The sequence below is a fragment of the Ylistrum balloti genome, unplaced genomic scaffold (genome assembly GCF_031769215.1).
Source record: "Ylistrum balloti isolate Yb309-2 unplaced genomic scaffold, AGI_CSIRO_Ybal_v1 Utg370242, whole genome shotgun sequence".
Lineage (NCBI taxonomy): Eukaryota > Metazoa > Mollusca > Bivalvia > Pectinida > Pectinidae > Ylistrum > Ylistrum balloti.
The window spans coordinates 2,111,148-2,226,607 of NW_026782196.1; the positions used below are offsets into that span (position 1 = coordinate 2,111,148).

Sequence of the window (115,460 nt, forward strand, 5' to 3'; positions counted from 1 at the left end):
ATATATTTCAAATGAGGCAGAAACCATGCCGATCAGGTATCTGAAACATATTTTTGTCTTTGTCTTTTCTTATCAATTGAGCAAATGATGATATAAGTCGATAAGAGTTATCTCCCTTGTAGAATTAAACTGCTATAGACAGCTGGCCTCTGCTATGCATTGCAAAAAATCTGTGGATCCAATTAGATGGAATGAGTTTTTGAGAACTGAAAATAATATACATTATATGACATGTTTAAATTTGACGGTGGGGTGTCGACAGCGGTATATATTACGCATTATTATTACTTATTATGCATGTTTACCCAATATCTACATTTCTGTTTATGTCTTGTCATGGTATGGCGCGGAATATTCACTCATGAACCTTATATATTTTAACCAATCTAGGGTAACCAACTGTGTCGACAAAATATTAAACACGTAACTGCGGTAATGTAATTAGATTTAGTACGAGTATTGTATTATAATGGTATGCAGGTATCGTTTTGGTAATTTTGGTAACAGCAAATTTATTTCTACCATTTCATTATTTTTTTCTTTAAGAAATGGGCGTGACCGGAAGCTTTGTCTGACTGCAGTGAGTATTAAGGGGGGGCTACCCATCTTCTTGATACAGAATTCTCTATGATATTTTATGTGTTAGTGAAACTCATCTCAATTCTATTCTTGACAATGATGTATCGCTTGAAACTATGGTAATCTCTTCAGCAAATATAGAAATAACTGTGGTGGTGGCGGCGGCGGTGGTGGTGGTGGTGGTGGTGGTGTTCTTATCTACTCTAAAAACAATCTTAATATCAAGCGAAGAACTGATCTTGAGTCTTGAATTAGAATTACTTTGGGTTGAGGTATCCACTCATGATAAGCCTATTTGAATTGGTTGTATCTACAGACCTCCAAATTCAAATGATGTGTTTGATTTACAAAGAGATGGGAGATATTAAAAAAGATATGCTAAACCTTAGTCCAAACTCTCATTTTTATAGACTCTTATTAAAATACGGACTTCAAAATACTGAACCTACCAGGATTACTCCTCAATCTTCAACGTCACTTGATATTCTTGTTACTGATAATTTTAACTGTACTAATACATCTGTGCTACCTTTCAAGAAACTTGCATATAAACATTTATTTCCAAAATACTAATTTTGACGGAGCAAATGAATTTCTTAGTTCTATTGACTGGAATTTTCAAATAGTAGGTGATATTGACGAAATGAATCATATTCTCTCTAACAAAATCTTAGCTGCTATTGACCCATTTGTACCTAACAAGACTGTAACTATTAGACGTAACGACATAACATGGATGACTAATGAAATTAGACTGAAAATAAGACAGAGAAATCGTCAGCGTTCTAAAGCTAAACAACAGAATTCCCGAGCCTCCTGGAATAAATTTAAAACTATTCGAAACTAGGTAACTACCTCAATCCGAGATGCTAAAAATAAATATCTATCTAAATTACAATCTTCTCTTATTGATAAAACTTTTCCTCCTGGAAAATGGTGGCGAATTGCTAAATCAGTTATGAATCTTCAAAATAAAAGCAATACTGACTCTCCCCTGATAATTAATGGTGATCTGAAAATACATCCTCTAGATTAAGATTAAGCAATGATTACTTCACATCTATTTCAGTGACTGGCAAGAATGCTGACGATTTACCACCTGATTATCCCCCACCAATTAATAACTTGTCCTCTATCGACATAACTGAACAGGACATTGTTGACCAACTTAAGCTTTTAAATACTAACAAACCTGCAGGCCCTGATTCCATCCCTCAAAAAATTCATAAAAGGAGATTCTCAATCCCTTATTAAACCTCTCTCTAAAAGATTTTATAAATCTATCTTTGCAGGTGTACTTTTAATTATATATGATGAAATTATCAAAAATTTGGATAAAGGTAAAGAAGCAAGAATGATATTTTGTGATATTAGCAAAGCGTTTGATACTTTGGCATGATGGGTTAATTCATAAATTGAAAAAATACGGTATTAGTAATAACATGTTAAAGTGGTCTTCGTATTATTTATCTGACAGGAGACAGAGAGTGATCCACCTGGAAAACATTACAGGCTGGGGTCCCACAAGGTTCAGTTCTTAGTCCTTATCTGTTCTTGCTATATATTAATGATATTGGTGATGATTTACTATCTAATGTAGATGCGGCTGATATACTAAATAATGATCTCCAAAAACTTTCTAGATGGGCCAATAGGTGGGGTATTATTTTTAATCCGGACAAGACTAAATCCCTCCTTTTTTCTAGGCGAATATATTTTGAAATGTTGCATCCAAACCTGTATTTTAATAACTCATTTATTAAAAATGTTACCTGTCATAAGCATCTGGGTCTAATTTTTAACAGTCATGCTAATTGGTCGAACCACATAAGCTTTATGTATGAGAAAGCTTATAAACGAATAAATATTCTTAGAATGTTAAAGTACATAATTGACAGAAAGTCACTTGAATTAATATATATTACATTTATTCGTCCTATTTTAGAATATGCTGATATTGTTTGGTCTAACTGCACAGAAAGGGAATGCGACATCTTAGAATCAGTTCAATTAGCGGCAATACACATTACTACTGGCCTAAGACGGGGCACCAGTCATGCTATCCTTCATAATGAGTCTAGATTAATACCATTAGCTAAACGAAGACACCTACATCAAAATATCCATTTTTTAAAGATTTTAAATAACAGATGCCCTTCTCATGTAACTGATTCTATCCAGCCTTTTATCATAAATAATACTGCTCATTATCCTCTTCGACACAATAGGTTGTTTGATGTGCCCCTTGCAAGAACTCGTCAATATAGGACTAGTTTCTTTCCAAAACTCATGACTGAATGGAATTACCCATCTTGTCTGTTTCACTCATTGACATCCATTTATGCATTAAAAAAACATTTTTGTCAAAGCCTATTATCAATCCTCTTTTACAATGCACTGATACTTTTAAATATTACGGAAACAGAAAGGCAAACATAATCTTGTGTCAACTAAGAAACTCTGCAAGCAATCTGAATTTTGACTTATTAAATTCCAACCTTAATGACAACCCTGCCTGTATTTGTGGCCGCCCAGCTGAAGATTCTACTCATTTCTTTTTGCATTGTCCCTTCTTTACTATCCAAAGACAACTAATATTCTATACCTCTTACCACTGATACATTTCTTAAAGGTTCTCATACACTTGATGCAAATATAAATAAATTTATTTTTGATTTGGTTCAGAGATTCATAACTGATACCGGTCAGGATTGTGAGTATATGGACTGTTTGAACTTGCAGCCTGTGCCTTGATGAATTGACAAACTTTGACCCCATCTTGTTATATATAATCATATTACTTATCTAATCTTACTACTCTCTAATACTATAATATAAATGATGGTAATGCTTGCCTTACATTTTTGTTATATAATTATTCATCTGAATCTATATTCTAAATTCTTATTCCTGTAATGCTATCATTATTATTTAATATCTTTAATTTTGATTGATGTGTCTGTGTACTTGTTTAAGTTGTACGGAGAGGGCTTTCATACCCTCTGCCTGTTGCCCAATTCCATTTGTCATCAACATCAAGACAATAAAATATTCTGAAATGAAAGGCTATCCATTTGGTGTCGTAACAATTTATTTGATTCTCTCTCCCCTCAAGGCTACCTATTTGGGTGTCGTCATAATTAATCTGATACTCAACTCAGGGTTACCTCTTTGGGTGTCATCACAATTCAGTTGATATCCACCTCAAGGCTACCTCTTATCTGCAACTCTTCTATGAAATTCGGCAGTATTGAGCTCATTTTCTAAACAATTCTTTTCACTTACCAGAACTCTTCAAATATCGTATTGGTGTTGTCTCTATGAAACATACATTTATATATCTTCTATGTGGTATCCTGATTCGGTAACCTGTCTGACATCCCAGTGTTGGGAAAAATGTGATTTCTCAATGCCACAAATGTGGCCAGTTCCATTAAAAGCCCGTAAAGATAAACCAACCATAGGTCACGAACAGCGTAAATGATGTACATGAAGAGAGGTCTGCAGAATGGCTTGGTCAGGAGATGTTTCGAACTAATACACGTGTTCTATAGTTACATTTTTAGAGATGTCATACTTACATTGGTTTATTCAACAGCTTTATCTGCAATTGGGATTCTGACACTATAGTTATTAACAGAAAATAGAAACATTTGTTACAACGATTGTTCCTCTGAATTCGCACATTAGTTATTACATGTTTGCTAACATCAGTTTTCCTGCTACTTTTAACGTATTTTGTAATTCTACTGAAGTTGAAATACGGGTACTTTCCTACAATTATATTGTCGATAATGACACAAACGTTTGTATGAAAAGTGAAATGTTTCTTAAAATCCATATATACTGACGAATGATTGGATTAATTAACACCTCCCGATTTTTTAACAATAGATCTTAACGATTTTGTTTTTCATTGCTTGCATTCTAGATATCCACACTTTGAGAACCTAGAATCACTAATAGATTTTAAAAGGACGAAACAACTTTCTGATCCAGCTTAATCTATTATTTGACTATACCGTGCCTTATTCCATCAGTTTATTAAAAGGCACTATTCCTTTGTTTTTGCTGATCATCTCATTAGTTATTTGTCTATGCTAAAACGGTCATGTTGTATCAGTCCCTTTCTCACTGACGACATATTAAGCCTCACATATTCGCTGTAACAATTTTGAAAGGATGAAAATTTGGTGACAACTCCCTGGATTTGGGTGTCTCAGTTTACAACAAAAATTATGACTATCGTGACATGGTATTTATCATATTCAATTTACTTTCCATAATAACTGTAAACTGAACCCTAACCTCTTGTATATTTTGTGTATGTTTTAGGTATATAAGATATGCCTGGGCTCCACTAACACACTTAAAATGTGATTTAAGTATGATACTATGGACTTTGTTAGAGATCTAAATTGTTAAGGAGAATGTACTATAAACAATGTTAATATCTCTTTGTGTCGGTGTACGACCCAGAATTTATACGATACAAATACAGAGATACAAAATATATAACTCACAAACGAATTTTACAAAAGGTACATTAATCAATAGCATCTTTCACCTATTAAAATCCTAGTATGAGACACAAATAATCAACTAAACCGCATCTTAGAGCTGTTTTGTCCTTCGAGGACTCTTTAATCCTGAATGGCCGAAATCTAGAAGGCTAGTTTGGAAAACTACAGTCGCTCGAATCATATGCTCAAGTATGAAGGGACAGATGGACAAAATTAAAGACTTTCAACGAAGGTTACTTTTAACAGAAAGTCAGTCGCATGGTATATGTTTAACCATGCCACTATTGGCTAATTTAGAGGACTCAATTCCACTCCGATATGAAACATGAGTGGAATATTCAGTTTCATTTCATTTCAAAACATTTTATTAATACAAAGTATTAATAGGATTAGACAGCAGGCTAGTGCCTATATAAGTCTTCTCCTGGGACAACACAGGTGGTCAATTACAGTTACACTGATCAGATTCAAACACACATACATACTCCCTCTCTTTCACACTCACAAACCTACATACTTACATGTACATGTATAGCATACAGTAACATACAGTGGATACATACATACAAACACACATATAGACATACATATATACACACACCCTTACACGCACATACACACCTTCTCTCCCATACACACCCTCACACACACATACAGATAAATACACAGAGAAACCTTAGAAGGGAGATAACTCTTACTTAATTTGGTATATAATTCAAAATACAAAATAATCTGATCTGTAAAATTTAGAAATATTTTAACTGAATTAATACACTTACGGTACACTTGCTCCTCCATACTGACAGGAATATTGGGCCATGAGTGTCCATAGTAATAAAGTTGACCCTCATCCTATCTAATGGAGAAGCAAGTATACCTGAACATGCATTACTGTAGAATAGAATTATTTTTTCCAAAATATAGAGGATTTTCTGCTTTAACATTAGAGAGTTATATCCCTATTTTAGGAATAAATGATAACTAGAATATCAGAATTCTTCAATATCTAACCAAGTATACAAATTCATATTCATAATTTATAACTTTAAAAACTTTTATAATTTGCAAAATCTTTTTGTGCCAATAATATAGCTAATTACAGAGGCTAATATTGATTTATTAACATTAATATCACAATCTTGGCAGCCGTTAAGAATAAAATCTAATTCATAATGAGGATGATCATGTTGATATAGAGAATGATACAAATCTTGCCGGTAAGTTACATATCTTGGACATTCAAAGAAATATTCAGTTTATATTCGCACGAGCATAATCAAACATTGCTTGATCTAAAAGGAATAGCCACAACATAAAACTAAGGATGTACCTCTCTGACGTTTGACCGGAAGAAGGATATAATTCACATAATTCAGGACGGAAAATTAATTTCATTATTTCAAAGATTGTTTTGAATGGTTTTCTGAGACAGTTTTTTTATTTAACAACAAACTTCAACCCTTGTCTAAAATATTTTGTTTGAAACTTGTCGATCGACGACTGTAATCCAGAAGCCTTCTTCATTTTGAAATTTGCACTTTAACAACATTATGATCGGAAACGTTGAAATGACAGTAAGAAGTAGAATAGTTTGACGTGTATAAAGTTCCGGAAAGCAATGCACTAGGCCTAGTTATTCAACAATTTACTATTCATATTTTTTTATTTATCAAAAATATCAAATATTTATTTTCAATCTTAGTTTTGTAACTTTGTCCGACATACCATGCATGGATTTTTATGTGTAAACCCGGGCTTTTTTCTTTCTATGGAAGCTACGCCCATGGTCACCATGTACCACAGATTTCAAACTGGTGAAGTCGTGGTGGATTGCTTACCAAAATTTGTAGGACCCAAAAACAAAAATGTCCGCTTGTTTTTCTTTATCTTTTCTTATCTTTTCTACATTTTGAACATTGACACAGATAGTCATTCGTTATCTGAGACTATAATGTTAGTAAACAAATAACCAATCACAGCTAAACCAGCTCAAAGAATCGATCTTAATATGTATATAATCAATGTTTATATCTTGCAGGAATAATAGAGGTTGGTGTCGGAGAAGTTGTTTTGCCCCACGAACGAATTGACTCATATAGATCAGACATTTGTGGGAAGTACTGGTGTTGTGTTCCTACGAATTTGGAATGATATTGCGTTTGCTTATTTACATTTAGACAACAACTGTCATTCAATTATCCGTGTCGCGTAGTTGTTAATTTACTAAAGTAGACCGAGAAAAGCAACAGACATCGTGGAGAGGCATCGACAAGACTTCGTGACGGAAGATCAATCTGAAGTTGTCAGTGCTTTCCTTTCAACTCGAGATTTGGACATATGTATCATTCTCTATAGAATTACCCAGTACATTAAGGAGACAATACATGTGATACTGTTCCATTTAGTTGTGATATTACAAACAGAAGTTTATACCTGAGAAAGTCGCCTACTTTACAGAAGTTTACCATCGTTATCGTTACTGACAAACTCACTTGATGTGAAGAATAATGAATCGGAATAGTCTTACTATACAAATATCATAATTATCTTCCTCTCCACTTCACATTTCGATGACACATTTTAACTTGTCGTTGTCATAAATGTCTCCAGTGTCGACGTCGATCAACTGTCTCGACCTGAAAGATGGCCGCCATCTTCGGGCTAACGACAGAATTCATGACTATTTCGGAAATGAGATCATGAATATTATCCAATTAAAATCGGGCATTACCTACCATTATTATTGGAGTTATAATAAGTATATCCGCTATATATCTAAACAAAGCAAAAAGTTTACGATCATAGAATTAATGACAGCTCTTCCGTCGCTCAAGTATATTAAACAAATAAAGAAAGGTAACACTACTTTATTCTGTGATTAATTAATTAACCCCTTCATAAATCCTTACCAATTATGTACGAATAAAGTAATTGATCAAATCTGATAAAACTGAAGTCATGGTTCATTATAAAACTTTGCGTTCAGTTGATTTTATTCGACTGTAAATGACGTTGGCGTCAATTTCAAAGGTAACACCATTAGTAACGGGTATAGCCACCGTTTGCGAAGTAAACAGCATTGCAGCGTCGTCGCATGGAACTCGTAAACCGGCGGATAATTCGAGGAGAGATGTTGTTCCATTCAGCGATCAAGGCTTGGGCCAACTCCTGCAAGTTTGACCGCTGATTTTGACGTTCTCTCACGCGTCGCCCAAGAACGTCCCAAACATGCTCAATCGGTGACAAATCAGGTGATTTAGATGGCCAATCTAACACATGTACGTTATTCTGCTGCAAGAAAGTTCTGCTAACGCGACTGGTGTGCACTGGTGCGTTATCCTGTTGAAAAATGGCGCCAACGCCATAGCGTCTTAAGAATGGCAGAATCACTCGTCTTAAATTTCGTCCCGATATCGAATTCCGGTTAAATTGCCATTTAACACAACAAGCCTGGTACGAGTCCCCCCACAAATACCACCCCAAACCATTGCACTTCCGCCGCCAAAGCGGTCCCGTTCTGCGACGCAGCAGTTCGCAAAATGCTCCCCTCGTCGCCTCCACACTCTGCGCCTTCCGTCACCGTGTTGCAGACAAAACCTGGACTCATCTGAAAACAGAACATTGGTTCATTGTCGTAAGGCCCAACGACGGTGAACACGGGTCCAGTTACGTCGATTATTACGGTGACGTCGCAACAAATTGGGTCCAGTGTAGGGACGCCGCACTTTCAATTGGTAGGCCCTCAACCTGTTGCGGACTGTTTGGGGAGACACACGACGCCCAAACAATGTCCTTGTAGTCTCTACTGCGGTTACGAATCGATTGCGCAAGTGTATCAATCGTATACGACTGTCATCCCTGGCGGTCGTTTTACGGGGTCGGCTGCTTCGGGAACGATCGGATGTTGACCCAGTTTGGTTTAAACGACTTACCAACTGGCAAATTGTCTTAACACTGCAACCAAAATGCCTGGATCATGCCTACAGCCCTTTCTCTCTGTACTTGTGACAGCCGGGGCATAATGATAAAGTTGATAGATAGCAAGATTCGGTGATTTCTAAGTCCTAAGGATCTAAGGAACAGTTGTCATTTTGAATGTTTATGAAATTCAAGCGAAGATACAAGGTAGTCGCAGAAAACCTCGTGCAGCTCTTTCACTAATACAGACTTTCACGCTTGAATAATTTTGGTAACCCCCTTTGATTTTGTAATGTAAATCATTACCATTTTCTAATATTGCACAAACGTCATTTTGTTTTCACTCAAATACAGGTATTCGCCAAGGAAACATGTTAACCTTTCTTTTTTTGTTGAGTATATAATCTTATTTCATTTTGTAATGCATAAAATGAGCTCTGATATATATAAGGTTATTTTCTATGCAAGAAAATGCGATTTTCATTATTTAATATCGATGTGTGATGTGTTATTTTAAATACGCACAAATGTTTCATGCAGTGACGGTGTCATTCGCTCAGCCATATACAGACAATTGTAGAGACGTTCTTCCTTTTCAGATTATTTACAAATGTAGTGTTCTTAAACCTTCCGGAAAGTGGTGTTCTAAATCATTCCGGAAAAGTAGTGTTCTTAAACCTTCCGGAAAGTGGTGTTCTAAATCATTCCGGAAAAGTAGTGTTCTTAAACATTTCAGAAAGTAGGGTTCTTAAACATTCCGGAAAGAAGTGTTCTTAAACTTTCCGGAAAGTAGTGTTCTTAAACTTTCCAGAAAGTAGTGTTCTTAAACATTCTGGAAAGTAGTGTTATAAAACATTCCGGAAAGTAGTGTTCTTAAACATTCCAGAAAAGGAGTGTTCTAAATAATTCCGGAATAGTAGTGTTCTTTAACATTCCGGAAAGTAGTGTTCTTAAACTTTCCGGAAAGTAGTGTTCTTAAACATTCCAGAAAGTAGTGTTCTTAAACATTCCGGAAAGTAGTGTTCTTAAACTTTCCGGAAAGTAGTGTTCTTAAACATTCCGGAAAGTAGTGTTCTTAAACATTCCGGAAATTGGTGTTCTTAAACATTCCGGAAAATAGTGTTCTTAAACATTCCGGAATAGTAGTGTTCTTAAACTTTCCGAAAAGTAGTGTTGTAAAACATTCCGGAAAGTAGTGTTCTTAAAGATTCCGGAAAGTAGTGTTCTTAAACATTCCGGAAAGTAGTGTTCTTAAACATTCCGGAAATTGGTGTTCTTAAACATTCCGGAAAATAGTGTTCTTAAACATTCCGGAATAGTAGTGTTCTTAAACTTTCCGGAAAGTAGTGTTGTAAAACATTCCGGAAAGTAGTGTTCTTAAATATTCCGGAAAGTAGTGTTCTTAAACATTCCGGAAAGCAGTGTTCTTACACATTCCGGAAAGTAGTGTTCTTAAACATTCCGGAAATGTAGTGTTCTTAAACATTCGGAAAGCAGTGTTCTTAAATATTCCGGAAAAGTAGTGTTCTTAAACATTCCGGAAATGTAGTGTTCTTTAACAATCCGGAAATACACAAATATAGTATACATGGATATAACCTTGACATGCCCCCTTCATGTTACAGACATATCTTATGCATAAACCTGTTAAGACTGATAACCTATACACAGACTAGACGATACATCAAGGGTACGGCCACTATCAGTACTAATATAGCAACGATAAGTAGGATTAGATACCTGTGGTTTAAGTACAATGGAGGCACGATGTCGTGAAGGTAGCTCAGAAAACATATTCTGCAAAAACAGAATATAGTTATTTCCCCTCTTTGTGTGTTGTGTAACTCTGAGCACGAAACAATCATTCATCTGCTGTGGGAATGTCAGGAAGTACAAAGACTATTGCAGAGTCTTGATATTTTGTTAGAAGCTCTATTTATCCCTTTCTCAGTAAACAAGCAAACTTTCATTCTTGGTCTCCTACATCATAACTTCCTTCCGAGTAACAGAGTAGACAATGAGATTATAATTATTATTAAACAGTATATTTATAAAATGAGGTGCTTACACCGTTCACTAAACTTGCATGCACTAATTAATACAATCAAAGATAATTATATGATACAAAAATATATAGCTAATGGTAAGGATGATAAAGTAAAACGTAAATTTGAGAATGAATGGAAAAGATGGGAAAAATTAATACAGTTTTGATCTACACACTTTGATCTATTACCCATCGCATTACTAGTTTTTCTTTTTTTCTTTTTTTTTATAATTTTTTTATAATTATATACATAACAGTCCTTGACCATACCGAGTAATCAGATATAAAGAAAGAAAAACATTAAAAGATTAAATTATTCTAACCTATTTTACCATCTCACACAACAATCCACTTTACTATTTCTTCAATTTCTTTCTCTTTAAATTTCTTATCCCTAATAAAGTTCTATTTCTTTTCTTCATTTCTGTATGTTGATGTCAATTTATGGTTGTGTGTGTGTTTATGCATGTGTGCATGGGTGCATTTCAAACAAAAGTTTACTGTGATATTTATGAATCATAAGGTTTCATAATGGTTATGAAAGTATGAATCTTGATTTGATGATGATGATGATGAATTGTTGAATGTGGATGATGATGATGCATTATTTAGTATGTACAATAATCATGATAGTAATATTGATTGTGATATATATGTTGAAATGGATGATGAGGAAGATTATCATGTTTTTGAGGATGATGATGATGATGATGATGATGATGATGATGATGCATTATTTAGTGTGTAACATAATAATATTGATTGTGATATATGAGCATTATCATGTATGGTGATAATAATAATAATAATAATAATAATAATAATAATGATCACATGCATTGTTGAATGTTGATGATGATGTTGATGATTCTTTTGAATGGAGTGTTCTTGTTTGACACGCAATGACTATATGTGCACCTGTGGTTGGATGTGTGAGAGGGTGTGAGTGTATTTGTCCTGTTCAACGAGTAAAATCTTGAAAAATAAAAAATTATAAAAAAAAAATAAATAAATAAAAAAAAATATTTGTTCCAAATATATACAGTGGGATTGGACACATGTAATATCAAGCCTTTCTCAAAAACATTTGGATTTACAAAATGATATAATTAAGTACAGAGAGAGTGTGACGTGTTGGGGCACTGCTGAGTGGGACAGGTTGGGGCACTGCTGAGAGTGGGACCGGTTGGGGCACTGCTGAGAGTGGGACGGGTTGGGGCGCTGCTGAGTGGGACGGGTTGGGACACTGCTGAGTGGGACGGGTTGGGGCACAGCTGAGTGGAACGGGTTGGGGTACTACTGATTGGGACGGGTTGGGGCGCTGCTGAGTGGGACGGGTTGGGGCACTGCTGAGTGGGACAGGTTGGGCCCTTAATGATTTCAGCTTCTCCATTGCGTTGATTTTCTATCCTGGTCACGGCACCAACAATTTCGAGGACAAATAACTAAAATAAAACGATATATTGACAGAAGCAACAAACACCAACATCATCTTGATATGAATCTTATTTCTAATAACGTCACAATACATGTGTACACAATATAATATTGGCGTTAAACGATATATCAGCAATTCACGACAGTGGGATGGGTTTGGTAATGCTGAGTGGGACGGGTTGAGACACTGCGGAGTGGGACAGGTTGTGACACTGCTGAGTGGGACGGGTTGGGACACTGCGGAGTGGGACAGGTTGTGACACTGCTGAGTGGGACGGGTTGGGGTACTACAGAGATAAATATTCGGATCATACTTTAGATTTCGTTGCTACCTCATAAAGCCAGGTGCAGGTCTAACGAGACGTAATCAAACACAGAAGAAAAATATTACCCCTTCTGATCTTTAAAATTGATGCAATAAAAAATGTGTTTCAATATGGCGTCCGCTTTGACAATGACGATAAATTTATCGCAGATAATTCGATATTCAAGATCCTGTTCCCATTATCACGATAGTCGTTTAAGACATCTTCAATTGACAAATTCGTAACACAGGATTTCAAAAGATTCAGTTCTTTTTATATACAGGAAACGTAATAATGTCTGCAGACAAGGATCAAGTTGTTGGACAACTTACCTGCAGGCACAATAACACATCTCTCCTGTAAATTTTGAAGAAAGGTAGATTTAAGTTCAGGACCGAGGCAAGCTGACCTGTGTTTTGTTTTCATTCTAGACTTCAAGCTGCAAATTATCTTACGAATGATTGACAGAATGGACTTAACCCGCTTAGAAAATGAATCGAACGCAGCATGTTTCACCTATTCTTTTGCATAGTTTTCAACAGAATCTATAAGTATAATGAAGTTCATATTCCAATTATCGGACGGGATTTCACCAAGTTCTATTAACAGTCAATGTCATTTAAGGCCGTGTTGGTTTTGGATGGTGGAGAACAGCCGTGAATGGTGTAGGCCAGCTGGAGTTCCCAGAAAATACACCGACCTGTGGCTTGTAGTACCAAGCGACTACCCGACGCACTGATGCTTCGAGCCCGCGACCCAGAGGTGGACGGCTAGCATTATAGACGGTCAGACGCCTAAACCACTCGGTCCTTGCAAGCAATTACATGTATTGCATTTGTTTCGTGATACAAGGAAGTTGACATATTGCATAGAGAAAGAGATATACATTTCAGGCCAGGGAACTATAAACGGGGAGTTTCGAAAACTGCTTACCTTTATGTTCTTATGTATCCAGACAGAAACAATTGGATGTAGACACAAATGTTTTTGTACAACTAACACATGTAATTTAGCATTTTAAAAATAAATGTATTTCAGTTCTTTAGGTTACATTCGGGAAGTCTAGTTACCTATACACATAATGAAAAAATTGTTTTCGTTAAAAAAAGTTAAAAGGAAAAATACAGATTCATGTATATAAGATAACTAGAAGCTTGTGACTGATACAAGTACGTTTAAAAAACAGGTAAAGAAACTATATGCTGTGTACATAAACATGGCTATAGACACGTAAGATATGAACGTATACAAAATAGAACTCTCTCGTCTTTACAGAATTACAAACCTGTATCAGTGAATATCTAAGGAAAAAATGGAAAATTAACCAGTGAATTTTAACTGCCATCGCCGGATAACACTAGAATAGTTTATTTCACGTCGACCAGTACATGTAATTTTCCAGGGGTGCAGGGAGAGGGTCATAACCCCTGGAGTATCGATGGATGTGTTTCTGTAGTAAAACAACTAGATATTAAGGATCATGATTTGAAAAAAAAACCCAGGTGTTTCTTCCTTCCTTCAAAAACAGTGTTAGAAGTCCTCCAGTTACATGAGATTACAGTATAAAATACAATTTACAGAAAAAACGACTATTATACATAAAATCCGTCAGTCGACAAGGTGCTGGCATATTGTATCACTGGACAAAAAGTAGCTGAGTCACATTCAAGAGGAAAGTAGACAGATCAGTCATGTGTAAAGCAGTTAAGAGGTGAAAGCTTAAGCGGAACCTAAAATTATAATAACTGGGTCAGTGAATGATTTTCCATCGGCTAATTATTGTGAACTGGTGTCCTATTACAGTAGATTTTCTTCTGTAAGTATGGTATGGTGAGAAGGTCCAAGTCTATACTGTCCAATGAGAATATCGGTAAGTATTACCTTCATCAAACTACTACTGATGTTAATGTATACGTAACTGTAAAGTGATAAGTTATAATCCACGTGACAGTAGAAAGCACCAATGTGTATGAATTGTGAGGATTTATCACTTGACACGTGCTTGTTTGTAAGTGATTTCTTACAATTTAGAAATGAGAAATATTTTTAACATGTGACCAGACCTGACCAAAATTAGTAGCCAGCCAGACCCATGATACAAGACCAAAATTATGGACTAGACAGATGCCACAAGACCAAAAGTAGGGACTAAACCAATACCACTAGACCAAAATTAGGAGCCAGACCGATGTCACAAGACCAAACTTAGGGACTAGACCGATGCCACAAGACCAAATTAGGGACTAGACCGATGCCACAAGACCAAACTTTTAAAGCAGACCATTGAAACCAGACCAAAATTTGGGACGAGACCATACCAGACCAGGCCAAAGTTTTGGATCAGACCAAGGAGGTGTGATCAGGCCAGATCAGGCCAGACCAGAGAGACCATGTGTTGCAAGCCATTGCAAAACTATTCTCTATTGTGTGTAGATTGGTGAATTGTCAAGCTTATTAAAAAATTGTCTTTATCATTTTAACTAAATGAGTAAAAGCAGTCCGATTATTGACATGTACAAAATATCGGAGAGTATCAATACCCTGTATAGGCCCGCCATGGCTGGGTCGGAAGAGCGTTGTCCTTAGTGTTAACCTCGTTGTGTGTGTGTGTCCCTACCCATAGTGGTTTGTGTTTCCAAAGAAACTGAGAAACGCATATGCTGGTGTGGCTGCGTCTCGGGTGACAGACCTTCTGTATGTTGACCACCGAGATAGGTACCAGCTACTAGGAGAAAGTCCCGCTTCAGAATTGTCCTAATCTTAATGTCTCAGTCCTTGATTGACCACCATACGGTCAATATTTCTTTCTCTATCGCGAAAATATTGCTCCTAGAAAGAGTGTAAAACTTTGTTGTTAAATGTATATAAGGTTTTGAGAAGAGAATCAGATATATGTATACCATTGTTGGGCTGGACTTTGAATCTTATATTCATATTAAGAAATTGTTATTTCTAAGACGGATGTAGGATATGTTTGATTGTATATAAACTTTATCTAATTTACTACAATAACGGAACAAGCTACCAGTTAATATTAATCACCCTTGTTAGACCGGATGGATACTGGTTAACAATAGTCAGAGTAGAAGAAAATGCATGGGCGGGCTTGTCCTAGGAGGAAACCAGAATACCCGGGGCTTTTCCCCCATACAGGTATCCCATACCTTTCCATGTCCGTTCCGGGAATCGAACCCCGGACGTCTAAGTGAAAGGCAAATGCACAAAATATTTATTTCAAGATTTTTTATGGTTCATGTGAACGTCGAAAAACAACACGGATTTACATCCGAGCTTATATGTATTTGAAGAAATATTAATTGTATGACATCTGTGTTAACTATATAAGTTAAGGGAGAACACAACAGAAAAATACTGGTTAACAATAATCAGTAGAAGAAAATGCATGGTTAGACCGAATGTCAAAGGACAACGATTGTTTTCAGACTTAAGTTCATTCACCGGAAGATAGAATCACATTATTTGTAAATCAGACCATCCAGTACTCTCAGCGATCTATGTCTTTTAACCGTACAGTAAGATTATTACAACAGCTCGCGTGTTGAACCATACGATATTATATCATCACTGTATTAGGTTATGCAATAATACTTTGATAAACACCGTGATTTGAGATGAATTCTGATGAATGTGTAATCTTCATATGTGTAATAATATATCTTATTTTTTGTTTAGAATGGCGAGATAGCTACGATATGAAGATATTAACTGTGACATAACGTAATTGTCTTCCTCCACAGGGCAGTATGGGATACAAGTGACTGGTCTGAGTGAACGATAACGCTTAGAGATAGCGGACTTACACTGAAGTATAAACACCCCACACTGCTAATGGCGGAGTCAGTGGAACAGCGTTACAAGGACAAGGTGACAATAGTCACTGGAGGGTCTAAAGGCATCGGCAGGGGTTGTGTCGAAGTGTTTGGTAAGTATGGCATCCCTCCTTGTATGTGGCGGGGCGTAACTCTGAGGTGCTTTGGGTATACAGCTGTATATAGTCTATATATATTTGTTTTATAACACTCGTCATACCGTGCGGTAACAAACTGACCTTTCGCCTCATCGACAAGTGTCGTTATTCGTGTGCTACATATGGTCGCACTGCCATCTATTGGCTGAAAACATCGTGCATCAATGTTTACAGCTATTTTTTTGCTCTAGTGACAGACGTTTGCCTTCTGTTACCTCACGCTAAATGTTGTAGTCTCAATTTTAACACGTGCGTGGTTCTTACCTACAATGTGAATGAGACTGTACGCTAAATAGTAGTTACGAAAACTGACAGACGCTCATTAATTCTTATCCATACCTAGTCAACTTAAAACTGATGAAGGTGAAAGCGATTCGTATGTATATGCACGTATGATTTAATACAAGAAAAATTGGCGGTGATAGCTCCGTCGATTACGTAACCTCGGCACATGAAGACTCTGGGTCATTATTTATTTCATCGCCTCCAATAGGATTCGAACCCGTGATCTCTGTCCGACTGGTATTTTGCAGTTGAGTATTTTACCAGGGTTACATTGGCGCCTTTGTAGGGATCAGGAGTAATACTTAGCGTAACACTGTAACTCTGGATACTCGAGGGGAAGTAGATAACCCTGGTAAATTACCAACCGCAAAATACCAATCGGTTAGAGAGAACCTCTCTTTAACTCGATCGGTTGAGCGTCAGACTTGTAAACCAGAGGTCTCGATTTCGAATCTAAGCGGAGGTATTGAATTAAATAATGTCCTCTGTTACATAGAGAATGGTACAGGATGTTTACTTACATATACTACGGAAGAGTACTAGAGTCAAGTCGATGTTATTATTTTTTTTATTGTTTTTTTTTTTTTTTTTGTCATGATTTTACTGACATAAAGAATAGGGCAACAGGCCTATAAAAACCCTCTCCTTGTTTTTAAATACACGTATACACACCAGTAAAATAACAAATTAATACAGTGATAAATGCTTAATACTAACATTTTTAGTGGTAATGATATATGACAGGGGCATGAATCAGTCCGAAAGTCAAAAATGGAATGCAGCACAGACAAGTTGTACATACATATTCACACCCGGTGCTGAATCCATACAGAACACAAACAGACAAAAAACTGTCACAGCAATATTTGAATATATTTACATGTACTTGAACTGAATCAACGCAAAAATAAAATTAATCGTAACTGAATCTAGCTCTTGTACAAAGATGTCGGACATCTTCAAAGGGTTTAAATAACATGGGCGACAGTGTTGGAACTGACAAAATGGGTTATACCTGTCAGTCTATTTTTGGGGGAAAGCAGGTAATATATATTTGAGTTCTTCCTAATGGAACATTTAAAAGCCTATTATGACGAAGAGAATAATGATCAGTGTTATTATTGATGTAAGGTTGAATTGAATCACAAACATGACCAAGGTAAATATTGTTAAACGTCGTAGAAAATGAAATATTTTGATGAAGATGACGACGTTTTACAAATAGAAATAAACCAGATTCTCTGTATAAGATATGATGTTGTTCCCTGTCTCAAGCTGGTGATTATGTGCATTGGATTTACTAGGATGTTATCTCTCGTTCGGTAGAATTTGCCCACACTGTATCTACATATTCTAAAATTGGATGAATGAATATGATATGAATTCTTTCAAGCGAATTTCTGTCAATTGTATATTTAAGCATTCTACGTTTGTAAGCCTTTTCATAAATGTATTTACATGATCAGACCAGTTAGCATGGCTATTGAAGAATAGACCAAGATGATTACGACTACAAACATTTTTGTATGACCAAGTCGTTGAGCTCCGGATGTAAAATCTCCGAGTCAATCCGTCTAGTCGATGTTATTATACACTGGTGAATGCCAATACATCCTTAACTTAATAAATAAATAAAGCGTGGAGTTAAAAATGCTCGGTTGGTTGCAAAGGTGCAAAGGCTGTTTTCGACATTTAGTTTTTTCCTCGATTGAAATTTCTCAACAATACTTTATCTCTTAATTTGAAATCAACTGCTAACGCATGAAAAAACTTAGCTGTCATCATCTCGGGTGAACTGTATTTTTACCGGGAAAAGTATGAAAAGGGAAATCCCAGTATATATACTTTTTTGACATATTTTGACGGCATAGCGTTGTCCGTCACCCCCCGCAATTTTCAACCGATTGCTTAAAGAAGACCGTGGATTTCGTTTGTTTTTCTATTTTTATTTTCAAATCGCCGTACGTCCGTGGTTTGTCCATTATCCCGTCCGTCCGTCCGTCCATAAATAACTTTTGTTATCGCTTTTTCTTGAGGAATACTGCATGGATCGCTCTCCAGTTACTGATGTAGGTTCCCCTTGGTTTTTAGTTGTTCCCGGTTGATTTTGGGACTGATCAAACAAAATGGCTGACAGGCGGCCATCTTGGATTTTCAATGAAGATTGTGTTCGCTATTTCTTGAGAAGTACTTGATAGATCTTTCTCAAATTGCAGATGTCAGTTCCCTTGGTCCCTTGTGTCTATCTGATTTTGGGTCTGATCAGAAAAAATATGGCCGAAAGGCGGCCATCTTGGATTTTGACTTGGAAAGTTTGTTATCGCTATTCTTTAAAAGTACTCGATGGATCTTTCTCAAATTGCATATGTACCGTGTAATCGTCAGTGGAAGAGCTCTACTGCCAATGATACTACAGTGTATTACCACATACATCGACTGAGGTGTTAATGAACAGTCGGGGTGCTATCCACACTCCCTGAATTAGCATCCCTATTATTTCTCGTGGTAAAGTACAATTCAATTATTCCACTCACGTTGAGAAAGCGTGTCACGATAAGAAATTAACAATGCATTTGTGTCAGTCGTTATATGACAGGATAAGGTGTCCCGATATGATTGTGCAAAGACGACACAATGTCAAGGACAAAAATCATCACATTTCAATGCAAATTTAGAATGAGTAAAACAGTCATCTTATCTCTCCAGGACACGCTCGCGACGCTAAGGGTTCCATGTCCTGTGCTGCATATCAAGAATTCGAACATTATGATAGGGTTATCCTAAAATATTTTCATTTACCGTCGTAAAAGACGATAACGATGATCTCTCGCGCGCGTAGTGATATGACGTATCTCACACTGGACTTGATTTTCGTGTGTTGTAAAATGCCATGGGGAAACGAGGCTCGTCCCTTATATCATTCTTTGTTGATTTTCACGGGTTTTTTTACGAAATGTAAATAAAATGAATGTTCGTATTTTGTGATTAGCAACTGTTTGCCGAATATATTTGAATTATCAAAGGAAAAAATAATGTTCATAGTGTTGCTGTGGTATAACATCGACTGAAACAAAACGGTGTTCCATGGTGGTAGTTTTTGTACGTCGATAAACTGAATGTTCGTGTTATTTTTGTGTGTTTAAGTTTGGAATCGATAAAAACGCGATTATTTCGATAAAGAAATAATGTATATATAAGAATTTTGCTAAGGTTATCGGCCAGTTATGTAAAATTTACTGAATTCAATTATAATAGTTATCCCGCGATAGAATGATAATCCTTAAAGAGAGCGGTTTTTTCTCATCCATTTTATTTTTTACTTCAGTAAAACATGGATCCAAGGTGGCGTTTTGTGCAAGGGGAGGTAAGTGTTCATCTATAAGTATTTTTGCCTGCTCTCCTTGTCATTTCCTAATGAAATCCGTACCTATAAAATTTCATCAACCCACTCTCCTCTAATTTATGGACATCCCCTTAATTTACCCTTAATCACGAAGTCAGCATTCAGAGTTTCACGTGAAGTACCTACGTCGTTCGGTATACTGGGAGATTGAAGAATATAGGGGAAAATAAGGGTAGGCATGGATGTTAGGCACGTCAACAGTTTCGACCGAAAAGTAGGTTTACGACAAATAAGGTAGTGATAGAAATGGTAATTCATTTCTGTAGTGGCGCCTTGTAAGTATGGCCAATGGTCTGTTGATGTAGAATCAGTATAAAGTCAATTTTGTTGAGACCAGGTGATGTGTTGAAGATACGTTAACTACCCGGCTGTATTAACTGTAATATTATATTCCACCACGGGTACGTGCTTAGGAGTAAACATTTACTTCATTTGGGTATTCCTGATCATGATGTTGTACCAGTTACTTAGAAATGGTTTATATTGTTATAGAAAAAGAAGGTAGAGAACTGGAGGCAGAAATGAATAAGCGAGGTCCCGGGGAAGCTTTCTTTATCACGTGTGATGTTTCCAAAGAAGCCGATATAAAGGTATTTATGAACCAATATCTTTATTTAAGGATATACACGTGTATTCTTCATGCCCAATTTATGCATTGATTAGCTCACCGGTCCGCAGGCGATTCAGCAGACTGCTGGGATGATGGGTTACCACTTGTTAGAATAGATTACCCAGACCAGTTTTCAAATCACGAATCGACTTCTTTATAATTACCCAGAGACTCCGAGTCATAGTATTGGCTAGTAGAATGTTGAGATAAAAGTTTATGTTCGTTCAAATGAATGACCTTGACCCATTTTCAAGTTATAAGGTGTCAAAAGCGTTAAAATCTTTGATCGTAAGCTTGTTATATAAGTTGTATCATGTAATAGTGTATCAAACAGATATATTTTACTTGTTTGGAGGTATATGATACATCTGTTTTACGTTCGATTCACAGCCATTGTCATGTAATATGTGAACTTATCACCATGATTTGGATTTCTAATATATTAAATTTACTTAACAGCATGTGATTGCCAAAACAGTTGAGAAGTATGGGAAGATTGATTGTCTCATTAACAACGCCGGACAACGTACGTCATATCACAAGTTCAAACACATAGGGAACTATCCTATACTACAATAATATGATGTAGGTCTAGGACACACTAACTAGTACAAAACGATGTTGGTCTGACCCCCACTCAGCAACGCCAAACAATGTTGGTCGGACCCGCATTCAACAATGCCAAACAGTGTTGGTCGGACCCAGAATCAGCAACGCCAAACAATGTGGTCGGACCCGCATTCAACAAAGCCAACAATGTTGGTCTGAACAATATCAAATAATGTTGGTCAAACCCGCATTCAACAATATCAAATAATGTTGGTCGGACCCGCATTCAACAATATCAAATAATGTTGGTCGGACCCGCATTCAACAATGTCAACAATGTTGGTCGGACCCGCATTCAACAATGCCAACAATGTTGGTCTGAACAATGTCAAACAATATTGGTTGGACCCGCATTCGACAATGTCAACAATGTTGTTCGGACCCGCATTCAACAATGCCAAACAATGTTGGTCTGAACAATGTCAAGCAATGTTGATCGAACCCGCATTCGATAATGTCAACAATGTTCGTCGGACCCGCATCCAATAATGCCAAACAATATTGGTTTAAACAATGTCAAACAATGTTGGTCGGACCCGCATTCAATAATGCTAAACAATGTTGATTGGGCCCGCATTCAACAATGCCAAACAATGTTGATCGGATCCGCATTCAACAATGCCAAACAATGTTGGTCTAACCCACACTTATCAATGTCAAACAATTTGACCCACACTCAAAATACCTCATATTTTTAATCTGAAACAATGTATTCTTAGTAGCCTTACCACATCACGTAGCAGGAGAGATATAATCCAGAGTCCAACGATTTTGAAGTTAAACTTAAGATTTCACGATATTTACACACTCCAATAATATGATAGTCTACCGTTTATCCATCAACACGCCTTTTTCTCTGGTAGATCCTTCACACACGTCCATAGATGAGATATCTGGGGATGATTTCCGCCGACTGTTGGATGTGAATCTTGTCAGTATTTTCCTGTTTTCCAAGGTAAACCGCAATTAAAGATATCTCTAATCTGTAAATTTAGTTTCAAAGACATTTTTTTTTATAAAATTGGTTATTTGAAATTATTTTATGCTTCATCACTTTCAACAATCACTGATATATTCGGGAAAAACTCGTTTTGCCGATCAAACAACAGCGATAACTGCTTGTTCATTCATTACATGATATAGATATATATGATTGAAAGCGTTTCCAATATCAAATAAAATCCTGAAATACAAAAGCGTCTAATGATATGAAATGATCAAATGCATATATACGTCATATATGACTGGATCTTAAAAATTAGGATTTATAGATCACCTAATCCTATATCATGTCGCAGGGTCCGTCGTCCGTCCGTCCGTCGTACGTTCTTCAACTTGCTCCTAGATATGGATGACTGTGCAGAATTTGACCAAATTTAGTCAGAAGCATCCTTTGGGAAAGCTAATCAAAGTCTGTATAAATGGTGGGTCTAGGCCTCCTGGGGCGGAAGGAGCGGGGTCTAATAGGGTAAATAGAGCAAATTCTTTAAATTCATACAGGAATGGTTGGATTGTGCCAAAATTTAAGACCCATTGTACAAATATATAATGTGTGTTGTGTGCTTGGAAATTGAGAACTCATTTCCTTTATTTCGGATGAAGTAAAGTCACCCCAAAAAATCAGATGAGTGATACAGTCCCCACGGGCCTCTTGTTATCCAGATCAAATAACATTTAATATTTAATGTTAGATATTATGTATGGAATGTTTACTACTGAAAATGATCTTTATTTAAGTTTGCTTTGCCATATCTGAGAAAAACCAAAGGAAACATCATCAACGCTTCCAGTTTAGTTGGACAGATAGGTCAGCCTGGCGCCACAGCCTACGTCTCCACCAAGGTCAGTTGTCGTACTGACCATTACATCTGTCTATAGGTCAGTTATCAAGATTATATCAGCACGTGTACTATCAGTTCAGAGTCAAGGTCGCCACAAAGTTTCCTATTACTCGGAAAGGAAATGAAACACATATAGAGTACAAATTAACTCTGCTATCACCGTTTCTATTGAAATGTTATTTTTCTTTTTCTTTTAGTAACTTATAGTGACTTGATATGAAGAATTAGATAATAGAATTGATTATCTATAGGTATATAGTGACTTGATATGAAGAGTTAGATGTTATATATAGTATATAGTGACTTGATATGAAGATTTAGATGATATATGTTATATATAGGTATATAGTGACTTGATATAAAGATTTAGATGATATAATTAGTTATATATAGGTATATAGTGACTTGATATGAAGATTTAGATGATAGATATAATTAGTTATCTATAGGTATATAGTGACTTGATATAAAGATTTAGATGATATAATTAGTTATATATAGGTATATAGTGACTTGATATGAAGATTTAGATGATAGAATTAGTTATATATAGGTATGTAATGACTTGATATGAAGATTTAGATGATATAATTAGTTATCTATAGGTATATAGTGACTTGATATGAAGAGTTAGATGATAGAATTCGTTATCTATAGGTATATAGTGACTTGATATGAAGATTTAGATGATAGAATTAGTTATATATAGGTATATAGTGACTTGATATGAAGATTTAGATGATAGAATTAGTTATATATAGGTATATAGTGACTTGATATGAAGATTTAGATGATAGAATTAGTTATATATAGGTATATAGTGATAGTTCCAGGTTTCCTGAACTTTGATAACAACATTAGCTGTGAGGAAAATATACCTGCTAATGTGGGCCATCTTAAGGCTATATAATTCTATCTTCATATGAAGGAATATGCTGGTCTTAGGACATCATTCCAATTTTTTTGAAGTTGTAGCGCTCAACAAATGCCATTCAACATTGAAAATTCGAATTTTGTACAGCTTGACTATCCAATGTTTAACATTCAGAGTATGCTATGCAGCTCGACTTGGTATAGCACACTTATCGGTGTTAGCTAGGTCCAACCTGTAGTGACGTTATTTTAGACGGTGTGTTATCGGCTCCTCTGTTGTATATCTGTAACTGTAATATTGTGGTTTCTGTTTCTAATGTAGAATGTTAAATTTTAGGAATTATATATATATATGTGTGTGTGTGTGTGTGTGTGTGTGTGTGTGTGTGTGTGTGTGTGTGTGTGTGTGTGCGTGCGTGTGTGTGTGTGTGTGTGTGTGTGTGTGTGTGTGTGTGTGCGTGTGTGTGTGTGTGTGTGTGTGTGTGTGTGTGTGTGTTTTAAATGTTTGACGGCCGGAAAACAATATCAAATAATTCTCAGATGTTGGACTGATGATGTTGAATTTTACGATTACGAAGTCGGAAAAAACATCCAATTAAAATGAGATATTTTACAGGGCGCCATCACCTCCTTCACAAAAGCCCTGGCAATAGACGAAGCAGAACATGGAGTTCGTGTGAATGTGTGAGTATACAGGACATCGTCAAATAAAGCATTCCAACAAAATATAAGTATTTCTTAAGTAGTCTCAAAATTCTACATTCAAACTCCGTGGAATTAGTAACAAGCCTATATAATTTGGTATATTACAGATTTTCACCTGGAAACGTGTGGACCCCGATGTGGGAGCAGGAAGCCAGATCTGCCCCCGATCCCGTGGCAGCTAAACAAGCTGGAGAGGATGCTCAGGTATGCCTTTCCTGTAACACCTGTGTAATACAGCTTTCTCTAATCTACTAATGCAACGCTTTCTTTCTTTAAAGTTAAAGCACATAAGAAAGAGGAAGCAACGTCTACTCTATAATCTTTATATTCGGTCAGTGATTTAAACCTAATTATTATATTCGGTCAGTGATTTAAACCTAATTATTATATTCGGTCAGTGATTTAAACCTAATCATTATATTCGGTCAGTGATTTAAACATAATTATTATATTCGGTCAGTGATTTAAACCTAATTATTATATTCGGTCAGTGATTTAAACATAATTATCATATTCGGTCAGTGATTTAAACATAATCATTATATTCGGTCAGTGATTTAAACATAATTATTATATTCGGTCAGTGATTTAAACATAATCATTATATTCGGTCAGTGATTTAAACATAATCATTATATTCGGTCAGTGATTTAAACATAATTATTATATTCGGTCAGTGATTTAAACCTAATTATTATATTCGGTCAGTGATTTAAACCTAATTATCATATTCGGTCAGTGATTTAAACATAATCATTATATTCGGTCAGTGATTTAAACATAATCATTATATTCGGTCAGTGATTTAAACATAATCATCATATTCGGTCAGTGATTTAAACCTAATCATTATATTCGGTCAGTGATTTAAACATAATTATTATATTCGGTCAGTGATTTAAACATAATTATCATATTCGGTCAGTGATTTAAACCTAATTATTATATTCGGTCAGTGATTTAAACCTAATTATTATATTCGGTCAGTGATTTAAACCTAATTATTATATTCGGTCAGTGATTTAAACATAATTATTATATTCGGTCAGTGATTTAAATAATCATTATATTCGGTCAGTGATTAAAATAATCATTATATTCGGTCAGTGATTTAATTATTATATTCGGTCAGTGATTTAAACCTAATTATTATATATATTGATTTAAACCTAATTATTATATTCGGTCAGTGATTTAAACATAATTATTATATTCGGTCAGTAATTCAAACATAATTATTATAGTCAGTAATTCAAACATAATTATTAATTCAAACATAATTATTATATTCGGTCAGTGATTTAAACATAATCATTATATTCGGTCAGTAATTTAAACCTAATTATTATATTCGGTCAGTAATTCAAACATAATTATTATATTCGGTCAGTAATTCAAACATAATTATTATATTTGGTCAGTAATTCAAACATAATTATTATATTCGGTCAGTAATTCAAACATAATTATTATATTCGGTCAGTAATTCAAACATAATTATTAAATTCGGTCAGTGATTTAAACCTAATTATTATATTCGGTCAGTGATTCAAACATAATTATTATATTCGGTCAGTGATTCAAACATAATTATCATATTCGGTCAGTGATTTAAACATAATTATCATATTCGGTCAGTGATTTAAACCTATATTATAAACATAATTATTATATTCGGTAATTTCAAACATAATCATTATAGTCAATTCAAACATAATCATTATATTCGGTCAGTGATTTAAACATAATCATTATATTCGGTCAGTGATTTAAACATAATCATTATATTCGGTCAGTAATTTAAACATAATCATTATATTCGGTCAGTAATCTCAAACATTATTATATTCGGTCAGTGATTTAAACCTAATTATTATATTCGGTCAGTGATTTAAACCTAATTATTATATTCGGTCAGTGATTTAAACATAATTATCATATTCGGTCAGTGATTTAAACCTAATTATTATATTCGGTCAAACAAATAATTATTATATTCGGTCAGTGATTTAAACCTAATTATTATATTCGGTCAGTAATTCAGTAATTCAAACATAATTATTATATTCGGTCAGTGATTTAAACATAATTATTATATTCGGTCAGTGATTTAAACATATTATATTATTATATTCGGTCAGTAATTCAAACCTAATCATTATATTCGGTCAGTGATTTAAACCTAATTATCATATTCGGTCAGTAATTCAAACCTAATTATTATATTCGGTCAGTAATTCAAACATAATTATTATATTCGGTCAGTAATTCAAACATAATTATTATATTTGGTCAGTAATTCAAACATAATTATTATATTCGGTCAGTAATTCAAACATAATTATTATATTCGGTCAGTAATTCAAACATAATTATTATATCCGGTGCGTCCCAGAATGTATCTGAAGTGAATGACCTTTAACTTGATTTTTATTTATTTATATATATATATATATTTTTTTTTTTTTTGCAGAATATTGACTTAGATTATTGACCTTAATCCCTTGTGTTACTTATCACATGTATTTCAGCTGATAGGACGCTATGGTACGTTGGAGGAGAGTGGCCTCCTGTGTCTATATCTCGCTGCTGAAGCCACCTTTTGTACTGGGATCGATGTGAATCTGTCGGGCGGGGCAGAGCTGGACTACGGCTACAAAAATAAAATGAAAAAGTCTAAAGTGTGAAAGTTACATTTCACCTGCTGCCTTTGATAATTTTATTGAGTACATGATAATGTATTTTATCTTTAATAGTTATTATAAAGTCTGATACTGTTTATATATAGACGTCTGTAATCAACAGTACTATATAACTACCAACTATAGTTTTGTATATCAGCTCTGTAAATCCATTATAACTATATATAAGAACATTTTGATATTAAGAAACGAATATTGTAAACGTGCCAGATAGTCATGTTGTAAAGATAGCAGTATATTGTTTATAGGAAACCTATAAGTAATGTTTACGTAATACATACTTAATACAGAATAAAATGCAACTTAAACACATCAGATTGCTTTCATGAAAACTTCTTTGTATGTTTAAAGTCAATCTACGGTCAAGGTAAGGTATATGTTAAACTGCAGCTGAAATTCAATGATAAAATTATTCATGGAAAACCATTTCAATCGACTAAAATTATGTTCCCTTCCATTCATGTATAATTTTCAAATATTTTGTGTTGTTGCACACGACAACGTTTTGTTAGAAGGACTGAATTATTTTCAAAAGAAAATGTTTGATAAAGAAGATATGGTAGCTCTAAGTATTAACCGTTTTTTTTAAGCGAGTGTGCTGTAATTTTCAGCAAAGTCGTGATTAACACAAGAGTTACATGAGGTTATTTCTACATAGTGATTCACTCAAATAAGAAACCCCTGCATCATTACCCAATTGGGATTGATTCACAGAGAAGACCTTATACCTGATAATTTTAGAACAATGTCATGTATACTAGTATATTCTGAACCATGCCAATATTCGAATGAAACAAAACTTAGAGACGAGTTTTAAAAGATCTCATATGAAATGGAAACAAATTTAAGATTCTTAACGTCACCTTAATCAGAATATTTACTTTCTGACAAGCGTCTATTTATTTCCTCTCCAACACATAACATCAAAGGGACTGGACATCAGGCAGAGCCTATTGAAGTCCTCTCCCACACTTAGCATCACAGGGACTGGACATCAGGCAGAGCCTATTGAAGTCCTCTCCCACACTTAACATCACAGGGACTGGACATTAGACAGAGCCTATTTAAGTCCTCTCCCACACATAACATCACAGGGACTGGACATCAGGCAGAGCCTATTTAAGTCCTATCCCACACATAACATCGCAGGGACTGGACATCAGGCAGAGCCCATTTAAGTCCTCTCCCACACTTAACATCACAGGGACTGGACATCAGGCAGAGCCTATTTAAGTCCTCTCCCACACTTAACATCACAGGGACTGGACATTAGACAGAGCCTATTTAAGTCCTCTCCCACACATAACATCACAGGGACTGGACATCAGGCAGAGCCTATTTAAGTCCTCTCCCACACTTAACATCACAGGGATTGGTCATCGTATAGTTATTAGAAATGATAATAGTGCAATCTAACACAAGGGAAGCAACTCTTATCTACCTGAATTTGTTAATGTTTAATTACAGTATTTAGAATCAGGAACCGGGTTTTGATTCAAATTTCTACTCAAATATACGGAAAATTACATATGTATAACAATCACAAGGCGATATATTTGAAAAGTATTTGTTTGAGATGAAACTTATTAACCTCATCAGATACAGGTCAATAGTCTGTTCAGAAAGATTTTATAAGTAGAAAAGATTCACCATTATACAGAACAGAAAGAATTCATTAGTAGAAAAAGATTCACCATTATCCAGAACAGAAAGAATTCATTAGTAGAAAAGATTCACCATTATCCACAACAGAAAGAATTTACAGAGCAGAAATAAATAATTCCGTGGTAGAAATTATTCTTAATCATTCACAGCAGAAAAAAATTCTTGGCGGAAAGAATCCACAATTACCAGTGCAGAATAAATACTTTGGTAAAAACAGCCCACAATCATTCAGAGCAGAGCGAATTCCTTTGTGGAAAGGATTCGCAATCATCCAGAGTGGAAAGTATTTCTAGGTGGAATTGATCCACAAACAAATCCCTTGGTGGAATTGATCCACAAACCAATCCCTTGGTGGAATTGATCCACAAACAAATCCCTTGGTGGAATCGATCCACAAACAAATCCCTTGGTGGAATTGATCCACAAACAAATCCCTTGGTGGAATTGATCCACAAACCAATCCCTTGGTGGAATTGATCCACAAACAAATCCCTTGGTGGAATTGATCCACAAACCAATCCCTTGGTGGAATTGATCCACAAACCAATCCCTTGGTGGAATTGATCCACAAACCAATCCCTTGGTGGAATTGATCCACAAACAAATCCCTTGGTGGAATTGATCCACAAACAAATCCCTTGGTGGAATTGATCCATAACATCAAGAGCAGAAAATGATTGAGTGAATTAGGAATTAAGGCTCTGTAATATCTCCAAATGACCAAATTATTGTAGGTAAAAAAGATAGTCAAAAATACACTCAAACAATGGGTTAAACTGCATCATAAAATTTATACACACACAGAACCTGAACAGACGACACCTTTGGAAGTTTCAGAGTCCAAGGGCTATGACATAGGAAAGAAACCAACTATGTTTATCTTGTTGTCAATTGAGAACATGATACTAATTACTTAGATTGACCAGTATTTACATAGTGGGTGTAGACAATGAAGCAGTAGACGCTTACTTTTCCGGAACACCTGGTATTATTCTCCGTGTAGTTTTCATTGATCTTCGTGTAAATCCCTTGTTCATATTTTGCCCTGGTTTATTGAAATCGCGTTTGGATTATGATCTTGCTCTTGTGTAAGTAAGTTCTTGTTGTTTCCTTCTGAAATAAAGTACAATATGAAAATACTACAGAAAAAACAACAGCACTTCTATCAACCGAGATCACGATGGACACACAAATGACCTAAGTACAAGAACAAAGGTTTACTACAGTTTGACATGGTTCGCCAATCTTATTCGTACTTCTTTTTGTTTTCCTTAATCCACACTGCAGTCAGACGAGACTTCCGATCATGCGCTTTTCTTAAAGAAAATATAATTAAATGGTAGAAATAAATTTGCTGTTACCAAAATTACCAAAACGATACCTGCATACCATTATTATACATACTTGTACTAAATCTAATTACATTACCGCAGTTACGTGTTTATCATGTTGTCGACACAGTTGGTTACCCTAGATTAGTTAAAATATATAAGGTTCAAGAGTGAATATTCCGCGTCATACCATGAAAAGACATAAACAAGAACAGAAATGTAGATATTGGGTAAACATGCGTAATAAGTAATAATTATGCGTAATATATACCGCTGTCGACACTCCACCGTCAATTTAAACATGTCATACAATGTACAGTATATTATTTTCAGCTCTCAAAAACTCTTTCTATCTTATTGGATCCACAGTCAATGATTTCATACCAAGTTTGTACATGTCCATTTTGCAATTTATTCCAGATCATTGTAAGCTATGTCAAAATGATCTGGTGCAATGCATAACAGAGGCCTGCTGTCTATAGCGGGTTTATACTACAAGGGAGATAACTCTTATCGACTTAAATCAATATTTGCCGTTAACAAGATCTACAACAGATCTGAAATTGGCCGTGAACAAGATCTACAACAGAACTGGAACTGGCCGTGAACAAAATCTACAACAGAACTGGAATTGGCGGTGAACAAGATCTACAACAGAACTGGAACTGGCCGTGAACAAGATCTACAACAGAACTGGAACTGGCCGTGAACAAGATCTACAACAGAACTGGAATTGGCCGTGAACAAAATCTACAACAGAACTGGAACTGGCCGTTAACATGATCTACAAAAGAACTGGAAGTTGCCGTGAACAAGATCTACAACAGAACTGGAATTGACCGTTAACATGATCTACAACAGAACTGGAATTGACCGTTAACATGATCTACAACAGAACTGGAATTAACCGTTAACATGATCTACAACAGAACTGGAACTGGTTGTGAACAAGATCTACAGATGTCTTATGTATTTACTCAAATAAATAAATATATATATATTTGTATTTTTTTTTTTTTTTTTTTTTTTGTTTTTTTCTTTGTTTTTGTTTTTCAAGGTTTTTACTATAACATATAAGACATTCTAGTTAATATAGAGAGAGAGAGAGAGAGGACTTTTTCCTTCAAGTAAAATATCTACAGTTATGCCATCACGGATTACATGTTAAAAAGGCCAATAATCCTTATGAATTCATCTATATTTTGTTTCACAATTTATAGAAATGTCGCATATACTCCATTACATCGTAAGTTATAGAGACAAAGTTAATTAAAAATCAATATGGGTGAAAACACTCAATTTTACAGACAGTCAATCAATCACTGATTAATCTAGCCCTTCGTTGTTTCCATGTTCAGTACTTGATATAACATTTTCTGATCTACAGATAAAAGAGATAAAATACTTATGATACCGTTACACTTTTCAGACTTAATGTTTGAATAAACTCATATTCTAGCAGTTCTGAGGGTCCTCCGTAATTTCTATACAATTTGATGGAAAAAACTAAAGCAAACAAGTAAAGAAAGTTTCTGCTGTGTGGTATCAGCATTTTTTTTCCCTTTTCATTTTTGCTTTTTGCATGTATTTCTAATTTCTAAATTACAAACAAATTAGGCGTATCCTGAAACTCCTTAATCACAGTGTTAACAGTTACAAATTCAGTAAGTTAAAGTTTCTATGCCCAGTGTGAGATTTTTTTAAATCCCGCATTTTTATGATAATAAAGCAGTAATAACGTAGACTATTTTTGTGTTTAAAGAATGAATGATAAATGAAACCTGGTTTGACTGGTTTACTGCAACTGTTGTCTATTTTCTACTACAATAACTGAAAAATATGTGTATTATGTATACAAACTTGGTGTTTACGTACTGGACGCTAACTCATCCTGGGTTTATTATAATTTAACCTAATTCAAATTTAATAGCCGGTACCAAAAACATCATATCACTAATATACATGTAGAAACATTCAAATTATTTTGTTTCTTTTAAAGAAATCCCTTATGCGTCCCCCAATTCTCATACTATTGTTATGTCAAATATTTATCAGGGGGAGGGAACTGGAACAGCGAAAGGTAATTTCCCAAGTTTTTCGAACATGGCGGCGAACCTCCCTCGGGAAAGGCTACCTGCACACCTGAGTTATGGTGTGACGAGGGACGGGAGGATATTCTTTATTGAGTAAGTACACCTGTGTGGTTCATGTCAGTCTCTTACCTGCTTTGTTGAAAAATCGCTTGGATAAACGTCCATGTTTATTTGATACGAGTTGATAATATTTACCTGTGTTGACAGTGACCGACTTCAGACGACGTCTTGGTTGCATCCCCTGAGTGGAAAGCCGGTACAGACAGGCCACAAACAAGTGCAAGGTATGTTAGATGTGCCAATCGAGTGTGCACCTGTTTAAAAAATATATGATTATCCGTCCATAATATTTCAAACTTTATTTTTGTAATGGCGCCAATGACGACTGAGACAAGTGATACGAAAAACCAATCGCAGTTCTCACCTGAACCTCACCTGGGGACAGGTAAATTGGTAGAAGAAAATACATAAACGTTTTCCAAAACATCTTGGGACTGGTACCAATCTGACAAAACCATAACAAAATTATGAGAAAAAAATCATTATCGACGCGGTACAAGCATATACAATACTTAGATGTGCATAATGTGTCTGTGTACACTTGTCAATACACCTGTACTGTATCTGCAGTCACTTATACCTGTAAATTGTAATCACACTGTTCAAATGCCAAGCACATTTCTTTCGCATAAAAGAAAAAAAGATTGAAATGCATTAATGGTTCTAAAACTATTTACATGTAAGTGTGTTTATCCATATAAGGAATTAATCATTGAATTAGTTTGATCAAGTCTTATGAAATCATGTTCTTGAAATTTTACAGCATCCACATACTTTGTCAAACAAATATGAATTTTAGCCAAGTTCTTTTAAAAATTCTACAAATTTTGATTGAGTTTATAATACATCAGATATTAAACATGTGTGGTGCATTATATTAGCAAACAAATATAGACAGTGGAAGATGATAAAATCCTGACAAGAGAAACCCATGGTATCTTGGCATCAGTGGGAAGGTGAAGTGGCTGGAGGCTATTACTTACAATTCGTCCATTACAACAACATTTTCAGGCTTTGAAATACCATTGGTTCACTTGAAAATTGGCCATGTACAATAGTTGTTGACATTACCTAACATGCTTATACAGGGTTTTCCATAATTTTGTTAGTAGTAGGCTGTGTAGTGAAAGTAGGAGGCTGGCCTACCGTGTACGTGTAGTCGTGTACAGAACATTATTATGGAACTCGATTGTTGTAGGCGGCCAACTGATCAAAGTAGCCGGTCAAATTGGCCGGCGACCGGCTCTTATGGAAAACCCTGCTTATAATCCAAATTTGTGGCATTCATTTTGATATGCTACATTCAAATCTGTGGCATTCATTTTGATATGCTACATTCAAATCTGTGGCATTCATTTTGATATGCTACATTCAAATCTGTGGCATTCATTTTGATATGCTACATTCAAATTTGTGGCATTCATTTTGATATACTACATTCAAATTTGTGGCATTCATTTTGGTATACTACATTCAAAATGAAATTGTATTCAAAATTTCACTTCCAATAAAGAATGTTTAGCCATCAGTTTTATATCCCAGAGCCATACAAGATTCAGTATTTGAGACACGATAAAATTAATCTGATACTTGCTGTGATAGAAATAAAAAAGAAGATAAAAGATGTAGTTCATCTTCAAACTCTGAATTTCAAAACCCAGGTCATGTGGTTGATAGATGAAAGCATTTCTGCTGCAACCAGTCTATATACTGACAGATTTTCTATTGTATACTACAGCGAGTCTATATACTGACAGATTTTCGACTGTATAAGTACTACAGCCAGTCTATATATCGGCAGATGTTTTGTAATATTGTACCAATATCTGAACATAATTCTGCAATAATATAAATGATCGTATGTAGCATATGTATAAAGAAGGAAAATAAAAATTGTAAAGTCCTTTGTAAAACTAAGCATGAAAAAGGGCTATTCTAGGTCACTCATCCTCCTCATGTCAGACTGGCTATACAAAATTATCAGCAAAGTCTGAGTAGCTTTACATACCATCCTGTAAGTTTTTAAAAAGGATATTAATTTGTTATGGTAAGTTAACAAGGCTTAAACACAGCTATGTTACATATTAGGGAAATTGATCTTGGAGAACAATGTCTGTTTGGAAAGAAATATATTATAAAATGATGATTATAACACAGACAACATAATTGGTCCTGAAGGCTGTAGATATAGAGGTTTTATGCTTAGTTTACTGGGAGGGGCAATCTGGTTCATGTTTGTGGTATTGTTTACAACTTATCATGTATACCACACCCATTGTCTGACCACATTCCCAGCTTCTTAAGCTGAAACTGGACTACATACTCATGACTCCCAAGTACAAGACAGGTCTCCCATAATATGAATTCTTCATGTTTCTATCGTACATGTTGTATTGTGTGTTCTTGTTGACCTTATTTATGATGTTGATGGGTCATTAAGACTGCAGAGTTGATTATTAAAGGAAATATCACATAGAAAAGGTTCATCAAGTTTTAATTGAGCATGGAAGACCATGTGATCATGTTACACATATTTGCAATATTTCATTAAAGAATTTGATTTGATCTGAAGTTCTTAATTTCCATAACATGGATCAAATAAATGTATATTTTAGATGGTACTTCATTTTTTTTATTATGAAAAAATTGCTGTACCAATTGTATTTGAAAAATAGATAATTTTTCATCCGCTTTGAACTGACATCTGAAATTGTCATAAAGGATTTAACTGCATCTTTTTCACATTAACATCGGTGTGCACTTGCATTTCAATCCTTATATGGACAAACCAGTTGAGAACTGCTCATTTATTTCAACTTTCTGCATGGCTTCTCTTAGTTTCTGATACATTTGAAACAGTTGCTGTGTTTTCCATGGTGTCCTGACAAGTAACAACCATATAAAATATATTTGAACACAATTTGGTACCTAAGACCTGATGAAATATGTTTATGGTCCTGGTGACAACCTCATAGCAGTCCGAAGACCTGAGACCTGATAAAATCTGTCCTGATGACAACCTTGTAGCAGTAAAAACATGACAACACTTTAACCAAATAAGAAACCATAACTTGTGATAAATGGAGAGGATTTTGAAATGTCGATCTGAATTAATTTAAGAATCAGTGTTGGAATGTCCAGTGATTGTTGATTCATGACTAGTTATAACATGATGTTGATAGGGAAATAATACTGATATAGTTCTTGTTCTGACTGCATCTAAGGACTGAACAATGTAAACATGTGCTTATTGTCCCTTGTACAATATTGCACAGTCTAGAAACCTCTACTGTTTCAGCACGTATGATTCACAAATAAACTATAACAGGTGTTCAGTGAAGTGTTGGTGATGGGAATATGTTACATTCCTAGTGTGAAACGTGTATCGGTTTTACATTGTTGTTAGTTTATCTGTGTAAGTATGTACAAGGGGTAAAGACAAGACATTAATTGTAGTATTTATCAACAAACATACTGGTGGAAATAAGAATAGACATCAGTGATAGAAAGTGAACATTGTTCAACAGGTATCAATGTCTAGCATGTAGAAGGTATTTTGGTTTTAATATCATTTTAGGCTTATCACCTTACGTGATATAAAACTGGTTGAAAATAAAAACCAGCTTTGACAGACTGTTTGTAAGATTGGATGAGAATAAAACCAGCTTTGAGAGACTCTTTGGACTGGGCGTACCAGAGAACTCTGATTACATGAGAACATCCTTGTTATAAGGAATATAAATTCTCCATTCTTTAGAATTGCTATCTTATACATCTTGATAAATTACAGTAACAGAAATATTTGTTTGTGTTGGAAAGCAATCTTTTCATTACTTACACTAGGCATGAAAGAAAGTCCTTGATTCTGCAGGGGGTCACTGGTCCCTTCTCATAGTAAAAAACCCATTCATTCTTTTACTGATGATTTTTTGGGTTTATTGTAAACAATCAGGGTCATTTTTTTCTCTCGATGTCTGACCTGTTATAGTTGTATAATAATTTGTTTATATGTTTATCATCCTGTGAACAGCCAGGGTCATTTTAAGGTAAAATCTTGTTGTAGTAGCTGGTATCTGCCTAACTGAACACCATATGGGAGATTTATTACATGCAATCCAGAGCAATTAGGTTGAAGAATCTTTGCTCAACGATGCGTTTATGAAAGAACAGGCTGATATTTTGTCAGCTTCCTGAGAAACACAGAACTGGCAAGGGAACTAAGTCTCAAGCCATGAACCTTTGATCTTCACCTGTGGTATTATAGACCGATGCTTTTCCCACTGAGCTAAAAACACAAATATGACAATACACAATATAATCCTGTTTTGTAGACTTTTATATGAATTCTTCATTACTTTTGTGATTTACATAGTTTACCGGGTACTAAGTAGGTTTTAACAGAGGGAGAGGGGGCGTTGGTCTGTCATTTATAACATTACTTTTGTGATTTACATAGTTTACCCGGTACTAAGTAGGTTTTACAGGGGGAGAGGGGGCGTTAGTCTGTCATTTATAACATTACTTTTGTGATTTACATAGTTTACCCGGTACTAAGTAGGTTTTACAGGGGGAGAGGGGGCGTTGGTCTGTCATTTATAACATTACTTTTGTGATTTACATAGTTTACCCGGTACTAAGTAGGTTTTAACAAGGGGAGAGGGGGCGTATGTCTGTCATTTATAACATTACTTTTGTGATTTACATAGTTTACCGGGTACTAAGTAGGTTTTAACAGGGGGAGAGGGGGCGTTGGTCTGTCATTTATAACATTACTTTTGTGATTTACATAGTTTACCTGGTACTAAGTAGGTTTTAACAGGGAGAGGGGGCGTTGGTCTGTCATTTATAACATTACTTTTGTGATTTACATAGTTTACCCGGTACTAAGTAGGTTTTAACAGAGGGAGAGTTTTAACAGAGGGAGAAGGAGCATTGGTCTGTCATTTATAACATCACTTTTGTGATTTTCATAGTTTACCGGGTACTAAGTAGGTTTTACAGGGGGAGAGGGGGCGTTGGTCTGTCATTTATAACATTAATTTTGTGATTTACATAGTTTACCTGGTACTAAGTAGGTTTTAACAGGGAGAGGGGGCGTTGGTCTGTCATTTATAACATTACTTTTGTGATTTACATAGTTTACCCGGTACTAAGTAGGTTTTAACAGGGGGAGAGGGAGCGTTGGTCTGTCATTTATAACATCAATTTTGTGATTTTCATAGTTTACCCGGTACTAAGTAGGTTTTAACAGGGGGAGAGGGAGCGTTGGTCTGTCATTTATAACATTACTTTTGTGATTTACATAGTTTACGCGGTACTAAGTAGGTTTTAACAAGGGGAGAGGGAGCGTTGGTCTGTCATTTATAACATTAATTTTGTGATTTTCATAGTTTACCGGGTACTAAGTAGGTTTTAACAGGGGGAGAGGGAGCGTTGGTCTGTCATTTATAACATTACTTTTGTGATTTTTATAGTTTACCGTGTACTAAGTAGGTTTTACAGGGGGAGAGGGGGCGTTGGTCTGTCATTTATAACATTACTTTTGTGATTTTTATAGTTTACCGAGTACTAAGTAGGTTTTAACAAGGGGAGAGGGGGCGTTGGTCTGTCATTCATAACAATAAATTAATTATCATCAGTAACTCTTAGCAGGATTAATGTTTCAAAATAAAGAATTATGGGCGACTGTTGAGAAAAGTATTGTGAACATAAAAGACTTCCAAAGGAATCAATCATTTAGTTCAGGGAATCATGCTCTGATTGAATAAGACTTCGAATAGCAAAGTTGCTATATACAGGTGCCTGGCGTCATTTGGTCTTCTTACAATGTAACGACAAAGACAGCTTGTTGCTTCAACACTTGTCTCCACTGTTTGTTATGTTGATTTCCAAGTCTGTTGACTTAACAGATTTTTTAAAATAATTTAATTCCATGTTTTTAAAGGTTTAACATACTTATGTTTGCAAATACCTACCATACATGTAGGTGGGCCCATTTGTGAATGAGTTTAAATTTATAGTAAAGAATTATGTGGCCTGGGGCAAGGATGTCCATGCAACTCTCTGATGTTTACCCTGTATTAATGGTTGGGATGAATATAACCAAGCTTTCCATATAGAATATTTTGCCTTTGGTTATTACATACATTTCTTTACTCAGCAAATTTTACACATTCACTTAAATTTAAAGTGTATAATCATATGTAAGACTAAAAAAGAAAGTAGTCTTTAACATTTGAAAAAATTTTTTATATTGATCGAAATATGCTGCAAAACGAGGATTTTCTAAGGAAAAGATTTGTCATGTCATTTCTCTAATTTTCATTTATTTTTCATTTTTTCCCACCATACTCCTAGGTAGTATGTTCATCTTGAAAATTAAAACCATTTGACTTCAACTTATGATAAAAACCATGAAAATTAGAATGATAGAAGTTAAAGACCTTTGCTTACTTGAGCAACTTATTATGTACATAAGAAAGAAATATAAGTAAAAACAGTTCAATATCAACCTCCAGTAAAACCAGAATGATGTTTCAGAAATTTTCAGAACGTTAATTGTTTAGTGCAAGATTGTAATAACTCTAACTAGTTACATAAGTAGGGACAAAGAATCGGCCTGTGGTCAGGTGACCATCCAAAGGGATCTTAATCCAACCAATGATGGTTTGCTTTCTAGGAATCTGAGAAATGGACTAGTTTGTGTGTCCTTCAGCAAGACATCTTACTCTAATTGCCTATGGAAAACATTTGATGGGTCTCCTGTATTTTGTTCGGTACGGTAACCATTGGCTACTCCAAACAGATATCACCTTGAAATGACCCTGTCTGTTCACAGAGATGCTAAAATCAACCTCCATATGGGTCACTCTACTAATAATGATAATGAAATGCATGGTCAGTTGATGTTGTGAACAAAATGAAAGCTTCAGGACATCAACTAGAAGGATATATATATAAGGACCATTAGATGTAATGTTCTCAATAAAATGGCATTATAATGACATATTAATATCCTGGTGTTTTCAGTTGTTCACATATCCATTACAAAAGCAGTTTACTAAAAGTTCAAAGCTTTTATTAGACATACATCTAACATGAGAAAATTCTTCATATTTAATCAAGCATTTCTGCTAGTACTTAGAGAATAAGTAGATATAAATCCTATATGAATATCTTGAGGTACTGATGGGTCAATGACTTAACAATCCACATATTAGAACATCACATCACATCTATATATTATATGTAAATTTGATGACCCAGTGTAGAAAGGATACACCCCGCTTTTTCAACAAGAAGGCTACCTCTGCAGTTCTACTATCAGATGTTAAAAAGGGATCAGGTCACTTTCATACTTGATTCTACTTTTCTGCCATTACATTGGTTTTTCTCCCACGTTAAACCTGGTCTATGCGTTATAATTGGGGCCAACAAGCTGATGCTTTTTAAAAATTGACAATGTGAAATAATATTTAATACTTCTTTTATTTGCGCTGTGTGGATGGTTCATTAAGTCAGCGTTTGTTAGTTATTGATTTACTGATGTATAATGGAAATTTTATATGTGAAATTTAATAATTGATGGTACATGATGTATTTAGTAATGTAAATTCTTTGTTTGTATTCATAAGCAATCATCCAGTTTGATTGGCTCATAGTTAAAAATCTGAAACTATCCAATGTAGCCTTACCATCAATATCTGTATCTACGCATATATAATGATGATTCGTTGGTTTTACTTGCATTAGAAATCCTAGATGCATGTTTGCATTATTGGTAAATAAACAGTTTTTTTTTTTATATAAACCTTTTTTTTCACATTTACATAGCACTTTTCATAATCCTTCAGGGATGTGAAAAACAGTCCAACAAAAATAAAAAGAAGCATGTTTAGGTAAAGTAATTCGATATTCTACTGAAATGTATTTTGCTCTATGATAGCAAATACATTTCAAAGCCTACTTCAAATTTCATCTATTTTAGACATCAAAAGTTTGCGAAAACAGACAAATCTGTTATTGATTTCAAAATGATAATTCAGTATGTTTGTATCAGATATCAGTCATGTTTCTCTTGATAGATGCTTTGTATAAAACAGAAACTGGAGAACTTGGAAAAGATGCAAACATGTAGGGCTTTCATTGTTTTATATGCTTGAATGAACACATAGTGGTTACATCCATAATGTATGAAGACCATGTAGGGATTTCACAGTGGATATGTCTGCAATGCGTGAAGTAAATGGCATTAACTGGATATTATGTTGAAAAATGCTGTTACATATATATATCTATTTATTTATTTCGGCATGAATTGCAAGAGCACTTTGTTCATTTACATTGTAAACATGTAAACTCTGAACCTTAGAAAACAGTTCAATATCCTAATCAGCCAGATAGAATTATTAGATTTTGAGGCTTGAGAAGAAAATGCAAAACTAGGTAAGAAAAACTCAATATTTCTTAACTTGAAATTTCGAAAGCCGTTGTGCTCATACTGTTAGTGTTGTTGGCTTTCATTGTCATTACGTGTAAGCACCTGTAGAAGGAAATTATAACAATTACGATAGCCTAGAAAATCTGTATTGTGATTCAGGACTTGAAGAGGTAATTATAACAATGTATAATGAAATTGTCAAATTTTAGCATTATGTAGTCCTGAACATATTGATATTTATTCATTTGTAAAGTTTTGACAACTTGATTTGGACCCTGTAGTTTTTTAGACACTTAAATGTCACCAATACACTTACACCTTTGATTAGGGTAATTTTATTGTAGTAACTTGAAAAACCAATCCCCAACATTCCTGTGCTAGTGTATGCCCTTTATAAAAAAAAAAGTTCAAGCTGAGTGGGAGTCAACCTTGAATTAAGTGGCATTTCTTACCTTTGGAATCTTGTGTCACAGGTAATAAACATGTGGGAAAACTATAGGTTTACTCACGAGAAGGTGTGTACATTACAGTTACAATATGTTGCTGCTTTGATCGCCATGAGTGAGGCAGGATTTCTTGTCAAACCAGAGTCATGCTATATCGGTACATTTTACAGAATAGTAAGGATAATTTCCACAATTTGTACAAAATATCCTAACACTGTATTGGTGAAAGATTACCTTTAAACTATTTTTCAAATGACTATTTAATTGGGGTGCAAGTTTAGGAATGACCTTGTCAGTCAGTCATTACCGGATTTAGGTTTTGCGATAAAACTGGTCCTACTTCAGAGATGCTATGTGTACAGGTATTAAGTCAGTGTTGTGACTGTTAAAATGTGTTTTACATGTCATAATGTACATTTTTAATGTTTATATACAATAAATGTACCTATATAGGTACAGTCAGAGGTAATAGACCATTTAGTTCATACACAGGTTATTACTCATGTGGTATGCCAGCTCCGTTTTAAGCCCCAATGTTTCGGGGTTTTTTCTATTGTAGTGAACCATTATGTTTTTGTAACATGTGACAGCCTATGGGTGACTCTTATTGTTTGTATAGATCTGTATTTGTGTTCAGTTACTGGTATCTTGTCTGAGTTATAGGGCTCAAAACAAAGTGGATCTAGTGATCTGGGGCCTTTTCATGGTTACACTAAATTGGTCTGGGGGAATAAATTTTGAGGATTGTCATTCATGAAAAGAATTGGATATTAAAGAGAACAGAATGTATTTGTTTCTTGGCTCGATACTCCTCAGGATTTATTTTTTTCGTTGGCTAGACTCTTGTCAGGTTTCTTCATTGGTTGGACTTTTGTCAGCTTTTTTTGTTGGCACAAGAGACTTGTCAGGTTTTTCCCTTGGTGGGACTAGTGCTCCTGTCAGCTCTTTTTATGGGAAAGACTTTCATCACATTTTTATTTTTGTTGACTGGATTTTCATCAGTTTATTTTTTTTGTGGGCTTAACTCTCATCACGGTTAATTATGTAGGTCTTTATGAAGCACTTTATTGGATGACTGATGTCTCTTTAGGATTAGAAGAGTTTGATTTGATTTCCTATAACACATGAAGCTCAATTAGTAGGTATAAATGTTAGTTCTATCTGAACTTGGCAATTATACATCACCTGCCACATGGAAAACACTTAAATTACATGTGTAGCAGCTTTTAGCGAACAGATGGAAAATACCATAGCCATAATTGACCGAATGTGTTGCCATGCCGATAATGATTGACCCTTTTTAGGTATATTGAGAAAGGCAAGGTTGGAACTCAAGATCTCCCATCTCAAATGTAACACACTATTGAATTAGTTGAGTTATGCAGTTGTTGACAGTTCACCCATTTCTTTACACATGTAAAAACACCTTTTGTTTAAATTCTTAACCTTTGGTGCATTGTAGGTCTGGCCTGCTTGTTGTACAAACTTTTGATATTGCAGAAACCCCTGGTGCCTGGAGTGTGTAGACTTAGATATGTCAGGCCTCAGGGGTGCAGACTGTAGTAGTAATTGTCAGCCCCAGGGTCTAGTTACACCGGATTGTGCAGCTCACTGTGTGAGGTGCCTATCTATAGATCTCACACTAGATAGTGGATATCTAAATCAGATCAGGGCCTCAGGTACAAAGCTCTCAGACAGATTCCACTTTCTGGCAATGTCTAATTTGTAATGTGTATTTTTTCAGAAATCTCTTTTAAACAGCAAGACTACCACAAAAGAGACACTTTTAAAAAAACTAAATTTGAAAAACCAATATATGGTATGTCTACATTGTTTTGTTAACATCAAGCATTGAGATACAAGGAAGAGTTAATGAGGACTGTGATCAATTGAATCTAACCATACCCACAGACAGAAATTTTTCTGTACACTCTATCACTGATCTGCCTTCAGGTCTGTCTGTACCCTTTTCACTGTGATCTTACAGTGGGACTAAGTGTTTGTAAACAAATCTGTATACCTGTGGAGTGTAGTACTGAAGTTTTATTAGAATCATTTAGAGTTGATTTCAGTTGTTGAACGATTAAACTTCAGAGTTTATGTTCAATATGCATATTACACTTGAATCCCTAGGACTTATTACCAAGATTAATCATTGTAACTATAGATACATGAAACCATAATGACAAAACTCAACTGTTTTTTTTTTATATATTTATACACCAGGAACATATATTTGCAAAGATTTTATACATTTCATTGAGTCATTTTTAGCAATTACAGAAGTAACTTTGAGATAATTTAGGGTCTTAAGTTGTGAATTACAATGTACAGATTATGATTTTAAGAGGACAGACTACTGAGCTTTACAATTTACCTGGAAAAGAATATTATTCCTTTATTTGATCTTCCATAGATAATCCCAAATACATTATAATATAAGTATATGAGTGGAGGAATGCTTGTATGACCTACAGTGGTAGAAAAGCTTTAGTGTGTCAAGTTAAAATCAGCTAAATCTACCTGAAACCTGAATACGAGAGTTGTCTATCTTGTTATGTTGGATTATACTATTTAATATAGTTTAAATTGCCTCCTAATTCCCCTTGAAGACCTAGATAGTATAAACTGCTGTTGTATTGTACTGTAAGATGAAATTTCAAAATTGTCCTTCAGTTTCATAGTGTTTAAAACTATACAAGTTATCGTTATTTTCTGTATTTTACTTAACAAAAAACAAATTTCTTGACACGCTTTCTAATAAAGTACAGTGTTTAAAACTATACAAGTTATCGTTATTTTCTGTATTTTACTTAACAAAAAACAAATTTCTTGACACGCTTTCTAATAAAGTACATTTATGTATATTATTGTTATATAGTGATCTTCCAATGTTTTCAAATGAGATAATAAAATAAATAGGGGTTCTAAACTGAGTAAATGACCCCTTTATTAGCCAGAATAAGAGAATCAAAGTTTTGATCAAATCATACTGAAATTCTCAGAAAAAATTACCATTATGAATATTCCAATGGCAGTTAAAAAAAATTTCTTATCATTTTAGCGACATTTTCTGAAACAAATGATTGTAGTATATAACATAATACGACTGACTCAGTCATGCATAGGCAATCAAGCATTTTAATTAGAAATGTTGAAAAATCAACACTTCTACTTCTGACTCTTTATGATGGTGACATGTACAATTAATCTTTCTTGGCTTTTATATGATAAAGTAGAATCATTTTCTGATGGAGAAACTGTTTTTAGGTTACTACATACCTGTGTTGTAAGGTTATTGTAATAAACACTTGACCTATACATACTACAGAGTAAAGATGTCTCAAGTCACCTTGGTTTGTCCTTGGTATTTTGTGTTACTACATCCTCACTATAAAGTGATATTGTATGACTGTCAGATGACACTCCAGAAGTGTACCTGGAGCACACCTGTAGAGTATTGGATGGAAGTACATCCCAAATCAGTGTCAGTTGGAAGGAACCTTATTCTGGTATTTAATTAGCCTCTGGAATTATTTCTAATCTTAATACACACCTGGATTGTGATCTGGAAGTCAGTTTTAATTAAGCTCAACACAAGTAAGGAAAGCTACATGTGGAAATTATTACAGCATATTATGCTGGGAGAAAATGTTGGTTTGGGGGCTTAACACACACTCTACAAAATTGCAGGTAAGCTTTGGCTATCGACAGGTTTGGATTAGTGTATTTCATAGCTTTTCAGCTGGCAAATGTCTGATATTGAAATATCATTGGAAATTGTCATTAAAATTCAGCATATATACAGCAGATTTTTTAACTAATTAGTTTTTAAATCTGTATGTATCTCCAGACTGTGATCGGAATATCAGTTACTGTAGGTAAATTAGCCTTGTATATATTGGAATACAGCTGTTACTCTGGTTTTCTGAGTTAACACATCAACACATAGGGAAAGTATATACTGTATCAGAGTTCTGTTGATGTATCCTCTCAGCTCGCAGACAATCAATGTTTTAGCTATAGTTTGGAATAAGTAGCCTCTGGAATTATTCTCAGAAGATTTGCAGGAAGTCATCTGCTTTAAGGCTGGAGAGGCAGTAACAGTGACATAAAACATGTTTTAAAAAACCTCCAGAAAAATGTAGTTTGTTATAACCATATTAACAGAGGAAGCAGTAATCCCTGTATTGGAATATCAATGTGATTTGAATCAGCACACCTAGGGTGTCTCAGGTAACATACATGGATGACACAATATTATGGTGTAATTTAATTATAATATGTTAGCATTGAGCTTTTAGAATGGCAAATCTTACACTGGATTGGCATATCCTCATCAGACCTTTAAATCTGTATACAGCTAATCGCTTAATGTCACTGTTGAAATGCTATCTATATTGTGTCACCAATATCAAAGGCTATATATAACTTATTACAACGAAAGTTAAACGCATGTGAGTGGGCGTGATCTCCAGGCCACATAAGGGATCTGTGTATTTTTTGGGTGGGTTTATCATCCCGTAAACAGCCAGAGTCACTTTGAGGTGGGATCTTTGTATAGTAACTGGTGACTACCTCTATTAACAACATACCGGAGACCCATTGCATGTCATCTAGATCTATAAAGTGTGATGCTAACAGACATAACTACAGCAACACAGACTGGTCTGGATTCTGTCCTAAGCTTCCTGAAAAACACAAACTGTCAAGGGTAGGGAACCTCAAACAAGGCATATCAGACCATCACCTCAGGTTACCTAGACTATCACTTTGATTGATTGAGCCATTCGGTCTCCTAGATTCACATTATCACTTTAATTGATTGAGCCATTGGGTCCCCTCTAGATTTACACTATCACTTTAATTGATTGAGCCATTGGGTCCCCTCTAGATTTACACTATCACTTTAATTGATTGAGCCATTCAGTCCCCTCTAGATTCACACTATCACTTTAATTGATTAAGCCATTGGATCCCCTCTAGATTTACACTATCACTTTAATTGATTGAGGCGATGGGTCCCCTCTAGATTCACACTATCACTTAAATTGATTGAGGCGATGGGTCCCCTCTAGATTCACACTATCACTTTAATTGATTGAGCCATTGGGTCCCCTCTAGATTCACACTATCACTTTAATTGATTGAGCCATTGGGTCCCCTCTAGATTTACACTGTCACTTTAATTGATTGAGCCATTCAGTCCCCTCTAGATTCACACTGTCACTTTAATTGATTGAGCCATTGGATCCCCTCTAGATTTACACTATCACTTTAATTGATTGAGCCATTTGGTCCCCTCTAGATTCACCCTATCACTTTAATTGATTGAGCCATTTGATCCCCTCTAGATTTACACTATCACTTTAATTGATTGAGCCATTGGGTCCCCTCTAGATTCACCCTATCACTTTAATTGATTGAGCCATTTGGTCCCCTTTAGATTCACTTGAAGTTTTATTCTGCAGTTGGAATGATTTCTTAGTACTTAAAAGTAAAATGAAGATTGTATGAAAGGGTGTGTCAAATTTGTGGCCCTATCTTAAATTTGCCCTCTCCGTTCATGGACAAATAGGGCAAAAATTAATTGGTATACAGTATAGAACTGGTCAACTCCTTACCATCTCACAGACTACTTACATCAGTGCTAGTTAACTTCACACAGGTCATTTGTCTGATGAAGTTGACCGTGAAGTCATCGAAATGTTATCTGTGTTTTGTTCAAATATTAAACACTTTGTTCAGGTTGGAAATGTTAATAGAAAAAATCTTTTCCATTTTCATGCAGTTCTATTAGGTAACGCTTTTAGCCAATTTGGTACCTGATAAACTAGCATAGTGAAAATGGTTAGTAGTTTGAAATACTAGTGAGAATAGTCAGCAGTTTGAAATACTAGTGAGAATAGTCAGCAGTTTGAAATACTAGTGAGAATAGTTAGCAGTTTGAAATACTAGTGAGAATAGTCAGCAGTTTGAAATACTAGTGAGAATGGTTAGTAGTTTGAAATACTAGTGAGAATGGTTAGTAGTTTGAAATACTAGTGAGAATGGTTAGTAGTTTGAAATACTAGTGAGAATTGTTAGTAGTTTGAAATACTAGTGAGAATAGTTAGTAGTTTGAAATACTTGTGAGAATTGTTAGTAGTTTGAAATACTAGTGAGAATAGTTAGTAGTTTGAAATACTTGTGAGAATTGTTAGTAGTTTGAAATACTAGTGAAAATGGTTAGTAGTTTGAAATGCTAGTGAAAATGGTTAGTAGTTTGAAATACTTGTGAGAATTGTTAGTAGTTTGAAATACTAGTGAAAATGGTTAGTAGTTTGAAATACTAGTGAAAATGGTTAGCAGTTTGAAATACTAGTGAAAATGGTTAGTAGTTTGAAATACTAGTGAAAATAGTTAGCAGTTTGAAATACTAGTGAAAATGGTTAGTAGTTTGAAATACTAGTGAAAATGGTTAGTAGTTTGAAATACTAGTGAAAATAGTTAGCAGTTTGAAATACTAGTGAAAATGGTTAGCAGTTTGAAATACTAGTGAGAATTGTTAGCAGTTTGAAATACTAGTGAGAATAGTTAGCAGTTTGAAATACTAGTGAGAATAGTCAGCAGTTTGAAATACTAGTGAGAATGGTTAGTAGTTTGAAATACTAGTGAGAATAGTCAGCAGTTTGAAATACTAGTGAGAATAGTCAGCAGTTTGAAATACTAGTGAGAATTGTTAGCAGTTTGAAATACTAGTGAGAATTGTTAGTAGTTTGAAATACTAGTGAGAATAGTCAGCAGTTTGAAATACTAGTGAGAATAGTCAGCAGTTTGAAATACTAGTGAGAATTGTTAGCAGTTTGAAATACTAGTGAGAATAGTCAGCAGTTTGAAATACTAGTGAGAATGGTTAGTAGTTTGAAATACTAGTGAGAATTGTTAGTAGTTTGAAATACTAGTGAAAATGGTTAGTAGTTTGAAATACTAGTGAAAATGGTTAGTAGTTTGAAATACTAGTGAGAATAGTCAGCAGTTTGAAATACTAGTGAGAATAGTCAGCAGTTTGAAATACTAGTGAGAATGGTTAGTAGTTTGAAATACTAGTGAGAATAGTTAGCAGTTTGAAATACTAGTGAGAATTGTTAGTAGTTTGAAATACTAGTGAGAATAGTTAGTAGTTTGAAATACTAGTGAGAATAGTCAGCAGTTTGAAATACTAGTGAGAATTGTTAGTAGTTTGAAATACTAGTGAGAATTGTTAGTAGTTTGAAATACTAGTGAGAATTGTTAGTAGTTTGAAATACTAGTGAGAATTGTTAGCAGTTTGAAATACTAGTGAGAATTGTTAGCAGTTTGAAATACTAGTGAGAATAGTCAGCAGTTTGAAATACTAGTGAGAATAGTTAGCAGTTTGAAATACTAGTGAGAATAGTCAGCAGTTTGAAATACTAGTGAGAATTGTTAGCAGTTTGAAATACTAGTGAAAATGGTTAGTAGTTTGAAATACTAGTGAGAATAGTTAGTAGTTTGAAATACTAGTGAGAATTGTTAGTAGTTTGAAATACTAGTGAGAATTGTTAGTAGTTTGAAATACTAGTGAGAATAGTTAGCAGTTTGAAATACTTGTGAGAATAGTCAGCAGTTTGAAATACTAGTGAAAATGGTTAGTAGTTTGAAATACTTGTGAGAATAGTCAGCAGTTTGAAATACTAGTGAAAATGGTTAGTAGTTTGAAATACTAGTGAAAATGGTTAGTAGTTTGAAATACTAGTGAGAATGGTTAGCAGTTTGAAATACTAGTGAGAATTGTTAGTAGTTTGAAATACTAGTGAAAATGGTTAGCAGTTTGAAATACTAGTGAGAATTGTTAGTAGTTTGAAATACTAGTGAGAATTGTTAGCAGTTTGAAATACTAGTGAGAATTGTTAGTAGTTTGAAATACTAGTGAGAATAGTCAGCAGTTTGAAATACTAGTGAAGTTAAGTTTGAAATACTAGTGAGAAGTTAGTAGTTTGAAATACTAGTGAAAATGGTTAGCAGTTTGAAATACTAGTGAGAATTGTTAGTAGTTTGAAATACTAGTGAAAATGGTTAGTAGTTTGAAATGCTAGTGAAAATGGTTAGTAGTTTGAAATACTAGTGAAAATAGTTAGTAGTTTGAAATACTAGTGAAAATGGTTAGTAGTTTGAAATACTTGTGAGAATTGTCAGCAGTTTGAAATACTAGTGAGAATTGTTAGCAGTTTGAAATACTTGTGAGAATAGTTAGTAGTTTGAAATACTAGTGAAAATGGTTAGTAGTTTGAAATACTAGTGAGAATTGTTAGTAGTTTGAAATACTAGTGAGAATGGTTAGTAGTTTGAAATACTAGTGAGTTTGAAATTGTTAGTAGTTTGAAATACTAGTGAGAATTGTTAGTAGTTTGAAATACTAGTGAAAATTGTTAGTAGTTTGAAATACTAGTGAGAATTGTTAGTAGTTTGAAATACTAGTGAGAATTGTTAGTAGTTTGAAATACTAGTGAGAATTGTTAGCAGTTTGAAATACTAGTGAGAATTGTTAGCAGTTTGAAATACTAGTGAGAATTGTTAGTAGTTTGAAATACTAGTGAGAATAGTCAGCAGTTTGAAATACTTGTGAGAATTGTTAGCAGTTTGAAATACTTGTGAGAATTGTTAGCAGTTTGAAATACTTGTGACAATTGTTAGTAGTTTGAAATACTAGTGAGAATAGTCAGCAGTTTGAAATACTAGTGAGAATTGTTAGCAGTTTGAAATACTTGTGAGAATTGTTAGTAGTTTGAAATACTTGTGAGAATTGTTAGTAGTTTGAAATACTAGTGAGAATAGTCAGCAGTTTGAAATACTAGTGAGAATTGTCAGTAGTTTGAAATACTTGTGAGAATTGTTAGTAGTTTGAAATACTAGTGAGAATTGTTAGCAGTTTGAAATACTAGTGAGAATTGTTAGCAGTTTGAAATACTAGTGAGAATTGTTAGCAGTTTGAAATACTAGTGAGAATTGTTAGCAGTTTGAAATACTTGTGAGAATTGTTAGCAGTTTGAAATACTTGTGACAATTGTTAGTAGTTTGAAATACTAGTGAGAATAGTTAGCAGTTTGAAATACTTGTGACAATTGTTAGTAGTTTGAAATACTAGTGAGAATAGTCAGCAGTTTGAAATACTAGTGACAGTTGTTAGTAGTTTGAAATACTAGTGAGAATTGTTAGTAGTTTGAAATACTAGTGAGAATTGTTAGCAGTTTGAAATACTAGTGAGAATTGTCAGCAGTTTGAAATACTTGTGAGAATTGTTAGTAGTTTGAAATACTTGTGAGAATTGTTAGCAGTTTGAAATACTTGTGAGAATTGTTAGCAGTTTGAAATACTTGTGACAATTGTTAGTAGTTTGAAATACTAGTGAGAATAGTCAGCAGTTTGAAATACTTGTGAGAATTGTTAGCAGTTTGAAATACTTGTGAGAATTGTTAGCAGTTTGAAATACTAGTGAGAATGGTTAGCAGTTTGAAATACTAGTGAGAATTGTTAGTAGTTTGAAATTTGAAATACTAGTGAGAATTGTTAGCAGTTTGAAATACTAGTGAGAATTGTTAGCAGTTTGAAATACTAGTGAGAATTGTTAGCAGTTTGAAATACTAGTGAGAATAGTCAGCAGTTTGAAATACTAGTGAGAATTGTTAGCAGTTTGAAATACTAGTGAAAATGGTTAGCAGTTTGAAATACTAGTGAGAATTGTTAGCAGTTTGAAATACTAGTGAGAATTGTCAGCAGTTTGAAATACTAGTGAGAATGGTTAGCAGTTTGAAATACTAGTGAGAATGGTTAGTAGTTTGAAATACTAGTGAGAATTGTTAGCAGTTTGAAATAGTAGTGAGAATAGTCAGCAGTTTGAAATACTTGTGAGTTTGAAATAATTGTTAGCAGTTTGAAATACTAGTGAGAATTGTTAGAGTTTGAAATACTAGTGAGAATGTTAGCAGTTTGAAATACTAGTGAGAATAGTTAGAGTTTGAAATTGTTAGTTAGCAGTTTGAAATACTAGTGAGAATAGTAAGCAGTTTGAAATACTTGTGACAATTGTTAGGAGTTTGAAATACTAGTGAGAATAGTTAGCAGTTTGAAATACTAGTGAGAATTGTTAGCAGTGAGAATTGTTAGCAGTTTGAAATACTAGTGAGAATTGTTAGCAGTTTGAAATACTAGTGAGAATTGTTAGAGTTTGAAATAATTGTTAGTAGTTTGAAATACTAGTGAGAATTGTTAGCAGTTTGAAATACTAGTGAGAATTGTAAGCAGTTTGAAATACTAGTGAGAATTGTTAGCAGTTTGAAATACTAGTGAGAATTGTTAGCAGTTTGAAATACTAGTGAGAATTGTTAGCAGTTTGAAATACTAGTGAGAATAGTTAGCAGAAATTTGAGTTTGAAATACTAGTGAGAATAGTTCAGCAGTTTGAAATACTAGTGAGAATAGTTCAGCAGTTTGAAATACTAGTTTGAAATACTTGTGAGAATTGTTAGCAGTTTGAAATACTTGTGAGAATTGTTAGTAGTTTGAAATACTTGTGAGAATAGTCAGCAGTTTGAAATACTTGTGAGAATAGTCAGCAGTTTGAAATACTTGTGAGAATAGTCAGCAGTTTGAAATACTAGTGAGAATAGTCAGCAGTTTGAAATACTAGTTTGAAATACTAGTGAGAATTGTTAGCAGTTTGAAATACTAGTGAGAATAGTCAGCAGTTTGAAATACTAGTGAGAATTGTTAGCAGTTTGAAATACTTGTGAGAATTGTTAGCAGTTTGAAATACTAGTGAGAATTGTTAGTAGTTTGAAATACTAGTGAGAATTGTTACTAGTTTGAAATACTAGTGAGAATAGTCAGTAGTTTGAAATACTAGTGAGAATTGTTAGTAGTTTGAAATACTAGTGAAAATTGTTAGTAGTTTGAAATACTAGTGAGAATTGTTAGCAGTTTGAAATACTTGTGAGAATTGTTAGCAGTTTGAAATACTTGTGAGAATAGTCAGCAGTTTGAAATACTAGTGAGAATTGTTAGCAGTTTGAAATACTTGTGAGTGAGCAGTTTGAAATTGTGAGAATAGCAGTTTGAAATACTGTGAGAATAGTAGCAGTTTGAAATACTAGTGAGAATTGTTAGCAGTTTGAAATACTAGTGAGAATTGTTAGCAGTTTGAAATACTAGTGAAAATGGTTAGCAGTTTGAAATACTAGTGAGAATTGTTAGTAGTTTGAAATACTAGTGAGAATTGTTAGTAGTTTGAAATACTTGTGAGAATTGTTAGTAGTTTGAAATACTTGTGAGAATTGTTAGTAGTTTGAAATACTAGTGAGAATAGTCAGCAGTTTGAAATACTAGTGAGAATAGTCAGCAGTTTGAAATACTAGTGAGAATTGTTAGCAGTTTGAAATACTTGTGAGAATAGTTTGAAATACTTGTGAGAATTGTTAGTAGTTTGAAATACTAGTGAGAATGGTTAGCAGTTTGAAATACTAGTGAGAATTGTTAGTAGTTTGAAATACTAGTGAGAATGGTTAGTAGTTTGAAATACTAGTGAGAATTGTTAGTAGTTTGAAATACTAGTGAGAATTGTTAGCAGTTTGAAATACTAGTGAGAATAGTCAGCAGTTTGAAATACTAGTGAGAATTGTTAGCAGTTTGAAATACTTGTGACAATTGTTAGTAGTTTGAAATACTAGTGAGAATAGTTAGCAGTTTGAAATACTTGTGACAATTGTTAGTAGTTTGAAATACTAGTGAGAATAGTCAGCAGTTTGAAATACTAGTGAGAATTGTCAGCAGTTTGAAATACTAGTGAGAATTGTTAGTAGTTTGAAATACTAGTGAGAATGGTTAGCAGTTTGAAATACTAGTTTGAAATACTAGTGAGAATAGTCAGCAGTTTGAAATACTAGTGAGAATAGTCAGCAGTTTGAAATACTAGTGACAGTTGTTAGTAGTTTGAAATACTTGTGAGAATTGTTAGTAGTTTGAAATACTAGTGACAGTTGTTAGTAGTTTGAAATACTTGTGAGAATTGTTAGTAGTTTGAAATACTTGTGAGAATTGTTAGTAGTTTGAAATACTAGTGAGAATAGTCAGCAGTTTGAAATACTAGTGAGAATAGTCAGCAGTTTGAAATACTAGTGAGAATAGTCAGCAGTTTGAAATACTAGTGAGAATGGTTAGTAGTTTGAAATACTAGTGAGAATTGTTAGTAGTTTGAAATACTAGTGAGAATGGTTAGTAGTTTGAAATACTAGTGAGAAATAGTTTGTTAGTAGTTTGAAATACTAGTGAGAATGGTTAGCAGTTTGAAATACTAGTGAGTATTGTTAGTAGTTTGAAATACTAGTGATAATGGTTAGTAGTTTGTAATACTAGTGAGAATTGTTAGTAGTTTGAAATACTAGTGAGAATTGTTAGCAGTTTGAAATAGTAGTGAGAATAGTCAGCAGTTTGAAATACTAGTGAGAATTGTTAGCAGTTTGAAATACTAGTGAGAATTGTTAGCAGTTTGAAATACTAGTGAGAATAGTCAGCAGTTTGAAATACTAGTGAGAATAGTCAGCAGTTTGAAATACTAGTGAGAATAGTCAGCAGTTTGAAATACTAGTGAGAATAGTCAGCAGTTTGAAATACTAGTGAGAATTGTTAGCAGTTTGAAATACTAGTGAGAATTGTTAGCAGTTTGAAATACTAGTGAGAATTGTTAGTAGTTTGAAATACTAGTGAGAATTGTTAGTAGTTTGAAATACTAGTGAGAATTGTTAGTAGTTTGAAATACTAGTGAGAATTGTTAGTAGTTTGAAATACTAGTGAGAATTGTTAGTAGTTTGAAATACTAGTGAGAATTGTTAGTAGTTTGAAATACTAGTGAAAATGGTTAGTAGTTTGAAATACTAGTGAGAATTGTTAGTAGTTTGAAATACTAGTGAGAATGGTTAGTAGTTTGAAATACTAGTGAGAATTGTTAGTAGTTTGAAATACTAGTGAGAATGGTTAGATTCACTTGAAGTTTGAAATAGTACTTAAAAGTGAAAATGTTAAGTTTGAAAGTGTGTCAAATTTGTGGCCCCATCTTAAATTTGAGAATTGTTATGGACAAATAGGGCAAAAATTAATTGGTATACAGTATAGAACTGGTTTGAAATACATAGTGAATAGTTAACTTGTCATTTGTTAGTAGTTTGAAATACTAGTGAGAAATGTTATCTGTAGTTTTGTTCAAATATTAAACACTTTGTTCAGGTTGGAAATGAGAATGCAGTTAGTAAGCTTTGAAATACTGATAAACTAGCATAGTGAAAATGGTTAGTAGTTTGAAATACTTGTGAGAATAGTTAGCAGTTTGAAATACTAGTGAGAATTGTCAGCAGTTTGAAATACTAGTGAAAATGGTTAGTAGTTTGAAATACTAGTGACAGTTGTTAGCAGTTTGAATTTATATAGGTTAACAATGTAAGCTACTGGTTATATGTAATTAGCAGCTTAAAATATTAGCAGGAAAGGATATGTTACAAGTTTAGAATGAGGTAAGAATTCTACAGCAATTCAGAAAAACAATTGTAAGGTAAGCTGTTTCAGTAAGAGATCCTTGGGAGCATGTTAATGTTTTAAGACGAGAAAGTTGCTAATTTCAATTATACATGTGATATGAATTTCGCATGTAATTAGGAAATGTGTTTTACTATATATACTTTGAGAAGTGTGTACAGATGTAAGAGTCAGGTAAATAAATCACAGGTATATGTATGTGCACAGTTCTGGCTTTAGGATGGATACATTTTCTGAAGAATCTGTTAAATTGTATTCCGGAGATATTTGATGTATAGAATCATTCAGCTGGAAATCTATCCCAGGGATAGGCTCATGTAGTCATTCAAGATTAATCAGGAAGAAAAGTGAACCGATACAGTTCTGCTTGAATGCTTTCACCTATAAACACTATATAGGTTATAACAACAAGAAGAAAAGCCGTTAAGATTACTGCAAATTACCATATATTTACTGGTGTGGATGTCAGAGTTTTGTCAGCCAGATCTGTGTTTTTATTATTGCCAAGACCTGCCCTGAAGGATTTATAACTAGAATATGGAGATATTTCTACCTGGAACACAACTTCTCTTACCTGGTTAGCATACAAAGGCTCTGGAAAATAAAAGATTCAGTAATCATTCAAAGATAAGAATTTGATAGTGAAAAATCAGTCATAAAGAAGAGAACTCTTGCCATAAGTGAGATCTTACTGAAGTTTGCATTGAAGTTTGGAGTATTTAAGCACATATATTCAAGTGTGTGTTGTACTTTCTGCTATAGGACAGAGAACCATACTCTGTAAATGATTGATGATATTGTACAGGTATACATCCCTTTACTACAGATCTGTTTTGACTGGTGACCTGTCCACATTGTGTGAGGTTGTGTAATTCCTAATCATTGGGCCCTTGTCTGTGTGTGATGTACATGATTGACCTTTCATTTTGCAGGACTCCCTCGGGGCTGGGAACAGGCAGTCACCCAGGAAGGAGCTATCTATTATATAGAGTGAGTATATTTCTGTGGTGGAAGACATACATTCACCTGGACTTACAGACCAATCTGTGGGCAGGATATAAGCAGTTCTGTGGATTTTATCAATTCATTGGATTTATGTTATGTAAAGATTCCAGGTAGGTACACCTTGGATTAAAGACATATATATGTAGCCATCCAACATTTCAATAACAGACACAAGTTGCCTTAATATGTATGGATTATATATATATTATTTGTCATTTTATAGTGCTCTATATATTGCTCAGTGTTTAGCTCATCATATGTTACCGACCAGGTTGATAGATATCAACAGATATATGTGTAGATTTGGTGTCAATATTAACAAAAAACTGAATGGTAAAATGAAGCTCTGACTGTGTAACATGTTGACATAAAAACGCACACAATGAAAATATGCAAACTGTAACAAAACCACTGGTACTGCAAGTGTTATATTTACTTATAATGTAGGTCAAGTAAATCACTTGTAGTTCAGGTCATACCTCTGTTCTTGGTCATGTGATGGATATTGTAATTAGTGTAAATCACAAAGCTGATAATATAAATCACTTTAATGTAGATCATAGGAATCACTCAAAATTACTAGGTCTTGTGAATCACTGTATGTAGGTCATGTGAATCAATAAAATTATAGGTCATAGGTCATGTAAATGTGAATCACTCTTAATGTAGTTAGTGATCACTTCAAATGTAGGTCATGTGGATCACTCCAGATGTAGGTCATGTAAATCAATCTACATATAGGTCACGTGAATCACTCCAGATGTAGGTCATGTGAATCAATCTACATATAGGTCACATGAATTACTCCAGATGTAGGTCATGTAAATCAATCTACATATAGGTCACGTGAATCACTCCAGATGTAGGTCATGTAAATCAATCTACATATAGGTCATGTGGATCACTCCAGATGTAGGTCATGTGAATCAATCTACATATAGGTCATGTGAATCAATCTTAATGTAGTTAGTGACCACTTCAAATGTAGATCATGTGGATCACTCCAGATGTAGGTCATGTGAATCAATCTACATATAGGTCATGTGAATCAATCTTAATGTAGTTAGTGACCACTTCAAATGTAGATCATGTGGATCACTCCAGATGTAGGTCATGTGAATCAATCTACATATAGGTCATGTGAATCAATCTTAATGTAGTTAGTGACCACTTCAAATGTAGATCATGTGGATCACTCCAGATGTAGGTCATGTGAATCAATCTACATATAGGTCATGTGAATCAATCTTAATGTAGTTAGTGACCACTTCAAATGTAGATCATGTGGATCACTCCTGTTGTTCAAATGAATTCATCATAGTGCAACATATACAGTATAATTATGCAAATAAATTCATACAGAATGTTAGGCTTTAAGTTATCAGCCATGTTGTTCATATTTGATGGGTCATTGATGACATTTTATGGTATGTTTGAGCAAAAAAACTCATGACATCATCAGTTTTGGACATATTTACATACAAGTCCTACAGTCATGTTAAGTCAGTGTTGATAGACCAGGGTGATTGATGGAGATTAATCTTGTTTACTGTACATTACACTAATGACTTTCTGTGTTTTAGTCAGATACTGCTGTATTTAGGATTGAAGACATGGAAATCATGCATATAAGATTTTGAACAAATTTCCTTGTGAAAAGAACTGCTAGTTTCTAGATATACCACCAAACTTGTTACATTTTTCTCTACTGAGCCTACCTAGTTTATCCTACTGCTTAGTGGGACCCAGCATATAAAGCATGACTGCCAGGATAGCTCTCATGGAACAAGCTTAATACAGGACATTGTAGTATCGTTCTCAGCAACAGTAGACAGGCTTATTACAAGGCATTGGTTTATCTGCCTGATGAGTACATATATTGTTTGAATGAATTTTGTAGTTTGTGTAATATGTCCTTATCCTTAGTTTTATTGTTACACTTTCTGTACTGGATACAGAAACATTGACCTATATGTACTAATAACATGACAGTATCTTACCTTTGTTCTGTCAAGTTGATACATTGTATCTGAGTTCACTTGAAACAAAGTTTCTGGGTTATAGAATTAACATTGATACTAATGACATCAGCCATTAATCAGGGGAAAACCTTTCTCATATTGAATGACTGTTAGTCAATGCATGTAGCTTCAAAAAAAAAAAAAAAAACATGCACTGCTCAATTTGTTCTGTACTTTAACAGTTCACTCAGATTTTCACAAGGAAATCAAACTAAAAAAATCAATCGGAGTTTGATCTGCACTTTAAGAATCACAAAATATGAAAGCACAAATGCTTAATATTCAGGATTGTAAAATTTTTTCTGTTAATATAGATAGATATACTTGTATTAGAAAATAAGACTAGAATATAAAACTGTTGAGGTTGTTCTGCATGTTAAAAATAAAAATGCATGAGAAAGTAAAACTGAAAAAAATGGGAAATTATTATGTTTCATTCCAGAACTTAATATGAAGTTGAATATTTAATTATATAGGTACACGTTCAAAAGTATATAATTTATATTTAATTAAAGATTTCATGTACCTACTACGATTGTTTACATTGTACAATAAGAAGAATGAGCAGCTTGTTGAGGCTATTAAGATATCACTTATCCAAGGTTAATTTCAGATATGACAAAACTATTACAAAATGCAAAATTAAAACATGCATATTTCCTTGACCTCCAACACTTGTCTCGCTATCTGTCTGGATTAAGTCTTAATTAAATACAATGTATATTTTGATGCAATTAACTATGCGTTTATGTTACCTAATAGTTAAAGTACAAGTATGTGTGGACAGAATTAGGAAGACTTTAACATATACATATTACATATTGATGACATCAAGGTAAGCAGTACATAATATACAAGTGTGTGATTATCTCGTCCAGAACAAGAATTTAGGCAAGTTTGAAATAGATGACCTTTAACCTCATGTAATAAGCATTAGGACTTATTATGGAAGGATTCGATCAAGGAATGCATGAGTAGTTAGCTATGGAATCTTTACATAGCAGATTATTGGGTCGTAAGCCTGGTGTGTGCGTAATGTATTGATACCGTCAGACGTAAAATTGGTCTTATGTCTCTATATGGTGCCGTCAGTGTGTACACAGATCCTGGGGAGTAACGTTACCTGTTTCGGCCAGTTACCAGTTGGAATTTCTAAAATAATGGATTAATTTAGGGTTTTAAACATCATTACAAGCAATACAAGGAATTCCTGTCAGGTAAGCTCAATTTTAATGTAATAAGAGGTACTTGTAGAACAAAATAGCTGTAATTATTGTCAATATTTATATATAATTTTAAGTTTTAAGCCCTCTAGATGCTAAAGAGCATGTTGTGGATGAGTTGAATTACATCTCATACTTCATGTGCTATATTTATCCTCACACCTGTCTAGACGTATTGTTGACATTAATTGGAATCTAAAACAGTTGAAGAAATTACTCAGAATTTATACCTTCGTCAGCTTTTCCTGTTAGAGGATGTATAGTGACTTAATCATTCTCAGGACATTTGTCTTTGCTTAAAACTTGTCAACTGTACCAGTATTGTGCTACCTTAACATTGACTTAATCTGTTGTCATTAATATGTTACCTTAAATTGAAGTGTCATTATATACTGAAATTGGTTACTTTGACTCATAAGAAAAGTATTTGTACTTGTCATTGTAAAATTTTACTTTGACTACAGTAAAGAAGGTTACCGAGGACTTGCATGTTTGAATTTCTGTGATAGGAGTTCTAATGTATCATTGATCCCCACCTTTTCCTACAACAAGCTATGGAATGTTGACTCAGTATAACTAAATAAGAGGTTACAGTCTGATACATATCTCTCTACATGATCTCTGTAATATAACACACTGTACAAGTAGCAATTCTTATGTGGATTTTCTCTTCAGTTTTATAAAACTTCTCTGATTTCAACAGAAATATTTAGTGTCAAAAAGTAAAAGTCCTTCTCTATATTAGTTCACTAGTGCTGAAGTTTTTTTCAGATTGCACAATCCGAAATCAAACTAGAAATTTAAATGATTTTTTCAAGATATCATTAATTTAGAATATTGGTCTGATTTAAAGGTTACCATGTGATATTAATAAAATAAATTGTGTATTACTTAAGTTATGATAGGAAGCTGTATAGATATGCTACACTAAGTCTTGTCATCAGATGTAAATATGCACTGTTATTGTCCTTGGTAAACTGTACCCCGCTAAACCTCATAACAAGGTTACAATGTCGCTGTTATACCCTGCTAAACCTCTTAACAAGGTTACAATGTCGCTGTTATACCCTGCTAAACCTCATAACAAGGTTACAGTGTTCCTGTTATACCCTGCTAAACCTCATAACAAGGTTACATTGTCGCTGTTATACCCTGCTAAACCTCTTAACAAGGTTACAGTATCACTGTTATACCCTGCTAAACCTCATAACAAGGTTACAGTATCACTGTTATACCCTGCTAAACCTCATAACAAGGTTACAGTATCACTGTTATACCCTGCTAACCCTCATAACAAGGTTACAATGTCGCTGTTATACCCTGCTAAACCTCATAACAAGGTTACAGTGTTGCTGTTATACCCTGCTAAACCTCATAACAAGGTTACAGTATCACTGTTATACCCTGCTAAACCTCTTAACAAGGTTACAGTGTTGCTGTTATACCCTGCTAAACCTCATAACAAGGTTACAATGTCGCTGTTATACCCTGCTAAACCTCATAACAAGGTTACAGTGTTGCTGTTATACCCTGCTAAACCTCATAACAAGGTTACAGTGTTGCTGTTATACCCTGCTAAACCTCATAACAAGGTTACAGTGTCACTGTTATACCCTGCTAAACCTCTTAACAAGGTTACAGTGTCACTGTTATACCCTGCTAAACCTCATAACAAGGTTACAGTATCACTGTTATACCCTGCTAAACCTCATAACAAGGTTACAATGTCGCTGTTATACCCTGCTAAACCTCATAACAAGGTTACAATGTCGCTGTTATACCCTGCTAAACCTCATAACAAGGTTACAATGTCGCTGTTATACCCTGCTAAACCTCATAACAAGGTTACAGTGTTGCTGTTATACCCTGCTAAACCTCATAACAAGGTTACAATGTCGCTGTTATACCCTGCTAAACCTCTTAACAAGGTTACAATGTCGCTGTTTTACCCTGCTAAACCTCATAACAAGGTTAAATGTCACTGTTATACCCTGCTAAACCTCATAACAAGGTTACAGTGTTGCTGTTATACCCTGCTAAACCTCATAACAAGGTTACAGTGTTGCTGTTATACCCTGCTAACCCTCATAACAAGGTTACAGTGTTGCTGTTATACCCTGCTAAACCTCATAACAAGGTTAAATGTCACTGTTATACCCTGCTAAACCTCATAACAAGGTTACAGTGTTCCTGTTTTACCCTGCTAAACCTCATAACAAGGTTACAGTGTTGCTGTTATACCCTGCTAACCCTCATAACAAGGTTACAGTGTTGCTGTTATACCCTGCTAAACCTCATAACAAGGTTACAATGTCGCTGTTATACCCTGCTAAACCTCATAACAAGGTCACAGTGTCGCTGTTATACCCTGCTAAACCTCATAACAAGGTCACATTGTCGCTGTTATACCCTGCTAAACCTCATAACAAGGTCACATTGTCGCTGTTTTACCCTGCTAAACCTCATAACAAGGTTACAGTGTCGCTGTTATACCCTGCTAAACCTCATAACAAGGTTACATTGTCGCTGTTATACCCTGCTAAACCTCATAACAAGGTTACATTGTCGCTGTTATACCCTGCTAAACCTCATAACAAGGTTACAGTGTCACTGTTATACCCTGCTAAACCTCATAACAAGGTTAAATGTCACTGTTATACCCTGCTAAACCTCATAACAAGGTTACAGTATCACTGTTATACCCTGCTAACCCTCATAACAAGGTTACAGTATCACTGTTATACCCTGCTAAACCTCTTAACAAGGTTACAGTGTCACTGTTATACCCTGCTAAACCTCATAACAAGGTTACAGTGTCACTGTTATACCCTGCTAAACCTCTTAACAAGGTTACAGTGTCACTGTTATACCCTGCTAAACCTCATAACAAGGTTACAATGTCGCTGTTATACCCTGCTAAACCTCATAACAAGGTTACAGTGTCACTGTGTTCCTGTTATACCCTGCTAACCCTCATAACAAGGTTACAATGTCGCTGTTATACCCTGCTAAACCTCATAACAAGGTTACAGTGTCACTGTTATACCCTGCTAACCCTCATAACAAGGTTACAGTGTCACTGTTATACCCTGCTAAACCTCATAACAAGGTTACAGTGTCACTGTTATACCCTGCTAAACCTCATAACAAGGTTACAGTGTCGCTGTTATACCCTGCTAAACCTCTTAACAAGGTTACAGTATCACTGTTATACCCTGCTAAACCTCATAACAAGGTTACAGTGTCACTGTTATACCCTGCTAAACCTCTTAACAAGGTTACAGTGTCACTGTTATACCCTGCTAAACCTCATAACAAGGTTACTATGTCGCTGTTATAACCCGCTAAACCTCATAACAAGGTTACAGTGTCACTGTTATACCCTGCTAAACCTCATAACAAGGTTACAATGTCGCTGTTATACCCTGCTAAACCTCATAACAAGGTTACAGTGTCACTGTTATACCCTGCTAAACCTCTTAACAAGGTTACAGTGTCACTGTTATACCCTGCTAAACCTCATAACAAGGTTACAGTGTCGCTGTTATACCCTGCTAAACCTCATAACAAGGTTACAGTGTCACTGTTATACCCTGCTAAACCTCTTAACAAGGTTACAGTGTCACTGTTATACCCTGCTAACCCTCATAACAAGGTTACAATGTCGCTGTTATACCCTGCTAAACCTCATAACAAGGTTACAATGTCACTGTTATACCCTGCTAAACCTCATAACAAGGTTACAGTGTTGCTGTTATACCCTGCTAAACCTCATAACAAGGTTACAATGTCACTGTTATACCCTGCTAAACCTCATAACAAGGTTACAGTATCACTGTTATACCCTGCTAAACCTCATAACAAGGTTACAGTGTCGCTGTTATACCCTGCTAAACCTCATAACAAGGTCACATTGTCGCTGTTATACCCTGCTAACCCTCATAACAAGGTTACAGTATCACTGTTATACCCTGCTAAACCTCATAACAAGGTTACAGTATCACTGTTATACCCTGCTAAACCTCATAACAAGGTTACAGTGTCACTGTAATACACTGCTAAACCTCATAACAAAGCTACAGTGTCGCTGTTATACCCCGCTAAACCTCATAACAAGGTTAGTGTTGCTATAATTCAACTGACACAGTTTTATATACTGATGTACAGATCACTTCACAGTGAATACATTTTAAGATATTTACTAAGGTGTGTTTTTTATTCTAACCCTACAGGTGAATACTCTAATTTGCAAATCAGGTTTTATCAGGAAAAGGGAAGTGTGTGTGAATAATAATGACTTTCTCCCTTATCTCATCAAGTTTCCTAGGACTAAACTTGACACTTATAATAAACTCAGGTCATGTCATGGAATACATTCTGGAGGAAGTTTCTGAATAAAAAAAATTATTGTCTGTGTTACAATACAATCTTAGAATCATTAAGCCGTGATCATGAACAATTTCTCCCCCGTATAATGACTAACATGGTCATCCTAAGTGAAAAAAGTCACAGTTTCCTATCTATCCATTCTATAAGAGATGCTATGGCACAACAATGTTGGGGGTTGCGATGGCTCAGTCAATCTAGAGCATTGGCCTGCTTCAACCCCAGATGAAGATTCAAGGTGAATGGTTTAACACTTCCGTGCTTTTTGTTTCTCAGGAAGCTGGGAAATGAACCAGTCGGTTGTGGTTGTGAACTTGGGCAAGACATGTTACCCCTGTGATGGGCCTTCCATATGTTGTTCAGTGAGGTAGCCATGTAGTACATGTAGATGAAAATTCTATCAAAATACAGAATGAATTTCATCAGTTTGCTATAGATATGTATCAAGATCTTTAACTCTAGCACAAATAGAGCCAGAAAACCACATATTTGAAAGCTTTTGAAAATTACACACTGAGTCCTGATGATATCAGACTGGCTACCAGTCCCAAAGTTTTTGTGAAGAATTGCTCACCAAAATTCTGTCTCTAGCTTATCGCCCACCTAGTTCTAATGTTCAGGCAATACTTACATCCAAAAGACCAATATTGTAAAGCTGAACGAATGGATGCAAATGTAAACTCAGCTGTCAAATTGTCAGGACGCATAATTGTCCTAGTAACACTTGTGTATTGCAGGCAGTCTGAGGGTCAGCTGATGTTTCATCTATTCCATAACTTATCAGATGTTGAAATTTATGAATATTTAATAGATATATTGATTGTAATTATATATCAAAAATGGATTCTGCAATGTGACATTATTGTTATTGTAATTGCGGTTTCTTACATAAAGTCACATTTGAATGTTCTGATGTATACCAAGACAAATACCTATCTGAGTGATATCTGATGACACTAATGGTAATTTTTAAGGCACTATAATCCTTCTCCATAACTCTATACTATTTTGCATGCCTGTGGACACTCGTAGTGTTAAAAATCTATGCAGCTTATCAAATCTGATATATTAATCCCCAAATAATTGGATTAGTGTCAACCAACACTACACAGCTCTATATATGCCTCCTATATCACACACTTAACTGTAGTATTGTTTGAGGACAAATCAACACAACAACAACATTAGGATCAAGAGTTTTAATAACTGTTTCTTCACCTTAATCCACTGTGTCCTGTTTCAGTTGGCTTGTAGTATTCCTGGTCTTAGTGTTATTTTGTTTATAGGGCAAGTCATAATATCACAAAGTTGGTGTGGATTATCTACCTACCAAACAAAGATATATTCTATCAATATTGACTTTCTCAGCTCAGTATGTACACTAGACAAATATATAGGTTAATTGATTAGTCTTAAGTTGCTGGACCAAGTCTATATACGAGATATCACCTGGATTAAGTATCATACAGAGGGCTGCAGATGTAGGAAACAGTCTGGGGTAAGTTCTGTTATTGTGTTGGTGATTCTTAGTTTGTTGACATTTTCAGTTTCACACTATTGTCTATTTTCATTAGTACCAAGAAATTTTACATTCATTCTTTATTGAATTTTAAATACTTAGTTTCAGTTTTGATGTGGAATCACTCCTGGCCTCATTTATTTTCACAGAAACTTACATTAAATGAAGATAATTCTCTAACGTCTTAGAAGTTAAGTTAGGTTTGTGGAACATTTTGTTAAATACATTAGTGTTGGTCTATAACTTGATGATTTCAATTGGTCGATTGGCTTTTGCTGGCATGGTTGTGTCATTTGGTGAGACACTTTGTCACAATTGCTGTAGACAGCATAGAGAAGGCATCCTGCATGATTTTTAAGTGAGATAGCCACCTCAACTGCTACATGGAAGGTCCAGCCTCAGTTCAGCTACTCACTGGACAATAAGCCCAACTACCTCAAAATAACTGACTGCCAATAGTAGCTTTTGCAGTTTTTTTACTCAATGATGTCTTACAAACATAATTAACACCTAAGCTGGTATTTTTAGGTCACCGTGGATGAATTGAAGTCTTGTGCAACCTATTGTGATCACTTTTGGCCTTCGTTATTATGTTAACAATGGTACAATCGAGTTACGACCCTCTACCTTATACAATATTGGATTTTCAACGTTTGTCACAATATAAGTAAATTTTGAACTCAGGTTTATTTATCTTTCTGTTTGCAGATTGTTAACACATGTGAAAGCTACATTGTTCTGTTTATGAATAAAACACGTACATCAACATTTTATATTACATGCACCAAGAGAGAATTTTTGTGGACATGCTGTTGAAGCTTCTTTTGTAATTTGTATGAAAAATAAAACATTGAATACCCACGTAGGCATGTACTAATTGTTATAGTGTAAAATTAAAGGTACTTATTTATAAAACAGCTGAAGGGATGGAGGTTATTTTTGTCATATGACCAGATACAAGGCGTTTGGGTCAGACGATTCTGTTCATTTAAATTTCAATTGAAATAACTTGCTTTAATCTTCACATGTATTTGGCTTTGTTTTTATTTGTTTACAAGGGTAAAAATTTACCTATACAGATTGTAGCCTTGCAATTTTTTTGTTCTTTTTTTGTTCTTTTTTTTTTTTTTATAATTCACCTATATATTTCTGCACACCTGTGTCATATCCTGGTGTGATAGCAAAACCAGGAGTTAATCAACCTCTGGTCTGTCAATCTGATGCATGTGACATAGTGGGTGGCACAGACATTTAGTTTCTTTATTTATGTTTTACAACGATAACAAATGTGGACTAGTACCATTGACTAGCACAGGTGTAATACTCTACAAAGGAAAAGCTGAACATTACAACAGTATAAATAACAGGACTATATGTTAGGATCTTATATACTAATTGACCAGTTGAAATAAACATGATCAATTATCAACTACAAACAACATTATAATATAGAATACAGCTGACTCTAGGTCCAGGTATGCAGATGCCTCTTTTTCTGGTTTTCTTATAATCTCACCCTTTTTCTATATACAGATTATAAAAATTAGTTTCAAAATACATGAAATTGCCAATTTTGATTTGAAGAAGATAAAGAAATTTGCTGAATATAAATACAAAAATGAGTTAGACAGATGTATGAGTGGACTGAGCTGCTCATTACACATGTTACACATATCTCGAATCGTATACTCAACTATTTCTGGTTGAATTGGATCAACATTCTTCCTTGGATAAGTTATAGGTATGACCCTGTATTATAGGTTAAGTATTTATCAATGAATGCATGATCCAGGATCATATTACTAACCGCTGTGTAGGTATAATTCTTCTTTCAGCAGTTCCATGTCAACAGACTATCATTCAACAGGCTTCAGCGGTGATATAACTAAGCTGCAGTGACCTATATTTTGTCAGATCAATAACATTTGTTTACTTATTTCTTTCAGTCATAATTCAGGGACTACATCATTTGACCACCCTTGGGAGAAATCAAAACATCATGCACCTTCTTCTCCCAGGTAAGTTTTTATATCAGTCATTTTTCCCATTTTAGAAGCAACAATATTTAAGTTTATTTGCTTATTATCTTTTACAAAAGCATTTCTGAAAATGTGGACCACTCTGTAAACTGCATGTATACTAGGTACATGCAGAGAGTGTGTAATACAAGTAACTGAGTACCTTTTGTTTAAAATCTTTTGTTGATTTTCTGTGCGTGATGACTGTTGTGAATAAGCACTGACTATATCTGAAGATGGACCAGATCATACCAACACTTTGTCTATTTTGTTTGTGTGTGTTAAGTATATTGGAGTGTTTTAGTCAATCGTACTTTATTTGTGTATCCAAGTATTTATGTGTCATCTGTCCAAATGGTGAAGGGTACACGGCTTCAACACAGGTAAACATTACTATGGACTTACACCAAGCCATCCAAATGGCCTATATCTGTTGTCACACCCACCACTACCTCCCTGTATTGTGTCTGAAGCCTACCTGTAAATGACTCCCATTACCTGTACAAAAGATGTTATTTGAACAACAAGGGCCAGAACACATCATAAATCTTTCAATCATCGGTCAACTCTACTGGCCATCACAGATTGATTTGATCCTTACAACTAACCCTTCCCTCTCAATCACCCGACACATCACACACACATTCCTACCTGTCACTTACTACAGGTATAGTTACAAGGATTTTCTTATGGACGGTCCACTGCAGGTGAGGCTAGATTTACACAGATAACATTACCTAATTAGTGTTTGTTACACACCTTTGTTGGTGTTCCATCCTAATAATTGTTTTGTATACTCCAGTGTTTTACTTACCTGTGTAAGATTTACCTGTGTCATTTTTGTGGGAGTGGCATCAGATATCTTCTGAGGATTCTGAGATCAATGAGGTAGATCAGATCTCTGGTTTAGTGTGAATGTTGAAGGGCAGGGTCACATATGACTTCAATTGTTCTTTATTTTTTAGATTTATCATCTGTATTGTCGCAAGATTCTAATTATTTTACATACAGTTTGAGTAAGTTGCCATTTAAGAAAACTGTCAACATTCTAGCCCCTTGATTTGTTGATCAAGTTTCACACATTTACAAAAAACATAACATCTTTGACAAGTTCGGGAAAGCCCAACCTCATATATTGCATTGTTGACCGAAATGCCAATAAACATTTTATATTTTGTCCCCTAATAAGCCCACTGAAGTGGTTGGATTCGGAGTTTATGTGATTGCCCTCAGACTTAACATACATGTAGCAGCTGATAACTACATGGTTTAGAGAACTTTTTAAATCTTTACACAGTAAGTTAGCAGTGTTTTCAATATAAGTTGCTGTCCTAAGTAATAGCATGCTCATTAAGTGGTCATTTAAGGATCCTCACATTATATCTGTTTATTACTAATTACAGGATCTACAGTATTGACATGATACAATATGTATATACTGTGAAAAGCCCATTCCTGTACTATGATGATTATTCTTGCAGGGATGATATTCTTGATATCTAGTGGTACCTGAACATGACCATAAAAATTCAGTCCATGAAATAATGAGACGTATTTATTAGACATCTTTTTACTTTCAGATCGCAAACATCTTTTTTTTTGTTTTTCTTAGGAAGTTGCATAAATTTTGACACATAAAAATTACCAGCTATATAGTAATTTGTATTGCTGTGAAAAAGTTTTGTTCTGTAATAAGACCACCACCCTTGTCTTTAAGTAGAAATGGATACATTGATCCCTGAGGCTCAGATATATATGGTCGCTCATTTGACGTTGATTTTGCTCCCAATAAATAGGTCCTAAAATTGAAACTATTGCCCTAAAAACTACTTCTGTGTGATAGATGATATTTCACACAGGATTTGACTATATATTTTACTATCAATGTAATTAGATAGATCAGTTGTCTGGCTTCAGGATATAGTGTTGGTAAACATTTTAAATTTCAAACTGAAATTTAGATTTTTGATAGATGATACATTTCAGTATTATATGTAGAAATGGATTTGCTGTGTTTGTACCTGTACAAAAAAGTACGCAAACGAAACACCAATAAAAACAGGAATATGTACTTATATCTATATGTACACTAAGTATATAAAAAACAGATTGGTAGGCACTTCAGCTAATGTATAAGGTACTATTTGGTACCAACAAACAATGAGATATGATGTTAAAGGCCAGCACTAACATTGTAAATATAATGTATCCCAGGTGTTGTCACAAGGTCACATCAAGGTCACAGTTTTCTGACTGTTATCTATATATATATATATATTTGGTGGTGCGTTTTGTCACTTGATTATCATCATGGATAGATGTTGGTGCTGTAAGTCAGCAGGAATGGAAGAAAAGTGGTCAGTACTTCTATTTATTTTTCTCTTGTACTTTCATACTGCATTTTTTTTGTCATCAAATTTTTCCAGCAACTGGGATGTATAGTCACTAAAATTTTATTACGACTTGTATTTTGATATCAGTTTTACATCATATGGTGTTTTCCAGTAATCAAAAATTCAAATATTATGGAAAAACTGACACCAAATTGTGAACAGCCTGGATTCTACCATCTGTATCATCAATATTTCATCTTTATATTTCACTATTGTGTTCTGGGTTATACTGTTGTGTTGGCATGAAAATATGTTGTTCATATTGACTATTAATGCCAACATCAATAGTGCTTTTTGTATCAGTTCATCAATACTTCACAACTAATGGACACAGGCAGTATTGATACACATAATTTCATTGGACATAATTCATTAAAAAAGAAACTTGGTGATTATGAACACCATATACATGTACTGGTCGCTAACCTATTCCTGCCAAGTACCAATTTTTGCTGAGGGTTGCCAATTTGTTGGTGAGATTATGATATTTCTGCACCTAGTTATTCAAGAAAGAAAATACTTTGTTGTTATAAACTTTTATTTTCATTTCTCTTTATATGGCATCAGTAGTAACATCAGATATGTAATTGAAATAGGATATGGAGACAAGGTTAACAACTTATATAAATCCATCTCCAGTTTAAAAAATTTCTTGAAAAAATGGTTAAGGTAATTGATGACTTAAATAACCTTTTTGTAAACAGTGGCAAGAAATTATACTTGGTGAGGATAGGTTGTCAGCCAGTAATTTACAACGAGTAGGAACTGTTAATTAATTATACTAGTATAGAGACGTCTGTATACAGGAGAACTAATGTTACTTATCTGTCTGGTCAGAAGTACACCTCATACCTATCAAAAGCTACATTTATCTATATATACCTATATATGCTGAAACAGGAAATGTACTTATTTCTCCTGATGGATATACCTGCACCGACATGGCCGCAGACTGAGACAACATATATGGTTAGGTCTAGAGTGCATTACTTGTTGTGTATTAGAAATAGGTGATCTGGTCAATAATTAAGTATACTGTCTAGAGTTGATATTGAGGGTTGCTGTATATTAGAAATCTGTGTACTGGTCACTTGATGTCATAGGTAGTTGATTAGTACCTGTCCCACACACCTGTTACCTGTGACACCTGGTCACTAGTGTATTCCACCAAACACAACAGTCATGTTGTTGGTCAGTGTACATGTTGGTGTCATATATATTATTACTAGGATAGGATTATATCAAATTCAGAACTTTGAATATATAAAGGTTTGAATTCATTAAAATAATGACTAACAATAGTTGTATGGGATGGACATTCAGGTAACTACAGGGTATTTGTTTATTTATACTGGAGTTACCTCCCATCTCAAAATAGTTTTTGATGGTGGTGAATACCTGGATATTGTTTTTTATTCTTGTATGTAATATATGGATATGTTTGCACCAATATTCATAAAGAATAAATAATTCCACAGGTTTACAGACTTGACTGTTATTCTGTTCAAGTGTAACATTTCATCTCCAGCCTCTCATTTTATTTGCTACATCAACAATCAGAATAAAAAAGGTCACCTTTGCTTTTGACAACCATTACCAAAAAATTATTGATGGCTATGCTTTCTTTTTTTTTTTCAGAAATATTTTAATTATCCCTTTTTCTGTAGGACTTTATTGGTTGAAATTATTACAAATGTTTCATGTTCTATGTAGAGGGTTTCGATTGTGTGCTGATTTTAAATGTTAACATTTTTCATTTCAGTTCTCCATCAGTCCAACCATTATCTCCTGGGAGCCCAACAGACAAACAGGTAAGTTTATAATTATCCCATTATAACATGGTAATAATGATAATATTTCATAGAATCATTAGTAAATCTTGTCATTTTGCTTGATATAATGTTGTATTCTGTACCTACAGAGGTTGACTCTTATCCTGGTTTTGATCATTTCCTGGAATTAATTCTCATCCATTAAACTATGATAGTATTATAGTAAAGGTTGTTATTGGAAATGATGAGAGCCAGTGAAATAATTTCCTGTTTTAGTGTGTTAGAACCTTAGGGTTTGATGTTGATAATGCCACACCGTATTAGTCACACAGCACTACTCCTGTTCTTGTATACATCCAATAGATGTACTAAAGCAGGATATTCACCAACGAATTAATAAAACTTTGATATCTGTCTGGGATTCCTATAAGTGTACAGAAGATCAATAATACCCACAGTTAGATATACCTGGGTACATATGATCTAGATTAAATGTTTACTTATCATAGCCATATACACAAACAACAATTTCCCACGCCTAGTCATGCGTAACTAGCGTCAATACCTTATACTCGAAGGCTAGGGACAGATCATTTCATAGATGACTAAGTTTTAATTCTGATTTACGTAAATAATGTATCTCAATCAGATCATTGTCACAATGATTTGTTCAGGGATTATGATAGCAAATCTGTCTGATTTATTGTACAGATTTTTGAGTGACATAAAGGGAGGTATACCTTTAATAGTATAGAGACTAGCTCCCTTTTGACTAAATCACTTAAGGAGGTATGCTATATTGATAGTTATAATGTTATATCTTGTCTTAGTTTTATTGATCAGTCATGATGTGTTTAGAAAGCCTGGAAAGATTATGACAGTATTTTTAGAAACATCTTTCGTTTTCATCTTCAGCAAGTACAGCAATTATAACCTAGGCTGACATTTATATCTTATTTCATAAAACCTATACCTTTATTAACCTGTAAATATTTACAAAAATTGTATTTACAAAAGTCTGAGTTTGAATCAAACTAAGTATATTTAGGTTGATTGCAAGGCTTAAAGCAAAAGGAAATTCTTTGTCTTTTCAATCTAAAAGGTAGTTAATTTATATAAACCTTAATTAGCTCTCCCAGCTGATTACATATGTACTTACTTAAAGCCTGGTAAATCCACTGGCATAAATTCTACCTTTATTTCCTTTTGATTATTAAAACTTTTATTTAGGTTTTAAAACAAATTTCATACTTAATATACCTAGAATTTTATGAAACATTGTCATATTACACACAAAATTTGATTTGATACCTGTTGAGGTCATATTACAGAAGTAAGCATCTCTTTCCTCCTGAGAATGTGAAGCATTGGTCGACTAATAAATCTAAATAAGATTTTTGAAAAGTATCTGTTTCAAACTTCAGTATCCACTGCGGAGGATCTTCACATCAAATGAGCTAAATTTAGACAAGGTATATCTACTGCTGGTTTGGCTGTTCTAACCATTTATCTAAGTTGCTTACAACTAGGATCATAACACAATCATAATTTCCTTTACCGTATGTGACTTTCAAGGGGAATAACTGGGTTTTTTAAACTTTCAATGGTAATAACTTTTTTTGTGTTTTTGTTTTTTTTTCAGTTGTGTTTTTCTCAGAGATTATGACTTTCTGGAATGGGTACTTCACAAAGATATATTGTCATTATTAGATGCACTTTATTTCTATATACCTAAACATAAAACTGAAGATATTTAGAAGGTGTAAGTTAAGTAGCACCCAATAGTAATGATTCAATCAAGTTTCATAATTAGCTACACTGATTTACACAGCATTGTATAGAACTAATTTAAAGTTGTAATTAATGTTTTCTTGATTCTAATAGAGTGTTGTGGACAGAAATCTGGATGACTGTGCGGTTAACTAATTGAATTTAAAGAATACATATACATGTCATTAAAATCTTATTTGAATATGTTTCATCATAGGCTAACTGAACGTTCAAAAATTGACTAAGAAGGATTATTGAACATTTCTGATTTTCTTATCTAAAAAGAAATTGTATTGTTATATTTCTGATGTGACGTGATTTGTTTTGCACTTCGCAGGCTATGCTAATGAAACAGGTGATTTTGTTTCTATGTTCCCATAACTGTTACAGATAAAGTGTGGAGCAGTGACTAATATATTACAAGTTAATTAAGTTTTAATTAATACACCAAATAACCAGGTGACTACGGTTACAATGTTGACTAATAGGTATGAATTTAAGTGATATAAAGAGTTATTTACTCTTTACTTACGTAAACTTTCCCCCGAATTTCAACTTAGACTTAATGTGATACAGGGAGTACAGGGTTGCCCTGTTCTTGTTTTGTCGTACCCAGATAAATGTTACAAGTTTCCTGCACTTAATGAGTATTTAGTTTTTATACATTATTTCTACTGCTACATAATATCCTAGTTAAGATATTTGTGTTGAATTCTGATTTGCATTTTTTTGATGTAAGAAAATACATGTTATCAGATAACTACTACTATTACATTACTATTAAGGAATAATTATTACCTGCTGGAATATAGAGGATACTGTTTTAAAACCAGACTACAGGATATGTTTTGAGTTGTACAAAATGTACATGTAATTATTGTCATTATTGTGGTATTGACTATCAAATATTATCAGAACCAAGTACTGGCTGTCAGGTGTTGTTAGAATTAAGTATCAGCTGTTGAATATCATAAGAACCAGGTATCCAATGATCGAAAAAGAAAACAAGAAACAGTTTAGATAGATCTGATACATTCTGAATATTTAAAACTACATACTGTATTTACATTTATGACGTTAAATTATTTCATGTTCTTTACAATAGCACATTTTTTCTTTTGCAGATAAAGATCAATTCGCCAAATAAATTAAGGTATGTTATACTGCTTTGGTTACAAATATTTCTGTATAACACTGGATTTTAGGTCAAAGTTCTCCATGGCCGTGCTATTTAACAACAACTTATCCTTGACCTTCAGATTTGCATGATGGTATTATTAAGTTTTCTCTTACCTTGAGGTATGAATGATGAGTTCAATTTTCTTTGACCTTGACCTTTAGTAAGTTCTGTTTCTTTGACCTTAATGTTAAACAAGTTAAATTTTCTTTGACCTTGACCTAGTAAGTTTGTTTTTTTTTACCTTTACTTTATTAAGTTTAGTTTTCTTTGACTGTTTTATGAGTGTTTGTATGTAAGTACATATCCTGAATATGTACATTTACTAAAAAACTAGAAACTACAAAAATATATATATTTCAAACTTTCTCTAAACTAAAGTAGGACTGAAAGCAAATTATACAGCTTTCACATGACCTCAAATTCTGAGCAGTGGTAATTGAAGCCAAGATTTTTGCCTGACCTTCAACACTAAACATCTTTTGAACTTTTCTTGTACTAAAACCTATCGAAATACATGCATCGTCTGACAGAAGTATGTTGAGTGATGTTTTAAGGCGTAAAGAAAATAAAAGTTTGGCTGTAGAATTACACCTGCTATCCAAATCATCTGGCTTGCTGAGCTGAGAAGGCAGCCCACACAGACACCCCTCTCATCATTATCAGCAGTTACACCCAGTTACTGGTGCAGACTCACTGGTACACAAACACCTTACATGTACAGCACAACACTCTACAACATTGTTTGATAATTGCTCTAAAAGTGCAGTTAATGAGATAGTGAAATCAGTAAGTTGTGGATGTGATGCTGTGGTCCTGACACAGATCACACAGTTATCAGACAGTAGGATAAGGCTGGCATTATGTGAGGAAATACAACAGGTCTTGTACCATGTGAAGTTACAACAGGGTCCAGAACACTTTATAAAAAGTTTACATTCGAGGACTGTAATACGTTTAATAGTGAGGATTGTTTTGGTGGACACTACAGTAAGGATACAATGAGGTAGGTGTTGATCAGGGTACTGGAGTACATCAGAGCATTATATCAAATATCTTGCTCCACAGCTTAATATGTTTTTACTTGTAGATTTTGATATTTTGATGATTATATAAGATGTTAGTATATTATACCTAGGATGTTCTATATGTCTTATTGACACTGAATAAAATGGTCAAACTACATGTTGATTTTTAGGGAAACTTTCAAACATATTTTAGCAGGAGATTCTCCACCACTGTTAAACTTGCTCCCATTTTGTCATTTGGTCAGTGAGGAGAAAATCAAATGATGCTTTTAGGACAAATAAAACACTTGGCAAAGACAAGTATTTTGATGGGAGGTGAAAATGATATTTCCTTGCTTAAATTAATAAGAAATAACTTTCAGAGTGATTCTGAAACAACTTCTTCATTATGTACTAAATACTAAAAAGTCATTTGAATTAGCTGTACTTAGATTGACCTTGAATTTGTTGACCTTGGAGTAATCATTTAGAAGTAGACTGATCTACACATAGTTCTCACATCTGAATCTTCAGGTATTGCAGATTAAGACTTAATTACTCTCCCCTCTGGTCCATATATAACATAAACTTAAAATACAATCACTGGCTCGTTTGAATGGTCGTGTAAAAATGTCTATAGATCATCTGTTCTTCCTGTGGGTAACCTTGAGGTAGTACTCTAATGTATTTTTAATAGATACCACCGGTACAAAATAATTACAGGTAAAACAGTGTAAAATGATTGACTGGGCCCAGGTGTTCGGATTATTTAACTTCAAATTAAGAAATTTTATTCATTGGATTTTCAAAAATATTTTGAGTGCAGGTAGAATGAATGGTAAGACTGAAAAAAAATGAAGTTCAGTTTAAGATTGTTGTAGTCATATATAACAAAGGCTTCCCTTTCAAAATAGACTTAAAAAACATTAAGGATCAAATAAAAAAAAGTGTTTGTTCATGCTATATCATACAGTTGTCAGATACCAAAATAGTTGTCATTTAAATGACTTTTCTTCTCTGATGTTTCCTCTCTGTTTTTGCAGGCCACTAAAAGCTCCACCTGCCAAACGGGACGACAACGCCATGGTTACTCTGAAGGGTTGGCTATACAGACAGGTAGGCTGTGCATTGACTTGTTATGGACGGAGAGGGGTCAGGAATCTATAAACTGGTGTTTGTTGGGATGGGGAGGAAAAAAGGTGTTGAGACAGTAGGGGGCCTGTCATACAAGTGTCAAGGGGTAGGAAGGGACAGTAGGGGGCCTGTCATACAAGTGTCAAGGGGTAGGAAGGGACAGTAGGGGGCCTGTCATACAATTGTCAAGGGTAGGAAGGGACAGTAGGGGGCCTGTCATACAAGTGTCAAGGGATAGGAAGGGGCAGTAGGGGGCCTGTCATACAAGTGTCAAGGGGAAGGAAGGGACAGTAGGGGGCCTGTCATACAAGTGTCAAGGGTAGGAAGGGAGAATAGGGGGCCTGTCATACAAGTGACAAGGGGTAGGAAGGGGCAGTAGGGGGCCTGTCATACAAGTGTCAAGGGGTAGGAAGGGACAGTAGGGGGCCTGTCATACAAGTGTCAAGGGGTAGGAAGGGACAGTAGAGGGCCTGTCATACAAGTGTCAAGGGGTAGGAAGAGACAGAAGGCATGTCATACAAGTGTCAAGGGGTAGGAAGGGACAGTAGGGGCCCTATCATACAAGTGTCAAGGGGTAGGAAGAGATAGAGCTCTATCTAGAGGTGAATATTAAACTGACAAAATATGATTAGGAAAGAGTTACATACTGTGGTTTATTTACAGCTTTACACTAGTCATAACTGACATGAATAAAATTAGATTTACCGAATTTGAAACCAAATGGTAAATTTGTTATATAAAACATCTCTCTAGTGTATTGGGATGGGTATGTTTTTTTTAATATGCATCTATAGTACCTTGATTTGGAAGGGTTAGGGGAGGGAGTAGCAAAGACAGATCTATAGTGCGTTTGACTGGGGAGGGGTAGGCTGGTGATGTCAGTAATACAAGTCCAATTACCTTGGGGGTTAAGGAGCTCTAAAGAAAGGAATGTGAAGCTAATAAACCTGATTTAGATCCAACATACTCTGACCATAGATTCACTTCTGATGGATGTTTGTATAATGAAGACTGACTGACCGTGTTTTGTTTACTTTGACCTGAGAGCCAGAGATGTATTCAGATTCTGTAATGATATCACCAGGAAGACAATCATGAAATAAGATAGCAGTATATAATTTGTATCTCCCAATTAGGGTAGTAGATTATGTTTGTTTTAGAACTAATCTTTTTAATGGTACCTGAAACCTTTTCTCATCAGAAAGTCTTGTCAGCTTAATGATATCAAAGACAAATTTTCTTGTTTGCATTTATGTAGTTAATTAAAAAAAATTCAGAGTTTTATACAATGATACAGACTAAGTCTCAGCATTTGGAGAGGTGAAAAATACTGTAAGCTTGGAAAACATTTTACAATCTGTGCAATAAAGGATTTCTGCCCTTTCTTTTTAAGCTGACTTTTTGTAAAATGATGCAGTCTCTGACACTTACCTTAGTTACCTTCATTAACATATTAACAGTATTATAAGCCTGATAAAACTATTGTCTTTCATACACTGACAATGACTTCCTTGCTGACCCTACTACAGGTATTATGATAGACAGGAATTACTTCCTGTTTTATCAGGAACTAGAAACTCACCCAATTTGTTTATATATCAACAGGAGAGTGGAAGCTGGAAGACATGGAAGAAACGTTGGTGCGTCTTGTCTAATTTCGGACTCTTTTTTTACAAAGGTAAGGATGCTTTGTTTCTGATATTTGTAAGTTACAGATAGGTCATGCTTAATTAGACTTGTTAAACAGGTGTTTTTATCACTGGTGGGATCATGATACCAGGTAAATCTTGACACTTTTACAAAGGCAGTGCCACACGTAAGATTTTTTTATGAAATAAAGGCCTAGTCTTGACAGTGTTTTCTACCTGCTAGTTTTGAATTACTCAGGGTGAGTCTTGAAATAGAAATGATTCATCTGCCAATGTATTAGATATTGCAGGTAAGATTTGTATCTGCTTTGATTGAATCAGACTGGACAAGATATGAAAATAAAACTTGAATGACACATTACACAGAATTTTCATCATTATTCATTGGTTTGTCAAGGTAATACATAGTGTGTGCTATGTTACATATTTAAATGGTGAAGTGTTGTCAGCTGATATTGAGCCTCATATACAACTAGATAGAGTTACAGCCGTTTGTTTATTTTGTTTACTCAGTGGTGAAGAATTACCCACAAAAATAATTTTGTATGCTATACGGTAAAAAATGTTTTCTATACAGATGACAAGGAGAGCCATACTGTGGGATCTATCCTGTTGCCAAGTTACAGAATTGAAGAATGTAGTCCAGCAGACACCAGTAAAAAATTTGCTTTTAAAGCAGAGCATAATAATATGAAGACGTATATGTTTGCCACGGATACGCAGGACGATCGCACACGTTGGATTGAGGCTCTTAAATGTGCAGCAGTGCTTAAAAATCCTCCTTCGTGAGTAACGCTGTCTCCTAAAGTCTTCTGTTGTCTGTAGTATTAAATCCTTAAAGACATCAGTCCTGAGTTGTCCCAAACTCATCTTCATAGCAGTAATACTCCATTTCATAAGTAATTCCATTTATTGAAAAAAAACCTCTAATTCATCTGCCTTATAACTCCACTTCTGTAGATAAAAAGAAAAACTTACATAATATCAATATCCAAAACATTTTTACACATTTGGAAGTCTAGTAGCAATTGTCTGTTAACTGGTTAACTGGGTATCATTTATATGTATACAGAAAGTCTTCTTTGTGTAAACAGAGTATATTAATAGAAAAAAATAGACCTGAAAATCTATCAGGGTAGAAGTATACTGTTTTGAATCTTACAATGATTTGATTTGTATTGATCTGTTTCAGTAAAGAGAAGGAGACAAACAACAATACCCCACTTCCTAAGCTCATTCCAAAGTCACCTTTTATGACATGGGATGATGATGAAGATGAAGATGATGACCAAACACCCAGGGGACTGTCCTCCTGGCAAAATATGGTAAATCAGGGCTATAATCCTGGACCCCAGCAGCAAGGTACCCAACAGCCACAGAAATCACCACAGGGTGTCAGAGGTCAAGGGTCACCTGGTGGTCATTATCCAATGAATGACCCCAGATTCGCAGAAGCAGACCCTCGACAGCGAGGAAATCAACAAGTCAGAGATGACACTCGAGGCCAGTATCCCGAAAATTATGCTCGACTCCAAGATGATCCCAGAATGGCAGGTCCTCAAAACAGACACGCAAATGATCCTCGTCTTAGTGAAAACTATACTTCCCAACCTAATGACCCCAGGGTAGGTGCTCTGCCCCCGGAGCACAGGCAATATTCTCAGCATCAGAATCGACCTGGGCAGGATCAGCACATCAGTAATCCATACTCTCACTACAATACTCACATGGATAGACAGCACCCTAATGGCTACAATGATATGAATGGCAAAGGACAGCAAAGTCATGGGGATCGGGATCCTTATAGTTATAGCACAAAACACCATAAACACCCAGGCAATATGTCTGGCCCACGGCACCAACAGGACACACAACAAGTAGAACCCAGACAAGACCAGCGACAAGAACCACGACATATTGATTCTCATTTGGATTCTAGACAGGATCCTCGCCAAAGGAACCATACACATGATCCACGACAAATGGACCCTCGACATGATCCTCGACAGCAAGATCCTCATCAGATGGATCCTAGACACGATCCTCGACAAATGGACCCTCGACATGATTCTCATCAGATGGACCCTCGACACGATCCTCGACAGATGGACCCTCGACACGATCCTCGACAGATGGACCCTCGACACAACCCTCGGCAAATGGACCCTCGAAATGATCCACACAAAATGGACTCTCAACAGGACCCAAGATACGCTAGATCTAACAAAGACTCTTATATGGGTAGAAAGGCTGATTCAATGCCAGCCCAGTTTGTAAGGAGAGGAGAGGACTACAACAGGAGGGGTGACTCTCTCCCTGGTCACTATAACAAAGACGTTTCACCCAATAGTAGTTTTGATCCATACTCAGGTAGGAAAGGTGATTCTCTCCCAGGACGATATTCAGGGGGACAGGACAGTTCACCCAACACAAGTAATTATTCTGATGCAGCTTATGACAGATACCCTGGACAACCACACATACCTCAGCAATCTAGACGAGTTCCTGACCCTCATGACCCCTACAGCAAAGACCAGTACAACCCAGGGTCAAGGTCACAGGATCCAGGGCCAAGGTCGCATGATCATGGCTACAGTGAAGGGCCAAATCAAAGGTACCCTGATAATGCCTATTATTCATCCAGAAATCTCTCTAATGGCCTGACAGACACCCGGGAGGGATTGTATGCCCGCATAGAAAAGAAAGGACTTGTTTCAAGCAAATTTGGTGTTGAAGAAAATCACTATTTACCTATGGGACCCATCAGAAAATCCCTTGAGCTGAGCCGTAACAGTCACAAGTATAATTCAGTGTAGTTTTTACTTATTACATATAACCACGGGTATAATATACATGGGTATATTAACACAGGTTATGGGTTCTCTTTATCCTGTCTTCTCCTGGACTCTGGCTAGTAAGGGGAACCTTGTGCAGAATCTCATAACAGTGTTATTACTGTTTAGATTTTGGGCTGGACTTCTCAAGTAGATTAAGGAGAATATCCAAACAGTCAAATATAGAGATAATATTAGATAATATATAGAGATAATATCAGATAATATATAGAGATAATATCAGATAATATATAGAGATAATATCAGATATATATTGAGATAATATTAGATAATATATAGAGATAATATTAGATAATATATAGAGATAATATATAGAGATAATATTAGATAATATATAGAGATAACATTAGATAATATATAGAGATAATATTAGATAATATATAGAGATAATATTAGATAATATATAGAGATAATATTAGGTAATATATAGAGATAATATTAGATAATATATAGAGATAATATCAGATAATATATAGAGATAATATTAGATAATATATAGAGATAATATTAGATAATATATAGAGATAATATCAGATAATATATAGAGATAATATTAATCTTAAAATCTGAATATTAGCAATAGAATATCTATAACCCATTTAATCAATACTGTTGTAACTCTTAATACGCCTGTTCTTTTACTCTTTGGATTTAATTTTGAAACAACTTCATTCAGATTAATACATGTAATACATAATTACTCTTTTTTAATAGCTTCAGTTGTTGATTTCAGTTACAAGGCCACATCAAACTAATTCATAGTTTATTCTCATTTGATATTTTGAATTAATTTTCAGTTACATTTTTTGATTCATTTTTTCATTATTATATCAGTTTTAAGAGATTGAAAATGTACTGCTATATGTTAAAATGCTTACATACTTAACTGACCTTAGGTCATTACAGTTTGCTGTGGCGTAAGACTTAATAGTAAATGTTTCGTTTCTTCACTCACTTTATAGATCTTTTAACTTTAAGATAATTTTTCACATCTCTCAATTATGTGTTACCTTTGTACAAGCTTTTTGTGCAGTAGTTAATTGTTCTGTGTTATCCTGGTTACGGATTGTGAGGCGTCATTGTTTTTACATGTTTGTGTTGCTATGGTAACAGTGCATGAGGTGTTGGTCAGATTCAGTTTTGGTGACAGGCTTTCCATTAATTTAGTATATTGTACTTGATGAAAAGGAAGAATTTACAGATCAGTTCAGGGAAATCCTTCAAACTTAAAAAGTTCCCCCCTTAAAAAAAAAAAAATCAAAAATCAAAGATTTATCACAGATGATTTTTATGATTATTTGGAACTATGGACAAGAAAAAAGGGAAATGGAATTTTTCCAGATATCATGAGTTGAGAATCAGTCTTCCAGTTTCAAAATGTCTAATGCTTTGTTGGATTTTTTTTTCAGAGCTGCCATATTGTGTTTACATAATATTTGCAATTTTGTTCTTGCTGATCAGTGTTTGGTCTTTTGTGGTTGTAATGCATGTATCAGTTATAAGTTTTTGGTAATACAGCTTAACTTTTTAATTTAAAAAATTACATTATTGAGTTTTTTGTCATTTGATTTGTGTGCTGTAAAAAGTGGAACTTTGTTAACCAAATGATATAATTCTCTGTTAATCAATTGATATTGTTAATCAAATTATATAATTCTCGGTTATTAAAATGATATAATTATCTGTTTATCAAAACCTTTATCTGAGAGATTCACTCTAGATTACTCAAAGTAATTTTGCCTGTTTTTTGTTTCAAACTTTTTTTATTAAACAGTGATAACAGTGATATAATTGATATAGTGTAGCTGGGTAGAAATTGTGAGATTATTGTGATTGTCGGTAATTAACAGGGTTCCACTGAGCTGGTTTTTAATTTTGATGGTTTGAAAGCTTCATCACTTGCACAACATAACAATTATTTAGATATCCAGTTTATATTATCACTCTCAGTAAAGTAATGATTTGTTCACTTTTTTTCTTGTTATTTTTACAGATTCCATGAACCAGAGGAAGTGATGATGAGTCATAAAGACATTCCCCAGCATGCCAAACATAGACCTTCCAAACGCGATACTCCTTCAGATCGTTCCAGTGACAATGAGGCTCAACGACAGACAGAGTATGATGGCTTCTACTCCCCAACACGTGAATCTAAACAAAGAGAGCTTGCCAACCGACCTCTTCCTGCCATCAAAGTTCCCAAGGAACCTGAGAATCCACCTGTAAATTTGAATGCCCACCACCAGCGAGAGGATACTGATGATGGATACAGCACCTTGACAAAGTACCAGGAACAGCGGCGCAAGAAAGCCCAGGAACAACAGGAGGCTCCCCACCCAAGGTCAAGGCCACAGCATGACCTTTATGACCAAGGTCAGGTCTACCCTCGGCAACAGGAACAGGAATTTGGAGTGAGAGTGCCTGAACAACAGAATGAAACATTGCATACCTATGTAAACCTGCCTGATAGGGCCAGTCTGAGGGAGCTACAGGATCGTGATGATGGGGTGGAATATATAGAAGAGGTGCCTGAACGTCCTCCCCTCCCCACCGCTGTACGCAAACAAATTGTGGAGGAGATAGCTCAAGCTAAGACACCCAGGACCTCTGTAGAGCTGTTAGAGGCAGAGAGGGCCCTAGAGACCAGAATGCAACAACCCTCCTACTTCAACTATCCTACGCCTGTTTTTCCTCCAAAGGTAATTTTTCTGCACCTGTTTTTCCTCCAAAGGTAATTTTTCTGCACCTGTTTTTCTTCCGAGGGTAATTTTTCTATACCTGTTTTTCATTCTTAATGTAACTATCCCAGCCACACACCTTTCCCTCCAAAGGTAAATATCCCCAAACTCAAACCTGTTTCCTTTCAATAGATAATTATCTAACACCTGTTTTCCTTTCAAAGTTGATTTTCAACACCTATATTACTTCCAAAGGTTACTTTTCCAACCCGTTATTCCCTCCAGAGGTAATTTTTCCACACTTGTAAGGCTCTATTCTCTCCAGAGGTAATTTTTCCACACTTGTAAGGCTCTATTCTCTCCAGAGATAATTTTTCCACACTTGTAAGGCTCTATTCTCTCCAGAGATAATTTTTCCACACTTGTAAGGCTCTATTCTCTCCAAAGAAGCTTTCCTCTTCCTGATTCCTTACAAAGGTATATATACCATGCCCTTTTTCCTACCTTTATTTTTTTCAACTTTACTATTTCATTTAGAGATTGATAAATCTAATATAATATATAAGATTAACATTAGTTTTTTACTTATGCTGTGTTTAGGTATATCAGTCATTACCTATCATGCCATCGGCAAATTATACTTACAATATAGGTTTTTACTTGTGATATTTTCTTAATGTAAGGAACAACCTGTGTTTGATGATGAACCTGCACACTGGCAACATGATCAACGAGGTAACAACAGTTTACCAAGGCCATCACATCAACAGACTGGAAATGAACAGACAAGAGGCAATAATACGGGTTATTATGGGGACAGAGTGGATGGAAGTCCCTCAAGGGAGAGAACTGTGCCAAAACAACTCCATGGACAAGGACGACAGAGACAAGCAGATGGTGACCGGCGCCGAAGGGACAAAGGAACAGGGAAGCCAGGTAAGTCAGGGGAGGTAACTCCAATAATATCTACCATGTACATTTATCTATAAAAGGTATCTTTTGATTTAGTGTTGATTTTAAAGTAGATAACTCTTTTTTTAATTCTAAAATGACATGTAGATGTATTTAACAAAATTTCTTTAACAAATTATTTTTTGTTTATTCAATCAAAATTAATGCCATCTCCTTTATTATCATAATTTTTTTTTCAATCAGACTTCATAAGACATATGCTTCTATGCTTCTGTATTAGAATTCACAAAATTATTATTTTATTTAGTTAACTGATCAGAAATCTTTGATTGTTAAAATAATTGATGTTACAGTTTAGATTTACTTGAAAGAATTATATATATGGGTCTATTACATTACTCCCACTCCACTCCATATGTCCTGTCGTTGTTTATCACTCACTGATCATCACCTCATTCTCACCCACAATGGTCATCACCTCATTCTCACCCACAACGGTCATCACCTCATTCTCAACCACAATGGTCATCACCTCATTCTCACCCACAAAGGTCATCACCTCATTCTCACCCACAACGGTCATCACCTCATTCTCAACCACAATGGTCATCACCTCATTCTCACCCACAACGGTCATCACCTCATTCTCACCCACAACTGTCATCACCTCATTCTCACCCACAAAGGTCATCACCTCATTCTCACCCACAACAGTCATCACCTCATTCTCACCCACAACGGTCATCACCTCATTCTCACCCACAACAGTCATCACCTCATTCTCACCCACCACAATCATTACCTCATTCTCACCGACAACAATCATCACTTCATTTCATTGTCGTTTGTAGTATCCCTACACTGACACCAAAGTATCAATTAGACTGGTTTGAATCTCAAGGATTCTTCAATTGGACAGAAAATGTGTTGTTTCTTCCATTACTCTTACAACAATACTGATCACAAACTGGCCTGTCAATCCTTATTTACTTTATTTACAACATCATGTTTTTAAGGAAAAGAAATCTAACGTCAAATAGTAGTCAAATTAGTGACCCAATGACCTGGATGTGATCTGTTGTAAGAAGGATGGGAGAGACATGTAGTATACCAAATCGACTGATTTATAGGACACAATGACGAAATGCACTGACAATCATATCCAACCACATGACATATGTCACATGACATGGGTCACATGACTCTTGTCACACATCGCTGGTTTCTGCATTGTAACACAAGCCTGTGTATCCTTACTAATATACTAGATGTTTTGATGGTAACAATATGGATATTCACCTAGATCTTATATTATTCTTTAACTAAATGCTATACTAATATTGTTCACGCATATAACTGTTATTGTATTTGGTTGAAATTTGAAGAAACATATAATTCACTATGTTATAGCCTGTTTTGTGAGATTTTTAAACCTTTAACAAACTAGATTTACCATCATGATGGTGAAACACCTTTATAGATATAATCATTGTAGTGGACAGAATCCACAAAAATAAAATCTTTTCTTTATTCTTTGTTTGTTTTTCATCCATATACATTTTAACATGTGTAAATCAGTTGTTGGTTAGGACAGGTGTCAGTAAATTCAGGTTCTGTCTACAGCTTTATCCGTATGTGATTGCTGGTCTTTTTGATTTTGGTGAACTTATTTTGATGGTTTTATCTCAGTTTTATGTTGTGACTGCCATATGTTTTTTTCTTCGTGTGTAAGATTTGAGTCTTCATGAGGTTCAGCGTTAAACTTAGTTGTGGCCAGTCCTCGGGTCATTGCTGTACTTTAGATAATACAAATTGTGCTGTAGTGTAATAAGGGCAAAAACTTATAATTGTGGTTCACATTAGACAACATACCATGATTTTCAGGTCTTCAGTACAACGTTATTAGTTTCAGGTGCATTGTATTCATAAGTTCACATATTTCAATTTCGGATATCTGTAAGTTCACATACCTTGGGTCCTAGATATTCACTAGTTAGGGCCCCGCATCGCGATGCGGGTGCCCTATAGTAATCACCTTGTCCGTCTGTCCGTCTGTCTAGCCGTCTGTCTGTCCGTATGTCTGTCTGTCTGTCTGTCCGTTTCGCTTTCCGCACGATATCTTGAGAAGGAATGATGAGATTTCGATGAAACTTGCTTATGATACTTGGTACATAAGTCCCTCGCTCAAGTTTGATGTTCGCCAAATTCCGCGCATATTTAATGAGGCTGCTGCAATCTGATTGGCTGAATGTTTTACATGTCTGTCGGTTTCGCTTTCCGCGCGATATCTTGAGAAGGAATGATGGGATTTCGATGAAACATGCTTATGATACTTGGTACATAAGTCCCTTGCTCAAGTTCGATGTTCGCCAAATTCCGCGCATATTTAATGAGGCTGCTGCAATCTGATTGGCTGAATGTTTTACATGTCTGTTGGTTTCGCTTTCCACGCGATATCTTGAGAAGGAATGATGGGATTTCGATGAAACTTGCTTATGATACTTGGTACATAAGTCCCTCGCTCAAGTTCGATGTTTGCCGAATTCTGCGCATATTTAATGAGGCTGCTGCAATCTGATTGGCTGAATGTTTTACAGAGAATATCTTCTGAAGGAATGATTTGGGATTTCTTTAAAACTTGCTTTGTGATACTTGGTACATAAGCCCCTCATTCGAGTTCAATGTTCACCCTGTCCGTCTGTCTGTCCGTCCGTTTCCCTGTCCGTCGATCCATATATCTGTCCATCTGTCCATTTTCATTGGATTTTGATGAAAGTTGCTTTCAATACTTGACACCTGTCCATATATTTCTTAATATTAAGAAACTCAATCATAAGGGGTAGGTATTATGCGGGGCCCTTCCTCGACATTGGTCTAGTTTGCACAGCTTGTTCTCCGGCAATCACAAGCTTACAAACTTTGATTTCAGATATCCGTAAGTTCATACACCTTGATTTTTGGTAGCTTTGATTTAACACCTCGGTTCACTTGCCTTTGCCAGGTACAGTGTGTTGCACTTGTTTAAGACAGCTTGGTTTTTTTGTGTTGGTTACCGCCTGCTAGACCTTTGTTAGACCTTATACACTTACTCAGGTACAGAATTGTTCTGGTGTTTATTTCCTGTGTTTGTTAGTTGTTACAGTTTTGATCATAAGTAGCCTGGTAACTTAGGTATGTGTCATTTTTCTCTGATATTTGTTGGGAGGGCCTACTAGTTTAATGTTCGGAGGGGCACACATTGTGTGATAAAACTGGCTGTATATGACTGCTAATACAGTAAATGTAAGGTCCCTAAAAGACTCTTTTTTTCATGTTGTCTGTCGTTAGAGAAGATAGTATTACATTGGAATCTACAATTAACAAATATTTTATGCCATTTGAGCTTACTTTGCTTCAACTTTTCACTGTCCTGGTCAGTAATTATTATTAATGTGCAATGTACAAATGAAAACATTTGATCTTTTGATGGATTATACTGTTTTAGAGGTGATATGCTTACAGTAAAAACATAGAAATATATTCATAATTCTTTACCAATTTTGTGAGCAATGGCATTTTTCTTTCAATGCATATTGATACGGAAATATCATTTTTGACATTAGTTATATTTAAAATCAAAATGTGAAGGTCGCTTAATGTTGCAAAAAAAATTTACATTCAATGGAATATTCAACGTGGCATGTTTGTTAGCTATGTTCAATTCCTCTTTTACTGAAGCTCTTCTGTAGAAAATGTCCCACTTAGCACACTTTCTATATCACTACTAAACCATCATACACCAACTTAATCCATTGTCACTGTGCTGTGTTCACTAGAACAACAATGAAAAATGTTGTTTGCCATAAATAACTAAATGTAGGAGTCATACCTTATTTATTCTGCAATAAGCTCATACAGAAATAGCATTTTTAGTATTACTCCTGACCTAAATTATATATGGGTGGGCTTATTACAGGACAATGAAAAAGCATTTTTATTATTAATACTGAACAACACAGATATGGGCCCGCTTATCACAGGACAATGGAATGGCATTGTTATTCTTATTACTGAACAACAACAGATTTGGGCGGGCTTATTACAGGAAAATGAAATAGCATTGGTAATATTACTATTGACCAACAACATATTTGGATGGGCTTATTACAGGACAATGAAATAGCATTTTTAGTATTACTACTGAACAACAACAGATATGGGCGGGCTTATTACAGGACAATGAAATAGCATTGTTATTCTCATTACTGAACAACAACAAATTTTGGCGGGCTTATTACAGGACAGTGAAATATCATTGTTAGTATTAATACTGAACAGCAACAGTTATGGGCGGGCTTATTACAGGACAATTGAATGGCATTGTTAGTATTAATACTGAACAACACAGATATGGGCAGGCTTATTACAGGACAGTGAAATATCATTGTTAGTATTAATACTGAATAGCAACAGATAAGGATGGGCTTATTACAGAACAATGAAATAGCATTGTTAGTATTACTATTGAAAAACAATAGATATGGGTTGGCTTATTACCAGATATGGGCTTATTGCAGCTAAATACAATTGCAGTATAGTATCCGAGATATGAAGACTAGTAGAGTGTGATTGTAACAGATGGTTTATCCCCAGAAGTAGAGGAAGCTGAAAACACCGAAGTCGTATCAAACTGGGACAGAGTGAAAGAACATCCTGAAGGTAGACAGACAGAGACGCGGGTGAAATTATCTTACTTAGCTCCTACAGGAGAATCCAGTCAGGAAGACAGTGTGGAGCTAGCCCAAGGAAGTATGTCCAGCAATAAAAATAGTTCAAGTGAAGTGTTAGGGAAAAAATTGGAAGATTATGCGGACAAATCTCAGGAAGACCCTGCAGAAAGACAAAAGTCTACTGAAAGCCTTGAAAGATACAGGTCTGATGAAGGAGTGTTGTACACACAGGTTCATAAACACACTCAAAGGGAAGGTAAAGACACACAGGGAATGGGGCCATCCAACAGTAGAAATAGGGCAACAGAAAAGTCCAAAGCAAAGCTCACTCACAGAAAGGAAGAAAGTAGAAAAAACAATATAACACGGTCTCAGATGACAAGCTTAGAGTCTGATCCTGTCACCAGTAACTATGCCAATATGAACCCTCTGGACATGCCGTATGAGGAAGTGCACCGACTGGAGGTCAGCAGTGAGGAGGATGAGGCTGACTTGGCAAGCAGAAGGCAAGAACGACGGTCGGCCTTCCGTCCACTTCTCAGCAAACCAAAGGGCAAGGACACATTCCAGCGTCTGGACCGATTAATGGGTACACCGCCTTGTCCCCCCAGCCCTGCACAGTCAGAGAAGGTCAGCAAAACAAACGTAGCTAGTAACAATCACAAACCAGCTTATCATAGCGATAGTAAGCATAACTTGTTTGATGGAGAAGAGGAGGAGGAGGATGAAACTGAGGTCAAAAAGAGGATATCCATGGCTAGTATAGCGAGTTCTAATGGGTCACAGTTCAGAGGTCACAACTTCAGATCAGGTACATCTAGCTAGAAATTTTATATTTGATAAATGAATGTATTTACATGTTTTTTATTTCTAGAAAAATTACTACTAATTTGTTTGGTTGATTTGTGCATGTTAGATTGGTGTGATTGTAGGTTGATGTGGTTTGTAGGATTACTATAGTAACAGGTGTAGTTGTGTGACCTGTGTAGACGGCAGGTGTCAGTTAGGATAAGACCTATAGGACAAGCATTGTGTGACGGGAAACCTGTGAAACTTGTACCCAAATGCAGCCTAAATGTTTTAAAATCATATACCATATGTTAGCATGACCCTATATGTATGTCACAATATTTATAACCAAGATAATCTTAATTGTCAGACATGTTTGACTCACATTTGCATTTTCCAACCTGACTGTACATCCTGTCCGAGACCCACGTGATATTTTATATTGGAAGGTTCGTCATCAATGCCTCTTTACATCAAGGCTGATTGAGTATAAAAGGAAACATAGGACATCTGTAAAACCTCAAAACTAAATTATGTGTATATGTTAGATTCCTATTGTATATGTAATATGTATATATTTGCTTAATCCTGCATATACGTAACATCCTTAAGCTATTCAGTATGATATTATCTATATAGATATATATATACATACCTATCCATCCTGTATTTATTTGTTCCTCAAATTAAATATATATATATATATATATATATATATATATATATATATATATTTTACCTGATCTATCAAGACTTACTTCTGATACTTAAAACCTCCAGTCGAAAAGGTTTAGGTATTAAAGAATGTTATAAATATCTTGACTGTTTCAGTAAGACCTTACATATTTACTGTTCTAAGACATACTTCCGTTCTCTGCAGTCAGTTACAAACAATTACATCTGACTTTGCTTAGGCCACACCTTATTCCAGCCTACCTCAGTCAAACATCGACACACAATCTCTCCCTACCTTACCTGGTCCACACTCAAATCCCAATCTGCCTCAGTCAAACATTGACACACAATTTCTCCCTACATTACCTGGTCAACTCCCAATTCCAAAATACCTCAGTTAAATATTGTCACTCATGACTTTCCTTTTCCAGTTCGACCTTCATACAAATCTGTTAAAAGTTCCCAAATTATTCATGTAATCAGACATTTTCATGAAGTTGGGGTAAAATGTATGAAGATATTTAGTTGTGTAATTATTTTTATCTCGTTTACATTTATGTGTTTCATGTTTGTATATACAAATTGTATTACCTGTATATGTGTATGTGTTACCTGTGTATTACCTGTGTGTTGTGTTACATGTGCTACCTGTATATGTGTATGTATTACCTGTGTGTTACCTGTGTGTTGTGTTACATGTGTTACCTGTATATGTGTATGTATTACATGTGTGTTGTGTTACATGTGTTACCTGTATATGTGTATGTATTACCTGTATGTTGTGTTACATGTGTTACCTGTAATGTGTATGTATTACCTGTGTGTTGTGTTACATGTGCTACCTGTATATGTGTATGTATTACATGTGTGTTGTGTTACATGTGTTACCTGTATATGTGTATGTTACCTGTGTATTACTTGTGTTGACCTGTATGTGGGTATTACAGGTGAGGGGGGTAGGAGACACCATGGAAAGACTGACCCAGGGCCTATACACACAGTGAAGGAGGATCCTGATATGGCTGATGAGGATGTTATCGTGAGTTACCAGTACACAGACTTAATTCTGAAATATTCAGATATCAGATATATAAAGTTGTCACTTTGTATTGATTAAATTATTAGGTGATTAATCAAATGGACAACTTAAAGAATGTCCATTTAAAAATAATTTGTACCTGTTTAAGGGAAAGTATACAAGTTTTAGTATGATAATTAACTAAAATATAATACAAAGCTGGTAATAAAGCAAAATTTTTTATTCTTTAGATCTTGTAGTTTTCATTCCTGTACATCATTGTTGTACTTTATATATACATTAAAAAGAACCATATATACATCAGGAAACTCGAGGTGTTCCTAACTTAACTAAGAAGTATCCTTTGAGTGGTGGCCGCATCAGAATGAGTATTTCAGCTGGTGACCTGATTGGAAAAACAGTAAGATTTAGTTATATATAAAGTATTCTTGGAAAAAGTTATATAATGAAGAACTACACTGAAATACATAATGATAATTAGTTTTTATATCTACAATAAATATACCTTGTAAATGCATACTTGTATAATGCAACATGAAATGAGTATTTCAGTTGATATCCTAGAAACCATTGTTTGATGATCCTCTGATGATGATTCATAAGTGATCTGTCATAACATGTCAAAATTTTTTTTTATTTCAGCATGATGAGCTTGTGTTACTGTTGATCCAATTACGACGAGAACACACAGATCTTGAAAAGGAGCGCAATTTCTTTCGGGAGAAGGTTGACCAACGGCGTGCTTCCGAACACAACTACAGGCGTCTGTAAGTATTACAAGATGGTCAAAAATAGGAAGTTCTCAGTCCTTAGAAAATGCTTCAGTGGTGTTAACTATTGTAAAAAGTCCAAACCTTTTCCTATGTTATTTTACTGTGATGTTCTCTTTCGTTTGCTGTAATAAGAGGACTGATTTTATTGGCAGAGATGACGAAATCAACGTTGTTTGCTGTAGTATAAGGTTCTTACAGCTTTTTATGTTAGGTCCACATTCAAATGGTGATTTTATTTATTTTATTTGGTTTAGATTTTTTTCTGGAAAATATCAAAAATACAAGAGAGATTAAGTGTCATGTACATAACATTAGGTCACATACATGATAAGTTGTTGGAATAATATTGGTGGTGTTTGGTTACAGTCTTCAAGAATCAGATGGTCCATTTGACCAGCTGACAGAGAGAGAGCACTACGAATACATGCAACTACGCAGTCAATTGGAAGATGCTGATAAACGGGTCAGTACAATGGCTTATTTTGTCTAATTGCTGAAGATATTAAACATTTCATTTGTGCCAGTACAGAGTTTAACAGTTAAGTTAGAAATTCAGAGTGTTTATATCAAGGTCTGACATGTGTATGAATGATTTTGTTACAGTTGGAAGTTTACAGACCCATGGTCAATTTGGTCCACAACATGGTCAACATGGGCAGTCTGTATGGAGGAGACAATTTCATGTTGGCCAGCCAGTACAGGAAGGTAGGTCACATCATTATCTAAGGTACAAGGGAGACAACTTTTTCATTTGCCATTCAGTTCATAGTATAGAAAAGGACAATTCATTTTGGCCAGTTTATTTATAGTACAGGGGAGACAACTTCATGTAATCTGGCCTGTTTATCATTGGTAATACAAGGGAGACAACTTCATGTAATCTGGCCTGTTTATCATTGGTAATACAAGGGAGACAAATTCATGTGAGGTTTATTTTCAGGAATAGAATTTGTATCTCTGTACCATTGAAATTTCACAATCATCACTGATATTAGATTAACTCTGACTGGTTTGTTTAGCATCTACTGTCTCCTGATGAGTTCACTCCGCCCAAAAAGATGTTGGAGTTTTCAAGGAAACACCAGGAAGAAAAGATTGTACATGGCATCAAGGAGGATATCAAGCAGCTGTCTTCTGACGAAGTCATTCTAGAGGTAAATTTAACACTGTCATTGTGTAGATTAAGGTAAAATAATGAAGGATCCAACATGAGTCTCCATCTCTTATATAATTGGCAAAACAAGCCTTAGAATTTTGAATTGTAAAGGCTCACAAACCAGGATAAAACATCAAACTTAGGATTATTATTTCAACTCTATAAGATGTTATTGGTGCATCACAACACTCTGTTTGTGATGTCATGTCATTATCTAAATCTGATAATAGGTTAAATAACTGATTTGTAATGTACAAAAATATTACATGGGTATATTCACTAACAAGGAGGTCATGTGAGCAAAGTATGTCGAGGTCAAACTGGAGTTAAATAGATATATATGTAGGAATGATAGGTTTCCAAATATGTTATATAAAGCTACATGATTGTATAGTGATTGTATGATCTGATAAAATGCCATACATTATATGGGTATGATTTCTTCTCCAGGATAAACTTGAGAAACTGTACGAGTTAGACCGACGGATGCACGAACAGTCCTACCATGTAGCTCAGGCCCAGGAGGACAAAGAGATGCTGGAGAAGGCTCTACAGGGAATTCTTCGTCAGCAGGACACGTGTCGTGACAATCCACGTGAACAGGATCAGCTTATACACCAACAACGCACCATAGAGAAAGAGATCTCACGTGTCATGCACCAACTGGCCAAGGCCTCAAGGGTAATTAAGCCACTTTAAAACAAGTTATAAATGAAGGCTTCAAGGGTAACTTGATCACTTAAAAATTAACTGCCGGCCAAGGGCTCCGGGGTAACTCGATCACTTAAAAATTAACTGCTGGTCAAGGGCTCTAGGATTACTCAATCACTTAAAAATTAACTGCTGGCCAAGGGCTCCAGGGTAACTCGATCACTTAAAAATTAACTGCTGGTCAAGGGTTCCAGGATAACTCAATCACTTAAAAATTAACTGCTGGCCAAGGGCTCTAGGATAACTCAATCACTTAAAAATTAACTGCTGGCCAAGGGCTCCAGGATAACTTAACCACTTAACCTACCTGTACATAGTTCTACATCACTTTATTTATAATAGATTAAAGATTACTATATTATGATGTTTTAACTTTTGATTGCAGGATCTAGAAGAGACTACAGCAGAAAATAACATGATAGAACATGAAGTAGCATTACTGAGATCCAAAGTCACAGGAGAATTGTCTCGCAGTAAAAGTGCTCCCTCTTTGGTAAGTTTATGATCATTAGAGTCTGTAATATCAAAGAGAATATTACATCATATGATTTTGTAAAGATCCATAGATAGGATTCCATTCTGCTTAAGTCATGTCTATTATTTTTGTTGATGAAATGATCTAGGGAGTATGCAGAACAAAAAAGAATTCTCAGAGTTCATTCAAAGTCAAGTAATTTTCTGAGATCAATATATGTGAAGGCCAGTACAAATAAAAGATCACAAAATTTGATGTTGCTGATTTTGATTTATTCTTTGAATTGACTTTTCTGGTACTATGTTGATGCTTGATCATATGGTGATTTGTTTGTAATTTGACCTTGGGATGTAATGTTTGACCTTGGTATTTCATATTACAGTCAAACGAGAGCCTAAGAAACAAAATGAAGATGCAGAAGGACTTGGCTCAGGTGAAAAATATCATGGCTGGATTAAACCAGCAGGGAGCACAGCTGTCAGAAGCAATGAACACCTTACGGAGATCTTCTGCTGGAGCCAAATTCGCATCAGCATTTACTAAAGTGGACCAAAGTAAGATTTCACCTTTTTCGATATTGTTTCAGAGAAAGTGCTATCTGCAAATTTTAGTGTACCATTTTTCAATTCATTCTGTGTCCATTCTCAGTCGTTGAACAATTTTATTATTGCTCTTTTTTGAGAAGCACAATATATATATTTTTCAAGTTTCAAATGAATGTTAGCCAAGAGAGATAGACTAATGACATTTCCCTACAGTTACAGATTTTGAATGTCAGTTTTCAAAGGCCACTTGGACATGTGTTATGACTATGTCCATCAAAAAGCTGAAGTGGTTGTCTATTTAATTTTAGGGCTGCTCTCTTAAACAAAATGACTGCTAGGTAGCCATCTTTGATTTTAACAATGAAAGTTTGGTATTGCTATATCTTGAGCATTACTTTGTGAATTTTTCTTTAATTTCCCCTTGGTCCCTCTTTGTACATTTTTAATTTTAAGACAATCAGAAAAACAACATGTCAGACAGGTGACCACCTTGGATTTTAAATATGACTATAATTGTTATCTCTACTGGATGGTTAAGATTCCTCTTTGGCCTTTACATTGCCTTTTCAATTTTGAGACTGATTAGGGGAAAATGGATAAAGGTGACCATCTTGAATTTTGATTAGTTTGTTAATACTATTTCTTGAGATTTGCTGGATGGATTTTTCTCAAATTTTATTTGTAGACTCCATGTGTTTCTTAGACTAGCTGTTAGACCAGATCAGAAAACAAAATTACAAACTTGTCACCCCTGTTTCTCAAGAGGCGTTCTCAAACTGCATACAGCGAGGAGAGAATGGAAATGATTAAACTTTTAAAGAAGAAATTAAGATGTCCAATGCTTGGCACCAAATCTTGAGATCTCTTTTAAGTTAAACAATTCTATTTCAAAGACACCTTAATTTGAAATTGAACAATAATATCTTACCTGCTTGTATTCATTATTATCAAAATTGCTGTTTACAGAAAACTTGCCTAAACCTGCACCTGTCAGTACCTACATGGAGACTGATCTTGATTCATCAAAAACAACAGATCTGTCACAGGTGCAGGAGATTTTAATGTCCTACCGAGACCAGCCACCCGTCCAAACCTCACCTACTGTCACTGTCAAATCTCAAAATCCACCCATTATGGCTGTTCAGGTAAATATTCATACAGATAGAGAAAGTAGGTGTTTGTTATTATGGCTGTTCAGGTAAATATTCATACAGATAGAGAAAGCAGGTGTTTGTTCCAACATTTGTGATTACCTTATCACACTCTGCTTGTGTGTTGTTGTATTGGTTAGCAGTATAAATCCATCGTAAAGTCATTTAGTGTATAGTGTATATCATTCATTCTGTTTCTTGCGAACCACCTCGGTCGTTGTTTGCCTTTCAACACAGTCATTGATGGTTGCCAGAATTATGTATATTTCAGAACTGTAGCCCTTTTTTCACTGTGGATCATATTATCTGCTCATGTCTCATACCTTCTGTCAATCAGCAAATTCTGTATTTATGGGAGTATCTCTTTATATAGTGAAGTCAATGTCGGGTGTATATTTATATAACAACAACATACAGAGTGATTGCATTTTGTTCATATTTGTACCAAACTTTTCTTGTAGTTTGGCCTATGAAGTATTCAAAATGCTGTGCATGCTTATAGAAAGATTACAAAAAATGGTTACAAAATGAAGGAAAGTAGTGGTCTTTGGTATTAGGTAAATCATAGGTAAAAAGAAAGTAGTCGTCTTGGTTATTGGGTAATTCATAGGTAAAAAGAAAGTAGTCGTCTTGGTTATTGGGTAATTCATAGGTAAACAGAAAGTAGTAGTCTTTGGTATGGTAATTCAAAGTTAACAGAAATCCAAGTGGTCTTGGGTGTTGAGGTATCTGAATAGACAAACAAAAGGTTTAACAATTGATTTTTCCATTCAGTTTAATGACTATGCATGTTTTGCCTGTAGCATACCTCTAGTCTTGAGAGCAGCCCAAGCAGGGTCCCTGGAGGAGAAGATGTTGTGGATGGACAGTGGGATATAGAGGATGCTGATGACAACACTAAAAGATTTTTCGGTGAGTGTCAGATGTTTATAAACACTGTTGTGAAATATGATTTCAGTATGTTGTTTTTATTCATTATAGTTCCCATCAAAAGAAAATCTGTTTCAAAAACAAAGAAAGAGTGTGTTTTGACTGTACCACATTTCAGAGAGTTTTTTGTTTTGTTTTGTAGGTCTCCTTCCAAAGGACAAGCCTAAAACACTGACAGTACGGGATGTAAAGAGACAGTCTGAACAAAGGAAGGAGCAACTTAAAGTTAGGAAAGAATCTGAGGATGATAATGGAGGTGTGTATCAGTTCACTGCAGTAATTGAATAATCACATTTTAATGTAACAGCATTATAATATCAAAATATAATATTTCTTAATTAAGTTTCATGCTCTTCTCAGCTTCAGATTGAGTTAATGCAATACAAAGATGAGTTTTTTTGTTAGTTTGATGAAAAGAAATGAGTGAACCCTTGTTTAGGTTTCCATTGTTGCTGTTAAATCATACAATCAGATTGACATATATGTTAAAACTGTTGGAGAACATGCTTAATTAGCAACTGACTTACACCATATGAAACATTACATCTGTTTGATATTTAAATATTTTGAAAGAACTTAAAACAAGATAGAGAAAGTTGACAATTAAAAGGATTGACTCACAATCAGTTTTATATTTTGCTGTCAGTCTTGTTAAGGAATAATTCATGATTTGCCAAGAGTAAGAGTTACATGCTAATGTACTTTATCCCGTTAGTCATTTTTATCAATATTGTTATGGTACCTATATAGAAGTGTGTTATTCTAGCTACATCAGGTGAATGTTTGTTTTTAATCCCCAGAGCCCTGGAGCTTGAATGGTGTAGATACAGAGCAGGTAAGTTTTTGCATGATAAAGAATTCATATATGATGAGATGTTCAATATGATATCAGTAATTTAACCAGAAACTCTATACATGTATTTTGTTGTGAAATATTTATTCCAGTTAATGTCATGAACATGTACATCATTATACAAGTAATACACAGAAAATCATTATATTGTGTACTGAGAAAATTCATATGTCAGTATACTATGTATTATAAGTAATTACACGGAAAATCAATATCTATGTATACTGCAGAATCTTTTTTACCGTTTATAAATAAATATCAAAAACTTCCTGATATCACCAAACATTCATAGGTATCAGTATTTTACTCAATCAGCCAGAAAATTGTATAATTGAATTTAATTAAATTATGGGGACTAACTGAGAATATTAAGAAAAGGTCTAGCAATTTTAACATGTCTTCTTTGTGGTCAGTGAATGGGGTGACTTGTACCTGTCAACATCTTGGTGGTATCAGGTAGATAATTATTTGTGAAATATTCAGGAATTTTCTTTATTATATCAGGAAATATTTCAGGCTTGCTTATTCTGTGGTTTAGAAGTGTGACATCATTCATAAAAATCATTATTGGAACAACAGAACAAGATGTTTTTGCTTCTTTGAAGTTGAAATTTAAACTAGACAAAAGTGGTTGGAGTTCTAATCTCTTTGATGTGTTATGCTTTTAGACCCAGAATTGGTTCAGCATGTTGTCACAGTGTAGTATTGTCACAGTCAGACTATTAGAGAAAGATGTCTACTTTATTTTGATAGCATGTTTGGAACATTCTGATGGATATTCTAAGAAACATTGACCAAAAACTTTTGAGAAACAAATCTGTACCTTTTCTGAGCATCTAAATCTTAACAGATGATAACTGTAATAGTGAATTTCTTTTCAGTATTTCAGTATAGTTAGAATATTTCAATAATTCCAAATTTTACAATATCATGAAAATATTGATATGACGAGAGGCCAAACCTGAGACAATACTATCCTGGATATTGAGACCTTGTGTTCAGCTTTGTGTGAATTGTGTGATCTCCTTTGTTAGTTACTATTATCCTTTATGATTGAGCTTTGAAATTTTACTAACTTACTTTATTTTGATGCCTAAACAGCCAGCAGGGCCAAATTATACTCAACCTGCCCTCAATAATCAGGGGCCCATATACGAGAATCTCCCACCGTCTGACTCAGCATTGAGGAAATCGTGGTCATCGGTCAACGCTCTGGGCACAAATGGTTCTGCCCCCAACTCCCGCCGATCCTCTGCCCTTCATCTTATGATGCCCCGCCCATTTGTGCCATTTGGCAGCCAACCAACATCCACACAGACAAGTTACAGCAGTCTAAATATAGACAACCAATCAAAGACAAGTGGGAGTTATAGACTTGGCCAGTCAGATGATGACTCTGTTGTCAAGGCAACTAGAGTGATAATCCAGCCCCAGTTAGGAGCTGATAGCCTTGCCATGAGCCCCACAAGTCCTTCACATCATGGCATGTTCAGTGTGAAGCGTACCCCTAGAGGGCGCTATATGACAATCTCTAGTAGTGAGCCGGTGAAGTTAGAAACGACATTGGTACAGCCATCCACACCCAACACAGCTGCTGGAGACTTGATTGTTAACAGATCTGTAAGCTCACTCAATGATTATGTTTTATTGTTATAAGCCAGTAGAGAGACAAGAATTACCTCCCTTGTGAAAAATTGTCAATAGGTGTTTGCGTTGGCCAGAGGTCATTATGCTCTTAATGAGCTCTTGTGAACATTTCATTATAAATATGGTCATCAGATCATGACCAGGCTCTATATTTACGGAGCAATTCTTTTCGTTACTTTTTTTTCTAATGTGATTTTTTTCTTTTTACAAATGAAAATTTACATTACGTTTCAAAATCTTTGTTAAAGATTTGAATTTTTGTTTATTTATTCAGATATTTCAAATTTTGTTAATAAGATCATTGCTTTGGTGAAATTTTAGTTTAATTTTACACTAAATGAAATAGTTGGTTTTATGGAAGTACTGTTTGGTGTCTAATACAACCATATTGTCAGGCAAATTCAACAATGATAATTGAAAACAAAACTTTATGAATTTACTGACAGAGTATCAGTTATTAGTCTTTATGTAATGTGTGTTTTATGTATTTTATATACATGTATTCTATTTCTAACCCCTATATATAAATAAGTTATATATCCAGATGTGCATGTGAGAAGATATTATATTGATAATCAAAGAAGATATTATATGATAATCAAAGTTATACGAGAAAAAAATCCTGTTTGTTATATATCAATTAACATTGTCTCAGTATATAATTGATTTGATTTCATACTAAAACAGAAATCTCAGAAAGTATTTCATGAAGGTGTTTATCCTTGTTTTGCATTTCCAGTTCCAGTCAAATCAATAACATATTTGGATTAACCTTGCTGAGAGTTGTAGTTGTTTTAACTTGGCATGTTGAACAGTTTTGCCAATAATATCGGTGAATCATTGGATGGGTGCATATTTTCAACATCACAGAATTTTCTGCATAAATATTCTAGAGTGTTTTTAACATGTGTGTATTTTGTTTAACCCGTTTCGTACAGAGGATGGACATCCCAGACATTGTACAGAGTTCTCAGATGCGTGATGATCAAATGATAGACACAGGCACCATAGACAAGGAGATTGTAAGTGATCTGTGGGGATGATTCTGACTTTACATAATACAGAGTTATCTGCTCTTGTGAGCAGGAATTAATTGTTACATCATTAGTTTGCATGAGGAAAATACATTGCTTTATCATGATGTTATCCTCACAAATAAATGAGGAAAGAATCAGTACCTGCTGACAAGAGCAGATAACTCTGTATTACAAGTAAACAGAATAATCATACACATGTACTGTAAATATTTTCCTGCTGGTAGAAGTAGTAGAAGAGATAAATGATGTAAAACCTTACTTATCAGACAAAGAATATCTTATGTTCAGTTACTGTCTAGGAAAATGATTACACCATTAAAGGTAAAGAAAGTCAGTATTAATTGGTGACCATGTACCCTAACTAGGATGAGTGGTCAGGTGGTGCAGTGATAACATATTTCCCTTTCACCTAGCCATCCAGGGTTTGATTCCAAGTATGGACATGAAAAGGTATGGCGTCACCTGTCCAACTACATGGATTTTTCCCAGGTCCTCTGGTTTCCTCCCACAGTAAAACCCTGCATGCTTCCATCCAGGCCAACAAGAGAGATTAATATAAGCTGATAGCATGTTTCACATTTTTTGTAAAATAAATAAAGTTAATATGTAACCAGGATTAAACTGAGTGCCAAAGACTCATACAATATGTATTCTTAAACATACTAGACAAATAACCAACATACCTTACTGAAAAAAGTATCACAATCTAGGGTGTTAGTTTTAATACCTGTGTTTTTTACATTCCAAATTATATCTAATACTTTCTCTGACAATTTTGTTTATTAATGTGTTGCAGCTGTTTGTGCCAGACAAAGTTCTAATCCCTGAAAGGTATAATCCAGAATCAGATGAGGAGGATCTCACTGAGGAAGATAAAGCCAGGAGACATGAAAAGGCAGAAAAAATCAAGAAACTTCTTGCTCAGCAGAGGTACATGATGTATATCAGTTTTTGTAAATCTAGGCCAATCATATTATTTATAGTATTATTATAGGTTGTGGCACCATTTATCAACATTAAACTTGATGGCAGCTGTATTTTAACATACATTTAAAATGTCGGAGCATTTCAATAAAGCCCTAGATCTTGTTTCAGCATCCACTCCCTTTCTCAGCCTGATGTGAGCCAGGTGGCAGGAGAGCTACACAAAAAGGTAGAACAAGAAAAGGTTAAGCGTGCCCAGCTTTTACAGGTGGGACAAGACCTCGCACGACAGGTGACACTCAAGACACGACAAGCTGCAGGTAAGTTGATCCTCGCCAGATGTCCTTACCTATCACACAACGTAACCTTTATATCTAGTCTTTTTAACCAATCATTTAATTACAGTCATTTAATGAGACACTGCAAGTAGTGGTGGAATCTCAAGCTCTTTATGAGATGATGGACATTAAAAGTTAGAGAGAAGTGGATTTGGAAATTAAGTCACATGGATACTACAAATTTCCTCTCATTTTTTTTCAATCTTGTAGCCATACAGGATATTTCACTGAAAATGTTTTTTTATAGAATGTGTAGCATGATAATTAGTGTCAGGTTCGAAAGTCCTTAGATCCATGGACTATCAGTTGAGTCATTCTCTGGCTCAATAGAGCACCTTAAAATATGTTTACTTTTAGGTCATCTTTAGTGATTTTCAACTAGACTTACAAAAGGAATAAATACATGGAGTACAATGTTGACGGGGGTCCCTGTTTAAACTGAGATTTAGTTATTGTTCTAGAAATTCCATTATTATGAAGTTTTGAAATCTAGAATCAGGAAGGTGTACACTAATCTGTTTTAGTCTTATTACATTAACTTAGATACACCAAGTGGTATTCACAATTGTGCATGATTTTATTTTACTGTTCAAATTTGCCTTGAAATGTTTGCTTACCAAGGTAGTTTTATCAAAGGGTGTATGATATGTTATTGTATGTCCCAGGTTTTATTACTCAATTCTATTGGTAACCTTGGACTTATCTTTCAATCTGTTATTTTCTTCAGAATGGTACAAGAACCATTAATCTGAAGTGAATTTTCATGTATTTATACACAATATTTTGTATCGTGATTTCTCTAGAAATTTTGTTTGGAAGATATTTTGAAATAACAGACTTTGAGAAAGAGGGTGCAAATCTTGGAAGAGACTTAGGACATAATGTAATATTGTTTAAACCTCTGATGGTTTTTCAGAAATAGATTTTTTTTTTATTTTACTGTGAATTGGAAGATATGATACTTTTTTTCAATATAATTAATTACAAATAAATTGGTGTATATTGTTAGGTTTCATCAATTAAAAATAAAAACATAAAAGATTAAATCACTGTCCATTTTCGGTAGATGTTGCTCCGGCCAAGCAGGTGTATGTGTAGAGGGAGGTATGTGTTATCATATCACATATACACATTGTACAATATTAATACTCATGTATCGTTTTAACACCATGGCTGTGTATTGTTAGTGGGCTTTGTGTTTCAGTCAAGCTGATAAGTGAAAACAATCCAATCACACAAAATATCAAATTAAAACTCATTGTTTCAGGGATAGTTATCATGGCCTCATTCTACTATTTTTTTTTAGTTGAATTGAAATTATAACGGGAAGAAGAAATTTATATTACATTGATAATTCAGGTATATAGAATCTGTTATACAGGGGGGAAAATACATATATGCAAAAACTACATTGGGATTATAAGTCTTGTGTTGATGAATATAAACCAATAATTGCTGAAGTCCCGACTGCACCCAGTACAGCATTATTCCCCCTATATGCAAATGTCTCTTTGCCTTCCTTCTCATAAAGAAACATTGAATGGAAAAAAACAAGACTGGATTGACAATAATGATAAATTTTCCTGATAATTTATAAATAAATAACAAATATGATTAATGAAAAGAAAATAAAAGATAAATTTTTTGATGTTTATTTTAATTCCCAGGGGTCCTGTCTAGTATAATGAGGTGTTAAGATCAGAATGGATTTTTATGATGTTACACTATCACATAGAGGTGATATCATGTTTCAGATTGACTACCATCATGGTGTCTTACATAATTAGGAATTAAATCATGCTGGGCGTCACTATGTTTTAAGAACCACTAGGTCATGAGTTTAGGTTAATTGAATACAATATCTTAGATAATGTTTTTACTTGGAAAATACATGTGTTGTCTGTATGGAGGTAGGAGAACAAATATGTCTACTAAAATGGGGAAGTTACTCTGCATGCTTGTCTGGAAAGAAATTATTGGTGCTTTACATAATGGAGTATAAAACTTGAGATTTGCTGCCATTAATTTGTGATACAGAATGTTGAGTTTAACAAAAGATTTGCATGTAAACTAATGTGAATTACAATAGACTATGTGTTATATATAAATACAACTGAATGACAACAGACTGTATATATTGATACGACTGAATGACAACAGCCTGTATATATTGATACAACTGAATGACAACAGCCATATGTAAACCTAATTATAACTGAATGACAACAACAACCTTAATACAACTAGACTGTGTTTTCTTCTGTGCTATATACTTGTCCATCCTGGGAACCTGATAAACCACACCTACTCTGGTCCCTTGGTTACCACTTACTGTTATACCTGTTACTATGGTAGTATCAGTAACCTTGGTATCACTGTACTCTAGCTCATAATATGTTGACACTCTAAGGTGAAGGTCTGTATCAGTGTTGATTAAAGATCTAGTATTGATAATTGGACAGAATACAGTGTTTCTTTTCGAAAAATCAAGTTGTTTAGAGTGATTCTTAAAATCACTTTCTAATAAAGTAGGAAGATAAAATCAAATATTTAGAATAAGTCTGTAAACTGTCAGTGTCATTGTAATTACTTTTTATAATTAGTATTTCGATAACAGACCTTTAATTCAGAAAGTTCATATTAGTTTGGGTTAGGGTTAGAGTTGGGTTTCAAGGGTGAAAATTGGCCTTTATCTGTATGAAATTGTCAGGTAACATTAGGTGACTGGAGTAAGTCATGTGACTTAAGTTAATCAGCTTACTCACTATCCAGCTTATTTTGCTGGTTCACTGTATTGAAATATGGATGCATGTTTTGCATGTGTGAATGTCCAGGGTTTTGTTATTTTTAAACATTTAATATGTTGCTATATACAAATATATGATATTTCTGACCTACATCCCACCTTGCTAGAACAGTTAATTCCTGAATTAATTGCCATTTGTTTGATTATGGCTTCTCAAGGAATTTCTGAAAGGTTCTATGCATGGTCTCTATTTGTGCATTTTTAAAGTTCTCTAAGGTTCAATACACTGTGTGTAGGATCCTTAACAGTCCCTATACATGATCTGAAGGATTCTAAATGGTCTCTAAGGTTCTGTACAGGATCGGTAGGTGTCTGTATGGTCTCAGAGGTCTCATAAATTATAGTCTGTAGGATTTTCAATGGTCTCTAAGGTTCTATACATGGTCTGTGTATTTCTATATAGTCTCCAGGGTCCGTAGTTTTCTGAATGGCTTCTTAGGTTTTGAACATGGTCCATAGGTGTCTGAATAGCTTGTAAGGTTCTGTACATGGTCTGTAGGTCTGTGAAAAGTTTCTTAGGTTCCGTACATGGTCTGTAGGTTTATGAATGGTTTCTAAGGTTCTGTACATGGTCTGTAGGTTTGTGAATAGTTTCTAAGCTTCCATACATGGTCTGTAGGTTTGTGAATGGTTTCTAAGGTTCCATATATGGTCCATAGGTTTGTGAATGGTTTCTAAGGTTTCGTACATGGTCTGTAGGTTTGTGAATGGTTTCTTAGGTTCTGTACATGGTCTGTAGGTTTGTGAATAGTTTCTAAGCTTCCATACATTGTCTGTAGGTTTTTGTATGGTTTCTAAGGTTCCATAAGTGGTCTGTAGGTTTATGAATGGTTTCTAAGGTTCTATAAATGGTCTGTAGGTTTGTGAATGGTTTCTAAGCATCCATACGTGGTCTGTAGGTTTGTGAATGGTTTCTAAGGTTACGTACATGGTCTGTAGGTTAGTGAATTAGTTTCTTAAGTTCCGTACATGGTCTGTAGGTTTGTGAATGGTTTCTAAGGTTCTGTACATGGTCTGTTGGTTTGTGAATGGTTTCTTAAGTTCCGTACATGGTCCGTAGATATCCAAACATGTACAGTTGTATTATTAATTACTGGCGTGTTTAACTATGGAGTGTAACATTATGTCACCTGAAGCGAAAATGCAGCTTTTATTAAACTTGCTCAATATGCCACTTACCAAAACTTTAATTTCATTTTATTTTATTTCATGATTTTTATATGTCATACTATTTTGCGAGTTTTTATGTAGTAATATGCCAAAATATGTACAATTCATTATGAAGTGGGTCTGTATTAATAATTTTGGAGTTTTCCAATGAAAATGAAAATAGGTCTGTCATCATCTCAGTTATTTTGCTTTGTGTAATATACAATTACTCTTACGATACATTCATTAAAAAAAAAAAACAATTGCGATAAAATTTAAATAAAACTCTGAGATGTGCTGAATCAAACAAGGTTCAAGATGCACACAAATTTTGTAAATGTGATTGATTTTCTAAATGCCTTTTTCAAAAATTCTTAAATTATATTTATGACAATAAGTATAACAAAATGACATTTTAATAAGATTTAATGACATTCAAAGCTCATTTTGTTAAAAATGTTTTAGAAATATTTTGTGATTGTAGAAAGTATTTCTGTGCCATGCCAGAAATTTGTTACGGATATAATGTTGTTTTTTTTACCGAATGTTTAACTGAATTCCACAAATATAAAAAACATTTCCCCACAAAATTGTTTTGTAAAGTCACACACTGGACAGGAGTTTAGTGTTATTTTCTCTTCAATTTTATAAATGAATGCATGTCTATGTTTTTCTCTCCAGCTCGATTCACCGTGAATTAAGAAGAGGTAATTGGTAACAGGAAGTGTTGGGGTGTGGACCCAGACATTAACATGTGTTTTCTAAATCCTACTTGATACTAAACAAGAGTCTGAAGCCGTCACACTCGGGGTTTCTGACATGGTAGTGGTAGTGTGTTACGGCTAGAATTAGCAGGTCATCTCTAACATCATCACAATATAAATACATGGGTCTTGTTTTTTGTATCATTTTGTGATCACATTGAATGTTTATAAAAATATAGGTACAGTTTTCATTTCATAATTTTCCACATGAGCAAAGATGAATGTTAACATTTAAATACAAGGCATTTTTATACTGTTTTGTTTGTAAAACGTACAAATGATAATGTTTCTACATGTAATGTGATATTTATTTTTAAATGGATACTAAAATAGTTTAAGTACTTCAAACTTTTTTTTCTTTAGTAAATTCTACCAATTTAGGTATTTTTAGTCAAAACAGTAATCTCATTCCTTTTTTTTTTTTTTGTAAAGATTCCTTTCCTTTAATTAATTTCCATTTCATCATAAAAATCATTTCTTTTCATTCATCTGATTTTTTTCTAACCAAATTTCATTTCCTAAAATATAAAGAATTATTCTTGCTCGTAATCATTTTTCAATTTTTTAAATATAGTTAGATTGTAACTTATAAGAATAGTAGATAGATTTTTTATGTGAAATATGTGTGAGAGTGCATTTTTGGTTGGATTTGTAAACATTGTTATATTAAACTGAAAACAAATGGCAGATCTGAATTCAGATCATAAACTCATGAACTCCTCTTCCCATGAAATCCTCTCAACTGAACTTCTCTCCCCATGAAACCCTCTCAACTGAACTTCTCTCCCCCATGAAACCCTCTCAACTGAACTTCCCTCTCCCATGAAACCCTCTCAACTGAACTTCTCTCCCCATGGAATCCTCTCAACTGAACTTCTCTCCCCCATGGAACCCTCTCAACTGAACTTCTCTCCCCCATAAAAACCCTCTCAACTGAACTTCTCTCCCCCATGAAACCCTCTCAACTGAACTTCCCTCTCCCATGTAAGCCTCTCAACTGAACTTCTCTCCCCATGAAATCCTCTCAACTGACCCCCCTCCCCCATGGAATCCCTAAACTGAACTTCTCTCCCCATGGAACCCTCTCAAATTAACCCCCTCCCCCATGGAATCCTCTCAACTGAACTTCTCTCCCCATGGAACCCTCTCAACTGAACCCCCTCCCCCATGGAACCCTCTCAACTGAACTTCTCTCCCCATGGAACCCTCTCAAATTAACCCCCTCCCCCATGGAATCCTCTCAACTGAACTTCTCTTCCCATGAAATCCTCTCAACTGACCCCCCTCCCCCATGGAATCCTCTCAACTGAACTTCTCTCCCCATGGAATCCTCTCAACTGAACTTCTCTCCCCATGAAACCCTCTCAACTGAACTTCTCTCCCCATGAAACCCTCTCCACTGACCCCCCTCCCCCATGGAACCCTCTCAAATTAACCCCCTCCCCCATGAAACCCTCTCAACTGAACTCCCCTTCCCATGAAACCCTATCAACTGAACCCCCTCTCCCATAAAATCCCCTCTACTGAACTCCCCTCCCACATAAAACCCTATCAACTGAACTCCCCTTCCCATGAAATCCTCTCAACTGAACTCCCCTTCCCATGAAATCCTCTCAACTGAACTCCCCTTCCCATGAAATCCTCTCAACTGAACTCCCCTTCCCATGAAACCCTATCAATTGAACCCCCTCCCACATGAAATCCTCTTAACTGAACTCCCCTCCCCCATGAAACCCTTTTGAACTGAACTCCCCTCCCCCATGAAAACCTTAATAACATCAAACTCATTATGGTATTGTAACCAAGATACAAGAAAACATGTTGTATTGCAACAGGAAGTGTTGGATAACCTGATGACTTGCTGGTGATGGAAAGTTCATAACATGGGGTTGAGGATTTTGAAGATATTTTGTTCAGATTAAGAAAAAAAATTACACAAAAAAATGGATAACATGTAATTTCATCACCCAGTAACTTAAAAAAAGTATTTGATAATGTATAATTTATTTTCATGAGTAACATATATTTTTTGAACTGATCGAAAAAATAAAATAACTGGAAGAAAAAAAACATGAGTTTGGTTGCAAAACCTCAGTGAAGACTTTAATGTTAATATTTGGGGAGGCATCTTTACTGCTAGTTCTGATTTGGCAGTTTGATGAGTGGCTAGATCAGCTTGTTAATAGACGTTCTGTGTTGCTTCTGAAATGTTTTCTTTCCAACTGACTTACAATGATATAGAGAATCAGATGAATTCAACTGTGTGATTGTATCAGTTTGATCCACATGTATATGTTATACATTTTGACATTTTCAGAACCAAAGAAAAAAACCAGTGATATATACCGTATAAGTATTCTATATCTAAATATCTATTATTAACACATTATATTTTTTAGAAAACCCAGTTTAAACGATAATTTGAAAGTGATAAATGTTTTCACAAGTTGATTGTGCTTTCTTTATGTTACAGCGGAGAGAAGGAAGACATGGTCAGGTTCTCCTGCTAAGTCTCCGAAGGAGCGAGAGATGGAATACAATTTTCTGAATGGACTTAACAATGAAGTACAAGTTGAAACACGTGATGATTTGTATGGACAGTCCCATAGCAACAACATGCAGGAGAGGCTCTTCATCTAATCAGTTAGCTTTCTTGTGATTGGTTGTTCAGTGAGCTTTCTTGTGATTGGTTGTTCAGTGAGCTTTCTTTTGATTGGTTGTTATGTTAAGCTTTCTGATGAGTTGAGAAAGTGGTACCATTCTATCGATCAAAGTAAACATTTCGCCCTGTATGAACGTTTTCTTGCCAAATGTCTCATTCTGAATGGATTACATTTTGTGGATGTAGCCGTAGGAGGTGTAAAACACCAACACCCATGGACAGCCACGACAACTGAGCAATTTTCTGGATCACTGTGTGATTGGTTATTATGTTTTGAAGCTACAGTGTGATTGACTATGTTAAGGGACAACAGTGAAAAGTGTAATATTCTTAATCAAATATAGGAAGTTATAATTACAAAGGATTAAATGATGTTTGGGAATTTTGAAATATTACTTTGTTAAAACAATGGATGAATCCAGTTTGATTAGAGGTATTGTGTCAAACGAATAGTAGATCATATTTCAGGGCTTAAGGAAATTCACTACCAAGTGACAGTTTTTTTATTTCGCTAATTTTGTAGTCTTCTATGAAGACAATTTGTTCTTGTCAACATTTCACTACAAGTTTCACAATGTTTATTATGTATCTATATCATTTTACCAAATAATTTAAAACTTTTTAATGACATTATTTTCAGGTAGCTGGTTTTGTAGAAATCTCGTTAAAGATCAAAATGGAGATAGTTTGTGTAGGTGTAATTATGGAAGCTACGCAGCCCTTTTTTATAGACGTCTTCTCCGTGGATATTGGGAGGGATACATCAAATGACAGGTGTATTTTGCATTGTTTTGTTTATATATATATATAAAGAATTACAGGGACAACCAAAGTACATGATCAAATAGCATAAAGAATTATTGATGTGGGATCTTATTATTCGTTACTTGAGCAGGCATGTAAATTTAACATGAGGTCCTTTTTCTTAGGAAGGTTGATCAGTGTTGGGGTGGTGGGGGAAGGGCTGCTGTCTGGTCAGGAAGGTCAACATAAAGTACTGTTTGTTGTTCAGACATGTTAGTGTAAGGTCTGTTGGTCTCATCAATACAAGGTTGTGTCTAACGATGTCCAGAACTGGATATGTATATATGTGTATACCCTTCTGATGTGTATATTTATAGTTCAGTACTTGAAGATGTAAATTTCATGTGATGTAAGGACATGTCAATTAAACCTGTGATATTTTCCATTGTTGATATTCTTAGTTCAGATATTACAAAAAATTGTTTTGTGTAATGATTTTATGTTCAGAGTTATCAAATTATTTTTATGCCACGTTTTTAAAAAAATATTGAATATGTTTGATAAATGTAGACACACACTTTTCAACATATCATGTGGAAGCCAGAGACTGTTATCATGTTGCCATGGTGATAATAATCATTGATATATTATTTCTTTTACTTATAATTTTCTTTCAATGAAGTTAACAAGTGACATTGTTATCTATCTTAATATGATGTTTCTATAATCTTCGGGGATTTTTGGTATGTGTGAAGCTGTTGAAGTGACTTTGTTCAGAATATAAGTTATAGATATGAAAATGGCAGGTTTTAACATTATTTAATCTTATCACATTTAGGGCATTGGTACTTAACATTAGAAACATTTAGGGCATTGATTTAAAATCATTCATCATCATTTTAAATAACATTAGAAACATGAAAGGCTGGCCAGTTGGTAGTTTAGTTGATGGGAAAGCTGTCAAAGAACTCATTGTTATTCTATAAATTACAACTCATCATGTGTTCTTCACAGGGAAATTCTTAAAAGACTTATTATCATGTCCTCAATGTTTATCAAATTTATCAGATGTCACATTGTTATTCTATAAATTACATCTCACCAGGTATTCTTCACAGTGAAATTCCTAGAAGGCTTTTTATCATGCCATTATGTAGATTAAAACGATCCGATGACTCATCGTCAAGATATTAATTAAGATGATCACACAAGTCATTGTTGTGATGTAGATTAAAATGATCAGATGACTCATTGTTATTACATATCTATGTTTGATGTTTCAGTGATGTTACTAAATTATTTACTTGTTAATGTTCTCGTCTGTCTGATACCATTGTTGCCTTGGTAAATCCCAAATTATATGGATGTTAGGGTTTCCTCCAGACAAAGGAGAGAATGCTTCTGTCATTAAAATATACAATATAGATATATTTTCTGAATGAAACAATACATATATCATTTTCTGATAAATACAGAGTTTGCTACATTGGTGAGCATGCTTAACTGATAATCATTGTCGTAGCAGTCTGTATGTAGAATATTTCATTCATTTCCTGTTTGCATATCAAACATTAAACAGTATATTACATTACTTAATTTACATTACATAATGTATAACATTGTACATATACAATTCAGATTTTTTATAATATTTTTATATACCTATATCATACATTGTAATTAACATATCAATATTCCTATAGGACAAATGTATAAACTGGATCCAAAGTCCAGGGAAATCCAGCTACCTAGGGTGGCTAAAAGCAATAAACAATAACAAAACTCACTAGACCTTGTGTTGTTTCTGTGCTGAGAGTGACAAACCTTCGACTCTTCAAGCCGTGAGCTCACTAGACGTGTTGTTTCTGTGCAGAGTGACATAACTTCGACTCTTCAAGCAGTGAGCTCACCAGACGTGTTGTTTCTGTGACAAATCTGAAGGCCATGACAGCAGATCTCCTAAGAGTGACAAACCTCTTTAGGCCATGACGTGTTTCTCAGAGAGACATAGACCTGCTGTTTCTGTAGCTTCGGCTCTTCAAGCAGTGAGAAACTGACAAATCTCCAGACTCTTTAGGCCATGAGCTCAGTTTACTCACCAGACGTGTTGTTTCTGTGCTGATAGTGAGATAAATTCGACTCTTCAAGCCGTGAACTTACCGGACCTGTTGTTTCTGTGCTGAGAGTGACATAGCTTAGACTCTTCAAGCTGTGAGTTCACCAGGCATTGTATCGTTCCTCTACTCAGTCGCTTCCTATGTTTTATAGTAGGATTAAACAGCTGTATGGTGCAGTTCGGTTTGGCTCAACTCCAAATAAATTGTATTGAAAGGTCACTTTGAGTATTTCCAGCGTTAGTACCGACAAAATGAGAACATGGCATTACTTGAATTGGCTAAGATTTACATGGCGGATGTCGTTGATAAAGCAGAAGGCGCTTACTCTTCCAGAACTCGTGAATTTTTCAGGAGATTCCAGATAAATTTTTCGTTTTTGTTTTGATGCTAGTTGGTTTTGGTTTTAAATCGTTAAATGTCCTACCAACAGTTATGGTAACAGGAGGATGTTTATGGGAGATATCCGCCGTTACAGTTTTTCAGAAATTAGAAGGCGGGATGGGGGTAACATGCACAGTATTCATTTCAGAATTGCGTGATTCGATGACTTTAAGACACTCTTTGACATGAAAAAATTGGTTGAGTGGTGATTTCTAACTGATTGGACAAAAGCCGAAATGACATCTATGATAACAAAATGAATTCGATGAGAAACACAGAATTGTAGACCTTGGAGAGAACTATCAGAAAAAATTCTAATGCAGGAACAATTTAGCAAAACCAACCTGGCAAGCACTGGACGTTTCTGTAACTTACCATTCGAAAGAGACTTCCTTGATGCTGTTGATGGTCACAACATATAGTCAATAGGAATCAAAGAAAACAATGTTTATAACTCAGAGGTGTATATAATGGGATATGTGTGCTTAATTACGAGTGGCAGAGAGAGAACACGTGGCCAGTGTCTTAATGTATAAGCTTTTTCGTTACAAAATATAAACTCGCTTGTCTCAACAGTTATTTTTATTGTTAAACGTAATTTTTAAGTAATTTCATAAAATAACTATGTCGAATCAACGCACGTGCTACAAAAACAGCTGTTTTCTGTCACTGTCGAATACAAAATATTTTCTTAATGAAAGTATGAATGAAATTCACAATAAATGACTTGGGAGATTTGATTTGATTGAAATATTTCTAGGATTTTTCTATGACTGAAATCCATGTATTTCTCGAAATTCTTTATATACAGTAAAAGTAAACATTGCCATCGTTAGTTGAAGGACAGGGGAAGATTTAGACTTTCCATACATAGACATTTTATGTAACGTCACCTCCACTGGGATACGTAACAAGGTAGCTAGAAGTGGTAAATTCCGCCCGCAAAGTGTGTTAGGAATACCTACCCTCAAAACCTCGTCATATTTTAAGGAAAACCAGACATTGTTACAAAGATTGAAACATATTTTATTTACAGTAATGACAGAACAAACGTTAGAGCCACACTCAAAACATCATCGAGGATGCACTTACAAGCTTCCAGCAATAGTCTTAGATATTTAATAAAATTACGAATATTTTTACCTATTACAAACCTGGTGAATTTTATTGTGGATATTAAAGTCAACTTCAGGCCTTGTAACACTAATCATTGTACTGCACATTTTAATAATGGTGGAGGTCATTATCATACTTCAGTCATGTCTTTAAACATCAGATGATAAACATGTGCTGCTTAAGATTTCCAGATTGTTTCAGGAAGGAAATAGAGCTAACACGGCGGAATATTGTGACTAAACAACAACAAAGTAAATTTGTATGCCATGTCATGGTTATGAAACTGACAATGTCTTCTTTTAAACATTTTCCAACACGTTCTAGACAAAATGGGAATTCGTGTAGGATATTCAACACCGAAAACAATGGGCACGAGCACCCTTACACGATAACATCATAAACATTTGATAAAAAAATCATTCAAAATTATTTTTGGGTTAGATATGTCTTGATTTAGTCCTCAATTAGCTGTATAACAGTGTTATATTTACAAGTATGTTATTTCTTACTACGGGAATACTTCACAACAATGAAACAACTATGACATCATTGATAATGATATAATGTAATAAAAATAGGTCAAAAATTCAATTAACATGTATATATCTAAATTATTATTCAAGCTTCTAAACTAGATACAGCCAGTTCTTCACAAAGAAGGTATTGAACTTGATGATGAATAGCTAACGAAAAATCATCACAAAATTATTCTTCAAGCTTCAGTAACAGAACAAAGACAATATTGAACTCTATGAATAAAGAAAATCACAAACAGGACAAGTGCAACATATAAAAACAAGCAAACACGTAGATCTAAACACAAAAGAAAAGTAAAAAATAAAACCAACAAAAGAGATTTACATTGCGAACATACACCGAGAATATGATCAGATATTCTGGAAGAGTTCACGTGTTTTTTGGGCCTTAACGAGACCCGATACGTAAATCTTTGTCAATCCGAATAAATAATGTCTTGTTCTCAACTGAGAACAACTTAAACAACAACAAA

At 34.8% G+C, this 115,460-nt stretch overlaps 2 protein-coding genes across 2 annotated transcripts; both read left to right on the forward strand.

The window, feature by feature from the left end:
- The first annotated feature begins 16,617 nt into the window (after positions 1 to 16,617).
- LOC132552273 (17-beta-hydroxysteroid dehydrogenase 14-like) lies at positions 16,618 to 28,140 on the forward strand. The gene is made up of 9 exons (XM_060216434.1): positions 16,618 to 16,752; positions 20,408 to 20,446; positions 20,978 to 21,075; positions 21,555 to 21,621; positions 22,568 to 22,659; positions 23,442 to 23,546; positions 25,035 to 25,102; positions 25,231 to 25,327; positions 27,655 to 28,140. The coding sequence occupies exons 1-9, from the start codon at positions 16,659 to 16,661 to the stop codon at positions 27,808 to 27,810; spliced, it is 816 nt and encodes a 271-aa protein (XP_060072417.1). The 5' UTR covers positions 16,618 to 16,658; the 3' UTR covers positions 27,811 to 28,140.
- A 4,784-nt stretch (positions 28,141 to 32,924) lies between these two features.
- Positions 32,925 to 110,402, forward strand: LOC132552308 (uncharacterized). Its single transcript, XM_060216470.1, has 32 exons — positions 32,925 to 33,007; positions 33,122 to 33,198; positions 56,374 to 56,431; positions 67,542 to 67,613; positions 71,769 to 71,817; positions 73,203 to 73,250; positions 74,673 to 74,701; positions 76,776 to 76,848; positions 78,472 to 78,544; positions 79,093 to 79,300; positions 79,708 to 81,129; positions 83,364 to 84,069; positions 84,732 to 84,984; positions 89,596 to 90,480; positions 92,081 to 92,172; positions 92,477 to 92,572; positions 92,815 to 92,939; positions 93,312 to 93,408; positions 93,549 to 93,650; positions 93,965 to 94,099; positions 94,552 to 94,782; positions 95,198 to 95,305; positions 95,670 to 95,841; positions 96,799 to 96,977; positions 97,787 to 97,895; positions 98,056 to 98,169; positions 98,714 to 98,748; positions 99,868 to 100,386; positions 101,352 to 101,435; positions 102,247 to 102,380; positions 102,546 to 102,694; positions 109,905 to 110,402. Exons 1-32 carry the CDS (start codon positions 32,925 to 32,927, stop codon positions 110,069 to 110,071), a joined length of 6,684 nt encoding a protein of 2,227 aa, XP_060072453.1. The 3' UTR covers positions 110,072 to 110,402.
- Positions 110,403 to 115,460: the final 5,058 nt, after the last annotated feature.

Coding starts and splice junctions, on each gene's coding strand:
- LOC132552273 (XM_060216434.1), top strand. CDS start 16,659: ATGGCGGAGTCAGTGGAACAGCGTTACAAGGACAAGGTGACAATAGTC. Junction 20,447..20,977: donor GGCGTTTTGTGCAAGGGGAG/GTAAGTGTTCAT, acceptor ATATTGTTATAG/AAAAAGAAGGTAGAGAACTG. Junction 21,622..22,567: donor CATTAACAACGCCGGACAAC/GTACGTCATATC, acceptor TTTCTCTGGTAG/ATCCTTCACACACGTCCATA.
- LOC132552308 (XM_060216470.1), top strand. CDS start 32,925: ATGGCGGCGAACCTCCCTCGGGAAAGGCTACCTGCACACCTGAGTTAT. Junction 94,100..94,551: donor CTGACGAAGTCATTCTAGAG/GTAAATTTAACA, acceptor TTTCTTCTCCAG/GATAAACTTGAGAAACTGTA. Junction 102,381..102,545: donor AAACTTCTTGCTCAGCAGAG/GTACATGATGTA, acceptor ATCTTGTTTCAG/CATCCACTCCCTTTCTCAGC.